This window comes from Ornithorhynchus anatinus, chromosome 10 (genome assembly GCF_004115215.2).
Source record: "Ornithorhynchus anatinus isolate Pmale09 chromosome 10, mOrnAna1.pri.v4, whole genome shotgun sequence".
Classification (NCBI taxonomy): Eukaryota; Metazoa; Chordata; class Mammalia; order Monotremata; family Ornithorhynchidae; genus Ornithorhynchus; species Ornithorhynchus anatinus.
The window spans coordinates 30,062,293-30,206,471 of NC_041737.1; the positions used below are offsets into that span (position 1 = coordinate 30,062,293).

General features: G+C 43.7%; 1 protein-coding gene across 13 annotated transcripts; it reads left to right on the forward strand.

Annotated features, from left to right (window-relative positions):
* Positions 1 to 1,963: 1,963 nt before the first annotated feature.
* RBM26 (RNA binding motif protein 26) lies at positions 1,964 to 79,629 on the forward strand. 13 transcript variants are annotated; one of them, XR_005660473.1, is made up of 25 exons: positions 1,966 to 2,113; positions 17,657 to 17,775; positions 23,550 to 23,686; positions 28,190 to 28,278; positions 32,202 to 32,419; positions 33,698 to 33,958; positions 36,636 to 36,875; positions 37,256 to 37,315; positions 38,447 to 38,587; positions 40,049 to 40,204; positions 41,661 to 41,772; positions 42,596 to 42,755; positions 43,628 to 43,792; positions 44,566 to 44,697; positions 45,439 to 45,510; positions 47,366 to 47,494; positions 48,001 to 48,075; positions 50,683 to 50,850; positions 52,496 to 52,600; positions 59,126 to 59,326; positions 61,085 to 61,171; positions 65,935 to 66,048; positions 71,557 to 72,706; positions 73,197 to 73,272; positions 73,997 to 79,629. XR_005660473.1 is itself a non-coding variant. In XM_029074066.2 (24 exons), exons 1-23 carry the CDS (start codon positions 2,043 to 2,045, stop codon positions 71,292 to 71,294), a joined length of 3,183 nt encoding a protein of 1,060 aa, XP_028929899.1. In that variant the 5' UTR covers positions 1,964 to 2,042; the 3' UTR covers positions 71,295 to 71,337; positions 71,557 to 71,649. The 13 variants fall into 13 exon arrangements, 6 of the variants coding, with proteins under 6 accessions (XP_028929899.1, XP_028929901.1, XP_028929904.1 ...); XM_029074066.2 differs by lacking the exons at positions 73,197 to 73,272; positions 73,997 to 79,629 and adding an exon at positions 71,124 to 71,337 and having other exon boundaries at positions 1,964 to 2,113; positions 71,557 to 71,649; XM_029074068.2 differs by lacking the exons at positions 73,197 to 73,272; positions 73,997 to 79,629 and adding an exon at positions 71,124 to 71,337 and having other exon boundaries at positions 1,964 to 2,113; positions 23,550 to 23,641; positions 71,557 to 71,649.
* Positions 79,630 to 144,179: the final 64,550 nt, after the last annotated feature.

Here is a 144,179-nt window from a genome sequence, read left to right on the forward strand (position 1 = left end):
TGGGGCAGGGATGGTCTCTATCCTTTGCCCAATTGTATATTCCAGGCGCTCAGTACAGTCCTCTGCACATAGTAAGCGCTCAATAAATACGACTGAATGAATGAATGTTTTGTTGTCTGTCTCCCCCTTCCGGACTGTGAGCCCGTCATGGGGCAGGGATGGTCTCTATCCTTTGCCCAATTGTATATTCCAGGCGCTCAGTACAGTCCTCTGCACATAGTAAGCGCTCAATAAATACGACTGAATGAATGAATGTTTTGTTGTCTGTCTCCCCCTTCCGGACTGTGAGCCCGTCATGGGGCAGGGATGGTCTCTATCCTTTGCCCAATTGTATATTCCAGGCGCTCAGTACAGTCCTCTGCACATAGTAAGCGCTCAATAAATACGACTGAATGAATGAATGTTTTGTTGTCTGTCTCCCCCTTCCGGACTGTGAGCCCGTCATGGGGCAGGGATGGTCTCTATCCTTTGCCCAATTGTATATTCCAGGCGCTCAGTACAGTCCTCTGCACATAGTAAACGCTTAATAAATACTATAGAATGAAAGAATGTTTTGTTGTCTGTTTCCCCCTTCCGGACTGCGAGCCCGTCATGGGGCAGGGATGGTCTCTATCCTTTGCCCAATTGTATATTCCAGGCGCTCAGTACAGTCCTCTGCACATAGTAAGCGCTCAATAAATACGACTGAATGAATGAATGTTTTGTTGTCTGTCTCCCCCTTCCGGACTGTGAGCCCGTCATGGGGCAGGGATGGTCTCTATCCTTTGCCCAATTGTATATTCCAGGCGCTCAGTACAGTCCTCTGCACATAGTAAACGCTTAATAAATACTATAGAATGAAAGAATGTTTTGTTGTCTGTTTCCCCCTTCCGGACTGCGAGCCCGTCATGGGGCAGGGACGGTCTCTATCCGTTGCCCAATTGTCCATTCCAAGCGGTCAGCACAGTGCTCTGCACAGAGTAAGCGCTTAATAAATACTATTTATTTATTGAGAAGCAATTTATTTATTTATTGAGAAGCAGCGTGGCTCAGTGGAAAGAGCACGGGCTTTGGAGTCAGAGGTCATGAGTTCGAATCCCAGCTCTGCCACTTGTCAGCTGTGGGACTGTGGGCAAGTCACTTCACTTCTCTGGGCCTCAGTTCCCTCATCTGTAAAATGGGGGTGAAGACTGTGAGCCCTACGTGGGACAACCTGATTCCCCTGTGTCTACCCCAGCGCTTAGAACAGTGCTCTGCACATAGTAAGCGCTTAACAAATACCAACATTATTATTATTATTATTATTACTATTGAATGAGCGTAAGCCCGTCAAAGGGCAGGGACTGTCTCTATCTGTCACCGATTTGCATGTTCCAAGCGCTCAGGGCAGTGCTCTGCACAGAGTAAGGGCTCAATAAATACTATTGAATGAACGTAAGCCCGTCAGAGGGCAGGGACTGTCTCTGTCTGTCACCCCTTTGCCCATTGCAAGCGCTCAGTGCAGTGCTCCGCGCAGAGGAAGCGCTCAAGAAATCCGATTGAATGAACGAATGAATGATTCAAGGCGAAAGCCTCCCTCCGCTACAAGTCGGGCCCCCGGCGGCTCCCGTAGCCCCCTCCCTGCCCCCTCCCCCGGGCTCCGCTCCGTCGCTGGGCCGGGAAACATCGCGAGAGCGGGGGCGAAGTCTCGCGCGGTTTGCGGGGCGCCATCTTGTCGGGGCGCTGCGGGCCGGGGACGCCCCCGCCCCCCGACACCCGCCGGATTCGTCGTCGGCCGCCGCCTCCTCCGCCGCCATCACCGGGCCGCCCCCCGCTTGCCCACCCAGCGGCGCGGGAGGGGAGGGGAGGGGAGGGGACGCGGGGCCGAGGAGGAGGAGGAGGAGGCCGGAGGCGCGGGGCAGGGGGAGCGGGCCGCCGCCGCCGCCGCCCCCCCCAGGACCATCCCGCCCCCGGGGAGGAGCAGCCCCCCGAGCCCCGGGGCCCCCCGGACGCACCGACAGACAGACAGACACACCGACCGAGGCGGCGGGGGGCGGCAGGCCGGGCACCACCGCCCCCCCTGCATGGTTGCCAAAATGATCATCGAAAACTTCGAGGCGCTCAAGTCCTGGCTCAGCAAGACCCTCGAGCCCATGTGAGTGCGGGCCCGCCCTCCGCCCCCTTGCCCTCCCGCCGGCGCCGCAACACCGTAATAACGTGGGCTTCTGCTCGGCGGGGGGCACGGCCCTGGCCTAAGCGCTGGGGAGAGCCGGGGCAGCAGGTGGTCCCACGTGGGGCGCCCAGTCTGCATCCCCATCTTGCAGATGAGGCCCTGAAAGGGGGTTCCATTCATTCACTCGATAGTATTTATTGAGCGCTTACTAGGTGCAGAGCCCTGTCCTAAGCGCTGGGGAGATCCAAGGGCATCAGGTGGGCCCACGTGGGGCGCTCAGTCTGCATCCCCATTTTTTATTCATTCAGTAGTATTTATTGAGCGCTTACCATGTGCAGAGCACTGGACTAAACGCTGGGAGGGATCCAAGGGCATCAGGTGGTCCCATGAGGGGCTCCCAGTCTGAATCCCCATTTTTTATTCATTCAATAGTATTTATTGAACGCTTACTATGTGCAGAGCCTTGTCCTAAGCGCTGGGGGAGATCCAGGGGCATCAGGTGGTCCCATGTGGCACGCCCAGTCTGAATCCCCTTTTTTTATTCATTCAATAGTATTTATTGAACGCTTACTATGTGCAGAGCCTTGTCCTAAGCGCTGGGGGAGATCCAGGGGCATCAGGTGGTCCCATGTGGGACACCCAGTCTGAATCCCCGTTTTTTATTCATTCGATAGTATTTATTGAACGCTTACTATGTGCAGAGCCTTGTCCTAAGCGCTGGGGGAGATCCAGGGGCATCAGGTGGTCCCATGTGGCACGTCCAGTCTGAATCCCCGTTTTTTATTCATTCGATAGTATTTATTGAACGCTTACTATGTGCAGAGCCTTGTCCTAAGCGCTGGGGGAGATCCAGGGGCATCAGGTGGTCCCACGTGGGGCGCCCAGTCTGAATCCCCTTTGCAGATGAGGCCCAGAAAGTGGGTTCCGGTTCCTGCCCCTTGGGGCCAGTCCTTGCACTTCTCATTGCCTTGGTGTCCTCATCTGGAAAATGGGGACGAAGACAGGGACCCCTACGTGGAAACGCATCATCACCTTGTATAATAGTGATAATGTTGGCATTTCTTAAGCGCTTAGTATGGGCAGAGCCCTGTCCTAAGCGCTGGGGGAGAGCCGGGGCATCAGGTGGTCCCACGTGGGGCTCCCAGTCTCAATCCCCATTTTTCATTCATTCAGTAGTATTTATTGAACGCTTACTATGTGCAGAGCCTTGTCCTAAGTGCTGGGGGAGAGCCGGGGGCATCAGGTGGTCCCACGTGGGGCGCCCAGTCTGAATCCCCATTTTGCAGATGAGGCCCTGAAAGGGGGTGTCAATCCCTGCCCTTCTCATTGCCTCGGTGTCCTCATCTGGAAAATGGGGATGAAGACTGGGAGCCCCACGTGGGACCACCTCATCACCTTGTATAATAATAATATGTTCGTATTTGTTCAGTGCTTACTATGTGCAAAGCACTGTTCTAAGCGCCGTGGGGGGATACAAGGTGATCTGGTTGTCCCACGTGGAGCTCACAGCCTTCATCCCCATTTTACAGATGAGGGAACTGAGGCCCAGAGAAGTTGTGACTTGCCCAAAATCACACAGCTGACAGGAGGCGGGGCCGGGATAAGAACCCATGACCTCTGACTCCCAAGCCCGTGTTCTTTCCATTGAGCCACCCTGCTTCTCCCAGTGCTTAGAACAGTGCTTGGCACCTAGTAACCCCTTAGCAGGTGCCGCCATTATTAGTATTTAAGCGCTTAACAAATAGCACCATTGTTATTATTACTGAGCGAGCCACCTACTCTGGACACAACCCTGGACTGAGCTTCTGGGAGACCCCAGTGAGCAGACAATCTCCACCACGGGCTCTCAATCTGGAAGGGGGGAGACAGCAAAGCCAGTAAGCTGGCATCAGCGGCATCGATACCAATAATAATAATAACGGTGGTGTTTGTGAAGCGCCTGCTATGTGCCAAGCACTTTTCTAAGCGCTGGGGTTGATGCAAGGTCGACAGGTTGGCCCCCGTGGGGCTCACGGTCTTCATCCCCGTTTTACACATGAGGGAACTGAGGCCCAGAGAAGTTAAGTGGCTTGCCCAAAGTCACACAGCTGACAAGTGGCAGAACTGGGATAGAATTAGAGATCTGTGCGCAATATAGAGTGATTCTACGTGGGACAACCTGATCAGCTCGTTATCTACCCCGGCGCTTAGCACATAGTAACTGCTTAGCAAATACCATGATTGTTATTATCATGGGTGGGGGGGTGGGCCCCAACGGAGCTGGAGGGCTCAGTCTGGGAAGACCTCCTGGAGGAGGCGAGCTCTCAGAAGGGCTTCAAAGGGGGAAAGTGTGTTTTCTTTTTTGGCGGGTTTTTCTTCTCCCCGTGCCGGGCACTGTTCTCAACGCTGGTCTCCACCCCAGCTGATAATAATAATAATTTTGGTATTTGTAAAGCGCTTCCTATGTGCCAAGCCCTGTTCTAAGTGCTGGGAAGATACAAGGTCATCAGGTTGTGCCACTTGGGGCTCAACAGTTTTCATCCCCATTTTCCAGATGAGGTAACTGAGGCCCAGAGAAGTTAAGAGACGTGCCCAGAGTCACACATCTGATCAGTGGCAGAGTCGGGATTAGAACCCACGACCTCTTACTTCCAAGACCCCCCCGGGGCGCCCACCCAGGCCGCGCCCCCGGACTACAGATGAGGGAATTGAGGCATGGAGGAAGTGAAACGACTTGCCCAAGGTCACTCAGCGGGTGGGTGGGGGGGTGGGATTAGAACCCGAGCCTTCCTGCCCCCTCAGCCTCCTCCTTCCCCTCACCTCCAGGCCCACGTTGCGCCCACGAGACCACGCTGCTTCTCGGTGTTGACTCGGTGGCCGAGGGCCAAAATCCGTTATTCCCCCCGGGGAAATCAAGCAGGACTCACTTGAAAACCCTGCGGTGCCCTACCTGCCCTACCGCGCATCGGGAGCGTTGAGATTCCCACCCCCTGGGGGAGGGATTGAGGTGCCTGCCTTCGCCCCACCTCCCACCCCCGGACTCACCCACCCATTTAGCCCTGCAACAGGTCAGAAGTCTCCAAATACGCTTTTTGGGATCCTCTGAATTCTCCCGGGTCATGTGATGAACCCCTTTCCCCCGTAGTTCCTCACCTCCAACCTCCCGGAATTCCCTGAATTGGAAAAATGCTTCCTGTCGTTCTTCGCATAGCTACTGTCGTGGCCTAGTGGCAAGAGCACGGGCTTGGGAGTCAGAGGACGTGGGTTCTAATCCCGGTTCCGCCGCTAGTCAGCTGTGCGATTTTAGGCGAGTCGCTTCACTTCTTTGGGCCTCAGTTATCTGTAAAATGGGGATTAAGAATTGTGAGCCCTGTGTGGGACAACCTGATTACCTTACATCTTCCCCAGCCTTTAGAACAGCGCTTGGCACATAGTAAGCGCTTAACAAATGCCATCATAATATAGCTTTACTGTTGTACGCTTAACAAATACCATCATAATATAGTTTTATTGTTCTTAGTGTGTTTGCTAAGCACTTGGTAGGTGGCAAACACTGTTCTAAGCCCGGGGGTTAGGTAACAAGGTTTATCAGTTTGAGCACAGTCCCCGCCCTGCAGTGGAGCCCACAGGCTGGGAGGGAGTCGGATTTAATCCCCATTTTGTAGATGAGGAAACTCAGGTACAGAGAAGCTAAGTCACTTGCCCAGGGTCGCCCAGCGGACAGTCGGCGGAGCCGGGATGAGAACCCAGGTCCTCCGATTCCCAGGGCCGTGTTCTCTCTACGAGGCTGCACCGCTTCCTATTCTTTCGTCTGTCTGAGGTGGAGCGATCGGTGACCGGGGGTAGGGTTGTGCTGGCCAAGGGATTAGAACACCCGGGGTCTCTGAGATAAGCAAGGAGAAGTAATGGAAATCATTGTTTTAAAGTAACTGCATCAAGAAGGCAGGCTGTAGCAAGACCAAACTCTTCAGGGCCCACTCGGGCCTGGTTTGGTTTAAAGTCAGAAATAGTAATTTAAAAAAAGTGACATCTAAGTGCTTACTATGTACTAAGCCTTGGGGCAGGTACAAGGTGATGGGGTTGAACAGTCTCAGTCCCGCATGGGGCTCACAGTCTTAATCCCCATTTTGCCGCTTAGAGAAGGCAGGTGGCTTGCCCAAGGTCACACAGCCGAGTGGCAGAAATGGGATTAGAACTCAGGTCCTCCTGACTCCCAGGCCCGTGCTGCACTAGGCCACGCTGCTTCAGTAAGTCAGTGAACGGTTTAAAATGAAGAGGTGAAAAATCAAGGCACCGTGTTGAGTGCCACGTTGTTTAACGGAAGTCATGTAGTCTGTGCACCTGTTGAAGTACTTGTTGACCAGTTTTGACCGGAGGAAAAAAGTGACTTTTTTTGGTGAGATCAGGCCCAAACCTGTGCTAATAGAGGACACGTGACATTTTGGGTTTGCCAGAACTTGCTTTTTTGAGTTCCCTACCTTAGAATCCCACGCCAGCTTTACCCCACTAAAAATGAAAGTCACTTTGGGGGGTGTTTTCCCTTGCTTTCTAACTTCAGCCCAGTTTGTTTCCCCAGTGAGGTATCCAGTTAAACATCTAAACAGTTGACCGACAGGGCCTCTTGGTTCTGGGATTGGTCCCTTTGTGATAGTCAGGGAGTGAATGTTATTAATCAAGCATTCACAGGGCTTGGCACCCCATAGGGGCCAATTATTCGGGAGCCCGCCTCCAGATTCAGACCCACCAGAGCCTCACAATGTACACAGGGCATGGGGGAGGAAAGACACCCAGATAAAGATCAGCAGTTCAGATGAAAGGGACGAAATTGACAGCTGAACATCCTGTGGCTCCTCCTCCCAACCCATGTACACCTTATGTCGTAAGGCCTGGTAGCTCCCGCCAGTTTGAAGAATAGGAGGATGAGTTCATTTGTTCCTTCCGAAGCTGAACTCCAAAATGCAGCATTTAAGAAGCAGTTTCAATTTCAGATAAAAATCTATTCGAAACGGCATGACTCAGTGGAAAGTGCCCGGGCTTGGGAGTCAGAGGTCTTGAGTTCAAATGCCTACTCTGCCCCTTGTCAGCTGTGTGACTGTGGGCAAGTCACTTCACTTCTCTGTGCCTCAGTTACCTCATCTGGAAAATGGGGATTAACTGTGAGCCTCACTTGGGACAACCTGATTACCCTGTATCTACCCCAGCACTTAGAACAGTGCTCTGCACATAGTGAGCACTTAAATACCAATAGTATTATTATTACTCTCTGAGAATTTCCAGCTAAGCAGTAGGGTAGAAGCTTTCTTGAGAATAACCAGATCTCTGAGCAGACTTGAAAAATACGTGTGACCCGCCTAAAGGTCGGAGTGTTACTACTACTTTGTTCAAGATGTGATTGCAGTGTCTTCAGTGCGTTAACTCGAGGACCGATACAATTGGATGCATTGTCTTTCCCTTAGAAAATTAATTTCAAACTTCAAAGTGGGTACCATTGAATTAAGTTTGGGGAATCATCCTCTCCCAAAAAGAGCTATTGTTTAATTGTCAGGACGTATTTTCTTTATCACCAAGCTGAAATCAATTATGGAATAAAGAACGTGGAGAAACCCATTTAGGAATTGGGTGTCTCTGAAAATTTTTTTTTAATGTCACATTAGTGATGTTACTTTTCTGCAGTACTTTTCCTAGTATCCCATGTTGCACGTAGAAAACCAGTGCCACTTTTCCTGCTTCATTCGGCTTATTCCCTAAGAATTTATTTGGGTGGCTAAAATCCGGGACCCATGTAGACGGAAAAGTATTTGACACTTGGTAGAAGTTTTGATGCATTTCATTGTTGAACTGGAATATCAAGAATCTTACAAATGCTTAGTAACACAAAACTTAGAAGGCGAGTAAGTCACGCAAGGCAAAGGCAATGAAACCAATGAAGCGAAGATCATATTTGGACTTTTCCAGTTTTTGAGAGTAAATTATCAGATCGTATCATTCTTCGGCTAAAATAGCCGGCCACTAATTTTGCCTCTGCCATAGGGAGCCACAGGCCTGGGGCTGCGAGGGTGATGTCATTTGCCACCGTCACTTCTAGGATGGCAGGAGTAGCCGTGGTAGGTAGCCCGACTTGTCTGCTGGAGGTAGAACCAGGATGGCAGCTCTGCTCCTTGCCCTATGCCAGCCAAATGGGGTCCTTGCCCGAGAGAATCCCATCATCAATCAGTGGCATTTATTGAGCACTTACTCTGTGCAGAGCAGCGTACTAAGCACATGGGAGAGAAGTAGTGTGGCTCAGTGGAAAGAGCACGGGCTTTGGAGTCGGAGATCATGGGTTCAAATCCCGGCTCTGCCACTTGTCAGCTGTGTGACTTTGGGCCAGTCACTTCACTTCCTCTGTGCCTCAGTTCCCTCATCTGTAAAATGGGGATTAAGACTGTGAGCCCCACGTGGGACAATCTGATTCCCTTGTGCCTACCCCAGCGCTTAGAACAGTGCTCTGCACATAGTAAGTGCTTAACAAGTACCAACATTATTATTATTACATTGCAATAGAGTTGGTAGGCCGGATCCTACTAACCCAGGGATCTGGTTATCCTCAAGTGACCTTCTGTCCTTACTTCATAGCTGGAAATGATCAAAGCGAACTGATTTTTATCTTCAATTTAAACTGCTTCTTAAGGGGTACATTTTGGAGTTCAGCTTCTGAAGGAACAAATGAACCCATCCAGGTAGACATCTCTACTTGGATGCCCTGCTGTCACCTCGAATTTAACATGTCCAAAACAGAACTCCTTATCTTCCCACCCACACCTGTCCTCCCCACCCTGTAGACAGCATCACCATCCTTCCTGCCTCACAGGCCCGTAACCTTGACGTTATCCTTGACTCCTCTCTCTCATTCAACCCACATATTTCATCTGTCACTAAATCCCTTCGGTTGAACCTGCACAACATCGCTAAAATCCGTCCTTTCCTCTCTATCCAAACTGCTACCGCGTTAATCCAAGCTGCCTGGATCATTTTTCTACATAAGCCTTCAGTCCACGTTTCCCTGTTCCTCCTGAGGGCTTAGTCTGGGAAGTCCTCTTGGAAGAGATACAATTTTAATATGGCTTGGAGGGTTCGGGAAGAGTGGTGGTCTCTTGGCTATAAAACAGGAGGGAGGTCCAGGCTAGGTAGAGGTGCACAAGGGGCCAGCAGCAAGACAGATTCGAAGGCTGGGTTAGAAGAGCGGAGTTTGCGGCCTGGGTGGTGGTTGGATCGACCAGTCTGTCATATTGGAATGCTGACTGTGGGCAGAGCACCGTATTAAGCCCTTTGGGGGGTACAGCCCAACAATATGACATATTCCCCGCCCACAAGGAGCTTACAGTCCAGAGGGGGAGGTGGACCTTAATATAAGTAAATAAATTATGGATGTATACCTAAGTGATGTGGGACTGAGGGGGGAGCAAATCAGGGTGGCGCAGAATAGAGTGGTAAAAGAGAAAGTCAGGGCTTAGTCAGGGAAGACCTCTTGCCTTCGATAAGGGTTTAAAGGTGGGGAGAGTCATTGTTTGTCGGATATGAAAAGGGGAGGTGTTCCAGGCCCTCCCTGGAGATCAGTGAGGTTAGGTAGTCAGTCCTATTTATTGGGTGCTTACTGTGTGCAGAGCGCTGCAATAAGCACTTGGGAGAGTGCTCTGCATACAGTAAGTGCTCAATGCATATGATTAAATTGAATGAATAGACACATTCCCTGCCTACAGCGAGCTTCCAGTCTAGGTAGGAGGGAAATAACTTAAGCTGATGATAAAGCAGTTTGTTTGGCCCTTTCACTGGGCCATAGGAAGAGCCGGGGCTGCTCTCGCCCTCTGCCCTGGTATTGATGGGGCAAGATTTCCCCTTGCCCACTCCCCAAAGGTGGGTTATCTCTCCCCCGGCTGGTGGGCCCCTGCCGCCCTCATCGGCAAGCAGCAGTGGCACTGAGGGTGGGCCGGCCAGCCCACCAGAGCCACACAGGCTCTCCGTCCCTCCCCTGAGTGCGGTAGACTTGGGTCACTGGAATCCCGCCAGGTCCCGGCCCAGCCACTGAGCTGCTCTGTGAAGGCAGAGGAGGAAGAGGGCACTGCTGCCAGGTCCAAGGGCCCAGTGGGGATCAGCAGTGGCTGCGGGCCACTCGGCCAACACAGTCGTCGCCGGCCCTGGGCCCGCAGCCCTGGACTAGTCCAGCTCCCTGGGGCGGGGAATCCCTAGCCTGCTATCGCCAGACCGGGCCGAGGTAGACCGTTGAGTTGTCCTCCCTACGAGCGTTTGGGCTTGTGAGGAGAGGAAGTATCATGCTGCCCTTTAGCACAGTGGCCCTGGGTTGGAGCAGACCCGGAGTGCCGGTCCCTGCCCCCTCTCTCCAGAGCCACCCAGGAGCCTCTGGGCTCAAAAGCCGCAGTGGGGGTGGCAGTAATGGTGGAGAAGAAGTGGTGGTGAGCAGCCCCTTTTCCTTCCTCTTTCTTCTCCTTTCCCCTTCCTACTCCCTCCTCCTCTTCTTCCCCCATTTTCTCCCTGCTTCCATTTTGTGCTCCCTCCACCCCCCTCCCCCCACCCCGTCCGTGCCTTCAGTGCTCCACCACCCCTGCATTCCACCTCATGCTCAAAATGGGCCCCCCCTCCCCATAGTAATTTAGAAAGAGGAGTTACTACTGAGGCTGCAGGTTTTCATTTTGTTCACAGGGTGGTGTGAGTGCATGAAACACGGTTCACAAAGGTACCAATAATGCAAGGCACGTGAAAACTATGCTTAATAAGTCACTTTAAAAGAGAAGTAATACACCCCGGTCAAGGCAGGGAGATGCCGACGCAGGGGCAAGGGAGGACCCCAGGGAGTTCAACAAACCAACGTCAGGACCTGTCGTAGTGGCATCCCAGCGACCCGGGTAGCATGGGCTGTTTAAATTGGGATTATTACAATGTTGATCCATCATAGCATGATAAAGGGGTAGTTAGTAAAAATAATAGTAATAATTACGGTATTTGTTAAGCGCTTACTGTGTACCAAGCACTCTTCTAAGGGCTGGGGTGGATACAAGATGATCAGTTTGGACCCAAATGCTCTGGACCCAGGAGGAAGAGGAGGAGGCAGCACCCAAGGAATTAGCATCCTGCTCTCTGACACATCACTCCCTTCTCTTATTCCTTCAGTACTGCTGCCGCTACTTAGCTTGTCATTAATAGGCTGAGGGGTTGTTTTGGGGCTGCCCTTACCAACGCTCCCCTCCACGTGCCACCCCGCCCCACCCCCCCACTCTCAGTAAGTCATTAGTACTAAATGCTTATGTGGGCAGAGCATCGGGCTAAACGCTTGGAAGAGTACAGTGCAACAGAATTTGTAGACATCATCTGTTCCTGCAGGGAGCTAACAGCCTACAGGGAGAGACAGATGTAAATAGATAAGGGATAGGGGAAATAGAAGAGAGTATAAGCGCACATAGATAAGTTCTCTTCGATCACTCCTAGCTTCTAAAATCCAGTCTTCTATATAATAATAGTAATTTTGGTATTTGTTAAGCACCTACTGTGCGCCAGGCACTGTACTACGTGCTAGAGAGCATACAAGAAAATCAGGTTGGACACAGTCCCTGTCCCACATGGGGCTCACAGCCTTAATCCCCATTTTACAGTTGAGGTAACTGAAGCACAGAGAAGTCAAGTGACTTACCCAAGGTCACCCAGCAGACAAGCGGGGAGCCTTCTGACTCCCAGACCCACACTCTATCTCCTAGGCACGCAGTTTAAGTTTGGAGCATTTTGCTTGCTTGACAGTGAGGTAATCCAGGGTCAGTCAGTAGTGTTTATTGAGCACCTCCAGTGTGCAGAGCACCACACACTCAGTTCCACTATAATATGGGATGACGTCGAGAGCAGGATCGTGTCTGCCAACTCATGTGTTGTAATCCATCAGTCAGTGGTATTTATTGATTATGGAAGAGGACAATACAACAGAATTAGCAGACAACTTCCCTTCCCGTAGCAGTTTACAGTTTTAGAGGGCTGTGTACCTAAGTGCTCACTCCATGCTGTTCTCTCCTCTCTGCCTGAAATCCCCTTCCCCCTCACATCCGACAGATCATACCCTCCCATAAATCAGTCAATCAGTATTATTTATTGAGTGCCTGCTGGGTTCATCACACTGTGTTAACTACTTGGGGAAGTTCAGTACATCCCCATCTTCAAAAAGCCTTTCTGAAGCCTCATCTCCTCTAGGAAGCCTTCCTTGATGAAGGCAGTAAGCTCCCTTCTAGACTGCAGTTCTGTAAGTTCACCTTCCTCACATTCTCACGAACTCAAAGGACCTGAAAAACTTACCTCTCTCATGAAGCCTTCTGACATACTGGAAGGGGTGGAAACCTCTTGCTATTCCTCCTTGCGACTATGCCTTCACTTATCACCTCCCAAAATACATTTCCCTTAGATTTCATTTTGGTATTTATTCTTCAACGGCAAGACTTTAAGGGTTCAGGCCAAGTCTGTCTATATTAGGCTGTGCAGCTAAGGAAGCGAGGCCATGAATCTTTCGATGAATCAATCAGTGATATTTGAGTGCTAACTATGGACAGAGCACCATACTAAGCACGTGTGAGAGTATTATATGCATTCTCTGCCCATAAAGAGTGTACAGCCTAGAAGGTGTTTTCATGGAGCAAACATCTTTTAGAGTCCAATGAGTATGAAAAAGTTTAAAGGCATTTTGGATAGTGGAAGTCGCGGTATCCAGGAAGTATTTATTTTGTGCAGAGCATGCCTAATCACGGAGGGAAAACTTTTGGGTGAAAATTAGACGTGTCAGGTATTGTCACATTATGGACAAGAGACGGTGGAGGTGGCGAAAGATCCTGTTGGAAATAACGACCAAGGCTAAGTCTCTGGAACAAGATCTGCATGAAGGAATTGATTATCGTGATGGCGATTAGAGCTGTGGCATTGATTTAGGGCTTACTGTGTGCAGAACGCTGTACTAAGCATGTGGAAGAGAACAGTACAATAGAGTTGGTAGAGGTGTCTCCTCACCTCAAGGTGCTTACAGTCCAGAGAGAGAGAAAGACGTTAAATTCTGGCCATGTACGTAAGTGCTGTGGAGCCGAGGGTGGGATGAATAAAGTGTACAATTCCCAGTGCTAGAGCATTTCGGAAGGAGAGAAACAGAATGGGGGAAATGAGGGCTTAGTTGGGGAAGGACTTGTGAAGGTGCTGTGATTTCAGTAAGTCTTTGAAGTGAATCAGTCATTGGTATGCACTGAGCACTTACTGTATACCCAGTACTAGGCGCTTAGGATAGTACAATATGACAGATATGATAGGCATATTCCCCACCCACAGCGATCTTACAGTCTGGGGGGTAGGCAGGCAATATAAATAAATTACAGGTATGTTCTTCAGTGCTCTGAGATGTGAACGGGAAGGGAGGGAATGGGAATGATGGTCTGTCTGATATGGAGGTGGAGGGGATTCCAGCCCAGTGGGAGTTCATGGTCAAGGGGTTGGCGGCCTGATAGAATATGCTAGCCACGTTTCTGCCGGCCCAGGTGAATGGGTAGGCAGAGGCCCAGCGCATTGTGGAATGCACAAGTTTGTCATGCGGAACCCAGTTTGGACCAAAGTGACCACAGCGTAATGCCAGCTCTCTGCTGGCACCTTGACCAGCGGCTACTTGCATCTTTGCTGCCCTGCTTTGCCAGCTACTGTCAGGACACCTGTTCAATTTGTTTTTAATGGTATTCGTTAAGCCCTTACTTTGTGTCAGGCACTGTACTAAGCGCCGGGATAGATACGAGGTAACTGGGTTGGACACAATCCCTGTCCCTCACAAGGCTCACAGTCTTAATCCTAATTTTACAGATGAGGTAAGAAGCACAGAGTAGTGAAGTGCTTTGTCTTAGGACTCTCAGTAGACAAGTGGTTGAGTCGGGATTTTAACCCAGGTCCCCTGACCCCCGGCCCCAGGTCTTTCCACTAAGCCATGCTGCTTCTCTTGTCAAATCAGTGGTATGTATTGTGTGCTTACTGTGTGTATGGGGCACTGCGCTCCTGCACTAAGCGTTTGGGAGAGTACAGTACAGCAGAATTGGTAGATACATTCCTGACCCACACTGACTTTACAGTCCAGAGGGGGAGGTAAACATTAAAATGAACAAATACATTACGGATGTCGATCAGTCACATTTATTGAGCACCTGTTGTGTGAAGAACACTGTACTAAGCATTTGATAGGTACAGTATAACAGAGTTGATAGAAATGTTCCCTGCCCACAAGGAGCTAACAGTCTAGCTGGGAAGGCAGACATTAAAATAGATTTGGAACATATACCTAAGTGCTGGGGAGCTGAGGGTGGGGTGAATAAAGAATGCACATCCAAGCGCAAGGGTGATGTGGAAAGGAGAGAGAATAGGTGAAGCCAGGGCTCAGTCGAGGCCTCTCGAAGGAGCTATGCTCTGAAGGTGAGGAGAACATCTGTCGGATAGGAAGAGGGAGGGTGCAACAGGCCAGAGGCAGGATGTGGGTAAGGGATAGGAGGCGAGATAGATGACATGAGATAGATGTACAATGAGCAAAGTTGGCGTTAGAAGAGGGAAGTGAACATGCTGGCTTATAGTGGGAAATCAAGGTATGATAGGAAGGGCCAAGGTGATTGACTGCTTTAAAGCCAGTGATATGGAGGTGGATGGGGAACTACTGAAAGTTCTTGAGGAGTGGGAAAATACAGATTGAATGTTTTTGCTGCTGCTTTTTTTTAAAAATGATCCAGAGAGTACAGTGAGGTGTGGACTGGAGTGGGGAAGGACATGAGACTGTAAGCCCATTGTGGGTAGGGAACTTGTCTAGCAACTCTATTGTACTCTCCCAAGTGCTTAGTAGAGTGCTCTGCACACATAAGTGTTCAATAAATGCCACTGATTGATCGAGGGAGGGAAGTCAGCAAGGAGACTGAAAGAGTAGTTAAGGTAGGGTAGGATAAGTGCTTGGATCAGCATAGTAGCAGTTTGGGTGGAGAGGAGAGGGTGGGTTTTAGCGATGTGGTCAAGATAGGACTGACAGGATTTGGTGACAGATTTGAATGTGTAGGTTGAACGAGAGAGGTGAATCTAGGATGATGCAAAGTTCCGGCCTTTGGGAAAAAGGGAGGATGGTGAGGTGAAGGATTTCTATGTGCTATGTCTGTTTCTCAATATAATTGCTGTGGGACTAAAGGTGGGTTGAATATCATTTTCTGAACGAGTATAGATCCAAGTACAGATCCTGCTTGCTTGACTTTCACATCAGAGTTGAGTATATGTCCATTCTCCCTGCCTCTCAAACCTGAACTATGCCATCCTTGACTCCTGCCTTTCTTTCAGTCCCCTTTTTCAATCCGTCATCAAATCCTATTGGTTTGGCCTTCACACCATCTCCTGAATTCCTCTCCTCACCAAGCCAAAATTCCTGGCCACTGGCTTTAAAGCAGGCAATCCACTCCTTCCCACTCATCCCCTCTCTCCTCCCACCACACACCAACTGGTGTGCTTTGTCCCTCTCATTCCAGCCTGTTTACTCACTGTGCCTTGTTCTTGTCTGTCCCTCATTACCACTCTCTCACATGCTCCTTACTGGAGCTCTCTTCCCTTTGACATCTTGCAGACTGCTGCTCTCTCCATCTTCAAAGCCCTTGTGAGATCACATCGTCTCTAAGAGGCCCTCCTCCTCACCTTGCCATCCTAATCCCATCTTTCTCCCCCCTCCAAACTTCCACTTGAGCACTTCCCCAGGGCACTGACATATGTATCCCAACAGCGTACTCTGTATACCGCAAGCTCCTCATGAACAGGGATCGTGTCTGTCATTAGTGTTACATCGTCATTTCCCCAGTGCTTAGTACAGTGCTGTTTACACAGTAAGCACTCAGTAAATACCACCGATTCTCTTACTTCCTCCTATCTGTAATTTATTTTAGGGTCCCTCTCCCCCTCTAGGTGGTACCCTCCCTTGAGAATGCCTGCTGTTTTCAGAGTGCTGTATTAAGCACTTGCGAGGGTCCAGTAGCATTAATAGAAAGGATCCACGGCCCCCAAGGAGCTTACAAAGGAGTCTTGATCTTTGCCATTTGTATGGATAAACTACAACCTAGTTAGATGCATATGGTGATGGGATATCCTGTCACTAAGGGATGGAGGAAGCCTTGGTCCAGTCTTTTATTCATTCATTCATTCATTCAATCAATTGTTTTTATTGAGCACTTACTGTGTGCAGAGCACTGTACTAAGCAGCTGGGAAACTACAGTGTAGCAATAGAGAGAATCCCTGCCCACAACGAGATCACAGTCTAGAGAGGGGGAGACAGACATCAATATAAGTGAACAGGAATCAATACAAATAAAATTACACATATAGATGTAAGTGCTTTGGGGTGGGCAGCGGTGGGGAGAGCAGAGGGAGCGAGTCGTGGTGACGCAGAAGGGATTGGGAGATGAGGAAAAGTGGGGTTTAGTTTGGGAAGGCCTCTTGAAGACGCTGGTGAGACTTTGAGCTCGTTTCGGGCAGGAAACATGTCTGCTAATTCTCTTGTATACTCTCCCAAGCACTTAGTACAGTGCTCTGCGCATAGTAGGTGCTCAAGAAATACCATTGATAGGTCAGTTAAAGGAATGAAATCTAATGCTGTCTCCTCCAAGGTGGTGGAGTGCTTTAAAACCAGTGGTGAGGAGTTTCTGTTTGTGGAGCTGGATGGGTAACCACTGGGAGTTCTTGAAGAGTGGGGGAAGCATGGACTAAATGTGGGTTGTTGTTTTTTTAATGATCTGGGCAGCTGAGTGAAGTATGGACTGGGGCAGGGAGAGACAGGAGGTGGAGAGGTCGACGAGGAGGCTGATGCAGTGGTCAGTCTGGGATAGGATGAATGCTTGGATCAATGAGGCGGTGGTAGAGATGGAAAGGAAAAGACGGATTTTAGCAATGTTGTGAAAGTAGAACCGACAATATTTGGTGTCAGATTGAATATTGAACTTTCCCAAGCACGTAGGACAGTGCTTTGTCCTTGGGGGCCAGAGTTCCTGTTTACTAATTCTACTGGACCTTCACAAGTGCTGTACAATTTCTACCTTCGCTCAAAAAGTGCCATTGATGATGTGGGTTGAATGAGAGAGGTGAGTAAGGTTACAGGCTTGTGAGAGGAGGGTGGGGGTCTGTGGAGGTGCTGTCTGTAATGGAAAGTCAGGACAGATTTGCGAGGGGGTGGTTGTATGGGAAAGAGAGCAGGTGAGGAGGCTATGGTCAGATAGTGGAATTTCAGAATCAGCAAAGGTAGAAACTGTAGAGTCATTGGAGATTATTTTTGTTTTATCTATAATATTTAATTTATCCGATAGTTAAATAACTAGCTTCTGATCTACAGGTGTTAGCTTCCAACACGTTTTCTTGTAGGGAATCATTCTAAAAGCTCAGCTGTTGGAAAACGTTTTGAAAGTCACCCATTCCTAAAGAGTTTCCTATTTTATCTCCTTCATATGATGTGCATTTATTTCACTTATTTATAAACTTTTTTTTTCTTCTAGCTGTGATGCAGATCCATCAGCCCTAGCTAAATATGTTCTTGCTTTGGTAAAGAAGGATAAAAGTGAAAAAGAACTGAAGGCATTGTGCATTGATCAACTGGATGTATTTCTTCAGAAGGGTAAGATTCCAGGTCGACATTCTGTGTTGTTAGTCTTTCAATGCAATAAAACTTTAGTTAATTAAAAAAAATTGAGTTTTAATCTGATCACTTTAAAAAAAAAATCCTCTTGATTAACATGGCATATAGTGTGATGTCATACTGCTGCTGGTGGATCCTCTGCTTGTCCCAGCCAGAGTCTACGCCATCTGAACCTCTCACATCCATCTCCTTCCCAGCCTTTCCTTTGACAGCTGGGATGAGTTTGTGTCTTGTCCTCAAGGGGCTAGCCCAGTCGTGCAGGTGGCTCCGCCAGCTGAAAGAGTTGCCCACTCCTGATTTATGATGTCAGAATTTCACTGCTTGCTACAGGCGTAGATCCAGAATAGCAAAAGCTTTCCCTTCGATGGGACCGTTAACTGAAATGCCTGCCTTGTGTAAACACGAAGGGTTTACGTATCCAAAATCGGACCTTTGTATTCTTCATGGTGAGGCGTCATCGTTACCCCTTACTGACTAGAATATTAGTCCTCATTAAAGTCACATCTACTCCAAGAAGCCTTCCCCAATTAAGCCCTCTTTTCCCTAGCACATTCTCCCTTCTGCATCATCTGTGCCCTTGGATCCGTTATTGGGTAGGGATTGTCTCTATTTGTTGCTGAATTGTACTTTCCAAGCGTTTAGTACAGTGCTCTGCACACGTAAGCGCTCAATAAATTATAGAAGCAGCGTGGCTCAGTGGAAAGAGCATGGGCTTTGGAGTCATAGGTCATGAGTTCGAATCTCAGGTCTGCCACTTGTCAGCTGTGTGACTGTGGGCAAGTCACTTCACTTCTCTGGGCCTCAGTTACCTCATCTGTAAAATGGGGATGAAGACTGTGAGCCCCACGTGGGACAACCTGATTCCCCTGTGTCTACCCCAGCGCTTAGCAACAACTGAATGAATGAATGAATGTGATAAGTCCTTGGAGAATGAAAAATCTGTCGATTTTTATTTTTGCATTTTATATCTTTACCCTGCTCGACACTAAAGGTCAGAACAGTCTGCTTCAGCCCAATCAATCAGTCAGTGGTATTTATTGAGCACTTATATGCAGAGCACCGTATTAAGCGCTAGAGAGAGTACATCACAACTGAATTAGAAGAGACGTACCATGCCTATAATGAGTTTGTAGCATAGAGATCAGCACAGATATTGTGGCTCTTCCCCCTGTGAATGTCTGGAGGACTTGGATGGACAAAAGTAATCAATCATTGATATTTATTGAGTGCTTACTATGTGCAGAGCACTGTTCTAAGCACTTGGGAGTGTACAATAGTATTAGACATGTACCCTGCCCATAAAGATACAGAGTATCTGCCAGGGAGAGTTTGGCATGTCCTGGAACTCAGGTGCATGTCGGCAGTAACAGTGTTGATACTTGTTGAGTGTTGCCAAATGCTATACTAATCGCTAAGGTAGATAGTTATGTGTGCTAGGACTCACAGCCTAGCCCTCTAGGTATCCTGGTAGTTTAGCCTTCCTCTGTGCAGAAAAGAAAACAGTGTCTTGGAAAACTTTTCTGACTTCTCCGGGAAAGTATTGCCGAAGGCGTTAGGAGTATTTCTACCAGTAAAGCAGTTTTGCTTGGGAAAGAATAGGGAAAAGCAGCCACCCCACTCTCCTTTTCCGCATTCTGACTGACTAGAGCGCTGTGGCTCCATTTTATTTGGGAAAGAAAGCCACAACAGATGCCGTACTGTGCTGAAAGGAAGCCTCAAGTTGAGCATCCTCAACCTCTGCCCCCATCTCCAGCTTCTAGCCCTTTCTGGAAGGCATGGCTAGCTGAAACCGGACTGCCGTCCTCCCACAGCCATTCGGTGATAGTCTCCCTTGGCTTCCTGAGTCCTTGTGACCATGAAGTCCCTAGCCAGACTCATAGTGAAGAAGCTCAGGCAGGTTTTGGGGATGGATGCGTCAGCGCATCAGTTGTTGGGATGGCGGGCCGCCTCAGCCGAAAGCCTCCCTCCTTTGCCGTGAGAGCTGGGTGGCTAGGCCAGCTACCTCCGACAACTCCCCCCCCCAAACCAGGTGAGCCAGCCCACCACCTGCCACAGGGGCACCTTCCAGTAGAGAAACCACGCCCACCTAAGCCGGGAGACACATTTTGGATTCCCTGGACTTTGTGGCTTTTTCCCGTTAGTCAGAGCCAGGAGTCAAGTTGGAAAATCGGGAGTATAGCGTTGGATTCCGCTCCACTGACCGTTTCTTGGGAAAGGACCCAAGCAGAGCAATCCTGGCCACCAGAACCTCCCTGTGGACCTGTGGACTCTGAGCCCGTCACTGGGCAGGGATTGTCTCTATCTGTTGCCGAATTGTATATTCCAAGCGCTTAGTACAGTGCTCTGCACACACTAAGCACTCAATAAATACTATTGAATGAATGAATGAATGCGGAGGGGTTCAGGCCTTGTTGACAAAAAGGTAGCAGCAGTTAGAGAAAGCTTACTTGACTGGCTTACCACTTGGATTCACTTTGGAGATGCTCTCCATTTCAAATGCCCAACCCAGGCCGAAGCAGAATGCAGTCACTTCTTTTATGACCCTTGTTTTCCTTACAGGATTTGGCTCAGTCCCTCAATCAGGAATATTCATCCAATCGTATTTATTGTGTGCAAAGCCCTGTAATAGCTTGGGAGAGTACATTATAACAGTACACAGGCACATTCCCTGCCCACAGTGAGCTTAGAATTTAGAAGGGGTGACACACTAAAACAAATAAATAGGGATAGTCATTGGAGTGCTTACCATGTACAGAGCACTGTACTAAGCGCTTGGGAGAGTACACTAAGATAGAGGTGGTAGATGATCCCCACCTACAGGGATCTCACAGCCTAGAGGGGGAGACGGACATTAAAATAAACTACAGATTGGGGCGGGTGTGATTAATGCCCCTTGCTGAAGGGGAAGAATCACAATGTCACATGGTGGACAACATGAGGCACATAAAGTGGTGATTCTCAAGTTGGCCACTTAGATGTGGCTTTTGAAGAAATGATTTGGTGAGCGTGAGGCATTGGTTCTGGTGTGATTTAGCGGCGTGATGCATTCTCAGCTCCACTAAACAAGACAGGACAGAAATGTGTGTGTGTGTGGCAGACTTGTAACATTCAGTACAGTAAAACAAAGCCTCGTCATCAGGCCATAAAGCATTCTTGCAGTGGCGGACATAGTCACGTGGGAATTTATAGTTAAAAACTGCCCGTCATGGAGGTTTAATTCTTCTACTCCCTAACTCATTAATTCTTATCAACTCACTGGTTACTCTAATGCAGTTTTTCCCCCTCAACTTGAGAAGCAGCATGGTGTAGTCAATAGAGCACGAGCCTGGGAGTCAGAAGGACTTTTTTTTTTTAATAGTATTTATTGAGCGCTTACTATGTGCATAGCACTGTACTAAGCGCTTGGGATGAACAAGTCGGCAACAGATAGAGACAGTCCCTGCTGTTTGACGGGCTTACAGTCTAATCGGGGGAGACGGACAGACAAGAACAATGGCAATAAATAGAGTCAAGGGGAAGAACATCTCGTAAAAACAATGGCAACTAAATAGAATCAAGGCGATGTACAATTCATTAACAAAATAAATAGGGTAACGAAAATACTTGACATTCTGATCCTGGCTCTGCCACTTGCCTGCCGTGTGACCTTGGATAAATCACTTAACTGCTCTGTGCCTGCTAACTCGTCTGTAAAATGTGGGTCGAGACTGAGAGCCCCATGTGGGAAGAGAGGGACTGTGTCCAACTCGATTTGCTCGTTTCCACCCCAGTGCTTAGCATAGTGCCTGGCGTGTAGTTAGTGCTTAACAAATACCATAATTATCATTATTATTACCCAACCCTTGCATTTTAGAACTAGGTATTCAGGTCTGCCGTACATGGGCTTAGACCGAGCGTTTTGGCTAGGATCTTTCTGGGGTCTTTTAGGAAACGGTCCTCAGAGAAAGCCGTGTGGCCTAGTGGCTAGAGCACGGGCCTGGGAGTCAGAAGGACCCGGGTTTTAATCCTAGCTCTGCCACGTATCTGCTGCGTGACCTTGGGGAAGTCACTTCACTTCCCCAAGGCGGCACTTCTTTTTGCCTCAGTTACCTCATCTATAAAATGGGAGATTAAGATTCTGAGCCTCACTGGGGCAGGGACTGCGTCCAGCCTGATGAGCTTACAGCCTAGAGGGAGGGCCTGGGGTAGTACAGTGCTTAGGACATAGTAAGTACTTAACAAGTAACATCAGAAAAAAAAGCCTCTTTGGATTCAGCACCTTGTGGTGTTAGAAGAAGTAGTTTGTGCGGGATTGGATTGCTATAAAGTAAGTTTTTCTCAATGTAGGGGTTTTGCAAAAATGCAACCTCCATGGTATAGAGAAGCAGCAGGGGCTAGTGGAAAGAGCACAGGTCTGGGAGTCAGGGAATCTGGGTTCTAATCCTGGCTCTGATATATCTGATGTGTGACCATGGCAAGTCACTTAACTCTGTGCCTCAGTTTCCTCATCTGCAAAATGGGGATACATTGCCGGTTTTCCCTCCTTTATAGATGGTGAGCCTCATTTGGGACAAGGACCGGATTTGACTTGATGATCTTGCATCTCCCCTGGTACTTAGTACAGAGGTTGGCACATAGTAAGCGCTTAATGAAGACCACAGTGATGAATATCATTATTAAAGGGGAAGCGGCCAAGGTAAAGGGGTTTCTGGGAGTTGAGGAACATCCCAACTGGTGTCCAATAGTCAGGGTACACAGCAATCTACAAATCATGCCTCAGCTAGTAATGATGATGATTATGGTGTTTATTAAGTGCTTACTATGTGCCAGACACAGTACTAAGCCCTGGGGTGGAGCGGTTCCTCTCTACATGGGGCTCAGCATCTCAATCCTCATTTTACAGATGAGGTAACTGAGGCCCAGAGAAGTTAAGTGGCTTGCCCAATGTCACAGAGCAGACAGGTGGTGGAGCCGGGATTAAAACCTATGACCTTCTGACTCCCAGGCCCGTGCTCTATCCATAATGCCATGCTAGATGCAGCTGTTTCCAGCCAGCACAGCAAAATGGTGCTAGGATATTAGGATGAGAACAGCCTTAAAATTCTTTCTTAACTGGCAGGTTACAAAGCAGATCACCAGGAAAGCTCTAGACTGTCAGCTCGTCGGAGGCAGGAAACATGTCTACCAACTCGTTATTGAACAGTACTCTCCCAAGTGCTTAGTACAGTGTTCTGTGTATAATAAGTGCTCAATAGATGCTATTGATTGGTTGAGTGGCAGTGCCTAGCTAAGAAACTACTCTCCCATTGTTTGCCCAGCACATCATGCACATCACATATGGGATGTGAAGGCATAAAGAATTGCAACATGTCTTCTTTTAGAGAATTGATATGGATTGCCCTTCCTCAAAGATGGGTGGGAAGTGGTGTGGCCTAGTGGTGAGAACCTGGGACTGGGCGACGGAGGACCTAGGTTCCAACCCCACCTCTGCCACCTGCCTGCTGTGACTTTGGGCGAGTCAATTCACTTCTCTGGGTCTTCAGTTTCCTCTGGTTAATAGGGATTCATTACCAGGTCAGGTCCCACTTAACTAAGTCCAGGTACCTCTGTCACCCTATGTCCTGTGTGTCTGTCTCTGAGAGTCGTCTCCCTGCTTTTCTTGCCTGCCTTCTCTCCCCTAGTCTTGAATCTCTGTCCCTTCCCCTACGGGAGCGCCCTGACCCGTAATGGTTTGGTTTTTTTCCACTAACTGTTTTGTTTTTATTCTCATTTAGAGACCCAGATATTTGTAGAAAAACTCTTTGATGCTGTGAATACGAAAAGCTATTTACCTTCACCAGAGCAGCCATCCTCAGGAAGCTTAAAGGTAGAATTTTTTCAACACCAAGAAAAAGATTTAAAAAAAGAAGAGGTAGGACTTGGGGTCATTTTGAATGCCGTTGAAGTTGTTCATTTGCGTCCGTATTAAAGTATGACTTTGCCACGGAGACACGTTACAAGTCTCTTTTCAGGAAGATAAAAAAAAACCGAGTCATTTCCAAGAGAAGATCAAAAAATTTAGACTCTTTGGGAATATAGGCCTCAGATTTGGGGCTTTCAGTTTTGAACTTTCCAGTTTCCTTGTAAACTGCCGTCTTCCCCTCTAGACTAAGTGCACTGTGGGTAGGGCATGCGTCTGCCACACAGTTCTGTTCTACTCTCTCAAGGGCTCAGTTGAGTGCTCTGCACAGTGCTCAGTAAATGTGGTTGATTGATTGATTGCTGTTAGGATTGAAACTTTAGTTAGCTTCTCATGGACTGGGTTTGCAGTGGCAGCAATTCCATTGGCCTTGGGCACAGGTGAGCCCTCCATTCTCCACACACAAAGCTACAAAAATAGGAATAAAGGTAGTGTACTTTGGTCCTCATGTAATAATTCCAGAGTATTAAGTCACCTGTTTGATTTTTGTTTTTGAAATCTGTTCTATCCAAAGGCAGTGCATGCCTGTTAAAATGCAGGCGTGACCACCTTAGCCTTTAACCTGGATCCAAAAGCTTGGATCGAAAAAGACTTGGGGAAGTTGGGGGTCAGAAGCTGAAAGACAGAGAGGGAGAGAGAAACTGTTGACTGGTGTAAACTTCTCTCAAGGAGAGATTTAGCACAAAAAGAGAAGTTATTGAAGAGAGTTGGGCTTTGTGTTTGCTCACTTTGAGGAAAGGCACCTACTATAATTCTCTCCTTTTTATGTTGCCTCAAAGAAATTTTCAGTATCAACACTCAGTACAAAGTTCAGCTAAATGACGCAAGAACAAGAAAGCAATCAGTCAGTGGTATTTATTGAGTACTTACTATGTGCAGAGCACTGTACTAAGCCCTTGGGAGAGTACAGTACAGGAGAATTAGCAGACATGTTCCCTGCCCATAACGAGTTTACAGTTTAGAGCAATGACCTAATTGGTATTTAAGGGAATATAGTATGGATGGATTGACTAAAAAAAAAAAAATAGAGTTTTTTGTAACTGTTGCATGTTATATGAAATATTTCTAGTTGATGAGGCTTTGCTCCAGATGATTTTGTTAGCCATGTATAGGTTTTCGCAAAAATGGAGCCATCTGCCATCTGAATCTATTTGCTTCTTTCTTGGGACTGTACTTACAAAATCTCATGGCACTAATAGTAATTTGATTGTAGGGGGTGAGAGGAGTCTTAAGCTACCCTGTTTGCTTGCCTTCTTGGAAAGCATTCTAAACATTTGATTTCTTCCTGTTTTTGCATTGCTTACTAAGTCATGAATATTTCATAGTGTCATTTTGGGGGGCTAATTTTTGGTGGTTTCAGATTAATGCATTATTCTATAAACACCATTCTCTAGAATAAAACATGACTTAAGTGATTCTCCAAGTTCAGGTAATTCTAAATCTAAACCCAAATTCTAGACCATAGTGCCTTTTTAAAATAAGATTTTGATTTGCTTAAATTATTCACAAAAATATTTTCTGTGGTTTATATTTGGTGAATAAATTCCCAAACTACTGGTCTTTTATTTTAAAACATAAATAGTTCTATTTAGTATTTTTTCTTTGATTTTCAAAATTTTTTATATTTTATTTCTTTTCTTTCTCCTGGAGATCATTTACCAGATCATTTCATCACCATAAGAGTGCTTAATTTTTTTAAAAATGAAAATGAATGCTTTCATTAATAACCAGAAAGTCAGGAAATTCGATGTTAAAATACCTATCAATGTTTTTTAAAAGTATGGCCTGTTTCACAATTTTATGTATTTTAACACTGGATTTTTTGAAACGTCCTCGTAATAGTTGTGGTATCGGTTAAGAATGTATGCTGTGCTAAGCCCTGCACTAAGCGTCAGGATCAATATAACCAGATGAGGCACAGTCCCTGTCCCACAAGGGACTGGGAATGTAAGAGTGAGGGAGGATAGGTATCTTATGCCTTTTTTTTCAGATATGGAAACTGAGGCATAGAGACGTTAAGTGACTTACCGAAATCATACAGCAGGCAAGTGCCAGAATCAGGGTTAGAACTTACCTCCTGACTCCTTTATCTGTGCTCTTTCCATAGGCCGTTCTGTTCCGATCAGTAAATCTGCAGGGCAATAATTTCATACCATGTGTGATTGAATAGAGTATCGATCGGTCAGTCGTGTTTATTGAGTACTTACTGTGTGCAGAGCACTGTACTAAGTGTTTGGGAGATTACACTAAACAGACACATTCCCAGCCCACGGCGAACTTACAGTCTAGAGGAGGAGACAGATATTAATATAGAGAAATTAAGTTTAGGTACATAAGTGTTGTGGTGCTGGTGCTGGGAGAGGGGGTGAATAAAAGGAGCAAGTCAGGACGAGACTAAAGGGAGTGGAAGAAAAGGAAAAGAGGGCTTAGTCAGGTAAGGCCTCTTAGACTGTAAGCTCATTATGCTAATTCTCTTGTATGGTACTCTCCCAAGTGCTTAGAGCAGTTCTCTGCACATGTTTGGCTTTCAGTAAATACCACTGATTGGTTGATTGATTGAGGAGCTGTGCCTTTAATAAGGCTTTGAAATGGGTGGGGGAGAGTAATTGTCTGCCAGCTATGAAGAGAGTACATTTCAGGCCAGAGACAGGACATGGGTGAGAGTTCATTGGTGACGTAGACGATATCGAGGTACAGCGAGTTGGTTGGAATTAGAGGAGTGAAGTGTGCGGGCTGGGTGTTAGTAGGGGAGAGTGAGGGGCAAAATGATTGAGTACTTTAAACTTGATGGTAAGGAGTTTCTGTTTGATGCAGAAGTGGTTGGGCAACCACTGGAGGTTCTTGAGAAGTGCGGACACACGGACTGAAAGTTTCTGTTGAAAAGTAGTCTGGGCAGCAGAGTGAAGTATGGACTGGAGTGGGGAGAGATAGGAGGCAGGGCAGTCAGCAAGGAGGCTGATAACAGTAATTAAGGTGGGGTAGGAAAAGTGCTTGGATTATTGTGGTAGCAGTTTGGATGGAGAGGGAGGGACAGATTTTAGCAATGTTGTGAAGGTTGAACCGATCTGCAAAAATCAGGTGGGTAGATAAAGGAGTTCTCTTATGGACATGTTAAGCTTGAGGTAATGGCAGAACATTCTATTAGAGATGTCTTGAAGGCAGGAGGAAATGCAGAACTGCAGAGGGAGAGAGATCAGTGCTGAAGATGTGGATTTGGGAACCACCCACATATCGGTGGTAGTTGAGGCCGTGGGAGCAGATGAGTTCTCCAAGGGATGATGTAGATGGAGAAAAGAAGGGGATCCAGAGCTGAGCCATGAGGGACCCCCATACTTAGGGGGTGGGAGGCAGAGAAGGTGCCTGCAAAAGAGACTGAGAATAAGCAGCCAGAGAGATAAGAGGAGAACCAGGAGAGGACAATGTCAGTGAAGCTGAGGTTAGATAATGTTTCCTAGAGAAGGGGATGGTCGATAGTGTCCAAGGCAGTTGAACGGGATTAGGATGGAGTAGAGGCCATTGGATTTGGCAAGAAGGAAGTTAAATGTCTGGAACAGCTGGCAAGGGCAGTGGGCATGGTGTCAATAAGGATGGAAATATAGTTTTGCCGGGCATGGGAGAGGTTAGAGTTAAAGCACCCAAGGATACACTTGAAGCGGACAAAGTCAGCCTGATATCTAGATTTCTGCCAGCAGCGCTCTGCGGCTCGTGCACAGGAGCAAAAGAAGCAGGCTGTGGAGATGATCAGGACTGTTCGTTAGTGGTATGAGATTGACGAAGAGATAGGGGAGTGAGTTGAGTTCATTAGAGAGAGCGATGTTGAGCATCAATTTGGACATCAAAGGAAGGTAGTTTGGGTATGGAAGCTAAATGGAGCATGATGAAAATTAGATGGGGCCCAAAATCGGAGATCTCTGTGAGGGAACAGCACAGATTTGCGGGGAGGAGGTATGTGGGAAAGAAGGCAGGTGAGGAGGTTGTGGTTAGGCAGAGGGATTTCAGAGTTTGTGAGTGTAGAAATAGTGCAGTGGCTAGAGATGATGAGATCAAATGTGTGTCCACATTAGTGAGTAGACGAGCTTGGGTGGAGCAGGACGTCAGCGGAGTTGAGGAATGGTAGAAAGCGGGCAGCGGAAGGGTCGTTGGGAACATCTGTGTGGATATTGAAGTTCCCAAGGATCAATGTAGGGATGTGTAAAGAAGATGTGGGAGAAATGGGTCAAAGTAGCTCAGAAAGTTGGAGGTAGGGAGAAGGGGATGGTAGATGACTGTTACTAGAATCTGGAGTGGGTTGTAGAGGCAGATGATGCAGTAGGAATTCTAGGTGGGCAGTAATGTAAACACTTTAAGGAAAACACTAGAAGTCAGTTTGTGGTAAAAAGTTATTATTCAAATGGTTACCTGATGACTGCAATTCAATGCCAAACTCATTTATAATATTTCTCTTTTAAACTCTAGATCACAAAGGAAGAGGAACGAGAGAAGAAGTTTTCTAGAAGGTTAAATCATAGTCCTCCACCATCAAGCTCCCGGTACAGAGAAAATAGGTGATTAATAATTGAACATTTGTTTCCAATGAATAGATTACCTTTTTATTTAATGAATCTGGCATATTTGGTTCTACCATAACTTGTGGGGTGTGTTTTTTCCCCAACTAGCTTTACCAAGGACAGTGTTAGGGAAATAAGGGATAAAAAGTTTGAGTACCTGCACGAGGGTGTGGCATTTAAACACAGTGAGTTCAAAGTTGCACATTTTGGTATTTTAACAACCCCTACATTATTGGAGCGCTTTTTTGAAGTAGACCAGAGCTTTTTCTGCCCTCTCCTCGCTCTAGAGGAGTTTAGGGAACCAGACCTGGCTCTTTCAGGGAAGCAATCTTTGTGACCCGGAGTTTAAGGACCTCCATGTGGCCAAAGGATAGAGCCATGATCCTTTGCAGAATAACTCTTTTTTTGACCTAGGGGAAAGTGCAGATGAACCAGAATTAATGCTGACCTCCTCTATTTAAAAAAGCTTTAGCACTGCCCTTGAAGGAAGCTGGGCCAGCAGTGATGGTGTTCAGAAGCTCTGGTTGATCACTTCTTTGATGGCTTGATTTTAGCTACCAGGCCTTATTAGCGTGCCAACCCTCTGACTTAATGGAACTCCCTATTTTATCCTTTTCATTAGCCAGCTTACTTGTGTATATCTTTGCAGAGAGCTGAGTTGGTTTTTTAAATGGTATCTGTTAAACTCGAACTATGTAACCAGGCACTTTACTTCACTTTGTCTCCAATGTTGGTATTGGTACAAGCTAATCAGGTTGGACACAGTCCCTGCCCCACATAGAGCTCACAGTCTTAACCCACGTTTAACAGATGAGGTAACTGAAGCCCATCGAAGTGACTTGCTTGGGGTCACATAGCAGATAGGTGGCAGAACAGAGATGAGCACCCAGGTCCTTCTGACTCCCAGGCCTATGGTCTTTCCACTAGGCCAAGCTTATTGGTTGTGTACGTATGTATGCTTTATTTCTGCCCATATCTCTGGGTTCAGGGCTCTGCACCAAACCTTGTGAATGTTACTGAAAGACTGATATTTCACAGGAATTTGGAAAGCTTGTGTAGAAGGTCGCGGTGGGGGGCTGGAGGGGACATCGGCAAGTTCAGTGATGTTTAATCTCTGTTCCTTGGCATATTGTTAAGGCTCCTGGAGTGCCTGGACCACCACATTTGAGATTGGATCTGGAAGCGGTAGGTGGGTGGGCTTTGTATAATTCAGGAATTGCTAAACGCCGATTTGAGGCACATGACTCCGAAGTCATCTAAAGGATGTGAATTGTTTTGTAGATCCGGCATCTCGCTACAGACTGTTAAGTCCAAGGAAAACTAGTTATACATCACCTCACACCCAGGAAACCCTGTGTACAACCGATGTGCTTTGTTAGTCATTCCTCATTTATTACTGCTACCAAATTTTGCTCCTTAGCCAGAACACTAGCCAGTGATGGGTGTGGATTGGATATACAGAAGTTGGGTGTAAAGCAATCAAAAAGACCAGGCTGGCTTTTGGTAGATTGGAAGGAGGTGATATTGGGGCATCAGACTCCTTTCCAAGTTGAAAGTATATAAAGCCATGTTGAAATCTGTGTGCGTGAAGTGGGGGGTGGGTGTCGGTGTCTGTGACGTGTTTAGCTTCTTTAGCACTTAGGAGCCCTAATCACCATTAAACGACAGAACAAGATTTCAAAAACAAGTTCTTGGAACATAGCAGGGGGGTTAGCAAATTGTCACTGGCTTATTCTGTTGGTAAAGCATAGCAATTTGATGGGAACAGATTGATCAGAATGACTCATGCCGGCCACTTCACTCTCTTCCCCTAGCCTCTTCATTGTAAGCTCCTTGAGGACATTGGCTTTAAAGCAGTCAATCACCTTACCTCCTCCTCCTACCCTACCTCACTGCTCTCCTACTGCAACCCAGCCCACACACTTCACTCTTCTCATGCCAACCTACTCACTGTACCTCAATCTCATCTGTGTTACCACCGACCTCTCGCCCACATGCTGCTTCTGGCTTGGAACGCCTTCCCTCTTCACGTCTGACTGACAATTACTCTCACCACTTTCAAAACCTTATTGAAGTCACGTCTCCTCTGAGGGACCTTCATCGACTAAGCCCTCATTTCCTCTTCTTCACTCCCTTCTGTGGCCCCTTTTTTTGCTCCCTTTTTTCACCTCCCTCACCCCCAAAACACTTTTGTACCTATCCGTAATTTACTAATTTATATTATTGCCTGACTCCCTTTCTAGAATGTAAGCTTGTTGCAGACATGGTATGGGTCTACCAACTCTGTTGTATTCTCCCAAGCTCTTATACATTACTCAGCAACCAATAAGTGCTCAGTAAATACGATTGATCGACAGGGAACATGTCTACCGACTCTGTGCTCTCTCGAGCACTTAGTACGGTACTCTGAACACAGTAAACATTCAATACATACCACTGACTGATTTAGGAATAGTGAAGCAGAGAAGGAAAAAAAGGATTAAAGTCATTTCCATGTAATCCTGAATACAACACCTGGATCCAGAGATTGGGAACAAAAGAGTTGCATTGTATTGAATAATAGGTACACTGAGAGATATTTACAGTTTAAATGTAATGGATGGGCAGCTACCTAGCATTGAGTGATTGCACCCTGAGAGAGAGAGAGATAAAGACACAACACTGACAGGCTGACCAACCAAAAAATGTTTGGGTGATCGCAAAGTTTGTCTGCCCTCTGGCTCATAAAGCTGGTCATGGTAATCCTGATCCTCAAAGTTAGTTATCTAAATTGCACCTTCCAAATCCTTAGCAAAGTGCAAAGAACACCACAGCCCAGATTTAGCGGTGCTTAACAAATACCATAAAAAAAAAAAGGAATACAATCCCTCCAGCTATGATGCACTTTTCATTACCTGATCTGGGAAAAGGGGAACCTGGCCCTTTACCCAGCTCAGCCCACCAGGGCCTCCAGCAGGATTTTAGTTCATTAGCATAGCTAGTCTAGGGAAGTAAATGTTAGGATTTTAAGTTCACTACTTCCCTATCTTTACTGGAAACAGTGACCATAGCCATTACAAATTAGATTCCCTGTAAAATACTAATGAGCTGGTAATAGTTCTGATTCAGAAACACAAAGCAGAAAGCTTAAACTAGCTTTAGAGACCCAAGTCAAGGGTTTGTGCAACCATCTTCCTATTAGCATTTCTGCAACAATACCATTTCCATTCTGGAAAACCCTTGCATTATCAATGTTGCAACAGGAATGACTGCACTCATTTATTTTTGGTCTTTGGATTTTTATTACACGTGTCATTTAGGGAGAGTATTTTTCTGAATTTTCTGACTTTTCCCGTGAGAAGCAGCATGGCCTATTGGAAAGAGCTTGGGGCTGAGAGTCAGAGAAGACGTGAGTTCTGATCTTGGCTCTTCCACTTGCCTGCTGTTTCACCTTGGACAAGTCATTTAAATTGTGGACCTCAATTTCCTCATATGTGAAATGGACATTACATAGCTGTTTCTAATCGATCATATTGAATGAACACTTACTATGTGTAGAAAACTGTACTAAACACTAGGGAGAGCGCGATTTAACAGAATTAGCAGACACATTCCCTGCCATAATGAGTTTACAGCCTGGAGGGAGGGAGAACAGACATTAATATGAATAAATAATTTTTAATATATAATTTAAAGTTATGTACATAAATGCTGTGAGATTTCCCTCATACTTAGACTGTGTCCCCCAGGGGGAACAGTGGCTTTGATGACCTGATTGTCTCGTTTCTACTCCAGCAAGTACGCAGCTATTATTATTACATCAGGTCTACCGGGATAACAATAGGATACTGCTGTACATTGTGACCCTTGCATTTAACTGGAATGTCATAGTAGCAGATGTTTCACCTCACAAGTTATTTTTCCACAAACGTTCTCTTTAGGAGCCGTGATGAAAGGAAAAAAGATGAGCGTTCTCGCAAGAGAGACTACGACCGCAACCCTCCCAGAAGAGATTCCTATAGAGATCGGTACAACAGGCGACGGGGACGGAGTCGGAGTTACAGCAGGAGTCGAAGTCGAAGTTGGAGTAAAGAAAGATTGCGAGACAGGGATAGAGACAGGAGCAGGAGCAGAAGCAGAAGCAGAACGCGGAGCAGGGGTAAATACAGACCATTCTGGAGCCTGGGTTCTGCCTTTCACAGCATTGCAAGCAGAATGGTTAGCTCATGTAAGATAAGCAGGACTCGAAAGATTTTTCAGAACAGCGTTAACGAATTTTTAGATGTCAGCGCAAAGAACATTAAGGTTTCTTAGGTATTGTTTTTAATGGGTACGGCTTGTGTCGAGATAGTGGGCACATGATTTTGTTTTATTAAACAGTAAAGCATTTACATTGAGTTGCTCTCTTTCTGGTTTTCCAAATCCAGTCTTCCTTCTCAGATTGATTGAGTTCCCAGTAGCTTGCTGAAAAGGGAGTAGCACAGCTCAAGGAAATAGTTCAGAACTCCATTTCCTCATTAATCTAGTCTCAGGGTCCCTGCTGGGCTAGGAGACTAGGGCTAGGGCTTTGGTCTTGGGGCTCCAAGGAGATGAGGTGGATGAGTTGTACGACGACGCTGCCATCACCCTCCCAGTATCCAAAATCTTGGGGACCTGAGAACCCTTGCCCCCCTCCACCTCCCCGCCCCACGACAAGCTGTTATGGATGCCTTTGTTGACTCGAGTCTGCTTTCTGCCATATTCGCCCCTTATTCATCTCCCACATCCCCAACAGTTTGTCACCCACACTGACCTTTATCCAGCCGTTACTTCAGTTACCCCTTCGACAAGATTCCCATCTGGTTGAAATCTTCAGATGCCACTTTAAGCCGCAAGTGGATGGCAGACAAGAAGATGGACTGAAGGGAGTACCTGGAAATAGGGTACAGCTGTCACCACTGTTAGGCTCTCTTGCTCCCTTCCTCTCTCCCAGTCTCCCTGTCTCTCACCTCTGGGGATAACATCAAAGAGAAGATCCTTTGTTTTATAAGAAACATTTTTCTTGCCTTTAACTCTCGCCCCCATCCCTACTGATCTGGCGATTTTGACGGCTTGTTTCATTTTACGGCTCGTATCACACCTAAAATGGGCGACTGACATTTGGGGAGATACAGGGGAAAACTTGAGAGCGTGTTTCCGTAAAAGAGAAAAACATCTGAATCCAGTAAAAGTAAAGAGTGCATCACCCCCAACACCATTCCTCGTTTTTTTCTCTAGTTTTTCCTCGGTTTGCTAGAAATCATCTGTTTGAAAGCTGAAGCCCGTAAAAAAGGAGACGGCTCATCGGCGGTGTCTGTTTTATAACAGGGGAAGTGGAATGTCAAAGCAGTGCTGTACTTGGGATACCCCCTTCACATAATGCTTTTTAAATCCGATTTCTCACCCCATTTCCTTTCAGAAAGAGATCTGGGAAAGCCAAAATACGACCTGGACCGAGCAGACCCATTAGAGAACAACTATCCTCCAGTTTCTTCCGTAACAAACATTTCATCCGGCCATTACCCCGTTCCAACCTTGAGTAGCACTATCACTGTCATCGCTCCTACTCATCACGGAAACAACACTACTGAAAGCTGGTCCGAATTTCACGAAGACCAGGTGGACCATAATGCTTACGCAAGGCCACCTATGCCAAAGAAACGCTGCAGAGACTATGATGGTAAGTCACGCGATGTATGATTGAGCCGGGGGAGGGGCGGGGAAGGTGTACCCTCCCTGTTTCTCCACTGAGATTTCACTGTTCTCTGAGGTCGCCAGTGGCCTTCTTGTCAAATGCAAAAGGCTGAATCTAGTAGTAATAGATTTTTAATGAAGCAACGTGGCCTAGTGGGAAGAGCTTGCGCCTTGGACTCTAATCCTGGCTCTGTCCTTTTCTTCTTGTGTGAACTTGGACTGATCACTTGATGCATCTGGGCCTCAGTTTCCTCAACTGTAAAATGGGAGTTCAGTATGTGTCCTCCCTCCTACTTAGACTGTGAGCCCCGGGTGGGAGTGCGTCCGATCTAATCGGCCTGTACCTGTCCCAGCAGTTAGAAAGGTGTTCAACACTTACCAACTACCCTAAAAAAGTGGGCACTCTTGTGCAAAAGTGCTGTGCTAAATGCTGGGAAGAAGAATACAGATTAAAAGTAGGCATGTCCCTAACTCACAGGGGACCTAATTCTAATAATACAGGCCGGGAAGGTTGGCAGCAGGCACACAGGAAGGTGAAATAGAAAGCAGCAGAAAAAGACCAGGCAAAGTCCCGTAGGAGTTATACTCTCCATTCATTCATTCATTCATTCATTCAGTCAGTCATTCGTATTTATTGAACACTTACTGTGTTCAGAGCACTGTACTAAGCGCTTGGTAAGTACAATTCAGCAACAAGTAGAGACAGTCCCTGCCCCCAACGGGCTCGCCCAACCCTAGGTAGGCCTGCCTGGAATTAAGAAGTCCCAGCAGCTACTGCCACAAGAATTCCAACCCCACTCTCCTAATCCTTCTTGACCACTAAGTTTCCTGATCCTCGTGGACCATTCCTCTCTCCCAAAAACCCTCTCTATCCTTGATTTTACTTCAGCCTTCTCTCCTGGTTCTCCTCTTATCCCTCTAGCCTTCCTCAGTCTTTCTTTGGCTCCTCTTCAAACATCTCAGCCCCCTGAGGATATCCCCCAAGGCTCTGTTGGAGTTCTCTTTCTATTTTGAACTTTACATTCCCTGCCTCGTGGGGCTCATTCCATCCAACATTCATCTCTTGGTGATTCCCAAATTGATCTCGTCAACCTTGGCCTCTTCAGTGCTCTTCAGGCTTGCCACTTGGGTCCAGGATGTCTCCAAATGGTTTGTCTGCCAGAACCTCAGGCTCAATCAATTGTATTTATTTAGTGTTCACTGCAGAGCACTGTACTAAGTGCTCGGGAGCATGTGATATAACAGAATTGGTAGGCACGTTCCCCGCCCACAGTGAGGTCAGGATATGAAAAGCTGAACACCTGACCTTCCCAGAGCCACCAAATATTTTACATTGCAGTTGACAGCACCTCCATCCTTCCCATTTCTGAAGACCACAACTGTAGCACTCTCCTTTCTAGTCTTTAATTCAATCTGTTGAAGATTCAGACCTGGCCATTTTCCCTCCAGAACCTCTGTGGAAGGATATCCCCCTTCCCTCTGCAACTGGTCCATGCTCTCCACTGGTCCAGGTTTGAATCAGTTCCAGTTAGCGCATTCATTTCCTCACTGGTCTTGCCTCCACTCCCCCCCCCCTTGTTTATTAATGGTTTTAATCACTGATCTAAGCTCTGGGGTAGATACAAGGTAATCATCTGTATTTATTGAGCGCTCATTGTGTGCTGTGCACTGTGCAAAGCACTTTCTTGGGAGAGTACAGTATACCAATGAGCTTACAGTCTAGAGGGGATTCAGGTTGAATGCAGTCCCTGGCTCTCATAGAAGTCACATTCTAAGTTAGAAAGAGGAGGACTTAACCCCTGTTGTGTAGATGACGTATCTGAGGCCCAGAGAAGTGAAGGACTTGCCCAAAGTCACATATCAGACAAGTGGTGGGATTAGAACCCAGCTTCTCTGTACTTTTTCACATGAACCTCCACAAGGGTTCTGGAGGGAAAACGGCCAGGTCTCAATCTTCAGATTAAATTAGGTGTGGGTTCTCCAAGGGAGTGAGTGTAGATGGAGAATAGATGGGGTTCTAGAACTGAACCTTGAGGGTCTCCCACATTAAGGGAGTGGGAGGTAAAGGAGGAGACTTCAAAAGAGACTGAGAATGAGCAGCCAGAAATAGGAGAACCAGGAGAGGACAGTATCAGTGAAGACAAGGTTGGATAATGTTCTCAGGAAAAGGGGGTGGTCGACAGTGTCAAAGGCAGCTGACAGATCGAGGAAGATTCGGATGGAGTAGAGATCATTGGATTTGGCAAGAAGGAGATCATTGGTGACTGAGAGGGTGGTTTCTGTGGAGTGATGTGGGCGGAAGCCAGATTTGGGGCTGGGGGTGAATCAAGGAAAGAATTGGAGGATTTTTTTAGTCAGTTATTTATTCTTACTACTCTTGTTGGAACTGCCACTCACTTTTACTCATACTCAAAACATTTAAAAATTTTTTTTTTAATTTGAAGATTCACTGTATATAGCAGTGTATGCTTTCCGTCAATACGTGGTTCCTCATTTGGAAATAATAGGCAACTGCTATTCTATAATGAGTATTTCTCCTGTGTTAAAAGTAGCTGTACACCTATGTGGGTATTTTTAAACTGGTTTGAAAGTGTACACACTGAAGGTGTGGGAGGGAAGGGGTTTCACATTTTTCTGTGGCTTGATTGTATTTTCCTTTCCAGAAAAGGGTTTCTGTATGCGAGGAGACATGTGCCCTTTCGATCATGGAAGTGACCCCGTCGTTGTAGAAGATGTGAATCTTCCAGGAATGCTGCCTTTCCCAGCCCAACCCCCTGTCGTTGAAGGACCCCCTCCTCCGGGACTCCCCCCTCCTCCTCCTATTCTGACGCCTCCGCCTGTGAATCTTCGACCACCAGTACCCCCTCCAGGACCACTGCCACCAAGCCTTCCACCCGTCACAGGTAAAATGGACAAAAAAAAATTTCCCCCATCTCCCCCTCCCCCAAAAGTTGCCCTCCGAATTTCCTTCTGCATGATTTTATTAGTGAACTTAACCCCAAACCCCAAAATATGCAGGATTCTAAGGGAACAAAGACTGGCGTGGGGTGGAAGTCTCTAGGATCAAAGGTTCTGTTTCAGTAGCCTGAAATGGCTAGTTTTATTCGCTCTCGGGTTGTCTTGTTCTCTGCCCTTGGATTCTGAATTATTAGGAAGAAAAAACTTAACCTCTTCTTGTAAAACCTGTCGGGCTTGTTAGTATTTTAGGCATTTTATTTTTAAAGCATTCAATTTTTTACCAATTAACCAATTCTCAAATCTTTATCTCTCAATGATTCTCCAGATACATGCCCAAGTAGTACGAGGTGGCGAATGGAAGGAAATATGCATATGCCCCAAACAGGTCAGACTAATGAGGAGCTTTTCAGGCTTTTCAAATAATCAATTGTATTTATTAAGCCCTTTCTGTGTGCAGAGCACTGTATAAGCACTTGGGAGAGTATAATGTATCAGAGTCGGTAGATATGTTCCCTGCCCATAGTGAGCTTACATGTAATAGACAAGCTGCCTTACGAGGCATCGCCTGGGAAAATTATATTGATTTTAGGTGTTTTCTGAAGTGCATATATGAAGTCTTTGCAAGTACTAGAATTAAACTTCCTCGGTGTTTTTTTTGGATTCCAAAGCAAATCGATAAACCCTGTTTTTGTGTTGTTCTTTCATTGGGAGCAAAGGCAAAAAGATTCTTCCCTGCCACAACTCTTAAAACATGCAACGTGGAGAAAGCAGTTTCCAGATGAATATCTGGAAGTAGCTTAAACCCTGCTCCTGGGTGCAACAGAAGTAGTATTGATAGTATTTATTATGCACCTACCATGTGCAAAACACTGTTTTAAGCCCTGGCTCTTAAGGAGTTCAGAGATTAAGGATCAGGCAAGGAGCAGGTTGGGGAAAGAAGTGTAAGAAAAACCGTAACCAAAAAAGAAAAGACGTGGACAACGGTAACCACGCGAGGAGCGGCAGGATTTCAGACTCCTCAGGGCTCAGCCCAGTGGTCCCAGAAGCCTCAGCGGCCGCCACGGCTGTTAAGATTTCACGTCGACACTGCTGGAGCCCTTTCTGGGTTGGAGCAGAGCCAAGGGGAGACTCAGTGGCATCAGGGCCAGGGGTTGGGCGGAGGGAACAGCCTCTCTCCTATGCGGTGAGCCCAGGCATTAAGTATAAGTGTTTCGGTGGTTTGATGGGGACAGAATGCATCTGAGGTTAGGAAAACATTAAAAGATAGGAGAGTAAATACCATGTATCAGCGTTTGTTTTCCCCTCACAAAATCAACCGACAAAGATTTGTATATGCCCAATCGACAGATCAATCAGTGGTGTTTATTGAGCGCTCACTGTGTGCAGAGCATTGTATTAAGCGCTCGGGAGAGTATACTGTGACAGGGTTGGTAGGCACGCCCCCGCCCACAGATGTGTGAAGTCAGTATAGTTGTGTAGGTTGTGAACGGCACTCTGTTTCTTCCGATTTGGGCAGGACCACCTCCCCCACTGCCACCATTGCAACCAGCCGGCATGGATGCTCCTCCAAACTCCGCAACCAGTTCCGTTCCTACTGTGGTAACAACGGGAATGCACCACCAGCCGCCTCCTGCCCCGCCCTCCCTCTTTACCGCAGGTGCAGTATTAGCCTTTTATTTCGGAATGCACCTTCGCTGTTTAAATTGGGAGCCCCACGCGGGCCAGGAACTGCGTCTAATCTCTTTACCTTGTGTGTACCCCAGGGTTTAGCCTAGTGCTTTACAGAAGGCACACTCCTAGCGGGTACCCTTACTAACCGTGGCAGGATTACCTGATGTCGGTCTGGGGTACCCAGATGACATACTTCTCGTTCGTTCTTCCCTTTCTGCTCCGTTTTCTCATAGTGCTCTTTCTCTGCTGTTAATATTCTGGTGCTCTCTCTGCTTCTTATTCATATGTGTGGATCTCCTTCTGTGAGTATGTCACCTTGAGATTTCTTTGAGTTAGCAGCAGCACCTACACATTCCTGCATTTCTGGGGGAGGCAGCAGAATATGTGTTTTTGCGTGCGTGTTTGGGTGTGTAGGTAGGAATAGATATATTTCTGGGTCTGGATACTTGTGAGTGGCTAGGGGAGGGTTTCTGGGTGGGTAGGCAGGCTTGTAGCTTTAGGGAAAAGGGGAATTCTTGCTTGTGTGTAGGGGAGTGGAAGGGGGGAAGAGGAAGGGGGGAGAGAGAGAGAGAGAGTGTGTGTGTGTGTGTGTGTGTGTGTGTGTGTGTTTTGGATGTATGCCTCCCATTAACCTTTTTCTCTTTGTGAAACTGCCTTACCTGTGTGGCCTTTTCTCCCTTCTGTCCAGGTTTCCTTCTGCTCCTTTCCTCCACTTCCCCACCCCTCAGTTTTCTCTCTTGGCCTGACCTCCCTCCAGTCTTTCCCATCGTCAGTAGTTGGTTCGATTTCTGATTCTCCTCTCATCATCATCGCCGTCATCACCAGTGAAATTTATTGAACACTGACTATGTGCAGAGCACTATACTAAACTCTTGGGAGAGTCAAGTACTACAGCCTCAGTCCTTCTGCTGGCCTGACCCTCTGTCCCAGCCTCCATCTCTTTACTCCCAGGTTCCTGCTTTAGCTCCTCAGTCCACTGACCTGTCTTCTTTCCCTCTCCACTGGGCACAAATCTTTTTGTCTGTTTTGTGTCCAAAGTACTTTTTGTTTTCGTTAGGGCATAGCAGCTATACCTTGCATCCACCAAGTGGCTGGCACATGTCTGGGAGTCAACAAGGAGCTCCCTCATTACACCAGCCAATCCCACAATTTGTGGGATTATATTCCTATTTTATTTTTTTAAATAGACTACCAGGAGTAGATTTCTTGATGACTTGCACTCTGTATTCGATTCAAAGCATCCAGCGTGGCTCAATTTCAAAATCTTTAGCATCGGGGAATAGAGTAGATGAGACCGAGTTTTATTTTTTAAAAATATTATTCAATGGGTTTTTGAACAGGGTGCCTTAAGGTTAGTGTGCAGAATGCCTTTTCTGTCCACTTAGTAGCCCAAAAAGGATGCACTGCCATTATGAAGCCGGACTTTATAATTGTTGTGTAATTACAGTTTTTGTATTACCAGATACATACGACACAGATGGGTATAATCCCGAAGCTCCAAGCATCACAAACACTTCCAGACCGATGTATCGACATAGAGTGCATGCCCAAAGGCCCAATTTGATAGGTCTTACATCAGGAGACATGGATCTGCCACCCAGAGGTACTCAAACTGACCTACAGGGTTTCGGTGGGGTCATGACCCTGCTGGTATAACTTGCGAGCCGCTGCGATGCACAGTATTATTTTCACGCGAACTCTGCGGTTTTCCAAAGTTTTACATATAGCTATTGGATTGCAGTGCAAACTAGCTTTGTCCATAGTGTTAGACATTGCCCAATGGGATTATAATCAGAGGTCCAGGAGCATGAGGGAAAGTCAGGTAGCACCTAACCTCCCCAAGTTTTCTTAAGGTTGGGGGAGAGCATAGGGAATGGGCATTGGTGTGCGGTACAAGAAACGTGGCATAAGTGTTTTTCTCACCCCAACTCCTCCCCCACCTCCCACTTGGACCCACCGTCGGGTTTTGAGGGGATAACGTTCCAATTTTTTCTGCTCATAGCTGACGTGGGAGAGTAATAGGGCACATCAAGTTAAGAAATACATACAGAAAAGGGTAAGACGCTTAAGTGGCAGAGACCTAGAGCTAAGTAGACTCTTGGGAAATCAAGAGCTTCTTTACATTGTCGAAAGCATTACATGGCCCCGTTAACGTCGTCACAGTTCCTCTGAAGAGTCAAGACAGCTCCTGCCTCGTCCCATTCAGGAGGGAGTCCCAAAGAGATGGCTAGAAAGTTGCGTTTTTCTCGTCCATATACCTTTCGGTCACTGAAGAAAGGGGGCCTCTCAAAATCCCGAAAGCCCTCTATCTTGCCAGTGTGGGTTACATGTACCAGTCAATGAGGAAGTCACCGCAGCAGATAAGGCCTTGAACAATGGGGAAAGCACGCGGTTCCGCTGAGGTTTACAAGCAAGGACGAGATACCCTGGTTAAACGCTTGTACAATTCCTCTGCAACATATGGGGACCCTGAGGAAGTGCCACAAGATCTCAAAGATGCTCCCATTTTCTCAGCAGTCAAGGAGAAAGGTGAAAGATCAAGTTGTGGCCGATATCAGAGCATCTCCTTTCTCTCGTTTGCTGGCCAGGTGTTAGCCAGTCTGCTTCTGAATTGATCCATCAAAGATATCGGTGACAGAAGGCGCCTAGAATCACCGCGTGGCTTTCAATCAGTTTAGCACAGCAGATGTGATCTTTGCAGCAGAAAAAGTGTAGGGAACAGCCCCAAGACTGTATTGGGTTTTCACGAGCTTTGTGAAAGCATATGATAGACCGTCAGCAGAGCTAGACTCAGGAAATTATGTAGTGAATTTCCCTATCTTGGAAAAGGGGATGGAGAGGGACTTCTGGGTCTTGTTTCTGGTTCCGGAACAGTCCCCGGTCCTTTTTGGGGAAGCACTTCCAATTGAACCTGTCATGCCTCATGTATCTCAACACCCCTCTCCCCTAAAAACAACCAAAAAAACCCTCCAAAATCCAAAGAACTCGGTCTAGTGTAATATTACCAGGTGTTAATGGGACTTAATATTTAGTTCAGTTTTTCTCCTCTCTTTATACAGAAAAACCTCCCAATAAAAGCAGTATGAGGATAGTGGTGGATTCAGAGTCAAGGAAAAGGACCATCGGAGCAGGGGAAACTGGAGTTCCTCCAAAGAAGACTTGGTTTGACAAGTGAGAGAGCAGGAAAATTTGAATGTTTTGTCACTGTTTTTTTAATTGCTAGGTTTTAGGTTTCCTAAACACATTTCTACACAGGCTTCCTTTAATGAACTGAAATGAAAGGTTAAATGTTCTTCAATAGGGTGTGTGTTTTAATAATTTCAACAAAATTATTTTTATTGCTTCCCTTTGCCCTCAGTTCTATCATCCTGGCTAATGTCATGGTTGGGGGACTGTTGAGCCTGCATTAATTGTACTTATTAAGCTTCTATTGCATAGAATGTACTGTTCTAAAATTTAGGGTGAAAAATGCAAGGATGAGAAGAGCAGAGCTGGAAATCTTTCCACCCTAGCGCAGCTACCTGCCAGCACCTTAGGCAGTGCTAGGAGGCAGGATCTTCTCTCCGATCTTTGCCCCAGAAACCTACCCCCAACCCCTGTAAGAGTGGCATCTATGTCCGGGAGGGTAGGTCTCGCTTGATTATGAGCTTACCAAGTGTCTGGCACAGTGCTCTGCACCAAGTGGATGCTCAATAAAGGCTACCAGTACTAGTACTTCAGCGACATTCAGCGGAAGAGTCACAGATGGTTTGAGTGTCGTAGAAGCCCATAAACGTCATCGATTGGGCTCACTCAGTCTATAGAAAGCGAGAAGAAAGGATTGGAATGAAGTCAGGAGTGGGAACTAGGAATCTTCTAGTTTAATTGAAGGGTTTATTTAGCAAGTATGGCTTTGGCTAGATATGTTCAGAATAAGAACTTGTCGTGATGAAAAAGCACAAACCTTAATGCATAATTTTCTCACAAATTTGTAATAACTTTAACTTCGTCTTAGGCCAAACTTCAACAGAACAAACAGCCCGGGTTTTCAGAAGAAAGTTCAGTTTGGAAATGAAAACACCAAGCTCGAACTGAGGAAGATTCCTCCAGAATTAAATAATATCAGCAAACTTAATGAGCACTTCAGCAGGTTTGGAACGTTGGTCAACTTACAGGTATGAATCATAAAAGGATGGTATCCTTCAAAGATACTGTACTTTTTAAAATGGTATTTGTTAAGCATGTACTCTGCACACAGTAAGTGCTCAATAAATATGATTGAATGCATGTGTCAAGCACTCTTCTAAGCAGTGGGGTAGATATAAATTAATCTGGCACTCACGTGGGGCTCTCTCAGACTTAAGAGGGAGAACAGGTATTGAATCCCTATTTTACAGTAGAGGAAACCGAGAAACAGAGAAGTGACTTGCCCGGGGTCACACAGTAGACAAGTGACAGAGCCAGGATTAGAAGCCAGGCCTTCCTGACTCTAGGCCCCTTGCTCTTTCCACTCAGCCCATACTTGCACTGTAGTGTAAGAGATCTCTAATTCTATGGAATCCTGGTGTCCTTCCATCCTTCTTTCAGGCCCTGTTGGGTTCCTATAGCTTGTAGCTTCACTTGGGTTGGGAGTCCTGTTGGCAAGAAGCAGACTGTCTTTGCTAGCAGCAGTAGGAAGAGAAACTACTCTCTTAGAGCAATGGAGTCACAAAGCTCTGGACACCGCAACGCGGGCTTGGAAGCAGAAATAGGACTTGTATAGGACAAACACAGTAGCATGTCAAGAATGTATCATTACTTAAGAACAATGCAGGCAGGTGTATCGGTTTTGCATAGGATTGTTTCTGCCAACTTTATAATCTCAGATATGACCTTGAATGTTTCAAGGGCTAGAATTTTTTTCCAGTGTCAGTTGAAGAACAGTCAACTCAAGGAAAATGTAAAAGAAACCAATGGTATTGCTTTATTTTAATAACTTCTGGAACTGTGGCAATTCGAATAGATTTGCTTGGAATGTTGGTCATTGGATTTGTCTTTTAAACATTAGGTTGCCTACCATGGGGATCCCGAAGGTGCCCTTATCCAGTTCGCAACTTATGAAGAAGCAAAGAAAGCAATATCAAGTACAGAAGCAGTATTAAACAACCGTTTCATTAAAGTCTATTGGCACCGAGAAGGCGTCACTCAGCAGCTTCCGACTACCACCCAGAAAGTAAGAGCAAAGATATGGACGTCTCACTTGGTTTCAAATTCCTTCTACTTTTGCCCGTTTGTACCCTGTAGGCTTGGATGGAGAATACTTCCTGTAATCACAATTTTAAAGGACTAAATTACACCTCTTTAAAATTCTATCTTCCTCCTTTTTCTCTTCCTATTGGCACAGTTTGTCTGTAGTGCCACAGTAATATTGCATACTATCTTGGGAGAGTTGTTCTAACACTCTGATGCAAATCCCTGTTCTGACCCGACTTATTGACTGCTGGAGAAAATATATCCATGGAGTCGCTTTGAATCGGAAATGACTCGACAGCATGTGATAATAATAATAACCTTATCGACTAATGTTTTCCTGGGAAATTATCAATGCCTCTGTGCCGTTTAAAAGGAAACTAAGCTATTTAAAATAAAAAATGGTCAGAATTTTTCTTTTTCATTAGTATGTTTATTGTGCATACACTTTTCACACGATTGTTCTCTTGAAACTGCATGACTTTGCAGAGGAATCCTGAGGATAAACATTAGTATTTAATTTTAAAATGTGCACACAAAAGATAATGGTGTTACTAGTTGTTAATATTGGCAATAGATACTGTATCAGTCAGTGGTGTTTGAATGCTTCCTGTGTGGAGAGCACTGTACTAAGTCCTTGTCAGAGTACAATACAACAGAGTTGGTAGACATGTTCCCTGCCCACAATGAACTTACAGTTTCTAGAGGACGAGTTTACAACCTGTGTGCTATCTCATTTGAATTTTTTTTTTTAAGGTAATTCAGCCTTTGGTCCAGCAACCCAGTTTACCTGTTGTGAAACAGTCTGTGAAAGAGAGGTTAGGCCCTGTACCTACAAGTAACATTGAACCCGCAGAAGCTCAGAGTGCCAGTACAGATGTTCCTCAGGTACGAATATGTCTTGCTGCATTTTAATTCTTCAGTTTTATTACCTGTGTATTTTACTCTGTTGCTTGACGTGTTTGATTTTTTTTTCAAATCTTCTAAATATGTAAATATAGGGTACTTGATGCTCATTTTTCATGGTCATACAGGACTAAAATTTCCTGCTCCGGTGTTTTCCCATCATTGGAATTAGGCATAAAAATGCAAAGGTTTTTGATGGTTAAGTTATCTATCTACTAAAATTGGGGCAATTTTCTGCTGATATAAGGCATAGTTTCACTGGGAATATGCTCGATAGCTCTTGAGAATGATAGAAAGGATTTCTATAAAGCCATTAAAACTGTTTATTCAGTCTCCTCCAGCACCCCCATTTATTATTTTGAATACACTCTATTGTACCACATTGCAGGTTTTCAGTGCATGTACTGGGTAGAAGGCGGTTAAGGAATTAGAGAGCAAGATGAGCTTGTATGCTCCTGCCTGCCTTGTTTTTGGATCAAATACTTGTATACAGGGTTGGAATGAGTCAATACTAAAGAGTAAGCATCTCGAGTGCAGGTTTCATCAGAATGTAACGTGTGTTCTAGAACTCCCTACCTGCATATTTGTCTGTTTGGTCAGGATTCTCCCAACTCCTCTCCTCATTTACATTAAATTCAGGTTCTTGAACTACAGTAATTAAAGTGTTCACAGACACCATGTGTTGGGGAGAAAATAATAAATATTCGTTTTTATTTCTTTTAGAGTGTAACTAAACTGTCTGTGAAGGACAGGTTGGGTTTTGTAGCAAAGCCATCTCTTTCAGCAACTGAAAAGGTAAGAGTTCTATAGGGTATTTGACAGGGATTCAAAAATATTTTCAGCTATAAATGTCTGTGAAATCCCAGTTATGTCTTAATGAGAGTGCTACTTCATTGCACCGAGGGTATACCGAATCTTTCTTCTCATGTTCCTTGGAGGGTTGAAAGGCAGAGAGTAGGAAGAGTTCATAGGTTGAGAAAGCACCTAGGTTTTCAACCTTTGCTCATAGACAATCTCTTTTTTCTAATCTCACGCTTGGCTTTTCTCCATCTTAAAAGGGAAGGTTTGGGAACATTCAGGGAAGTAGTCGCTCCTCCCCTTGGCATTCTGATTACTTTCCCTTCTCCTTCCATTTCGAAATGTCTTCCCATTGACCACACATGATCCAGTTTGGCATGGACTCTGCAGAGTAAACAACAGTGCAGTGCACATTATTAGAGATTACTGCTTAGTTCTCACACGTATAGACCTTTAGGCGATTGAGACTTTTTGTTTTCATTTCTAGGGATTAATTTTTCCAAAGTGGGCGAGGGATGCAGTAGCTGGCCTCTGGCAGTCGGACCTGGATGCCCCCAGTAGTTTGTAAACTTGAAGGGTCATATAGGAGGGGTCCTGATGAGGGACAGTTAGGCTCAACCCTACGGGTGCCCTAAGGAGGTTACTTCCATAACCCTTGAACTTTTCCTTCTCGAACCTGCCCCTGTTCTTCCGACCCAGACTGGGGAAAAGTCATCCCTAGAAGCCGAAGGGGGCAATGTTCCCTAGCTTGCAATGGGTCTCCACGGGAAGGGAAGTTCATGTTTCTCTAAGTCTGTGGGCCTGGGGATAACTCCAGGCTTTCCTTGGTTTGGCTCTCCACAATATGGGGAGTGCTATGGTCTGTAGGGGAAGGAAGACCTCTTAAGGCCCAATGCAAAGCCCCCGGCTTCTTGCTCGTGCAAGTTATGGTGGGCTTAGAGGTCCCAGGCCAGGAGCTTCAGGCAAGAGGCACATGCTTTCGTCAGGCCCCCATTCCTTCCTTTCTTTTGTTCTCTTTATTGGTATTTGCTAAGCGCTTATTACATACTAGGCACCATACTAAGCTCTGAGGTAGATGTGAGTTAAAACACAAGTTACAAACTGGCGACTCTGTCCCCTGTGGGGTTTACGGTCTTAGTCCCCATTTACAGGTAAGGTAATCGAGGCACAGAGAAGTGAAGTGACATGTCCAAGGTCACACAGCAGACAAGTAGCACAGCCGGAACCATGTCCTCTGACTCCCAAACCTGTGCTCTTGCCACTAGGCCATGCTGCTTTTTGAGTACTATTCTTTTCAATGGGGTAGATTCTGGTTAATCAGGTTGGACACAGTCCCTGACTCACATGGGGCTTACACTCTTAATCCTCCTTTTACAGATGAGGTAACTGAGGCGCAGAGAAGTTAAGTGGCTTCCCCAAGGTAACATAGCAGACGTGGTAGTTGTATCTACCCCAGTGTTTTGTACAGTGTGTGGCCCATACACAGTAAACCTTTAGCAAATACCGACAATTAACATCCTGCTTATTATTAACAACTCAGGCTGTTAACCCTGATTATCTTGAACCCACCTCTGAGCCTAGTACAGTGCTTGTTCCGTAGCATTATTAGTAAATACCATTATCACTGTCATCATTACGTCTGATGCAGGCAATACCTTTCATTTTCCGTATTTAAAAAGCTGAATAGGTTTACTGCCCGTGATGAGCATCAAGAGTGTTGTAGGTTTAAGGTGGTTTTCCACAGCAGAGATGTATGTTCAGTCGCGTGTTCAAGCTTTTAATAGACAGGGACTTGATTTTTAGAAATATCGAAGTGGTTCGATCTATACAAAAGTAACTTTTGTCTGGGTAGGTGCTCTCCACTTCTACTGGCCTAACCAAAACTGTGTATAATCCGGCTGCTTTAAAGGCTGCACAGAAATCCTTGCCGACGGTTTCCACCTCTGCATTAGACAACAGTGAAGCACAGAAAAAAAAACAGGTAAATCAAATCGGGGCCACTTTAATATATTGAAGACATCACGTGACCTTTAGTATTAGAAAGTAAAAGTACAGTGGAAGCTGATTATCCATAGGATGAGGCAGAAGTTAGGGGTCCGTTGAAAGCTGCCAGATCCCATTAGGTTGAACTGTCTAAAACGGTTGAGCTCGACTTACCGTGTTCTTGGATGACTGGGGGAAAAAAATAGCTCTTACCTTGCTTTTCTGATCTGTTTTTTTGGATGTGGTCAGCTACTGCTTTCAAACACTGCTGAAATCACAATTTATGTTTGAAAAAATAATATATGTAGTGTATATAGCCAAAAATATAGCCTTTTGGTATTTTATATTTTAAGTAGATATAGTTTTGAAAATTGAAAAAGAAAATTGAGTATACAGTTCCAGATTGTGTATGATTTCATTCGCAGTTTTTACATTCGTCTATGATTTAAATCCTATGAAAATATGGTTTCCTAATCTTTAGTTTTACCTCCCACCCTTCAATAGGAAGCACTAAAACTTCAACAAGATGTGAGAAAAAAGAAGCAAGAGATTTTAGAAAAGCACATTGAAACTCAGAAGGTAAAGTATTTGAGTTAAATATAAGATGAATGGTTTACAGTTATTAGTTGTGAGTTATGAAAAAACAGAAGTAACAATGTAAGTAGTGCAAATTGGGTTGCCCACACTTCAAAATTCAGTCAATCGGTGGTAATTATTGAGCACTTAAAAATGTGCAATGCAGTGTAGTAAATTCTTGGGAGAGTACCATACAGCAGTTGGTAGACATGTTCCCTTCCCACAAGGAGTTTACCATCTACAGGGGGTACAGGGATTTAAATAAATTATGGGTATGTGCATAAGTGTTGTGGGCCTGAAGGGGGGGGGGTGACTTAGTGCTTAAAGGGAATTTATCCAAATTCATGTAATGGCAGATGAAATTTAAATCCCCTCAGAGGAGGAGCAATGACAGGAAAAATTGCCTTTAAAAATATATCAGCTTAAGTATATAGGAATGTATTTTTAAATTAAAATGAAATGCTTTATACCATTAAATATCACATGATCTTATTCTGTTGAACAACTAGTTTGGTCCTTGGGACAATCAGTGTAATGAGGTCTAGGAGTAATACATACCTCCGAATTTCCCATTGTTGTGTCCCCCTTGTCTAAATTCCTGGCCTTGTCTAGTTATGATAATTGGTGTAGTTATGTCAGCTGCATGTTGGATAGCTAAATCTGTATTGATGCATTGGAAAAGTGGAAAAAATAATCCCAGTGTTCTACATAAAAACTTGTCTCTACCAACTTCATAAAATGATGAATGTTAATGTATTTTTAATGGTATTTGTTGAGCTCTTACTGTATCCCTGGCAATGTATTAAGCACTGGGTTAGATACAGGCTAATCAGGGCTCACTGTCTGAATCCCCATTTTACAGATGAAGCCCAGAGAAATGAAGTGACTTGCCCAACCTCACACAGCAGACAGTGGTGGAGCTGGCATTAGAAACCGGGCCCTTTGTCTCCCAGGCCTGTGCTCTTTCCACTAGGCCATGCTGCTTTCCTGCTCCCCTGCTCCTCTTTATGCTAAGTAATAATAATAATAATAATGGTATTTGTTAAGCGCTTACTATGTGCCAAGCACTGTTCTAAGGGCTGGGGTTGATACATGATAATCAGGTTGTCCCACAAGGGGTTCACACTTTTAATCCCCATTTTACAGATGAGGTAACCGAGGCCCAGAAAAGTTAAGTGACTTGTCCAAGGTCACGCAGCAGAGAAGCGGCGGAGGCGGTATTAGAACCCATATCCTCTGACGCCCAAGCGCCTTCCAATAAGTCACACTGCTTCTCTAGAAATTTGAAAGTACAGTCTGGGTCACTTTCTTCTGAGATGACTCTTGGGCAGCGATTGGCTGGGAGGATAGGGCACAGATGTGGAGGGGTAAAAGAGGAAGAAAAGGAGTGATCTGTATTGGGTCACTTGGACGAGGAGGAGAGAAGGGTAGCTTCAGGATAGTCGAGGGAGGAATGAGAGACAGAGTCAGCCTCTTTGGTCATCTGGGTGCAGAGTTAGTGGGGCATTTCCTGGAAAAACCCTTTGGGTGCTTGGAGTAAGGCCAAAGGAAGAAGTTCTGTGGGAGCAGGTCGGAACGAAACAGGAAGTGGGAATAGGCTGCAATCAGTGTGTACGTGGGGTGCACCAGTAGGTGGACTGGCCTGTGCCTACCAACTGTCATATCATACTTTCCCAAGCACTTAGAATAAGTGCTTTGCACACAGTAAACACTCAGCATACCTCATGGATTCTTCCTGCCCATAATGATGATAATGATGTTGGTTTTTGTTAAGCGCTGTACTATGTGCCAGTCACTGTACTAAGAGCTTGTGTGGATACAAGCAAATTGAGTTGGGTCTCTGTCCCATGTGGGATTCGCAGTCTGTGTCCATTTTACAGATGAGCAAACTGGGGCCCAGAGAAGTGAAGTGACTTGCCCAAGGTCACACAACAGATAAATGGTAGAGCCGGAATTAGAACCCATGAAGTTCTGACTCCCAGGCCTGTGCTTTTTCCACTAGGCCATGCTGCTTCTGTCTCTGTCCTGTTGGTACTGAAGCTATTGTTTCTTTACACACTCCTGCCCCTCTCTCTTCTCTGCCCTTCTTCCCAACCCTGCTGTGTTTGCAACTCCTTGGCAGCATTTTAGTCAGGGTATGATGAGATCCATAAATCTGTGCCCATGTGGATGGAGAGGAAGGGAGACGATCTGGGAAAACATGGAATTTTAAGAGCAGATTGGGTGTCAGAGTTGAAAGCTTGAAAGGAGTCAAGGATAATCCCAAAGTTACAACCTGCAAGCAGAAACTGGGCAGGTGGTCGTGTTGGCCTAGGGGAAGGAGCATAGACCTGGGAGTCTGAGGACCTGGATTCTATGCATGTTTCCTCAGGTGAAAATGGTGATTCAGTACCCATTTCCTCATCCTAATTTTGAGCCCCATAGGGGACGGGTATTGTGTTGGGCTTGATTCTCTTGTAATTTCCGTTGCTTGGCACATAGTAAGCGCTTAACAAGTACCACAGTTATTCAGTGTTATCATTATTATTCATATCATTGTTATCCCTTCAAGTACAACTTCTTTGTGAAGAACTGTTTTTCAGATATTTCAGTATTTTCTGTTTTTGGTAGATGTTAATTTCAAAGCTGGAGAAGAACAAAACTATGAAGTCAGAAGATAAAGCTGAAATCATGAAAACTTTGGAGGCTTTGACAAATAGCATCACTAAGTTAAAAGATGAATTGAAAGCTGTTTCTCCTGGAGGTTCTCTTCCCAAAAGTGTGAAAACCAAAACTCAGGTACCCCTCCTTTTACTATTTCTAGAAATCTCTTCTGTATACCTCCATAGCCGGCCAGTGCTTTTAATTGAAAAACCTATTTCCTTTGACTTTCTCCAAGAAATTTAGACTATTATGTGTGTTATCTCACTTGCTTATAAATGACCATAGGCAGTGGTTGTGCCTCCCCCCATAGTTACTGTCCTTGTTTTCCAAACAGGACAGGCAAACAAAGAATCCCCAGTTCTATTTCCAGTGCCCGAATCCTAACTGGCGGTTTTTCCTTTATCTGGCTGCTCCCCTATCTGCAGTCCAGAGTCGACATGCAGTCCAGAGTTTAGGCCTCCTCGTCCAATTGAGTATCTCCCTCGCCCCCTTTCCTCTCCTCCCTCTTCACTGAGCTTTACGGGTATTTTCACACAATGCCATTTGGAGACAGGATGGGAAAAGTAAACTCTTAGTCTTGATATCCCCAGTCTCCTTTAAGTTGCCAGGTGGTAGACCAACCTAACTACCTCTCTTGGGCACTATCGTTGGAGAGCTCCCTCTGGTTTTCCCTGTCAGGATTTTTCCCTTCCAGTCAGATCCAGTCAGAGGGGGCCATGATCGGTTCACTGGACGTTGGATGGCCAGACTCTAAGCAGTCTTTCAGTGGGTGGCGATTTATTTTCCTTAGCAGTCTTTTGCTCTGTGTCCCAAATAACTTTTCTCAGAGGCTATTCCATCCCTCTCCATGAAGAAAACAAGCTTCGGAGATTGGGGTAGTTGTTGAGGAGCTCTTGAAAGAGAAGGACTATACTCATCAAGGGAGAGGCCAGGGTCAGCTGGTCTACTCATCCCGGCACCTGGATCAAGAACCGTATATGTTCAGGAGACACAGCCAAAGCAAAGACCATTTTTGCACACACAAAAATGGAGAAATGAGCACAAGAAGAGATCTTCCAAGGAAAATAAGACATACACAGCTTTAGTACACTTCCAGTCAGGAGTTACAGTTATAGTTCCATACTGTTTTCTTGGTTCAACAAGGTTATCATTGTCATTTCTGGACATATCAGAAGTCCATCCAAGTCACCTACTTCAGCCAGTTAAGGCTGCTCTTACAGTTTGTATCCAAGGATTTTGTTCCCAATTTTACATAACTTGATAATCAGACCAAGTTATTTTGGTTTCAAATCTCTTGAAACGAGGAATGGCACCTGATCATACCCTTATCTTACTATGCTACATTTTATTTTTTTAAATCTGTTCTTTGAGATTGGAGTGGAGTAGTTTTGTTGAGGTTTTTAAAAACATCTAAGGGACTTGGCATAACGCTATCTGGTAAGGGAATGTTAAAAGTATGCTCCTGATAGTCTCACCGTGACCTCTACACCAGTGCCATGATAGTAGTTGGTGATCTGCATCCTTTTTTCTTGGTGAACCCATTAGCATTAGTAACTCCAAGTCCCCAGACCATGCATAGGAATGTTTATTGAACCACACCGTCTCTCTTTGGCACAATGCGGCCCTTAGACAAGAATACACAGTCTACTGACTGGTATCGATCCAAGTACTTGGCATGTTTTTAAAATAGTTTTGTAACTTAGTGTCTCAGCAAAATAACTCTAAAAGTAAAGGTGACAAGGGTGGCTTTAAATAATGACTAAACCTGAAAATTTCTCAGATGCAGAAAGAATTACTGGATACAGAGCTGGATTTGTATAAGAAGATGCAGGCTGGAGAAGAAGTCACCGAACTTAGAAGAAAGTACACAGAATTGCAACTTGAAGTATGTTTCATCATGACTTTAACTTAAGTAAAAGCGGTAAAAACCTGCTAGCACTTAAAAAACTAATCTGTTCAGTTTGTTTAGGGGTATTAAAGTGCAGTTTAAAGGATACACATTTAAATTTTCCTAGTTGAAATTGGAACCTCATTACTTTGTTGCTACAGGAGCCAAGTTTTCATTTGGCATGTTGTAGTTTTCCAATAGATTTTTTTTTCTCTGAACCAGATTAACCCCAAGTTTCCTGGAGCTGAATTTTGATTGTTCTGCTCCAACCAACCCTGAGAACTCTCAATACATGTGCCTTAACTGACAGTATCTGGGGCTTTTCCAGTCCTGCCCCCAAAGTCTGCTGCTGCTTAGCAGTCCATGTGAAAGCTCATTGGAAGTTCCTTTGTTTAGGTAAACTGGTTATCCAGTGGAGTAGCAATCCAGAACCCTTAGCATTCCAGATGGACAGCTATCTATCACACAGATTCCCAGGCAAATCAGGAAGTACTACTCGTTGGTAGAAACTCCCATGGCCATAAATTCACATTAGTCCAGGCTTGCCAAAATAATAAACTGGATCCCAAAATGAGAAGATAAATTTTACTATATCTATCTCATGAAGACTTCGTGGCTCAGTGGAAAGAGCCTGGGCTTCAGAGTCAGAGGTCAGGGGTTCGACTCCTGGCTCTGCCACTTGTCAGCTGTGTGACTGTGGGCAAGTCACAACTTCTATGGGCCTCAGTTACCTCATCTGTAAAATGGGGATTAACTGTGAGCCTCACTTGGGACAACCTGATTACCCTGTATCTACACCGGCGCTTAGAACAGTGCTCTGCACATAGTAAGCGCTTAACAAATACCAACATTATTATTATTAAAAACAGACCCCGATAGAGTTTTCTTCAGAAATGAGAGATTGGGTCAATGGATATTCAGTAAATATACCAATTAATTTATTGAATCGTTCAGTTTCTGGGGAATTTGGTTCCTGTAAGGCAATGAGTCTACTGATTGAAGTTTTGTACTAGTTGAAAATTTGTTGAAAAATGCATTATGAAAGCCTGCCTATAGGTGGTGCTGTGGATGTTTTAAAGACAAAAATCTATATTTTGTGGTTAATTCTAATTTTATTTGAAACATAAACATTGTAACTATCACATTGTTTTGCACTAGAAATGTTCTCCATAGAAGTAAGTGTTAAGGTAAAATATAAACATTTGGGGACAGTTAAAAATGAAGACCATATAGTTCCATCCTCTCCACCCCCCCCCGATATTTTCAAGGGGGTCAAAATAAGACAGCTTTCAAAATACGAGTTACAAAGTTAAAATGGCTTTTGAAAATTTAAGGATTTCTGCTTAAAATTCATGTTTCTGTATTGTAAGTGTGTTTTTTGTGTCATGTAAAGATATGTCAGTTTTTAATCTGGAAATGCTTTGCTGTGTCCATAGTTGGAATACAGATGCCATGCTGGGTGTGTTTTTTGTTTGTTTTTTATTTTTTTTTAATTCCAAACTTCAGGGCCTTGTGAATAAAGTTCTAGTTTAATATTCTAATCACATTTATAAATGAATAAACAGGTTCACTATTATGCTAAGCATTGGTTCCTCCTTATGGCATAGCTGATATTTTTATAACAGCATAGAGCCACATTACTTTGGTCATCAGCAGTACTGATAGTAAAAATTTGGAGTGCTGTGGATATTTTTATTATCAATGGATCATTGCATATATTGAACTCTTTATGTGAGGCATTCTGCTAAGCTAGAGAAGCAGCATGGCCTAACATATACAGCACAGGCCAGGGGGTCAGAAGGACCTGGATTCTAATCCACTTCTCTGCTGCCTGACCTTGGGCAAGTCACTTCACTTCTCCATGCCTCAGTTACCTTATTTGTCAAATGGGGATTAATACTGTGTGTCCTGTGGGGGGACATGAACTGTATCCAAGCCGATTAACTTGTATCATCCCCAGTGCTTAGTACAGTGCCTGGCGCGTAGTAAGTGCTTAACAAATACCGTTAAAAAAAAAGGGGGTAAATTGGAGCAACAAACATTGTGCCTGAATTGGTACAATGCCAAACCCCAGGTTACTAGTAAACAGGTAGATACTTTTTTCAAGGTGATTAAAGTAGCAATTGAATAGGGAAGTAATGGGTTGATTGGGCAGGTTGGAGTGGTTCAGCATGTGTTCACCACTGTGAACATTTAGAATGTTCCTCTCAAATCTGAATAACTTCATTCCTCTCCATATTTTTCAGCATATGACCAGTATGCTAATGGCTCTTTTCTTTAAAAATGTTCACTATCCTTGGTAGAAAAATCAATCTAGAGCCATGTTTTGATTCATTTGTCATTGGAACAGCACTTTTATCATCTCAAGTGGTATCACATGGCTACATGTGTTTCAAGAGATTTGCTTCAGCCGTGTGAAATGTCCAGCCCCGAGTCAGAGGCTAGCCCACTAAGTCAACTGGGAAAGGCCCCATCTGGGGCAGCCATGCCAGTTTTGTAGTCTCCTCCAGCAGCCTCCCGCTTGTGGATTTGGTTTTCCACTTCTGTGACTGAGACTTGGCCTGCGGTCGTGGTTTATCCCGTCATCCTCCTTTTCTGGGAATGGGCTACGTGGGCCCCCCTGGGAGGGAGAGCTCAGCGACCCTTGTCTCATGGCGCCAGAATCTGTGCACCGGAAATGTGAATCCAGAAAAAGCGATAGTAGGTGCAGAAATGTGGCCCCACAGAGCTCTCTCCCACCGTCCTCAAGTGCTCAAGTGTCTCCCTTTTTTGACAGGCCAATAGCTACTGAAAGTTTAATAAGAGGGAAAGTAAGCTCGTTGCCTTTTATATTGTTATATTGTACTCTCCCAAGTGCTCTGCACATAGAGCTCAGTAAATGCCATTGACTGACTTGGGAGAAAGGAAGAACTCTGACGGCACTCTGTGCCCTGAGGAACTTCTAAAAGGATGTGCTCAGGTTGTGAGAAATAGTGAGGCCTCATGGAAGGACCATGGGTCTGGGAGTCAGAGAACTTGGTTCTAATCCCTGTGCCATCACTTGTCTGCTGTGGTACCATGGGCAAATCACTTCATTTTTCTGTGCTTTAGTTTCGTCAACCGTATAATGGGAGTGAAATACCTGGTCTTTCTCTGCCCCTGTGAGCCCTGTGTGGGACAGAGACGGTATCTCATCTGATCAACTAGTATCAGCCCCAGTATTTAATACAGTGCTTGGCACAAAGTAAGCAGTTAAATACCACGATAATAATAGTGGTGGTTATTATGTTTGTGCCAAGTACAGGGTCAGATCTCCCTCAAGACGTTAAGAAAAAAATGGGAAACAATTGCTTATCCCCCGAAAATGAATGAGGGGAAGAGGAGGAGGAGAGAGATCGATTGGGGTGTTGCTTATGAGCTAAAGCTGAAGGTGAGGAAGACCCAGATAAGAGAGAGAAGAGTGAAAGAAGCAAAAATTGAGGGAAAAGAAATTTGAAGAGATGGAGAAGAGGCCCAGGATAATAGAGATGAGAGGAAAGCCAGAGAATTGAACCGACACCATATAGGGCACCTAAGGTTGGAAAAATGGGATGACAGCTAGAGACAGATGTGGGTGAAAATGTTTCCTGCAATTTTTCAGTGGCCACACAGGTATCCACCTTTCTATATATACCTTCTCCCTCAAACATAAAACACCCACTAATTTAGATTCAATCCCTGATAGAAGATCCATAAACATACGCCATATTTCCTTCAAACCCACCACATCACATACACATAGAATTGCCTAATCATCAGTCTTCTCCCCTGCACTGAACATACATCCTCTCAAATGTGCAGAAATATGCAGGGCCAGATAAGTTTACCCTCAGAGGCAGAAGTTTCAAACTGAAACATGTCTTGATAAAGTCCTCAAACACACAGGAAACAAAACATTCTGAAATGCCTGTCTTGCTTTTTCAAAGAGCCATTTGTAAAGGAAAATTTGCATTGTACTCACTCTTTGTCCAACACTGAATGCACACAGTCATATCCATGTTAACAATCACAGTATAGTGGATAGAGCGAGCACGGGCTTGAAAGTCAGAAGGTCGTGGGTTCTAATTCCAGCTCTACCACTTGTCCACTGTGTGACCTTAAGTGACTTAACTTCTCTGTGTCACAATTACCTCATCTGTAAAAAAATTGGGATTAAAAGTGTGCCCAATGTGGGACAGGGACTGCTTCCGTCATGGTTAACTTGTGTCTACCCTAGTTCTTAGTACAATGCTTGGCACATAGTAAGTGCTTAACCAGTACCATAATATTACTATGTTATTCCATTTCCCTAATTCCGTTCTCAATTCTGCCACCATGCTCTGGTCGAAACATGTAGTTATAAACATGCACTAGTGTAGCCCTGACTGTTTACAAAGGCATACAAGAACCAGAAATAGAGAACACTTAGAAAAACTGACAGGCAGGAAAGTAAAGGGAGAAAGACAGTATATCTCCAAGTCCAACCCAAGTAACAACCAGCCCTTTTAAAAGAGAAACTTACACTGTAGCTGAGTACTGTGAGTAAATGTTGTAGGTTTCACTTGTTTTCAAATTTTGTAAATAGGCGTATTAGCCCCAAATATTCTGTTGCTCGGTGCTTTTCAAAATAACCTTACCTGTGCATTTATATAAAGATACATGAAGAGCCAGTGTCATAAACCCCACATAGCACTGCATTTTTGTTCTTGGAAAGTTCTTAGCAGATGGATTTTTTGTCTTTGAGAATTAAAGTGGCTAGACTGATAAGCCCAGTCTTCTTCCCTATTGTGGCTGCCTGTGGATGAATGTAAATATGGGTTGAGGATCTTGTAAAACACAATCTTTGCCCCTTGATATAGGTCCTGCTGGAGATGGCATTATACCATTTAATGAGCTCCTGGGATATCGGTTCCCTTAAGTCTGGAAGTTACTGCCCATGTGGTATGAGGGAACTCTAACGGAAATGTCAGGTTGTCAGAAAGGAGAGGGAGACAAAGGATGGGGGGAAGGTGAGCGCGAGAGACACTGAAGGGAAGAAGAAATACCGAGATGTTAGTCACAGGTCTCCAAATCTACAATACCACGGTGGCTGTGGCAACCACTGTGAAATTAATAGTAGTAATTCAGGCAAGTTCATTTCCTCTAGGCTGTAAGCTCATTGTGGGAAGAGAACGTGTCTGTTTATTGTTATATTGTACTCTTCCAAGCGCTTAGTATAGTGTTCTGCACACAGTAATGGCTCAATAAATGTGATTTAATGAATTATTATTCTATTTGCTAAGCGGTTTAGTAGACAAGATGAGATGGGACCCAATTTCTGGCCCACACAGGGCTTGGCAGGAGGGAGAGCAGATATCCAGTTTGCAGACTTACCCAAGGGCATCCGGCAGAACAGTGGTGCAGCTAGAATTCGAACCCAGGTCTTCTGACCGCCCAAGGTCCTCACCCTGTTTCTACTAGGCAACACAATGACATGTAATATTACGGGGGATATTGGATTCCAGTACTAGGGCAAAGCAAATGGAAAATGAGCTCCAGACTCTTTAGGACTCAAGTATTTTATACAGTGTTCTGCACACCGGAAGCGCTCAATAAATAGCGTAGATTGACTCTCCTGCATTACTGCATTCCTGATGGGTAATGAGCTACCTGATAGCTTTTCTACTATATTTTCATGGTCCATTACATTTCCAGAGTATCGGAAGAGGCCAGAGAGTAAGCCACACTGTCAGAGTCACATGCTTTCTAAGACAAGACAAAAAGGCACTTTGTTTAAAATTCATTCATATTTCTGCATTTCCTGGTTTTATGATGCCTCCAGAAAATGATAGGCAGTAAATACTTCCATGCTGGCACACTGCAAATTCTCAAAATTTGGTTATCTTGGGGTACTTGGATTTTGGGGCATGGACCTTCTTAATTCTTCAGGTTTTTATCTGGAACAAGCATGTTAATCACTGCAGGAAGAAGGACTGTATCGGCTTCTCTCCCAGTAACTCTCATCGCTTCACCTGGGACATGGGTTAAATCTGTGCTGAGGAGCAGTGACTATGATATGCCTGATTCAGTGACTGCGCTATGCCAGTTGGCTTGGGTGGTGTAATGAATGCTTTCGAAATACAGGTGTTGAACTTTTTTTTTTTTTCCTCTTGTCAGAATAAGTTAATAGTGTTGTCTGTGTTGGTTTGGATAGTGTTGGCTAAAGAAGCAGCATGGTCTAGTGGTTAGAACTCAAGCCTGGGAGTCAGGAGGACCTGGGTTCTAATCCCATTTCCGCTACTTGTCTGCCGTGACACCTAGGCAAGTCACTTGACTCTTTTGGGCCTCAATTGCCTCATTGGTAAAGTGGGGATCAATAGTGTGAGTCCTTTGTGGGACGGGGACAGCGTCCAACCCGATTACCTTATATCTTCTCTGTTGGTTAATACAGTGTCTGGCACATAGTAAGCACTTAACAGATCCCACAGTTATTATTATCATCTACTTAGTGTTAATAGGCTAATGTGGTCCTTCGCAATTTTTCAGGCTGCTAAGCGAGGGATCCTTTCCTCCGGTCGTGGTCGAGGAATCCACACAAGAGGACGGGGTGCGGTTCGTGGCAGAGGCCGAGGCCGAGGAAGAGGAAGAGGAGTTCCTGGTCATGCCGTGGTGGATCATCGCCCGAGAGCTCTGGAGATCTCGGCCTTTACAGAAAGTGATAGAGAGGACCTTCTTCCCCATTTTGCGGTACACAATCAATGACTTTAGTGATGCTAAAATCTGCTGTTCGAACTCCCCTACCAGTCCTTTTGGATTTGCCTGACAGCTTACTGAGGCTTGGAAGTCGGGTGGATTAGAAGGAACAGGGCTGAATATCTGTGCTCTGTTTCCAGCTCCAACCTCTCCCAGATGGCACAACGGATCCACCACTCCCTTATCTCCCCCAATGTCCCTGGAATTTAGAGTCTCCTGACTTCACTTACTGGGCACAAATTGGAATGTGGGTGATTGTCCAGATTGTCACTGTGGTAAGAGATAGGTCCTGGATAGGCAGCGTAGTATTCCTGTGTATGGGGCGCAGCCAGGGTTGTTAAATACTTTGAATCTATATTAGGCCACCCGGACAAGGTAGAAATAGAGGTAATGGAAGCCAGCATGGGGACTAAGTTTGGTTGAGAGAAGACAGTAGAACGATCCTCAGGATTTAGGATTTGTGTATCCCCAGATATATTTAGAGATGGGGAAAGTGGGAGGTAAAAGAAAATAAGAAAATAGATTAGTTTTGGCATCGATTAATACCCCAATCACTGGGGCAAATGCAAGATAAATATGTCAGACATAATCATCACATCACACAGGGCTCACAGTCTAGGTCAGAGTAGAAAGATACGCAGATAATAACCAACAGATAAAGCGCAAGAGTCAAGCAAAGTAGGAGGGTAATGGAAAGGCAGTTGGAGAAGGGCGAAAGTCAGGAGGCCGTTTTCAGAGTAGCGCCCTGCATGGATCGAAGGTCTGCAGTTGGGCTTCCCCAGCACCCCGAGAATTTGGCTCGTTTCTGAGGGTTTCCTGGGAGCCCCATGGACCGCTTGACCCCTGGGCAGCAGAGCCCGATCAGTCCTACTGCTGTCGCCCAGCCTGGAAGCCTCGGAACAGGACGGGGTGTGGCCGTGCCACTTGAACCTGATGTGGCCCTGGGGCCATCCGTTTTACAGGCCTCTAGTGCAGCAAGCTTAAGAGACTGCTTAATTAGGGAAAAGTTGGAACAGGAGAGAGTCAGCAATGGAAGGAACTGGACTTCTACAATAAAAGTTCAGGGAGAGGGAGAAGCAGTCTGGCCTATGGAAAAGAGCACGGGCCTGGAAGTCAGAGAACCTGTTCTAATCCAGATCTGCCGCTTGTCTGCTGTGCGACCTTAGACAAGTCACTTCACTTTTCTGTGCCTTAGTTTTCTTGTCGGTAAATGGCAATAAGTTATCCATTTTCCCTCCACCCTAGACTGTGAGCCCCACGTGGGACAGGGACTGTGTCCGACCTGATTATCTTGTACCTACCTGAGCATTTATTACAGTGTTTGGGTCGTAGTAATCAATTAACAAATACCGTTATTATTATTGGTCTTTGGGATATTCCACCCCAGAAAAAATAAATGACTTCACTTAAATTGGGATCTTAGATTTCTTGATTTATGACTTCTTTAAAAAAATATCCAACTGTATTCTTTAAGAATACTAAATAAGAGTGTCCCTAATTCTGCCAAACATTAAAACTTACCGAGACAGCTTCACAAATATATGCAGAACACTCATCTACTGTCTCGGAAAATATTTTTCGGCTTTTGCTCCTCCGAGAGCCTACATGTAAAAATAACGTTGTTCACCTTAGGAGTCTTTGGAATACGTTCACTTTGTTTGATTGATGTTTTCCTTTTTAATGATACTTTTTTGATTTTTGAGATGTGTATTACATATATGGAGGACAATTATTTATTCTTTTCATTAAAAGCAATATGGGGAAATTGAAGATTGTCAGATTGATGACTCTTCTCTTCATGCAGTAATTACATTCAAGACCAGGGCAGAAGCCGAAGCTGTAAGTATCAAGTTAATTCAGGAGTCGAATGACTCTTTTGAAGATAATGTTCCTAATTGTAATGTTAAATGATACTGTCAGTCACCGAACAGCTACAGTTTGTGAGCAATCGTTTAGAGTAGTGGAAAGCCTCACGGGTCTTTCTGGTTTTAAAGTAGCCTTTTCTGAAGTGAAATTATTTTATTTTACACCAGTTGAAATACATTTGGAGGAGAGCAAGCGTAGTAGTATTACCTGAACAAAAAGCCTAGGTACTTGAAAAGATTCTCATGCTTATTGAGATCTGACTTGAGATGGCTATGCCAAGGGTTAAAATCATAGAGCCTAATCCAGTGTCTGAACCTGGTTCTACATCCTAATTTGTCAGTCAGCCCCAACTAAGGACTCGGTGTCCCTCACACACCAACCAACGTAGACCAGCGGCAACTGAGCTCTGTCCCTTCCTGGAGTCTTGAAATCAGGTGTCCCCTCCTGCCGTCACCTCAGCCTAGTCTATTTTCACATCATTGTAGGGCACCAATGTCGATGGGGCAGTCCTCCTTCCCATGCTGTTGTTGGAAGAACTCTGAAGGTCCCAAGGAGGGATAACTCGAATCCACTGCCTCTGGGCCCAACCTATATCTCTCTTTAACACCCAGCGTATTGTCACCGGTGGGTTGAGCCTGGTAGCAGAACCCGTAGGTCAGCCAGTCCTGTAGTCTGACATCTGTCACCCTAAGTGACGAACCCCAGAAAGGCAAGATAAAAAGTAGGTCGTGTCAGAGAGAAGGAAGCCCTTAGCTGATCGCCCTCAGGGGTCACCCACGATCAGGAGGGTATGCACACTGGAGAAGCCTCCAAACCTCAGTTGGGGATAAGCCCCCCACTACATCCTGTCCGCTTCCTCTGGCTATCTTCCTAGTTGTGCGGGCAGGTGCGTGAATGTGTGCACGTCTCTATGTGTGCGTTCGCGTCTCTTTCTCCCTTCCCTGTCTGTCTACATATGTGTCTGTGCACCTACCTCCCTGGCCCCTTGGTTATTTGTGTGTAAACCATGTCAGTCGTATTTATTGAGCACTTACTGTGTGTGCAGAGCACTGTACTAAGCACATGGAAGAGTACAAGATAGACACAATCCCTGCCCACAATGAGATTTACAGTCTAGAGCGGGTGTCTTCGTGGGCATGTGTGTGTCAGGGGCCGGGGAGACACTACCTTGCTGATCCTTTCATCTTGGTTTTCGTCTTGGTCAAGTAGTCCACACCTCTTCTAATTGTTTTGTTTGAATTTGGAGTCCTATCTATAGGTATTAAGTGGTTCCTCTCATTCACTAAGTTTTTTTATGTCCTTAATAAGTTTTCATGGTCTTCCGCTAAGACGGAGATGCCAATTATATCAAAGTCCTCAGTAGCTGCCAGACATTCCAGGTCACCCATTTGATTTTTTAGGCTAATTGTATCAGTGAAGTACCATTTTTACAGCCCTTTTGCCAATTTTTACACCTCTACTTTCCCCGATTGGGCAAACTAATGGGCCCACAGCAGTTTTCTGTAACATCCTATTTGACTATCGGGTCTACGTCAGCTTTCCCCTGGTCTTGAATCTGTTTTCTCTTTGAGTTGTCAGTACAGATATCAAGGTTTTTTGTATTCACTAATTTCCCCCAGTTTTTAGCTGAAAAACTAAATGAGAGATTTTCCAGAAGTCATGATAGACATGATACACGTCTGCCTGGGATGAGTGTACTTGAGATTTGTTTTTTTAAACTGAATTCCATTCCTTGACCAGAGTGGATGCTGACCAGGCTGTGCCCTATGCTAAGCACCTACCCATTGCCAGTCGATCATATTTATTGAGTGCTTATTGTGTGCAGAGCACTGTACTAAGCCCTTGGGAGAGTACAGTGTAACAATAACGTTCCCTGCCCACATCGAGCTTAATCTAGAGGGGGAGACAGACATTAATATAAAGTAATGGAACCTAACATAATCTGTCATCCATCTATCACTAGTCCTGATTTCCTGTCCATTTCCAGAACCTGGTGTTAAGATGTGTCCTTGATCGCCAGAATGATATAAGCATTATTTTATTCCATATGCTGCCTCCCACCTCACTGTCACCTTGGGTTTTCAGCTAGTTTCAGGGGGTAGGCAGTGGGATTGGAAAGAGAGCACAGAAGCAATAATATCCCAAGGCAACAGGTAACAATCGGGGTGACTTCTGAGATGAAACGGCACACAAAAATCGAATCCTGTTACAAGTTCATGTTATTCCTACAATCCCCATGAATGATCGTTGGGCACTGATTGCTGAAGAGCAACCAAAATATTCTAATTGCTGGCATCCCTGCCGCTTAACTGTTTACCAGAAATCAGGTTAAGACTTTGAGGAAACAAAATATTTTTATTTTCAATTTGGCATTGTTTAACCCAGTAGGTATGCATAAGAGATTTGTTTAAGTGAAGATGGTCATTGTTAAAATAGATTTAGAAGAGATTTTGCCAGGATCTATTTTTTCATCTCCATTCATAGTAGTAGGTGACTTTTCATTCCTCAGTGCACAAAAAGAAGTCAGCATGAAATTATACTCGAGTCATTTCTCAAATTTGATGTGGCGGTGCTTTGTCGTTGTTCCTCGTAATGTCCAGTTGTGCTTGTAATCTTCAACGTATATTTGGTAAAAGTATTTTGAAAAAAAAAATCTAAACTAGGGTGAGTGCCAGCCTAAATCCTGCCACCAAATAGGAGGCTTAATACTGCCTATTACTAAAGCTACTATGTCTGGTGATTTCAAAACAGAGAAGCAGTGTGGCCTAGTGGGTAGAACACAGGTCTGGAAGTCAGAAGGCCTTTGATTCTAATTCAGATTCTGCCTCTTGTCTGTTGTGTGACCTTGGGCAAATCACTTCACTTCTGTGCCTCAGTTACCTTATCTGTAAAATGGAAAGTAAGACTGTGAGCCCCCCCATAGGACATGGACTGTGTATCATCTGTGTATCATCTATGTATCTCAGGATTTAATACAGTGCCTGGCCCATAGTAAGCGCTTAACAAATATCTTTAAAAAAAAAAAAAACCCAAAACATTCAACCACAGTCATAGTGTAAGGAAGAGAAGGCTCCTCTGATGCTGAATTTTTTTAATTACATTTTACAAAATTCAATTTATAAAATGTTTCAGTGATTTGATTTTGAACCAGTTTCATAAGTGAACTTGTAATTGCACAAAGTTTGGGTTAATTAATCATTTCTTGAGCATTTGCTGTGTGCAGAGCACTGTACTAAGTACTTGGGAGAGTATGATATAACAGAATTGGTAGAAACATTCCCTGCCCACGTTTAGCTTACAGTCTAGTGGGAGCTTACTGCAAGTATTTTGCTAAGGTCACTGCTGGAAAATGACAAAACTTTTGTGGTTTAACATTTTAAAAATTTGATGAGAATAGATTTCTAGATAATAGTGTCTAGGCAAACCCATATTTTATAAAATAGGTAAAACTTTCATCAGTCACATCTGTGATTTTCATTATTTAGGAGGCCATACTAAGATTATACTGAGTAAGCTAGTCAGTACAGAAATTATGGACATACTCTCCCAAGCGCTTAGTACAGTGCTTCTTACACAGTAAGCGCTCAATAAATGCGATTGAATGAGTGAATGGTTATTTCGTTTTTAAAGCATTTTCTTCTTTATCCTGAAGAAAGTGTCAGTATTATTTTTACTTCTCAACTGAAAAAGGTTGAAGTTTTATGATGGTGAACGTTTTAGACTGAAAGGGGGGGTTAGGATTCCTCTGCAATAAAGTGTTCCATTTTTGTGTAGCAGTAATTTCTTCAAAAGATTGCAAGTTGATTCTGAGTCTTAATGTCACACGTAAGTACTTTAAAATTCCAGTTGTATGACATTATGAGACTATGGAGAAAAAACTCCTGAACCGCATTTAAATGGGCTTGGAATCTTTTAAATTTATCATAAATTTATATGTGCGGTTTTAAAATTTATACCTGGGGACTTAAATATCACACAACTCATGTTCAGATGTCAATGGACATATAATTGTTTCTACATTTCACATTATGCTGTCCTCTAAGATTGTACTATAAATCTTTTGTGACTCTGACAGTTATTTCGGTATGTTGCTAACGCTGATTTATGTTAGTTCATGTTCCTTGAATTTGAACATACTATTTCCAAAGCACCCACTTAATGTAGCCGGTACTTAGGCATGAATATTCCATAAGTTAAAAGTTTTACATTTCAATTACTGGGACATTTCTAAAAGTGGGGCATTTTCCAGTAGAATCACCGGAGTTAATTATTCTCTACGGAAACATTTGTATTTGTGATTTTCGGAGGGGTCCCTTAGGCAGCAGCTTGGCCTAGTGGAAAGAGCACGGGCCTGGGAGTCAGAGGCCTGGCTTCTATTCTCGCTCTGCCACTTCCCTGCGTTGTGACCTTGGGAGGGTCACTTAACTTCTCTGTGCTTCAGCTTCCTCATCTGAGGAAATGAAGATTAAAAACCTACTCTCCCTCATACTGAGACTTGAAGCCCCATATAGGACAAGAGTGGTGTCCAACCACATTATCTTGTATTTAGTCCGGTGCACGATAGAGTTCTTAAAGTAAGTGTCTAGCACTTACCACCATTATTCCTGTTATTGTTGTCAGTAATAGGGTAGAAATATTTTGACCCTTTTATCTTTCGGTGGTTTTCATATTTTTTGCGAACTGAGCTAACCCGGTTGTCATCATAAGTTTAGTAATCATGCTTTCATTGGTTTTAGGCTGCAATTCATGGAGCACGTTTCAAAGGCCAAGATCTGAAACTGGCATGGAATAAACCAATGACCATCATGTCCGCTGTTGAATCGGAAGATGTTGAACCAGATGAGGAGGAAGTATGTTTTTCTCTTGCTTTGGGGTTTGGGCACGTGTGTCTATTTCAGCGAAGTTGTATCGTGCATTCCGACATCTTTTTCAGGATTGGAATGGGAGTTTCTGATCCTTACCCCTGACTTTTATTTGCAGAACCCTAAATCCAACAGAGCAGGGGAAGCAAGCAATGGGCAGGAGAAATATTTTAAACTATCATCTTGTTTCTTCAGTACAGTGTTAGGTTAGGAGCTCCAACTTTTTACCAAATACCTAATTTTGTGACGTTAGGCAGATGTCATGTCACATCTCATAGCAAAAGTGAAGTAACGTGAGTAAGTGATGATCAGGTTGATAATCTGTGGTAACGTGTGATGACTCTAGGCTGCCATCAACAAAATCCATATGTTTTAATGGGTAGAAATTCCAGTTTCCCCTAAGTATCTAGTGCTATTCTTCCGTGTCTTGCGAGTCCTTGACAGTAGCCTCTGGCCAGGCTATATGCTCAATTTTGTTTTCTGAAAACAAAAGGCACTAGTGAGCAGTATTGGCAAGCTTAGCGTAACACGCACAGTAATGGTATTCTGGAAGAACTTCGTGTGATGAGAATTTGCATGTGCGTACCCTGACCTTGCCAATGAATGCCACATGCACACACAGAGAAGTATCTTCCTCTGCTCATCTCCTCATGCCGACTTGTGGATTGCATTCTGTTTGGACAGATGAGCCTGGTGGGGAGAATGTTTCCTTAATTACCCAGTAGCCCCCTAGCTAAATTGCATACCTAAAGCATTCGATGTAGCAAAATCTAACTCTATTAGATTCTCTAAAAGCTTGATTTTTTCTTTTCTTAGCCGTATTCCAGGAAATATTACTCATAGATGAATGACACTGTTCTTCTATTTGGAGTTTTGGGGGGATTATTCAACCATTTCTCAGTTTGGATAACTGAGTGGTTTGAATAGCAGGTGTTCATATAATCAGCTTTTCTCTCTAATGAACATGAAAGTACATTGATTTTTTTAGCCTCACATTTCAATACCCTCACCTAATAAAATCTTACAAATAAAAGTTCAGTACAACAAGCGTTACCTATAAAGAAAACTCCTAACAGAAGGAGGTAAATTAAGCTATGGAAATATACGATGAAGTGATTCTCTTTGGCCATTACAAGTGATCGCTTTTTCCCTGACTTTTATAAAACTTAATTGTTTTGAGGTTTCACCTCAGCAACCCATCAGGGGAGAAAGAGGACAGTGTGGATATTGCTCTCGGAAGTTAATTTTATATATATTATTTCTGCATAGATCATTTTCGCTTTAAACACTGCATTTGTGTTTGATTTCATTTCTCAGAATATTTTTTGCCAAGCATGCTTGTATTTAGCATAGAGTTTGGCCTGATTACAAGCACAGTAGATGGGTTGGAACCAAAAAGGAAAGGGAGACAAGACTAGAAAAAAGAAGTTTGAGGGCTTTGTGTTTGGTTGCCAGATACTTGGCTTCTTCACTTGACTCGTCTATTTGCTTTGTGATGGATGTTAAACTTGTAATATTTAGAACACTTTAAAGGAGTCAAGGAGGAGAGAGGTCTTTTACCGTTTTCAATAACCGTGGAGATTTAACCACATGTGTCCATACGTTCAAGATTTCAAGGGACTCGGGAGTGGATTGAAAAGAAATGTAATACTCTCGGATACTTCTTTCATTCTTCCTAGATTTTATTTAGACTTCTTCCCCAAACAGATTCCCTAGGGAGAGAGTTGTTTGTCATCGGCAGATCCGTGGATCCATTTGATTGTGCGGTCATCGGGGCCTATGTAGATGGGGGTTTAAATAGAAACCTCTGTGGTAGGAAGGAGCCGGGCAGATTGTGTAAGCTGACAGAAAGTTTGGCCCGATACTCTTCCTGAAGCTGTTTGGAAAAGTGCTTACGGTACTTGTTTGTGTGCATCCGGAAATCAGCATTTTTTTAGAAGGGAGTGATTGTCTAAATGCCGAGTCTCCTTGCTAAATGCTCGTTCACCAAAGGTGGCTAAGGGACATGCCAAACGATCACTCTGGTAGCGTCTCCCGAACCCTCTCTGGACTCGTCCGTGTAAAGCGAGGGGGACTGCTTGCCCGGTTAGGAGGCAGCCTGACCGGAAGCAGGCCAGCCTCTGTCCCTCCCATGACCTTAGAGGCCAGCCCCTCCCCTCTTCGGTTGTCCTCCCGCACCTTGCTCGGAGACCTCAGTGATCAGGTAAGGTGATGTTGGCCGGGGCTGGAGAAGGGTATCATTGCACTCTCACCCCACCCACCCATCAACACAACCAGTGAGCTTCCCATTTCGTTAGGTATCTTCAAGGCTCCAGCACACCCGGGGCTGTGTTGCCTCAACCCCCGCCTTCATACCATCACCATACAACCTGTGGGCTGATTGGCAGGGGAGTTGCCAACCCAGAAACCAGCACCAGGGAAATCTCCTAGCTGTCGGCCTAGGTCTGGCCTCACCTCTCCTTCCCTTCTCACCCTCAAAATATGAGGATTGTTAGGGATCTTTATTTTCAAAAGGGGAGGAGCTTCCTTTTCCTTTGTGGCCTCCAAAAAACTACAACAAAAACTAGTGGCTCTGGCAGACATCCTCAGCAGTGGGCCTGCAGGCTCAGGCTCCCAGCCGCTATTAGCTGTCCAGGTTTAGAGAAGAGACTGTGGACTTCCCCAGGATCGAGGTGAGTGGCATGAGAGGTCTTTCCCCTGCCCCCAGTGCCATGGTTAAATGTAAAGGGGAAAAAGAAAAGGAAAGTCAAAAGGAAAAAAATTCAAAAAAGAAAGAAATGGACTGGGGGGCCCGTGAGCCGTAGCTTAATTTTCCTCTTTCAGGGAGTTTTGGCTGATTGCTTTATCACAGCCTTATCCGGTGGCTATTGGGGGTGTCCGCCTTCTTGGCCATCAGGGACTGGCTACTTACTCCATCATCCTGCATGGACTTGTGTTTCCTTATTGCATGTAACACTTGCCGTTCTTCCCCTGTTGAAGAGAAAAGATGCAGGAGGGCATGGAGGAGGAGAAATTTTAATCATCTGCCTCAGACCCACATTCTAGCTTTCCCTATCATATACCCTCTTGTTCTGTCAGCTCTGGGCCAAAAACATGCACAGACACACACACAGACACACACACACACACACACACACACATTCTCTCTCTTTCTCTTTCACCCCTTCTTCCCCCCCACCTCCCTCCCTTCCTTTCTCCCCTGCTCTTTACTGAGTTCATGTCAGGGACCACCTCCCATCAACCCCCTTTCTCCTTCCATAGCGGGGTTCCCATGATTTCGTCCCCATCTCCTACTCAGCACAGGATGGCAACACCTTCCAGTAATGTGAAAATCTGCCCAGTAAAAACTGGATTTCATGAGCTGACAGAGATCTTTCAGTCAGCCCCTTAAGTTATGGCTCTTGTTCCCTGTAATCCTTCCTGAAGATTTTTATGCTTCTCTCTTCCTTTCTCCCCTCCATGTTTGAGAGAGGGCCAAAAGGGAGAAGTTTCTTCCCCTTCCTACTCTGGGAGCTTACCTGTTTCATACACAAACACAGTAATGCCTGCCACCTGTGGCCCCTGGCAGCAGATACTTGGATCAGCAACCTCTTGTCCAACATAGCAGACTAGCCATATTCTTTTCAGCAGAATTCCTCTCCTTTCATATTCATCCCCACGTAAGAGTGAACCCTGGAACTTAAGAAATAGAGACTTGATTTTTGCAACAAGTAATTCAAAGGCATCTCGACCAGTGGTCGTTGGGCCTGCTTTTGTCCCAACTCCTGGACCTCAAACATCACTTCTCACAGCTACTGCGTAGCAAGGGGGAAGACAGAATGGAAGAGAAAAGCCCAGAGAAACTTGTAAGGTAACGGGTAAAATTCGGCCCTTTAGAAATACGGAAAAAATGAAACCGTTAATTAATTCTCAGAAGGATGGTCTTCAGGCTCTCCGGGTGATCCTGTCTCTTGGGCCTTCTTAACTGAAGTGTACCAGTAAGAACCTCTTTGACTCTTTGGGGACGTTGGTGTTTCTCACATTGGCCCAACTGACTTGCAGTTAAAAGTTCCAAACTTCAGTGTTCTGATTCCTCACCAGAAAATTCACTTTCTGGTAGCCATCAGCTCTGCTTCATATGTCAGGGAGCTCCAGGCAACAGTGACCAATTCATCCCTTTTCAGGATCTTAAAAGGATTACATTTGCATACACACCTGGTCTTCCGCCACCAAGTGATTTTCAGTCTTCCCATCTACTAGGAGATATCCCGCCTGCTGTTCCCCTTCGTCCTCTCCGCCCCCCCAAAGTTCCCAATGGAGGCTGCCCATCAGATTCTGGATGCCAACAGGGTGGTGCCATCTGGATGACTCTCATATTCAGGGGCAGTAAAAAAAAAACCCACTTGGTCTTCTGGAAACCCCCTGTCTTCTTTTCGAAGAGGTGACTGACAAAATGGTTAATGGATTTGTCCTCTGTTAGGGAGGGATGGAGCCTTAAGTGCCCACGCCTCAGAAGTCGTGAGGGTGGCGGTGGCCCTCACAGCTGTTGGAGCTGGACTCCCAGACAGATAAGTCCTGCGAGTTTCCCGTCAGGGCTGAAAGGGCCAAAGTGGTGGGTTTCTGGGTGATTAGCTCTTTGAAAGCTCTTCCCCCGCTCCAAGTCCTCGCCCTGCTAAAATCCCCGCCCTCCCCCTCCATTAGGGGTTGGACAGCCACCGCCCCGAGGGGCCCTTAGCCCAATAGAAAGAATTAGCAGGGCAAGCCAACTACTCTAGTCTACTTACCCGAACCAACCACCGGTTGTCCGGATGCTGTCTTTCGGAGAGAGGCCGGTTTTGGTCCGCCCATCTTATGGCTTCTCAGAGGGGAACCGCAACCCCCACCGCCTCCTAGAAGCCGGCCATAGGGTCTATCAAGAGTGATCATCTGGTGCGTCCCTTATCTACCTTTGGAGAAAAAAGGGTTACTCCCTGTAACCCGGGTTCTCCAAAGGTGTATAAACCTGCTAGATGATCACACACCCGCCCTCGTCCCCCCCTCTCTCGAGGACAGTGCCTTTTTTTCTCTTGTGCTCTTTTTGCCAGGGTTCCGGCTCTGTCGGGAAACTGGAGGGGAGAGGGGCTGGCCTCGCAACGATAAAGGGAGGGGCGGAGCCTGGTCTCCTTCTGGGCCAGGCTGACTACAACCAGGGAGGCAGTCTCTCGAGCTTTGTAAGGACAAGTCCAGAGGGTATCCAGGAATGGCTACCAGAGTGATCATCTGGCGTGTCTGCACACCTTCGGAGAACTCAGGTTTATGGTATGTAATTCTCGTATTTGGCTTGTCTTTTTACAGTGGAAAGAGAAAGCTATGCTTGTCCATTTGCTTTTAGAAACCAAATAAAATTCTCCTTTGGGGTTAAAGGTTAGTTGTCACCCGAATGTCCGTTTTGGATTTTAAGACGGTAGATGATTAAAATGTCTCTCCGGTTAAGGGCTTGATTTTTGAAGTTCCTAAAATGCATCTCGACTTTTAAAGTTTCAGGAAGAGTCTTTGGTGGATGACTCATTGCTTCAAGACGACGATGAGGAGGAAGAAGACAATGAATCTCGGTCATGGAGAAGATGATTTACCCGATTATCGATTGGCAACTGCTAAGACTCTACCTGTGTCGCATTAGTATTACCTAATGTACTTTTGCATATTTGTAAAGACGATTTTTGGTAAAGTGTGATGAACATGAATTTCAGCAGTAGACTAAAAGAAAAGCAACCCTCTGATCTTGTATTTTGAAAGATTGATGTTCGAATTTTATTTCAGTAAACAATCGCTAAGGACATCACACTAGAAACATATGCAATGTTTTTATTACATACTTCTGAGCGTTACCGAATTCTTTGGGTTCTTTGTAATTTAATGAAGAGGTCAGAAAACGAATGGCCATTACTTGTTATAACTTAGAGGATTTTTTGTTTTATTCCAAAATATGGAATGAGTTTGCATTTAAAATCTTAATGAATGTTGCAAAAAAAAATGAATAGATAACATAGTACTAAACCGAATTCCCAGAGTTATGTATTCATGATATTGCATAGTAGTATGCTTAGGCTTTACTATGTACTAGCCTTTTGTTGGATTTGTGTACGTATTTTACATAGGGGTTTAATGATAACGGTGTATGACTGCTTTGCATATGAGTCCTTATGACTTTAAGATGTTAAAAAAATAAAAAAAAATGGAATGGTCTTTAAAAAAAACAAAAAAAAATAACAAAAAAAGACAATGTTCCTTGATTTATAAAAAAAAAAAAGAAAAAAGAAAAAAAGAAAAAAAAAAGAGAAGACCATTCCAAATGGTGATTCCCTTCCTCCCCTACCCCCCACTACTCACAAAAGGAGCTATAATCACTAATTTATTCATCCTGGTTACTGGTGTCTTTCATGTACAATCTGATGTTTAGATGATAAACCACTTCAGTTTGGTTTGATCACAAAAGTTCTCAACAGATGTTTTAAAATTTAAAAGCAGGCGGGTTAGTTCGATATCAGACTTCAAGTAGAACTAACATCTGATGAATATGAAAACTAGCAGTTTTCACTTTGGACCTATGAAAAGAAAATTTGACGTGTGAAGATGTATGAATTAAAGAAATATACAGTAAAATAGTACCTTAGGAAAACTGTGCTTGGTGAGTATTTTGGCGTAAAGCCTTTAGAGTGTGTTATTTGCTGTCCTTTTACAGAAGCTGTAGCACTTTCTTAATTTTACAGTTCTTATGGGGAGGAGGGTATATAGTTGGGAAATTAGTCATAGACAGAATATTGTTGAAAATGCGGTACAATTGCCCATTTTTTCATGGAAATGAACACTGCCCTTTTCGGGTAGGATTAGGAATTTTTTTTTTAATGGTGTGTGTAAAACATTTACTATGTATCCAGCACTGTTTTGAGTGCTGGGGTAGATGCAAGCTAATCAGGTCAGACACATAGTCCCTGTCCCACATGGGGCTGACGGTCCAAATAGGTGGGAGAACAGGTATCGAGTCCCTATTTTGCACATGAGGAAACTGAGGCACAGAGCAGTTCTGTGACTTGCCTAAGGTCACATAGTAGGCAGGTGGTGGAGCTAAGATCAGAACCCACGTCCTCTGACTTCCAGGCCCGTGCTCTTTCCTTTAGGTCCCGCTGGTTCATTTTTCTTTAGCTTTGCCTTTTTTGAATCTTCCCCATATTTACGTCAACTGAGAGATAAGAGGTGAGCATTCTCTGATACACCCATCTTCCTTTATTCCCCCAAAGGAGAGCCTCATTGCTCCTTGAATGTAATTAGATCCTCTCGACGTGTTCACACCAGTGACCATCTATGGTACTATTAAGGGGTCTAGTGTCCTTTTATGGGAAGGGAGAGAATACCATCTTGGGGACTGTAAGAAGCTTAAATGGCCATTTTCATTCCCTGTTTTTGAGCCTTGGATTACTTAGTAAGTAATGTCCCAAGGGGTGGGCTCAGGAGTAGAATAATAATAATAAAAATAATAATTATGGTATTTCTTAAATGCTTACTATGTGCCAAGCACTGGGGTAGATGCAGGGTAATCAGGTTATCCCACGTGGGGCTCACAGTCTTATTCCCCATTTTACAGATGAGGTAACTGAGGCACAGTTAAGTGACTTGCCCAAGATCACACAGCAGACAAGTGGTGGAGCTGGGATTAGAACCCATTTCCTCTGATTCCCAAGTCCGTATTCTTTCCGCTAAGCCACGTTGCTTCATGTGCTGCTGTTTAAACATATTCTCCAGTTAAACCTTATTTTCAAAAGATTGTCATCATCTGCATAGAAGCACTCTTTAAAACTTTAGATATTTAAACTGGGTTGGAGTCTAGCGTATTTTTTGCATATTCATTTTGAGTGTCTTGTTAAATGATGATTCTCAGGCTCACTCGAAATGCTTTTTCTTTCTTTATATGTTTGTTTAGCGGCAATGAAAGGCGTTGGATGGACAGGGGTGTCAAATTGGCAGTTTTGGAAGCTGACGTTCCTTCTCTTCACCAGTGTGGTACTACGGTGACAGCAGAATCTTGCTTGGTCTGAGGCCAGCCGAATCTCTGGGGTGATGAAGATTTGGGCTACTTTGGTCAAGAAGTTCTTGCTAGTGACTTTTTTTTTCCTTTTTTTGGTGGCTCCATGTGAAGGTGCTCTCTTGGCATTGCACTAAGGAAAACCCCCGTACTGTGTTCAGAAAACCGATGAGGCGACCTGAAAATCATCACCATCTCTACAGTAGATGAGTGCCTACCATGCTAGTTGCTTGAGTAGCATACAAAAAATAACCCAGTCCCCACCCTCAAGGATCTTAGCATCTACTGGATGATACAGTTGACTTAAAATGATGGATGTACCAAGAGAATAGGTAGAAACAGTAGGCTTAAGTGAATGAATAAGTAATAAATCTCAAGGTAAATGAAGTCGAGATTTGCCTTGTCCTTGAAAGTGTGGGCATTATTAGGAAATTTATTATCTACAACTCCAGGGTTTTGTTTTTGGTTTTTTTTTTTAAAATCTGTTCAACTATGTGATCAATTGATTTTTGTTGTTTTTTCACCATTCTTATTGCTGGGTTTCTGAAGAAGCACTTTGTGTATATTCTATTTTTCAACACTCTGAGCATGGTGGATGCAGGATCCACCAAATTTTACACTGTAACAGATGGCAGAGATTATTTCATCACTGTTTCTTTGGCTGCGATTATTAAACTTAGCCAGTGCTTTTATATAAAAAAATGAATAATTTAAATTACTCATGTGGGTAAAATGTTTTTAAAAAATGCTGTTAAAACTACCATTTTCCACCTAAACTTAACAAATATTATTAAAATGCACTCACTATTGTGCATTTCATCAATAAGTACAAAATTATTTTCCTTTTCGTGGCAACTTTAAGCTTTTCTTCTGCTTGTCCTAATCTTTGCCCTCCAAGCCTTCTTTTGCAGTGAGCCTTGGAACTTTAATTTGATAAGTTGATGTGCGTGTTTTTTGCCTTTCTTTCCAAGTATGTTGATTACCAGAATTTGTTTTTGACCTCTAGTATACTTGCATCTACCAAAATGGACCACTTTCATATTTCATTTTCATTTCAATTCACCGATTCCCCATTTTCCTTAAATGAGAGTCTCTGACAATTCCCCCGGTTGTGACCCGGGGTTTTATTATTATTTTTAAAAACCCAAAATTTCTAGTTTCCTCTTTCCACTTTGGTTAAATCATGTCTTTCGACTGCATCAGGCCTATCCTGTTGTTGGTTTAGAAACTCTGTCAAGACATACAGTCTACCTATGCCTTTCTGGAAAATGTTACAGCATTATGTTACAGTTCCAAGAATGCATTCATTTTGCCCTCTGTAAGGAAAAGGATAAAACTGTTGTAACAGATAGAATCATGTAAAGCTATCCCGGAGTTTTGACTTTTACTCTTTATATCGTCTCATCCTCAAAGAGATATCCAGTGCCACAGGGACTGCGTCCTATCTGCACATGCTGTATCTTTCCCAGCACTTAGCTTGGTGATTAGTAAACGGTTACCGAATGCCACAGTTATTTTTTTTTCTGAATTATTAGTGTAATCCCATCGGATAGCAAATCACTGTAATTCAGATTCCCATAATCAAATTCCGTTCCTTCTGTTGAACATATTCAGATTGTGTTCTAAGGTATTGATCAGTGGAGATTAAAATAGAAAAAGGACTTCGTGTATGCCATACTCCTGTTAATATATCCTAGAATCATGCTGAATTTTTAAGTAACACTGTTTGCTAAATCTTACTCATCTTTCAGTCCACTATAACCCTCAAGCAAATTCACTTGCACCCTTGCCTAATCATTTTTCCCTATCGTGTTTTTCTCTTTTTTTCCCTAAGTTTTCCACCACATACATGTACATTTTCCTTGTGTTTTTTTCATGGTATATATCAAGGGCCTGCTCTGTGCCCTGCACTGTTCTATTTCTCTCATTCATCTAAGTAGCTTCTACTTGTATACCTGATGTCCATGCTTTAAATAAGCCCTACTGAATGTGGGGCCATTTCCCACCCTGAAAGTACTCTTCCAAACACCCACAGTTTACCCTGCACCTCCCATTTATGTGTCTCACAAAGGAGTATAAATCTAGGAGACCATCTATCACGGTCTTGCAAATTGTATAGCTTGATCCATCTAAGCGGAGAGTGTGATTTGTGGTTCCGTTTGTAGGTCACAACTGCTTGTTTCAGACAGGCTCCAAACCCACTTAATTACAGTTGTGATGCTCTCTAAGGCATGCTTTTATTTTATTAGAGTCCCAGTCACCCACATTTGCAATTCAGCAAGTACTTTGCATGGAGCACATTATGCATTTCCTCATAGTTCAAATATAGACCTTGGTCAAATTAATGCCACGCTGTTTATCTCTTTGAAGAAATGATTCTCTACCCTTATGGAGACGCTTTGACAGACGGGTAGTGTAGAAGGCTAAAGACCTGTAGAGATAATTTTGCCAAGAAAAGTGACTTGTCAGTAGTGATTTCTGAGATTAAAGACGTATATTCCAGCCACTCTTGCAGACCACAGCATAGAGAGGCAATCACAATTAGGAAAGAAGGATTTGAGATGGTAGCATTCTACCCGGATTTCTATTAGGGAAAAAGTAATGCATTTCAAAATTTTAAAGTATGATTTCTCAGTAATAAGAGTTGATCATTGATACTCTGTAGATCCATGCTTTGCTGGCAGCAGTTGAATTGAATTCCTGTAGTTGATAAGTAACACAGTTTATTAAAGATGAAGATTTATATTGATCAGTTTCCTTGAACAGGGGTCTCATAAATCTTTCAGTAGATAATCACTTGGAACCACATTTTCTTAATTGAACACACTGATACATTTCTATGTTAAGTCATGGAAGTCTTCTCTGGTTTTTTTTTTTTTAACCTTTGAATTTGTGGAAGTATTTTCTGTATTGCAGTGTTTTGTTAGTGGCGTCATCATTCTGTATCAGTTTACATTTGAAATTCAATTCTGGGGAAAAAATGATTCTCAAAATCTAAATCTGAACAAACACCCCACCCACAATTTAGCATATCCACTTTTCCTGAAGCATGGCGGGCGGTGGGGGGAGTGTAACATCTGTGCAAAACCTTGTATTAAAGACAAGTTGCATTGTAGTTTTCACCCATTCTGATGCTACATGCATACACAAATTCTTTCGTCTAACACCACAGCAGACTATAATCATACAGGTGTCTGATTTTTGAATCAGCATTCCATTATTCTCCACCAACATTCTAGCCAAAGCACATAGTGAAAACCTATATTATGGCCGAACTGAGCATTCCCCTTTGTCGCTTGTTTATAGAATATGCAGTTCTCTCCAGAGAGCTGCAAATTCTGAATGTTATCCCAAAAATGAGGCAGCAAGGACATGTTGGTAAATATTTTTTTGGTGCAACAGAGTCCTTCCTTAGAGAAAATACTTCAGTAACATTTATTCAGCTCATACTGTGTGCAGAGCTAGAGAGGAAGGCATCCCGAGGCAGGCAATCTTGTGATGTTTTGCTTTATTTAAAAAAAAATGTGATCTGTCAGTCTGTAGGATTTATCCAGTGTGTTCTGGGTGCACAACACTGTACTGTGTGCTTGGGAAAGGTCAGTGAAGGTAAAAGACATGGTCCTTACCCACAAGAAATGTACACTCTTAGCAGTTAACACAGGCAGATGCAAATTGTGTACTCTTGGTATTGGAAGAAAAAGGGATGCAGCTGACTAGCTAGACTTGTAGCTAGAGTAAGGTAACATGGATCTGTAAATGGATTCGGTAGTTTCATGTCATTCAATCTACGTACTCATCACCCCCCCACAAACACACACACACACACCTAACACCCCAAACACACCTGTGTAAACAAAAAGGTGGTTAAGGTGGATGTTGGGATGGCAATTTCCATTCTTTTTGACCCACAATTTTAAGAGTCCATTTCCCTTGTAATCTACTATTTCCCTCCTATGCCACTGAAACTTGAGTCTATTGAGTCTTGTGGAGAATGAGTATAAGATGTTTCCCTAAAGGAATGCATCCCAGGGGTTTTGTCTCAACTGTAGAACTAATTAACAGACAACTTCAGCTCATTTTCAGTCAATGAGTTCTCCCTCTTACTCCTTTAGCTGTACTTGCGAATTGCATATTCCCTCTTTACAGGTTTTAATGCAAGTTATCTGCCTAAAACTGTCTGAATAATAGTCTTCTCCCTCAATTAGGTAGACCTTTTCTATATTTGACTTCTGTAGATGGTAAGCTCCTCGTCGATGGGGATCATATATACCAACTCCATTGGATTGTACTTTCCCAAATGTTTAGTACAGTGTTCTGCACACAGTAAACACCCAATAAATACAATTGATTGATCGGATTCGATGCGTTGGGCACCTGGCATTCCCCAAACATTCCAGGCAAATATTCCTAGAACATGCTTTAGGATTTAGGTTGGGTCAATGTACCATTTTTTGCACATGGGAAAGATGGAGCAGGGCAAAGATGATTGTGTGGACCAAATTCTTGACACTGAATCGTATCCTAAAAAAGGGGGATGTTTATTGCTTGAGTTTACCATTGTCTGATCTTCCTGTTTTTAAGTAAAAGACCCATTGCCAATCCTGTCCGTATTCCAAATCAAATAATATAATTCCATTAAACACACAGTTCTGCCATAAAGAGTTTTTTCAGAATGAGTTTTGGCTAGCCTAGGATGACAGTATTAGGGAGAGTTCTTATGACTGTGCACCTCCACTGGTGCATGAATTCATTGATGTGAGGTTTCATTAAGAAATCTGCCATGTTATAGAATGGGGTTTGGTATTTAAATTGTTGTGAACATTCTTGTGGAGTAGTACAAATAGTATTTATTTGTTCCAAGTGATGTCTTTCACCCAGTAGTAATCATTGTCAGTTCTGGATTTTGGTTTGAAAAAATAAGATGTACAGAGGCCTACTTTATGCCTAGAGTGAATACTACATAGACTCTTTTTAGAAAAATAATTATTTATCCAACACTTGGCAAAAATGTAAAAAATCTATTTGTTTAAGAAGCATTCTTGGATTTTTAATGCAGATGCTCAGAATCCTGAGCCATTACTGTCTTTTAAAATAATTTGTAACCTAAGCCTTTTTTTTAAATAGTTTATTCACTCTGTGAGGATAATTGAATTTGACCCCACCAAAGGGAACCCTGAACTGGATTTTCCCAGTTTCGTACCTTTGCTCTTAAATCTCCAATTTTAAGATTGTGCTGACCTGGGAATATAGTTCCTGTTCTTGGAGTAAAGAGAGTGAAATGGGGGTGAGCTGTAGCAGCTTTTTGTGGCCAGTGTTTTGTTTTTTTTAAACTTGAATTGGAATGCTCGAAACTTGAACCTCTCATTTCGTATGCTTGAAATGTTTATTTTTTCGAATTTAAGTTTGTGTGAGTTGTGTCAATGTTTTTGTTATTTAAAGCAGAATTGTCTTGCTTGTTGAATGTCCACAATGTTCAATATTTTTATACTTTCAGAAATTTTTTAAAATAAAATGAACCATCCTGAAAATCATCCTGTAATAGAAGTTTTCTTTCCCCGTCCCTGTGGTTGGTATGCCTTACGGTGTACTGCTATAAAGTCTAGGCAAATAGACAAATACTTGGAGCACCGGGGAAATAATTCAGTCTACTCCATAGTAGTAATAGACTGCCTCGTCCTCTGGACTGTAAGCTCAATGTGGGCAGGCAGTGTATCTGCTAATTCTGTTCTATCATGCTCTCCCAAGTGCTTAGCGCTGGGCTCTGCGTGCAGAAAGCGTTCAATAAATATGTTTGATTACTAGCAGCGGTAGTAGCAGTAACCACACTGCTCCTCTTGGAGATTAGAAAGTCTGGTTTTCGATCTGTTAATTTTGAGGTGCCAGCGGGACATCCGAGAGGAGACGTCGCAGAGGCAAGAGAGGATGCAAGATGCAAAGTTGGGTCTGGACAGGTAGATAGGTGAGTCACCTGCATAAAGTTAGTGGCCGAAGAGATGGATGAGTGAGCAGAGCCCTGCAGGACACATCTGGTTGGTGGCAAGGGGCAGAAGAGGATCCAGAACAAAGAGGCTCTCATGGGTGAAGAACTGAATCAGTGCAGAGTCGGCAAGAAGTGTATAGGCTCTTGAAGGTTTTCCTAGCCTCGGTAACTGAAATTATGAAGATATAACTAAAGTCAATCTTTCCATAGTTTTCCGGTTAATACCTGGTACAGTATTTACAAATGGGAATTTTAACGCGTGGTTTTACAGTTAAGTTGTTAAGAAATGGTTTTCAATAGCTCGTTGTGGGTAGGGAATGTGTCTATTGTACTCCCCCAAGTGCTTAGTACAGTGCTTTGCACACAGCGCTCAATAAATATCGAATGAGCAGCTTCTTGAAAACGCTTTTTCATTTGTCTAGAGTGCCTTCGTATTTTAATAATGGTAACTGTACCATCTAGTCAGACTACAAAGGAGGGATCTGGAATACAAATTTGCCTTTCGCAAAAGAATTAAAAACAGTCAGCTTTTATTAAATACTTACTGTGTGCAGAGCACCGTGCCAAGTCCTTGGGAGAATGCAGTACAATAGAATAGGTAGGCTTAATCCCTGCCCACAAGGAACTCACAGACGAGGGGGATGGCCGACATTAAAATGTATTAGAGATGGATGTGTACATCCATGTGCGGTTGGGGTGAAAAACCAATTGTTTAAGGGATACAGATACAAGTGCATAGGAGAAGCAGAAGGTACGGCACATACGAGGAGTGATGATATGAAGACATGGAGAAGATAGGATTTCAGTAGGATTTTGAAGATGGAGAGAGTGCTGGTCTGTTATCTGAATGGAAAGGGTGTTCCAGGCTAGAGGGAGGATGTAAGCAAGGGGTCAGTGGCAGGGTAGATGAGATTAAGGCACAATGAGTAGGCTGGTATTAGCAGTGCAAAGTGTCTGGCATGGGGTAGAGTAGATCATTGAGGTAAGGTATGATTAAGTGCCTTAAAGCTGATGGCAGGGAGTTTCTGTTGGATGCAGAGATGGACGTGCAACCACTGGAGGATTTTGAGGTGGGGAGGAGATGTGGACTAAGCACTCTTCTAGAAATGTCACGTGGGCAGCTGAGTGAAGTGTGGACTGGAGGGAGAAAGGCGGGAGGTCAGTGAGGAAGCTGATGCACTAGTCAAGGAAGGCTAGGATATGTGCTTCCATCAGTGTAGGAGCAGTTCGGATGGAGAGAAAAGGACAGAACCAACAGCAGGCCTAGGCAAGGGGAAACACAAGATTGTTGAGCTTGTGAGGAGTCAGAATTGGAAATTAAATGGAGATTTGAGAGAGATTCTGATCTTCCCAATTGATGTATTTCCTCAGTGCATCCATATCAAAGCTAAAAAATGTGTTCCTACATTTAGTGCAGTTCAGGCATTTCTAGTGAAAGTCATTATTGTGTGACTTCTTGGTGGTATCTAGGAAGCAGCCTGGCCTACTAGAAAAACATAGGCCTGGGAGTTGAGACCTAGCTTTTAGACGTGGCTCTGCTGTTAATCTGCCTTGTAACCTTGGGCAAGCCACCTATGTGCCTCAGTTTCCTCAACTGTAAAATGGGGTAAAGTGTGTGGTTTTTTTTGTTTTGTTCTTTTTGCTGTTGTTTATTAAATAGTATTTGTTGAGCGTTTACTACTATCCAGACATTGTTCAAAGCTTTGGGGTAGATGCAAGGTAATGGTGTTGGACACAATCCCTTTCCTACGTGCGGCTCACAGTCTTTATCCCCATTTTACATATTAGGTATCTGAGGCACAGAGAAGTTAAATGACTTATCCAAGGTCACACAGTGGCAGAGCTGGGATTAGACCCCAGGTCCTTCTGACTCCCAGGCCTTTGCATTAACCATTAGGCCACGCTGCTTCTATGTTCTTCATGTGGGACAGACTTGATAGTCTTGTATATATCCAAGTGATTAGTAAAATACTTGGCACTTAGTGATTAGCAAATACTGCAATCATTAATAATAGCATGGAAGATTAAAATAAAGGCAGGCCCGACCTAGAGCAAACACACATCACAACAAGGATGTATGTATCCTCTTGTTAAAAGATGTAGAGTGAGGCAATTTTACCTCCGTCTACACCTCAATGCCAGTTATGTTATCTCTCAATCAATCGGTGGTATTTTTGAGTACTTACTGTACACAGAAGACTATACTAAGCACTTGGGAGAGTCCAATACAACTGAGTTGGTAGATATGCTCCCTGCTCACAACAAGCTTACATTCTCTCCCTTTCCTTTCCCTTCCAAATCTCTCTACCTCTCCCACGTTTTTCTCTCCCCATTCCTGTCCCTTTCTCCTCTCTTCCCTTCTATTCACTCCCATCTCCCTGTCCTTACACACGACGAAGTGGACATGGCACAGGCCTGGGAGTGAGGAGTTCAGCACTTAGAACAGTGCCAGCACTTAGGACAATGCTTGGCACATAGTAAGTGCTTAACAGATATCCTTATTATTATTATTATCATTATTAAGCGTTCTAATCCCGGTTCCACCACTTGTCGGCAGTGTGACCTTAGGTAAGTCACTTCACTTCTCAGGGCCTCAGGTACCTCATCTGTAAAATGGGAGTTGAGATTGTGAGTCCCACATGGGACAGAGACTGTGTCCAACCCTATTTGTTCGTATCCACCCCCAGTGTTTACTACAGTGCTTGGAATCTAGTAAGCACTTAAATGTTATTATCACTATCCCTTTTCCACAGTTACATTGTTTTGGAAAAGTTTCCCTTTTTTCTCCTCCAAACATAAAAAAAAGCTTTCCTTCTAATTCCCCTATTATTGAGTCTAAAGATAGTCTCCCAAACATTTGTTAAAAATAACCAAACAGCATCGTTCTAACAGTGTCATAACTAGAATGGTAAACAGTTATCATTCAGAAGCGGCGTGGCTCAGTGGAAAGAGCGCAGGCTAGGGAGTCAGAGGTCACGGGTTCTAATCCCCACTCCCCTGCTAGTCAGCTGTGTGACCTTGGGCAAGTCACTTTTCTCTGTGCCTCAGTTACCTCATCTGCCAAATGGGGATTAAAACTGTGAGCCCCACGTGGGACAACCTGATCACCTTGTATCCCCCAGCGCTTAGAACAGTGCTTTGCACATAGTAAGCGCTCAACAAATACCGCAATTTATTTATTTATTTAATTTACTTATTCAACCTCTTAACATCTCAACTGTGCTGCCTCAGAGTGCACTCAGAGTGAACTTTCTTTAGAGAGTAGTTAGCATAGCTAGCAGATTGTTTGATTGATTCTGCAGTGTAGCCTAGTGGAAAAAACACAGGCCTGAGATTGAGAGGAGCTGGGTTCTAATCCCAGCTCTGCCACATACCTCCCATGTGACCTTGGGCAAGTCACTTCATTTCTCCATGCCTCAATTCCCCCTTCTGCAAAATGGGGATTCAGTTCCTGTTTCTTCTACTTAGACTTTGAGCTTTGGCTCTGAACCCCATGTGGGACCCAACGATCTTCTATCTATCCCAACGCTTGCTTAGTACAGTATGTAGCACATAGTAAGTGCTTGAGACATAGTACTATGTATTATTATAATACAGAGAAGCAGCGTGGCTCAGTGGAAAGAGCCCGGGCTTGGGAGTCAGAGGTCATGGGTTTGAATCCCGGCTCTGCCACTTGTCAGCTGTGTGACTGTGGGCAAGTCACTTCACTTCTCTGTGCCTCAGTTCCCTCATCTGTAAAATGGGTATTAAAACTGAGCCTCATGTGGGACGACCTGATCACCTTGTATCTCCCCCAGCGCTTAGAACAGTGCTCTGCACATAGTAAGCGCTTAACAAATTCCAACAAATACCAACATTATTATAATAATTATGGTATTTGTTAAGCACTTACTATGTGCCAAGCACTGTTCTAAGCGCTGGAGCAGATACAAAGTAATCAGGTTGGACACAGTCCCTGTCCCAAATGGGCCTCACAGTCTCATTCCCCATTTTACAGATGAGGTAACTGAGGCATAGAGAAGTTAAGGTATCTCCTTTCTTCTTAGACTGTGAGCCCCAGGCGGTATGCACCGTGTCCAACCTAATCCACTTGTACCTACCCCAGCATTTAGAACAGTGTTTGAGACATAGTAAGAGCTTAGCAAATACCATTAAAAAAAAGACTTATGTGTTCAGCAGTGTACTAAGTGCTGGGGTAGATAGAATATAATCAGGTCAGACACACCCCCCAGAGGTTCACAGTCTTAGTCTCTAGAATAACAACAACAACAATAATAATTGTGATATTTGTTAAGTGCTTTCTATGGGTCAGGCACTGGAGTAGATACAAGCTAATGGGGTTGGACACAATCTCTGTCCCACACTGGGTTTACAGTCTTAATCCCCACTTTAAAGATGAAGTACCTAAAGCACAGAGAGGTCAAGTGACTTGCCCAAAGTCACACAGCAGACAAATGGTGGAGTTTACTGCAGTTGGGGTCTTATCTATCTAGAAGAACAAGTCTGGATTTATCAGGCATTCTGGTTTCCAAACAGAGTTACTTTTCCTTGAAATTTCAATGGTGCCCTTCAAATATAATAGTCGGGCCTTTAAGTTCTCTGCTGTTAGAGTGCCGCGGCCCTAACGTTCGTCTTACACCATGTGCCGTGGAGTAATGCACCTTGCCTGAATGCAGTGTCATGCAATCACGATTCTGATTAAATTAGCCACTTAACACCAGCAGTTGCAGTTTATTTGTTAAAGCTAATATGGCGTTTGGGGAATTCCAACTTCAGACATGATGTTGGCAGAAAGCCCAATTTGATATTTCTGGTCTTCAGTTCTGAACAATAAATACTACCTTGTAAATGGTACATAATGTTTACTTTATGGAAATATATAGTTATGCAAGCCTACACATTTATAAACAAAGCCCTTGCTGTTCCTGTGTAAACAACATCACCGAATGTCTTCAAACCTTTTTCTAAAATAGTCTCAAAGTTCCACCTAAACCTTTCCATCCATGATGATAATAGTCCATAATCTCCTTTGAAAAATTATTTTTATAATTCTGCAGTTGCTCTTATCTTTGAGCAAGAAATAGCTTTTGATTTTTTTCAGCAGTGGTATTCATTGAACAGAGCAATGTACTAGAGAAGCATCATGGCTCAGTGGAAAGAGCACAGGCTTGGGAGTCAGAGGTTATGGTTTCAAATCCTGGCTTAGCTGCTTGTCAGCTGTATGACTTTGGGCAAGTCACTTAACTTCTCTGTGCCTCAGTTACCTCATCTGTAAAATAAGGATTAAGACTTTGAGCCGCATGTGGGACAACCTGATCACCTTGTATCCTCTCCAGCATTTAGAACAGTGCTTTGCACATAGTAAGCGCTTAAATGCTATCATTAGTATTATTATTATTAAATCCTCAGCACTGTACTAAGTGCCTGGGAGATTACATTACAACAGAGTAGATAGGTATGTTCCCTCCCTGCCACAAATTTAAAATCTAGAAGAGGAGACAGACATTAAAAAAAAAATTACGGATGTATACTTAAGTGCTGAGGGTGGGATGAATATCAAATGATTAAAGGGTGGGGATCCAACTGCATAGATGACGCAGAAGGAATGATATTTATTGAACACTTCCTGTGTGCAGAGCACTGAGTGCTTGGGAGAGTACAATTTAGTAGAATTGGTAGGCACGTTCCTGTCCACAGGAGCTCGCAGTTTAGAAGGAAGAGGAAGCATGGAAAATGAGGGCTTAACTGGGGAAGGCCTCTTGGAAGAGATGTGATTTAATATTTGAAGGTGATGAAACTATTGGTCTGTGAGATATGAAGAGGGAGGGAGTTACGGGCTAGAAGGAAGATGTGAGCAAAAATCAGAGGTGAGAGTGATGGGAGTGAGGTACAGTGAGAAGCTTGGCTTTAGAGGAGTAAAGTGTGGGCTGAGTTGTAAGAAATCAGTGAGGTATGATAGGAGGGGCGAGGTGATTGATTTACACCTGATGGTAAGGGATCTGATGCACAGGGGGATAGACAACCACAGGAGGTTCTTGAGTGGGGAGACATGGATGGAATATTTTCATAGAAAAATGATCTGGGCAGCAGAGTGAAGTATAGAGTGGAGTGGGGAGAGATGGGAGGCAGGGAGGTCAGTGAGGAGGCTGATGCAGTAGTAGAAGTGGGAAATAAATGCTTGAATCAGTGTAGTAGCAGTTTGGATGTAGAGGACAAGGCAGATTTCAGCCTTCTGCTGTGAAGGTAGAAATGACAGGATTTAGTGACAGATTAAATAATGTGGATTGATGAGAAATGAGTCAAGGATAAGGCTACTAAAGTTAGCAATATAAGTACATTCAGGCCTCCAGAGCCAGTCATGTTGGAATTTAGGGAGCAATAATGAGAATTTTTCTGTCCTTTCTCTCAGAGGGGCTCTCTCAAAGATGGGCATAATCATAATAATAATAATTGTGGTATTTGTTAAGCCTATGTGCCAGGCACTGTTCTAAACTCTGGGGTAGATATAAGCTAAGCAGTGTGGACACAGTCCATGTCTAACATGGGGCTCAAAACCTTAATCCCCATTTGACAGATGAGGTTATTGAGGCACAGAGAAGTGAAATGACTTACCCAAAGTTACACGGACAAGTGGCAGCAGTGGAACTAGTATCCAGGACCTTGTGACTCCCGGGCCTGTGCTCTATCCTCTAAGCCACATCTCATTTGTTCCTCCACAACAGCTGTCCGTGGTGCAAATGATATTGGGTTCATCACTGCTAACGCTTCAGATTTTGGGTGCTGGAGGAATTTGGGGATCCCAGAGTGGGATCTCTCTGTAATCCACTCTCCCCATCTCCAGCTCATTTTCTCCATGAGAGGAAGCAGCAGCTCGTTCTGTGTCCTACAAAAAGACTTCACTTTTTCCAGGTCATATAATAATAATTGTGGTATTTGTTAAGTGCTTACTATGTTCCAGGCACTGTATTAAGTGCTGAGGTGGAGACTAGAAATTCGGGTTAGACACAGTCCCTGTCCCACATGAAGTTCACAGTCTTAATCCCCATTTTACAGATGAGGTAACTGAGGCATAGAGAAGTTACGCGACTTGCCCCACACACTGCAGACAAGGTCACACAGCAAACAAGTGTCGAAGCCGGAATTAGAACTCAGTTCCTTCTCACTTTCAGGACCGTGCTCTGTCCTCTAGTCCATGCTGCTTCTTTTTGTCACGTTCTTCCAGAGATCGTAGCCAATGCGAAGAGGGTAGCTGAAATATCCTGTTTGTCATGAGTAAAATGGGGATTAAATTACCTGTTCTGCCTCCCACTGTGAGGCACAGGTGGAATGGCGACTGTGTCTGATCTACTTTGTACCCACTCTGACAATTAGTACAGTGCTTGGCACATGCCACAATCATCATTATTATTCTCTTTGTAAGACATTGTTCTGGGTTTGACAAGCACCAGAAGCCACTAGAGGAATGAGGGAGAAACTCTGAGTCAAGCACAGAACCACCAGGGACTCAATCATTCAGTGGTATTTATTGAGCATTTAACCATATGCAAGGCACTGTACTAAACTGTTGGGAAAGAACCATGTAGAGTTGATAGACATCTATTTTTGTCCTGCAAAAAGACTTCACTTTTTCCAGGTCTTTTAATAATAATTGTGGTATTTGTTAAGCGTATACTATGTTCCAGACACTGTACTAAGTGCTGGAGAGGAGACAAGTAATTCGGGTTAGACACCATCCCTGTCCCACATGAAGCTCACAGTCTAAATCCCCATTTTACAGAGGAGGTAACTGAGGCATAGAGAAGTTAAGTGACTTTCCCCACACACATCAGATAAGGTCGTAAAGCAGACAAGTGTCGGAGCTGGAATTTACAGTCTAGAAAGGGAGACATTGAAATCCATTACCGAATCCTTCTGAAATGTGAGAAGGATGAGAGAAAGAGAAGGCTTTAAAAGGGGGGCACTAGAAAAGAAGAAACAGCTGTGTGGTAGGAGAGGGAGCCTGAGGTTGGAAAATCTCTGAGTGGACACTAAAGGTAGCAGAGGGATCAGGAAAAATAAATCCCAAGAAAGCTCTCTGGATTGGCTCGATTAGAAGGCTCTGGGAATTTTAGTGCAATTATTATTGTTATTATTACTATTATGGTAAAGTGCTTCCTATGTGCCAAGCACTGTTCTAAGCACTGGGGTAGATACAAGGTAATCAGGCTGACCCATAAGGGGCTCACAGTCCTAATCCCCATTTTACAGATGTGGTAACTGAGGCCCAGAGAAGTTAAGTGGCTTGCCCAAGGTCACACAACAGACAAGTGGCGGAGCCAGGATTAGAACTCATGTTCTCTGGTTAACAAACCCGTGCTCTTTCCATTAAGCCACGCTGCTTCCAAGGGAGTGTAAAGGATGGAAGCCAGTCAAGAGAGGGCCAAGGAGCATCAGAGGAAAGAAAGACCTCTGTTTCTCTACCTCTTTTCTTAGCGCTATGATTTACTGAGCAGCAATTTATTCGGTAAAGCCCTTTGAACACGAGGTAAAGGTCCCATCGCTTTTCCTTCTCCTCATCATTTGCTCTAAGCAAATAATTCCCAAGAAGCAAGGGTCCTTCATTCAAGTTGTTTTTGCTTTGCTTCATTAAAACACAACAAAACAAACAATAAAAAAAAAAACCGCTTTCCTCTTCAGGTCTTCCCACCTCTCGGAAGAGAAAATTCCACCTAATGCACGATAAACATATCAGGTTTAGCTAAATTATGAATGCGGCTGCTACACATTTGCAGCAGTTTATGTTCTTTTTTGTATCCGTTCAGTTTTGACAGTTAGGGCTGGGACACAAAGCGTAATTATGTTCTGGGCCTCCTCCCCGAGACGTGTTAAATCCGTTCACGAGGGTTTTGGCACCGTCCGTGTCATTTATCCATCAGCGCTCAGGTCATTTAATCCAGGTCTCTCAGCTGCACAGCCCTAAGCCCCCGTTGTGAGTGATCGTCCGACTTCGACGCTCCCCGCTTGTCTTGTCACATCACATTTGCATAAAAGAGGACGGATAACCAAATTTGAGCCCGCAAATGAAAATGCTAAGCGCTGAACCTGTCACAGTTGTTGTTCAACTAATTGTGAAAAATTTGATTTGCTAGCTTCTTCCTGTTTATCATATGGACCCCCTTCTCCAACCTGTCTTGGCTTCTTGCTTCAGAGCCTGCAGGTTTTAAACTCTCCACACAAGCCACCCACCCTGGGGATTACTTACCACTCGACCGGCTTTTAATGTTGGCTCATCTCCTTGACTAAATTAGCCCACCGTGGCACACAAACACATAATTAAAAACCCAGGAAAGACAACTCACGTTTCGCCTCTTGTATTGATTTTGCATTCTGGAAGTGGTGCGTTGCCTTCATATTCTCTCCCACGCGATTGTTTCATCTCTCTGGATGAACATCCTGGAAGGAAAATGGTAGGTCTGGTTGTGGTAGAGGAAAAATGGGTTATTCCAGCAACGGAAACCCTTTTCAGCTTTCCCAAACTCCAAAAACTGTCCAGTGGACCAAAATAATCAATTCTTGTTGTTTGATTCCTCAGAGTATATCACGGGCAAGCAGGTATGTGCTTTCAATCATGGTTTCGAATGGAATAAGCTCAACTCAAATGAAAGATGTAACAGCCTCTCCTCTTGAAGACTAACATCCTAAAGAAGCAGTGTGGGAAGCAGCGCGGCCTAGTGGATAAAGCTCAGGTCCGGGAGTCAGAGGACCTGTGTTCTAATTCCGCTTTGCCGCTTGTCTGCTGTGTGACCTTGGGTAAGTTACTTTACTTCCTCTATATTTTAGTTACCTCATCTGTGAAAAGGGGATTTATACTATGAGCCCTGTGTGAGATATGGACTGTGTCCCACCTAATCAGTGGTACTTCTTGAGCACATACTGTTTGCAGAGCACTGAACTGAGCACTTGAGAGAGTACAGTATAATACTAGACCTGATTCCTACCCTCAAGGATCTTACGGTTTAGAAGAGGACAGTGTCTTTCAGATCCCATTTAAAAAAATATTGAAATATTGGAGTGCATTTCAGTTTAATCATAGAATGAAATATTAAATCAAAGGTGAAGAGTGTAGGTATTTGAGACCTGCTGAAAAGAGTATTACTAAGCTAAGTCCAGGAGAGTTTTCCTTATAATTAAATGTAGAAGAATGGCAAGGTCACCAGGGTGCCAGTTTGGAATTAACCTGAATGAAATGTTACCTTGCCATCACAGTGTTTGTTTCCTGCACTTACCTTATAAATTATTAATGCATATTAATGTCTGTCTCTCCTTGAGACTGTAAGCTTGTTGTGGACAGGTAACAAGTCTACCAACTCTGCTGTATTATACTTTCTGAAGCACTTAGTACAGTGCTCTGCACACTGTAAGTGCTCAATAAATACCATTGATTGATGAAGGGATTGACAGTAGCTCTATTTAATTCAGTGTATCTCTGACAGAACAGTTTTTCAATAAGGCCCCTGAGATCTCAGTTTGATAGAAAACACGCTCCTTGTGTCAAGTGATTTTGTTCCCATTTATTTTGGTCCACTCAATAAAGAAGAAAAACACACTTTCCTCCCCCCCCCCCCATTCCTTTTGGAGGAAAATGAGCTCTTCTTTGCTTGAAGAACTTAACCAACTTGCCGGATAATTCAGGACATGCTCATCTCAGAGTTTAGCAAGATACTGGGCACATCATATAAGCACTTAAATCGTGCCTTTGTTATTCAAATAAATCTATTCTCAACTTTTTCATTAAATAATTGTGACGTGATCTAGTGGAAAGGATATGGGCCTGGGAATTAGGGGTCCTGGGTTCTAATCCCTGCTCTGTTAATTGCTTGCTGTATGATCTTGGTAAAGTCACTTCACTTCTCTGTGTCTGTTACCTCATCTATAAAATGGGGCTTAAATCCTCTTTCCTTTGACCTAGACTGTGAGACCTGTGTGAGATAGGGACTGCGTCCAACCTAATTATCTTGTAACTACCACAGAGCTTACTACAATGCCTGGCACATAGGGAGCCCGTAAGAAGCACCATCTTAATGAAAAACAAGAATTTTGCAAGGAACCATGTACAGTGAATTTTCTCAGAATATAGGGGAAAAATAGTTTAGGTTAACATGTCTTCAAACCTGTCATCATGTTTCGAGCCAACCTTGAGTCTTGATTGAGTCCAGGTAGACTGGCTTGTTCCTGGGAGAAGAAAAAGCCCAGTTTAGGACTCTCTCTGCCTAACATTGTTGGTAAAGAGAAGCTCGGGGGTCTTCATGGTCTAGTGGGTAGAGCATGAGCCTGGGAGTCAGAAGGTCATGGATTATAATCTCGACTCCATCACTTGTCTGTTGTGTGACCTTAGGCAAGTCACTTAACTTCTCTTTGCCTCAATTCCCTCCTCTGTAAAATGGGGATTAAGACTATGAGCCCATAGTGGGACAGGGATTGTGTCCAACCCGACTACCTTGTATCTACCCCAGTGCTTAGAACGTTGCCTGGCATATAGTAAGTGCTTAATAAATACCATAATTATTATTATTATTGTTATTATTATTAGAACCTCCTTTTCCTTGCTGTTTTTCCCTTTTTGTTCCCCTCCCTGATTAACCTTTCAAACTCTTCCCATAACTTCCACTTCAAACCTGTTAAGTGTTTGCCTTTGGGGCCTGGTAAACCTTTATAATTAGTTAAATGGTAAATTTGGTTGGTTTTAGCAAGAAACAAAGACCTCCGCCCTTTGAATGATTAAAGTGAGTGCCACACTCATGTGACAGGAGAGGAGACAGCAGGATGGCTGAGGCTGAGGGGTTTTTTGTTCCATAAGCGCAGACTGCATCAGCTACCCCTGTCAGCTGTCTCACAATGGGTATTGGTTGCCACCTGGGGACCAGAGAGTCTGAATGGCTCACTGCCATCTATCACCACCTGGAAAACAAATGAAATGCATTTCTTACTGATAATAGATACCCCTTTCCGCTTTCTATCTAATCCCCATTAAATCCTGTACAGTATAAATAATTCCTATGTATTCTTTCCCAGCACTTAGTACACTGATCAGCACACAGTAAGCACATAATAAATACTAGTACTATTATTACTATGGTTTTTTTTTGCCTGATCCATGAATGTACTGTTCACCTTTAATTGGCAAGGGACCAGAAAAAATGTTTATTTTATTTTTGCCAGTTCAGTAGAGATTGTCTTTTTGGCCTACACCCCACAAATGGTTGAAATCTCTCTGAAAGCCACATCAGCTTCTAATATGAATGGTAATCATTTCTAAACAAATATAATCATAATAATAATAGTGGCACTCTTAAGCGCTTGCTTTATGTCTAGCACTGCATTAACCGTTGGGGTGGATGAAAGCAAATCGGGTTGGACACAGTCCCTCTCTTTCATGGGGCTCACAGTCTTAATCCCCATTTTACAGATGAGGAAACTGAAGCACAGAGAATAATAATAATAATAATGTTAGTATTTGTTAAGCGCTTACTATGTGCAGAGCACTGTTCTAAGCGCTGGGGTAGATACAGGGTAATTAGTTTGTCCCACGTGAGGCTCACAGATAATCCCCATTTTACAGATGAGGTAACTGAGGCACAGAGAAGTGAAGTGACTTGTCCACAGTCACACAGCTGACAAGTGGCAGAGCTGGGAGTCGAACCCATGACCTCTGATTCCGAAGCCCACGCTCTTTTCACTGAGCCACACTGCTTCTCCGAGAAGTGAAGTGACTTGGCCAAGGTCATGCAGCAGACCAGTGGCAGAGCTGGGATTGGAACCCAAGTAGGTATTAAGTCCTCTGACTCCCAGGCTTGTATTCTATCCACTAGACCACATTGCTTTTACATAGGAGAATGTTAAATTCCAGGGGGATACATTTCCATCTCCATTTACACCCATTCCCTTGGAGACCTCCCATGGCTTCAACTACAATCTTTATGAGGATAATTTCCAAATCTACAGCTCCAGCCCTGATCTTTCTCCTTCTTGGCAGTCTTGCATTTCCTTCTGCCTTCAGGATATCTCTCTTTGCAACTTTCACGGCAGCTCAAACTTAGCATGTCCAAAACAGAACTCCTTATCTTTTCTGTGTTTCCCCTGGCTTTCCTGTCACTGTAGAAGGCACCACCATCCTTCCTGTCTCACAAGCTCTTAACGTTGGTATTATCCTTGACTCGTCTTTATCATTCAACCTACATATTAAATCTGTCACTAAATCCTGTTGATTCAACCTTCAGAACATTGCTACAGTCTGCCTTTTCCTCTCCATCCAAACTGCTACCATGTTAATCCAAGCTCTTGTCCTATTCCACCTTGATTACTGCATCAACCTCGTTGCTGACTTCCCTGCCTCCTGTGTCTGCACACTCCAGTCCATACTCCACTCTGCTACCCAGAATATTTTTCTACAGAAATGTTCAGTCCATAATTCCCCATTCTTCGAGAACCTTCAGTGGTTGCCCATCCACCTCCACATCCAACAGAAACTCCTCACCACTGGCTTTAAAGCACTCAATCACCTTGCCCCATCCTACCTCATTATGCTGCTCTCCTACTTTAACCCAACCTGAACACTTCACTTCTCTAATACCAACCCTACTCACTGTGCCTCAATCTTGTCTATTTTACTATCCAACTCTCACCATGTCTGACCTCTAGTCTGGAGCACTTTCCCTTTTTAGCTGACTGATGAACACCCTTCCCAACTTTCAAAGCCTTATTGAAGGCACATCTCCTCCAAGAGGCCTTCCCTGAATAAGGCCTCATTTTCTCTTCTCCCACTCCCTTTTGCATTACCTTTACACTTGGATTTTCTCCCTTTATCCACCCCTCCATTACCCCACAGCACTTATATACATATCCCTAATTTATTTGCTTGTATTAATGTCCCTCTCCCCCTCTAGACTCAAACCTCGTTTCGGACAGGAAATTTGTCTACCATTGCTGTTATATACTCTCCCAAGTGCCGAATATACGGCTCTGCACTCAGTAAGCGCTCAATAAATATGATGGATTGATTGATCAGAGAGGTTAATCCTGAGGTTCTTTACTTCTATTTATACACCTAGAATTGCACTAATCCAAACCAAATGTTTGCTGAGAGCTGTAAGTTTACCCATCTTTTCTATGGCTGGGCAGCATAGACTACACACAGACTCTACAGCCAGAAAATTGAGTGGTGCATTCAACATTATATATGGACCATAATACCGAATGTCAGGATCAGATAACAAACAATGAAGTTTTGGATTGGAGTCGGTGTCCTAGCATAAAGTTATTTCACTTTAACACAACTACATTTGGTGGGACATAGAAGAATGAGCAATAGCAGAGTCTGTAGACATAATCCCGGCCCACAGGAAGCTTAGAGTTTATGAGGAGAGACAGGCATTAAAATTACAGAAAGGGCAAATAGTGGAGTATAAGGATAGGTACATAACTGCTCTGGGGCTGGGGAGGGTATCAAAATGCTGAAGGAAGTATTATGCAGCTAAGGACAAAGTCGACCCAAAGGGGATGGTAGATAGGAAAAATGAGGGGCATAATCTGGGAAGCCTTATTGTAGGAGATGGGATTTTGGAAAGGTTTTAAAGGTGGAGAGAGTGGTGGATTGCTGGACATGAAGGCGGAGAGAGTCAAAGTTCTGAGGGAGAAAACCGACAAGGGATCAATAGCAGAATAGATGAGATCAAGGTACAGAGAGTAGGTTGGTGTCAGAGGTGTGAAGTGTGTGGGTTAGTTTGTAATAGGTGTATGTAAGGTGAGTAGGAGGGGAAAAAGAGTATTTAGTGGCTTAAAGTCCATGTTAGGAGTTTCTGTTTGATATGGAAGTGGATAGGGAAACACTGGAGGCTTTTGAGAAGAGGGGAAATGTGGCTTTTCAGAAAAACCATCCTGGCAACAAAGTGAGGGGAGGGACAGGATACAGGGAGGTCAGCAAGGAGGCAGATGCAGTAGTTAAGGTGGGAAGTGATAGGTGCTTGGATCAGTAGAAATGGTAAGTAACAGTTTGGATGGAGAGGAAAGAGTGGATTTTACCAATGATGCTAAGGTAGAAGTGACAGGATTTCGAGACACTGAATAAATGGGTGGAATGAAAGAGATGATTTTAGAGTAATGTCATGTTATGGGCTTGTGAGACAGCAGATGGAGAGCCTATCTTCAATGATAGGAAAGTGAGGGAGAGGACAGGGTTTTGGTGGGAAGATGAGGAGTTCTGTTTCAGACATGTTAAGCTTGAGGTGCCAGTGTGACATACAAGCAGAGATGTTCTAGAGACAAGAGGAATTGTGAGATTACAGGGAAGAAAAGAAGTCAGGGCTGGAGAGATAAATTTTGGAATCATTAAACTTCCCTCTTTAAAGTCAGTAATGACTTCCCTATTGACAAATTCACTGGACTCTACTCCATCCTAATCTTCCTCGACCTCTCAGCTGCCTTTGACACTATGAACCTCCTGAAAACATTGTAATTGTGAAATCACTTATTATATGTCAAGCACCATTTTAAGGGCTGAGGTAGATGCAAGTTAATCATTTTGGACACCATTCTTGTCCCACATGTGGCTCACAGTCTTAATCCCCATTTTACAGATAAGATAACTGAGGCACCAAGAAGTGATGTCACTGGCCCAAGATCACAAAACAGACAAATGGCGGAGCCATGATTAGAACCCAGGTCCTTCGTACTCCCAGACTTTTGATCTAACCTCGGCTTCACTGTTACTGTCCTCTCCTGGTTCTCAAGTTCTCTAGCCTGGAGAACCAGGAGAGGACAGTGTGGTTGAAGTCAAGGTTGGATAATGTTTCCAAGAGAAGGGGGTGGTCCACAGTGTTGAGGGCAGCAGAGAGGTCAAGGAGCATTAGGACGAAGGAGAGGCTGTTGGATTTAAAAGTGATGTCATTGGTGACTTTAAAGAGGGTCATTTCCTTGGCATAAAGGGGGCGAAAACCACATTGCAGAGGGTCAAAGAGATGAAGTGGAGGCAGGGAGTGTAGACAACTTGCTCAAGGAGTTCGAAAAGGAATGGTAAGAGGGAGATGGGGTGACAACTGGTGGGATCCATGCCATCAAGGGAGTGCTTTTTCAGGATAGGGGAGGCATGGAAATGTTTGAAAGCAGTGGAGAAGGAAAATGAATGGTTGAAAATGGTGGACATGAAGGGAAGGGGGTCAGTGCTTTGATTAGGTGAGAAGAGATGGGGTCAACAAGCACAGGTGGATGGGGTAGAATTTTAGAGGAGGGGGGAAACTCCTCTTTAGATATGGCTGGGAAGGATGGAAGAGTTGAAAAAGGGGGCTGGAGAGGAAGGGACTGGAGAGGAGGAGAGGAGCAGAGGAAATTACAGGAGATGCCGCCTGATGGTTTCAATTTTGTTGCTGAAGTTCATGGCCATGTCAATAATAATAATAATAATGTTGGTATTTGTTAAGCGCTTACTATGTGCCGAGCACTGTTCTAAGTGCTTGGGTAGACACAGGGGAATCAGGATGTCCCACGTGGGGCTCACAGTCTTAATCCCCATTTTACAGATGAGGTAACTGAGGCACAGAGAAGTTAAGTGACTTGCCCAAGTCACACAGCTGACAAGTGGCAGAGCTGGGATTCAAAGAGGCAGGAGATGGGTGGGTTTGGGGCTGGAGGGTTTGAGAAGGGAGTTAAAAAAGTCAGAAACAGCTGTCATGGGATTTTGGATGATGTGTGAAGTTTATTGAGTTGGAATTGTTCCTTCACTAAGATCGTAGCATCTTTTTATTGGAGTTTTTATAATGCTCTCCCTCCTCCACACCAGTTATGAAATGGTGAATTATAATTGATCCTCATACTAAGACTCCACTTTCTGCAGTGGCAACTGTTCGTTCCTGGGTTTAGCCAGTTTATCAACCATTTAATATTCTCTCCTATCATTATTCAATTTAAACAGTTCTTTGTGTAGAACTTAAAAAAATATATATGCCTTTAAACTTATGTTTATTGACCCGTTCAGTAAGCATGTCAAAACAGTAGGTTAGTGAGGACTGCTTTTCCTTTTCGAGGAAAATTAAGGGAAAATTGTTTCCTCTCCCCACAAAAGTTTGTGTGTTTGTACAAGGGCTTTGAGATTTCCACTTTCTGTGAGTAGAAATGAGTCTCACTGGAGTGACATTCTCAGTTCACTCCTGGAATCTTTCCTCCTAGAAGGGAATAAAGCACCTAGTGACTACCTAGTCCTCTGAAACAGCAGTTATTTTCCTTCCCTTCAGGTCTCTTGAATCTGAAGTAACTACTCTCTGGTACTGTTGATTTGTTAACATCTAGTATACCAATTCACTTAAAGCATCCAGTGTCTTTATTTCAACTTGAACAACATCTTTGGGCCTTCCTACCATAAAAAAACAAAAAAAACCCCAAAACAAACAAAAAAAAAACCCAAACAATTTTAGTGTGACAATCTTTCTGGTATGTTCCTTTGTAAAGACTGTAGCAAAGAATTCATGGACTTGTCGTCTATTTCCTTTTCCAATCTAGAGTGCATAGTCTACCAAATGATCCATTTTGCAGATGACCAAAATGAGGCACAGAGAAGTTAGCTGACTGGTTTGAGGTCACGCAGCAGGTAAGTGCTGGAACTCTTGATTCCATAGCCAACTTTCTGCTTTTGATATTGAAAGCTCTTTGGTGGCAGGGTAGGAGTTCTGTTTCAGATGTACTCCCCTAAGTGATAGGGAAGGTGCTTTGCACTCCACCAGCACTCTATCACTACAGTTGATTAATTTGTATGTATAGATGCACACATATTTGTATATATATATATATACTTTAGGCTCCTTGGGGATAGGCATCACATCTACCACTCTCCCAAGCATTTTGTATGGTGATTCGTTCATATTTAGTTTTTTATGGTATCTGTTAAGCACTTAGTATGTGCCAGGGACTGTACTAAACACTGGAGTAGAGAGAAGCTAATGAGGTTGAACAGAATCCATGTCCCACATGAGGTTCACAGCTTAATCCCCATTGTATAGATGAGGTAACTGAGGGGCAGAGAAGTTAAGCAACTTGTCCAAAGTCATCCAACAGACCAGTGACAGAGCTGGGATTAGAACCCAGTGCTCAGTAAATAGCATTGATTGATGGATTATTATCTTGGGCATCCTTTGTTCTTCATATTCTGCCAAATTTAAGATTTATGGCTAACCTGCCATTCTTTCTGGGTTTTCCCTAACTTATTTAGGTGAGCCTACCATTTTTTAAAGGTTAAGTTTTCCCTCCAATTACATCTTTTATTTTGCCAAGTAAGGCCTCAGGAATTGCAAATTTGTGGGTTCCTTGACTGGAAGTGAAAAATGAGAGTCTCGGGGTAGTAAAGAAATAAATTTCTAGGCAGTTCCAATTGAGGTGAAGTTACCGAGTTATAAAATGTAATGACAATTTAGCCACCATTACACTGTAGTTAAGTTTCATTGTTCTCCTCACATCTAAGTAATGCAATATAACCAGGATTGCAAGGGAACACTTAATATATCTATTTCAGAGTTCTGAAACACTTTTGGCATTGAATTCTATGAAGAGGGAATGTTTATTATATTAAATGACACATTCAGGAAAGCACATATCCCAAGTGGGTCAGGATATTCAAGGACTAAACAGAAAATTCTTTCTAAAATGCAATCTTTATTCTATTAAGTTAGGTTTTCTAAATGGACCTAATTTTTCAGTTGATTTCTTTGAATATTTTTGTGTTTTGGTAAATGGGCGCTTGAGTTCAGGAAAGCCTTGTTTCTAAAATTAGCAATGGTTACAACCCCTAGAGAGCTTGCCCTGTTGGTTATTCTTTCTATTTATTCATTCAATCATATTTATTGGGCTCTTACTGTGTTCAGAGCACTGTACTAAGCGCTTGGAAAGTACAATTCAGCAACAGACACAATCCCTACCCAACAACAGGCTAGGGGACAACCTAATCAATCAACTAATTAATCGATCCAAGGTATTTATTGAGCACTTGGTGTGTGCAAAATCCTGAACTAGGCATTTGGGTGAGTACAGTGCAAAGATGTTTCTTTTTTTTTTAATTGGTATTTGTTAAGCGCCTACTCTGTGCCAGGCACTTCACTAAGCGCTGGTAATCAGGTTGGACACAATTCCTTCCCTACATAAGGTGCATAGTCTTAATCCCCATTTTACAGATAACTGAGTCACAGAGAGGTGAAGTGACTTGCCAAAGGTCACACAGCAGAAAAATAGCGGAGTCCTCCGACTCCCAGGCCCGTGCTATTTCCACTGTGCCACGCTGCTTCTCACAACAGGTTAGGTACATTCGCTGTCTTCTAGACTGTGAGCCAGCTGTTGTGTAGGGACTGTCTCTATTTGTTGCTAAATTGTACTTTCCAAGCGCCTAGTACAGTGCTCTGCACCCAGTAAGTGCTCAATAAATAGGATTGAATGAATGAGGATCTTACAACCTAACAGGGGAAGCAGACATTAGAACAAATTACAGGTAGGGGACGTGGCCCAGTAGGAGATGAACATACATGCCAAGGGGCTGGAGATGAGCTGAATATCAAAGTACAAAGATGATGCAGAGGGGAAAGTAAATAAGTTTGGTTAAAAAAGAGATTATTTGGAGAAGGCTTCTTGGAGGAGCCTTCTACTGGTTTGGTTTTGTTGTCTGAATCCCCCTTCTAGACTGTGAGCCCGTTGTTGGGTAGGGATTGTCTCTGTTGCCGAATTGTACTTTCCAAGTGCTTAGTACAGTGCTCTGCACACAGTAAGTGCTCAATAAATAGGATTGAATGAATGAATGAGGAGATATGATTTTAATAGGACTTTGAAGGTGAGATTGGTCTTCCAGATATGAAGGGGGAAGCAGTTCCAGATCAGAAGGCGGGAAGTAAACAAGGGGTCAGTGGCAAGACAGGTGAGATCGAAGTTCAGGGAGTAGGTTGGTGCTAGATGAGCTGAGTGTGCAGGTTGGGTTGGAGTAGAATTGTACTCTAGACTCGTCATCATACTCCCACTGGCTTCAAGGAGAGGAATCCTGAGAAAGTGAATCGTAGCCTATCTTGGGAGCTGTAATGACTGGGTCATCGTCTGAAATATCAAGAACGATAGGACCATTTCACCCGCTTTTGATGATGGTGTGAAGGGAGTGAAAGAAAGATTATGTAAGCTCCTTGAGGGCAGGAATCGAATATACAAACTATGCTGTGTTGTACTCTCCCAAGTGCTGAGTCAAGTGCTCTGTACACAGGAAGTGCTCAAAAAATACCTTTCGATTGATTGATTGTGTGGAATAAAAGGGTCATGAAGACATCGCCGGTCGTTTCTCCTTCACGTGTCTTTTTAAGAGAAAAGAAACTGCCCAGAGGCATTCAATTCAGTGTTGTCTTTGTTCAGCTTTTCCTTCAGTGATAAACAGTGGCATTCTAATTCTAATTCTAGAAGGATTTTTTATTTTCTGAGTGGTTCGTTGGAAGGGCACCATTAACACTGATCTTTCCCAATTTCTCGGATTGGCAAATTGGCCATTTTCCAGGAGGCTGGAGTAGGAGGTCTTCCATTGTTGGAGTTTGCAACCCACTTTAGTCCTCTTCCCTGCCCCGTAGCATTATAGTTCTAGTGCAGAAGGCAATACTTAAAGCTATTTAGATGGAGGGGAGTGAATAGGGATGAAGAGACCAATTAACCAATTTTTCTCGGCCTTTCCCTCACACACAGACACATTCTGTACACCACTCCGGTTTTGATGTATTATTTTAATTAATCCCAGTCTTTTGATTCCTGAAAAAAGAAGGTTAGCAAATGTAACAATGCTCGAGAGTTTCTTTATCGTAAAAGACACATAATTTCAAGCATTTAATAAGGTAGATTTATTCTGGGTAGTTTAGCTTGCACGTTCACTCAAACAGTCCTCCCCAAAGACAACATTAAAAATGTGATTAGTTAGCTGCCATCAATAACACAAAATAGGAAAACACTCTCTGAAGGGACAGCTTTGTGGAGGGCACTGCACAGTGTGTAGTAAAAATATATGGCCTAATAAGTTTACATTTGTAGGCTCATTTGTTAAAACTCTTGAATTTCTAATTTGTGTCGGAAAGATAAATGGATGGAGCCCTGGTAAAGCGTGAGATTAATACTGATGGATGGGGATTCAGTTTTTTGCTAGCCTCTTAGTTCCGTACAACCCAGTAGGCAGTTTATGGAAAGACCAAATGTAAATAAAAAGGGGGATATTATTTACTTTGGTCAAGACCAATTACCAGTTATGGTGTTCTTTTCAATCCTCTCCTTAAGAATAATTTCTGCTTAATCTAATTAATATATCTTAGTCATCCAAACCCTTGCAAATGCAATTAATGGCTCTGTGATATTTGTGAAATCTATGGGAAGGAGTTTAGAGACAGGGTTTTCTTCTAGTTGCCTTCGGAAGAGAAAGGTTTAATGATCAGTGTTGCCATCTTTTACCCGGAGAATGAAATTAGAAGAAATAATGGGGGTGGAGGGGTGGGGGGAATGGGTGTGTGTGAATGAAAAGGGAGAGTGAAATTCCATAAATCTAGGGTGTCAGTCAGCAACAACCTCTGTTCAAAGGGAGGAAAAGGTTTATTTTCCAGGACCTCTTGTGTTTGGGAACACTGGGTACAATTTCTCAGTGCTGAGCTTCTCTCTGGCACACAGGTGGAGCGTGAAAGTCCTTTACACCAGGAGAGGAGCCATTAACACACTGCCCTAGTGTAGGTACACACATGGAAGTGGCAATGTGCTTAAATCACTTTGTGGTGGGAAAGAGTAAACACCTCTCCTAAAGTTCCCACTTTCATGACCAGGAAAATAATTTACCTTTGCTTTCTTTGGGCCTAATCAAAAAGTGTCTGTCCTCCTCTTCCTTCTCCTCCTCCTCCTCTTCCTTCTCCTCCTCTTCCATCTCTTCCTCCTTCTTCTTCTGTTACATCCAGGGGACTGTACCACTCTGACTCTTTGGGTACAAGCAGGTAGGCGAAATGTACCCAGCAAAGAGAGAAAATAACTACGCCTGGTCTAAGTAAGAGAGAGATTCAGGGAGCAGGCAGGAACCACATTTTTATGGACAAATCAAGTGTGGAATTTTTACACATGGTCATTGTGATGCTGGGGGAGACGTTGGCAAGTGTGTATAGAAGCTTCATTGTTGAAAAAGAGTTTTTGTTGGAACAGGATTTCTTTGTGGAGCAGGAATATTTTGGAATTTTTTTTTCATTTAGAAAATTCTGTTATTGGATCATGTCTGTACATCATCACTCTAAAAGTAACTAAAAGGACTGTGTTATTCCAGTGGGATAGGGTTTGCTCTTTGGGTTTCTCCATTCCCAGACCTGCTGCCCTCTACTGTGCTTAAAGAATTTCTCCAAGTACCAGTCGGACTGTCGGGACGTTCTGGGGGGTGGGTGAAAGAGCAGAGGAGCGCAGAGCTGCCGGTGTTCTCTGAAGGCAGCTGTCAGCTCCCGCAAATCAGGAGAAACACACAAAAATAATCTGCCAGAAAGGATATTTCAATTACATCAGCTCCAGCTAATACTTTTGAGGCCACAAACTGAATTAGTATCAAATCCTCTGAACCTTCACTGTCAAACATGCAAGATACGGTAATGGTGTTTTAAGTAGTAGGTGGATGTTGAGAAATTTGTGAAATATCCAGGAGAATTCCTCTGAGCAGGCATGAGCGTTATATGATTAATGGGCAACTTGATATTGTAATTGAATTATGGTATTCCTAAGTAACAAGCAGAGAATCAGGAACTTCAAAGTTCATACATACAGCAGAAACCCGATTTACAAAGTTGGAATATTTTGGTAAAGAAACAATATGGCCTCAGATGGGGCAATAAAAGCAAGTCAGTACTACTGGTTATATGCACATATACATTGGTTAAGTGCTTATTATGTGCCAGGGGCTGTAGATAGAAGCAAATCAGGTTGGACGCAATCCATGTCTCACATGGCGTAAACAGTCTTAATCCCTATTCTACAGAAGAGGTAACAAGGCACAGAGAAGTTAAATGACTTGCCCAAGATCACACAGCTGGCTACTGGCAGAATGGGGATTAGAACCCAAGCCTTTCTGACTCCCAGGTCCTTGCTTCTCTACTAAGGCTTCCCAGCTTTGGATTCAAAGTGATATAGATAGAAGGACAGTCCAACTGAAATTTGCCATGAGCAGAGGCCAGATACTTACAAGTGCCCAAGAGGTTCAAACCACAGCAGAAAAACAACAACTAGAGTTTATGTTGTAATGGGGGTAAAGAGCTCACCAGGATTCAGGTAGGGTGGAAGGAGACACCTGAATTTCATTTCCCATCTATTGTTGGTGTAGTAAAGGCTCACACTGGTTTGGGGACATGTCTGCCAACTCTCTCATAGTATACTCTCCCAAATGCTTAGAACAGTGCTTTGTACCCAATAAATACCATTGATAGATTGGCTGATTCAGCTCTTTGAGTTAAATTCTACCAAGGAGCTCTCTTCATTGCTTATGGTTTGATTCACAGTTTGGAGGGTTAGCTGCAGTGTAGTCTGGATTGTGACTCGGGGTGGCTGATGACTGTATCTCCTTTTCGATCAGGGCGGGTAGTGGCATAGTGGATAGAATACGGGTTTGGGAGTCAGAAGGCCCTGAGTTCTAATCCTGACTCTGCCATTTGTCTGCTGCATGGCCTTGGGCAAGTGACTTCACTTCTCTGCGCCTCAGTTCCCTCATCTGTAAAATGGGGATTAAGACTGTGAACCTCATGCAGAAAAGGGAGTGTGTTCAACCCATTTGCTTGTACCAACCGCAGCGCTTAGTACAGTGCTTGGCACATAGTAAGCGCTTACAAATAACACAATTATTATTATTATTTTTAGGGTGGGGAAGCTGCATGGCCTAGGGACTAAAGAATGGGCCTGGAAGCCCGAGGATCTGGATTCTAATGCCAACTCTGCCATTTGCTTGCTAGTGACCTTGGGCAAGTCACTTCACTTCTCTTTGCCTCAGTTACCTCAAATGCAAAATCGAAGTTCTCCCTGCTACATAGACTGATTTCCCCATTTGGGACAGGGATTGTATCCCAACTGATTAACTTGTATATATCCCAGCACTTAAAACAGTGCTTGACACATTCTAAGCAGTTAACAAATACCCTTAAAAAATAAATTAAATAAATTAAAAAATTAAAATGTTGCAATTTTGGGGGTGGGCCAAGCCCACACAAAGCCCTTCCAGGTGTCAGGATGAGAGCAGGGGCAGTTTAAACCATGAAACTCCAGACTGTAAATTTTTTTGAGCAGGGAACGAGCCCGCTAATTCTGTTGTAGTTTACTCTCCCAAGTGCTTAGTACAGTGCTCTGCGCATACTAAACATTTAATAAATACCACTGATTGACGTAATTAGAAGCATGGCCTAATGGAAAGAGCCTGGGTTTGGGAGTCAGAGACCTGGGTTCTAATCCTGGCTCTGCCACTTGCCTGCTGTAAAACTTTGAGCAAGTCACCTAACTTTTCAGTATCCTTCCTTATAAAATGAGGATTTAATACCTGTTCTCCCTCCAATTTAGATTGCTAGTCCCATGTGAGACAGGGGCTGTGTCCAATCTGATTATCCTGTATCTACCCCAGCATGTGATTGGCAAGCACTTAACAAGTATTATTATTGTTATTATTATAAACAATCCCACTATGTCTAATTCCCACCTTCATATTTTCTCTCAATGCTTAGTGCAATGCTCTGCACACAGTAAAAGCTTAATAAATACTATCACTACTACTATTACAGTATATCTTCACCCTGAGAGCCCTGACTGCATCCATGGCTGGTTTACAGCTAGATGAAGAGACTGGCAGTGGCAGATGGATTAAATTATTTGGTTGCCAGATCTGGCCTGCCACAATTTACCAATCCCAGATTAGTAGTCTGGCATAGTAGCTAGAGCATATGCCTGGGAGTCAAAAGATCATGGGTTCTAATCCCAGCTCCCCCACTTGTCTGCTGCATGACCTTGGGCAAGTCACTTCACTTCTCTGGTCCTCATTTCCTTCATCTATAAAATGGGGATTGAGATTATGAGCCCTGTGTGGGAGAGGGACTGTGTCCCAACTCAATATGCTTGTAACCATCCCAGCTCTTAGAACAGTACCTGACACATAGTAAGTGCTTAATAAATGCCATCATCATTATTATTATTATTATGTGCAGCTGTGTGTGTGTGTGTATGTGTGTGTTCTAGCTCTGATCAAAATGTGCAGTTGTGTGTGTGTGTTCGTATGTGTGTGTGTGTAATTCTAAGCTTGCACCCAGGATACTGCACTTACTCTACGGCCCAAACACCTAAAAATAATGAAACAAAGCTGTTTCTCTCAAGAACAAAAGAGGCACCTCAGTCCTGAGACATAGTAATCATGATAATAATAATTGTGGTATTTGTTATGTGCTTATTTAAGTGCCAGGCACTATACTAACCACTGGGGTGAATGTGAGCAAGTCATGTTGCACACAGTCCCTGTCCCATGTGAGACTTACAGTCTCAATCCCCATTTTACAGACGAGATAATTGAGGCCCAGAAAAATGAAGCGACTTGTCCAAAGTCACACAGCAGACAAATGGTGGAGGCGGGATTAGAACCCATGACCTCCTGACTCCCAGGCCTGAGCTCCATCCACTGTGCCATGCTGCTTCTTGGTACTTCAGAGAACGTGTGCGAGGAATCATTTCCAGTTGAACTCCATAATAATGTTGGTATTTGTTAAGCGCTTACTATGTGCCGAGCACTGTTCTAAGCGCTGGGGTAGACATAGGGGAATCAGGTTGTCCCACGTGGGGCTCACAGTCTTAATCCCCATTTTACAGATGAGGGAACTGAGGCACAGAGAAGTTAAGTGACTTGCCCACAGTCACACAGCCGACAAGTGGCAGAACTGGGATTCTAACTCATGAGCCCTGACTCCAAAGCCCGTGCTCTTTCCACTGAGCCACGCTGCTTCTCTTTCTTCCTTACCATTCTTCCTTACCATTGTGGCTTGGCCTGAGGTGGGCAAGCAGGTGGACAGGGTTGCAGCACCCTGGAAAGTGCAACAACCAGGTTTTTACACACCTGAAAACACAACCTAGGACCACTGCTGGGCACAGTGACATAACCCAGGAGGCTGTAGCCTTGCTACATGATCACCTTAACTTGCTGGGTCTGTCCATCTCACAGACTGGCCCTGGGTAGTTCTTTGGTCAGAACTCTTTGCCACTGATGAGCTAGCCCTAGTTTTTGCAGAGCTAGGATTAGAATCCAGGTCTCTGGAATTTGAGACTTTTTAAAAGTGCTTAATAAATATTATTATTATTAATAATATGGCACTCAGTCACCTTGTCCCCTCCTACCTCACCTTGCTACTCTCCTATTAGAACCCAGCCTGCACACTTCGCTTCTCTGTTGTCAACCTTCTCACTGTACCTCCGTCTTGACTATCTCTCTGCTGACCTCTCGCCTGCATCCTGCCTCTGTCCTTGAAACTCCCTCCCTCCTCCTTTCTGACAGACAATTGCTCTCCCCACCTTCAAAGCCTTATTGAAGGCACATCTCCTCCAGGAGGCCTTCCCTGACTAAGCCCTCATTTCCTCTTCTCCCACTCCCTTCTGCTTTGTCCTGATTTTCTCCCTTTAGTCACCCCTCCCTCAGTCCCAAAGCACTTATGCGCATGAGTGAAAGTTTGAATGGGCTGGTGGAGTGGAATCAACCCGCATTATCACTGTGATTGTCTTTGGATGGAGCTGTGTTTATAATGTGGTTAAGATGTTTTTATAAAATTTATTTAAATCAGTCATATTTATTGAGCACTGACTGTGTGCAGAGCATCGTACTAAGCTTTCAGGAGAGGCAACTTCCCTGCCCACAATGAGCTTGCAGTCTAGAAGGGGAGGCAGACATTAATATGAATAAGGAAATTACAGATAGGGGCTGAGGGGAGGGGTGACTAAATGCTGCACTACAAGGGCAGTGAAGAAGGAGTGGTAGAAGAGGAAAGGAGGGCTTAGCCAGGGAAGGCCTCTTGGAGGAGAAGTGTCTTCAGTAAGGCTTTGAAGGTGGGGAGAGTGACTGTAGGATATGAAGAGGGTGGGCATTCCAGGCCAGAGGCAGGACTTGGGCAAGAGGTTGGTGGGGAGATAGTCAAGGTTGAGGTACAGTGAGTTGGTTGGCATTAGAGGAGCCAAGTGTGCAGGCTGGATTGTAGTAGGAGATCAGTGAGGTGTGGTAGTAATGGGCAAGGTGAATGAGTGCTTTAAAGCTAATGGTAAGGAGTTTCTGTTTGATGTGAAGGTAGATGCAGTGTGAAGTATGGACTGGCTTGGAGAGAGATAGAGACAGGTAGTAGGAAGGTCGGCAAGGAGGCTGAAGCAGTAATCAAGATGGAATAGGATAAATGCTTGGATTAATGCTGGATTAATGTAGCAGCAGTCTGGTTGGAGAGGAAAAGGCAGATTTTAGCCGAGGTTGTGAAGGTTGAACCAAAGGGTTTTGGTAACAGACATGTGGATCGAATGAGAGCAATGAGTTGAGGATAATGCCAAGGTTATGGGCTTGTGAGACAGGATGGATGTCTACAGTGATGGAAATGTCAGGGGGGCAGAAGCATTTGGAGCATGAGGAGTTCTGTTTGGACATTCATTTTGAGGTGTCAACACCCAAGTGCAGTGTAAGCGCTTAGTACAGTGCTCTGCACACAGTAAATGCTCAATAAATACGACTGAATGAATGCCTTGAAGACAGGAGGAAATGTGAGACTGCATAAAGGGGAAGAGTTCAGGGCTGGAGATATGGATTTGAGAATCATCCACGTAGGGGTGGTAGTTGAAGGCGTGAGAGTGAATCTGTTCTCCAAGAAAATGGGTGTAGATGGAGAATAGAAGGGACCCTAAACTGAGCCCCTATAGGTAAAGTGGGGAGGCAGAGAAGCCCGGAAAAGAGATTGAGAATGAGTAGCCAGAGAAATAGGAGAACTAGGAGAGTACATGTTTACTTCATGAACTTGAACCAGAAATCTTTAATGAAAAAAACTCAGTTCATTTAGGTCCATTTTTCACTTACCCCCATTCCGTTTGTGACTCCAGTCTTTACTCAGTGAAAGGTAAGCTGTGGGGAGACAGTTTGGTTTAGTTGAAAGGGCATGGGCCTGGGGGTCAGAGGGCCTGGGTTCTAATTCCGGCTCTGTCACTTGCCTAACAAGTGACCTTGGGCAAATCACTTTACTTTTCTGGGCCTCAACGTCCTCATCTGTAAAATAGGCATAAAAATACCCCTGTTCTTCTTCCCTCTTTACCTGTGGGACATGACTGGTGCCTGATTTGCTTGGCGAATATTACCTCAGAGCTTAATAAAGTGTTTGGCACATAGGAAGTGCTTAACAAATACCACAGTTCTTGTTATACTCTGTGAAGGGAATGTTCAGCTCATGCCCAGGCTCAGCTGCATGAATTCATGGGTCTCTGAGGCTCTGAGAAGATGATAATTCTCTCCTTCTCCAGGTGCTCTTTGCTGTGCTCCTCGCTAAGTAGTTCAGCAGAACTCTTTAATTTTTTTGATAGTATTTGTTAAATGCTACCATGTGCCAGGCACTGTTCTAAGTGCTAGAAAAGATATAAGCTCGAGCTCTATCCATTAGGCCATACTGCTTCAGGTTGTATACAGTACATGTCCCACATGGGACTCAGAGTGTTGATCCTCATTTCTACAAATGAAGTAACAGAGGCACAGAGAAGTTAAGTGACTTGCCCAAGGTCACACAGCAGACATGTGGCAGACCCACGATTAAAACCCAGGTCCTTCTGACTCTCGGGCCCATACTCTATCCACTAGGGCCATGCTGCTTCTCAGTAACCAGGGGGCTGGACTGCTAGTTTCTTCTCTCGCATAGTTAGAAAAATGGGGCCCGATGAGTCAGATTCTCTCAGCATTTAAAAGGTACCACCAGCAATAAAAATACTGCCTTGGTGAACTAGGTGATTCCCTAGAGGTCTGGAAGAGGAAATGCAGCTTCCAAGGGCACCATCCTTTCTCCAAGGGAATAGCTGAAAGCTCACTGTTTTTATTTAAAATGAATGACCTAAATGTGTTGGTAAGTTAGAGCCCTGGCATTGCTGTCCTGCTGATTTCTTAAAGAAGTCAAGTCCTAATTGAATTCTCTTGAAAGGATGTGATAGAGAAAATGTTTCAAAGGAAATAATACATCAGAAACAAATTTGCCATGGACTTGTATGGTTAGCTGTGTCTCTGGGTGTGCTATGAAATCTCAGTGTTGATTTTAATTCAAAAAAACCAATAAATCTCCACTTTCTACTTTTGTCATGTTCACGCCTCACCGAGAAGAATTATACTACATATGAATATATGTGACTCCTCTTGTCTAGATGTTTCATTAAGTTCTGCTCCCTTCCTTGTGTATTTAGTCAAGGCTATCCCCAAAAACATAATTCTCCCATGCTTTAACACAGAAATTTAGTCCATAAAAGTACGGGAAGGCAATTCAACTTTGTTGGTTAACAGTTTATTGCAAGTTGAAAACACCTGTATGTATTTATTTTTTAATACTAGGCCTTTTTTCCCTAGTAGAAATTCACAAGGCTGGGAAGAAGGAAGGAGAAGGTTGTTAATGCCTACTTGAAGTGTTAAATGAAAAAAAATCTTAAAACATGCACATGCACACCCTGAAGAAAAGATTGGATCAATTAATCAATCAAGATTAGAGATTAGTAACTGTAGACAATTTTTCCACATAAAATTGTCATGGGCCCTTTGCATTATGCTGCACTCTTGCCTGCCTACTCACTTGTCATACCTACTTACTCCATGGTAACACAACTGGCAGGGACAAGAGAGTGGGCATAGCCCTGTCTTTGCAAGTCATTAGCCCCATATTCATTCATTCAATCCTATTTATCGAGTGCTGACTGTGTGCAGAGCACTGTATTAAACACTTGGAAAGTACAGTTCAGCAACAGATAGAGACAATCCCTATCGAACAACAGGCTCACAGTTGTGTGGCTTGGGCTTTCAATCTCAGAATTGCCTAGTGGAAAGAGCATGAGCCTGGGAGTCAGAGGACCTGGGTTCTAATCTCTGTTCTGCTTGCTGGGCAACCTCGGGTAAGTCATTTAACCTCTCTGGGTCTCAGTTCCCTGTTTTCTCTACTACTTACACTGTGAGCCCCTGTGAGACAGGGACTGCGTCCAACCCAATTCACTTGTATCTATCCCAGCACTTAGAACAGCATTTGACATATATAAACACTAAACAGTGTGGCTCAGTGGAAAGAGCCTGGGGCTGGGAGTCAGAGGTATGGGTTCTAATCCTGGCTATGCCACCTGTCAGCTCTGTGACTTTGGGCAAGTCATCTAACTTCTCTGTGCCTCAGTTACCTCATCTGTAAAATGGGGATTAAGACTGTGAGCCCCACCTGGGACAACCTGATCACGTTGTATCCTCCCCCGGTGCTTAGAACAGTGTTTCACACATAATAAGTGCTTAACAAATACCACCATTGTTATTATCATTATTAAGCAGGAAGCTGTGTGGCCTAATAGAAAGAGCATGGGTCTGGGAGTTAGAGTAGATGGGTTCTAATCTTGGCTTTGCCACATGTCTGCTTTGTGACCTTGGGCAGTTCACTTAATTTATCTGTGCCTCAGTTCCCTCATCTCTAATAATAATAATGTTGGTATTTGTTAAGCGCTTACTATGTGCAGAGCACTGTTCTAAGCTCTGGGGTAAACACAGGGGAATCAGGTTGTCCCACGTGGGGCTCACAGTCTTCATCCCCATTTTACAGATGAGGGAACTGAGGCACAGAGCAGTTAAGTGACTTGCCCACAGTCACACAGCTGACAAGTGGCAGAGCTGGGATTCGAACTCATGAGCCCTGACTCCAAAGCCCGTGCTCTTTCCACTGCGCCACGCTGCTTCTCATAAAATGGGGATTAATACTTTGAGACCCCTGTGGGACAGAGACTGTATCTAATGTGATTTTCTTGTGTCTTCTCCAGGTCTTAGAACAGCGCTTGGCATATAGTAAATGATTAAAAAATGCCGCAATTTAATAAATATCATTAAAAAAATTCTCAAATCTTCAATACTGGACCAATGTTTGTTAGTCAAATATGACAGAGACTCCAAGGTCTTCTTCATTCTTTCCTCAATGTGCTCAGTCTTTATGGAGAGGGACCTTAAAAAGGAGTCTACTTAAGCTACATTGGACTAAATAATAATAATAATGATTGTGGTATTTATTAAGCCCCTCTCAGGGTCACACCTGGAGAGTTTCCAGTACTCTACCCGTCTCAACTACAGTAGGAAGAGTCAAGCAGAGGCCTGTCCATTCCATTCCTAGCTTGGACAGTGGCTAGCTAGTGGCAGGCAATCTGCTACAAGTCAAAATTTACCTGTTCTGGGCAGCAGTGGTATGGGAGAGAGTCGAGGGCGGAGACTCAGCTTTACTGCTTGGAAGGAGGCAATGGTAAACCGCTTCTGTATTTTTACCAAAAAAACTCTATAGGTACACAACCAGAATGATTGCAGATGGAGGTGGGGCATTCTGGAAAAGATGTGTCCATGGCAACGCTATGGGTCGGACACAACTTGACAGTATAAGACAAGATTTATTAAGGGCTTAATAATAATAATGATGATGGTATTTGTTCATTCATTCACTAGTATTTATTGAACACTTACTGTGGGCAAGGAACTGTACTGTTTCATTCAATAGTATTTATTGAGCGCTTACTATGTGCAGAGCACTGTACTAAGCGCTTGGGATGAACAAGTCGGCAACAGATAGAGACAGTCCCTGCCGTTTGACGGGCTTACAGTCTAATCGACGGGCTTACAGTCTAATCGACGGGCTTACAGTCTAATTTGCAAAGTACAATTCAGGAATTTTACTAAGCATGCACTCTACTAAGCACTGGGCTAGATACTGGCTAACCAGGTTGCAGGCAGTCTATGTCACACGTGGGGTTCAGTTCAATCCCCATTTTACAGATGAGAACTTAGTCACAGAACTTGTGACTTGCCTAGGGTTACAGAGTCAGGATTAGTACCCAGGTTCAGAGGACCTGGATTCTAATCTCGGCTCTGCCACTTGTCTGCTGTGTGGCCTTGGACAAGTCACTTCACTTCTTTATGCCTCAGTTGCCTTATTTGTACAATAGAGATTAAGGCTGTCAGCAAAGGGGGAAAGGGGCTGTGTTCAACCTGATTTGCTTGTATCTTTCTCAGTGCTTAGAATAGTGCCTGGCACATAGTAAGTACTTAACAAACAGCATTTAAAAAAGTCCCTGGACCCTGCTTTTCAGGGGCTTACAATTTATTGAGAGAGTCAGGCAGACATACCTCATTTACTAACAATGGGATCAGGAGGAAGAACAAGGATATTACAGATAATACAACACAGTTTATATTGTACTCTCTCAAGAGCTTAGTATAATGCTCTGCACACAGTAAGTTCTCAGTAAATACCACCAGTTGAGTACTCTGACATTAGGATAAACTAGCTGAATAAATAAATTAAAAATACAATGAAACTGCTGTAGGAGGTGGATATTTTATCTGAAATAATAATAACTATGGTATTTGTGAAGTGTTTACTATGTGCCAGGCACTGTACTCAGTGCTGTGAAAGATACAGGCAAATCAGGTTGCTGTGTCTCAGTTTCCCCAACTGTAAAATGAGGATTCAATGCCTGTTCTACCTCCTTAGTAGACTGTGGGTCCCATTTAGGACAGGGACTGTGCCCAGCCTGTTTAACTTGTATATACTCCAGTGCTTAGAACAGTGCCTGACACATAGTATTTGACAAAATACCATAATAAAATAACATCATAATAAATTTGAAGGTATTTTGTCTATTGAGTGATGTGTCTCAATCTGCAAAAGTGACATGAAGTGTTTATGCAATTTATTATCAATGAATATTGCTTTTGAACTTCTTAGGTGATGTAGAAAGCTCATCTCACTGCATGAAGCTATTCAGTTAGGCAAAATCACTAGAACTTTGTCCTTGGAAAAACAAAATAAAATTCATATCTTCCACCCAAGGAAAAAAACAGTGAATCTGTGAAGACAGAGTGGCCTAATGCATAGAGCACTGGCTTGGGAGTTAGAAGGATATGGATTCTAATCCCAGCTCTGCCACTTGCCTGCTGTGTGACCTTGGGTAAGTCACTTAACTTATCTGTGCCTCAGTCACTTCATCTGGAAAATGGGGATTAAGACTGTGGGACATGGACAGTGTCCAATCTGATTAGCTTGTTTCTACCCTAGCACTTAGTACAGTGCCTGGCACATAGTAAGTGCTTAACAATTGTTAACCCTTTAAAAAAATCTTGCACCATCTGGCTTTGTTTCAGTTTGCTTACTACTCTCATTGATACTTTTTTTTCTCATAACTGTTTGTGCAAAGAGAGATTAAGATATTTCCCATCAAATGGATATTCCATCCTAGAGAACACTCCATCAGTTTAACATCAGAACATAAAGCAATTTACATAGAAACGGCTTTGTATTCTGAATAATAAAAATGTCAGGGTAAATAGGAAATGTTGAAAACGGTGATATTTTTCTTCCGTAGGAATTTATAACGTATTTAGAAATCAGAACAATAAATGAATATGACTGATAAAGTAGTTGCAGAAGTCATACTGAGAGAGTATCACTAAATCAAGCAATAGTACTTATTGAGTGCCAACTCTGAGTGAAGTACCTAAACCCACTTCTCCTAACTTGCCCATCTCTGTTGATAACACCACCATCCTCCCTGTACCAGAACCCCACAACTTTTGTGCTGTCCTCACTGTCAGCCACACAATTATTGAGCACTTACTGTTTTCAGAGCAGCGTAGTAAGCAGTTGAGAGAGCGCACACTACAACAGAGTTGGTAGGCATGTTTCCTTCCCACAAGGCGCTGGAGGAGCTCACAGTCTTTGAGAACTCAAGTTCAATCCTCTGCCAAATCTTATAGGTTCTTCCTAAACCACATCTCCTAGATCAGTCCATTCCCCTTTCCCAAAGTGATACTACTGTGGTCGAAGCTCTGCTATTATTATGGATAGAGAGTCGTATCAGCCATCTCCTCCTCCTCTAGACTGTAAGCTCCTTGTGGGCAGGGAATGTGTCTGCTATATTGTACACTCCCAAGCGGTTAGTGCAGTGCTCGGGTCACAGTAAGCTCTCAATGAATATGACTGACCGACTGGTTTCCTCGCTTCCAGCCTCTCCCCTCTGCAGTGTATCCAATATGCTGTTGTATGGATCATTTTTTCACTTGACCTCTCTACTCCTCAAAAATGTCCATCAGCTTCCCATGTCTCTGCTCATCAAGAAAATATTCTGCACCTCACCTATTCATTCTCTTCATCTGGTATTCTTCAATTCATTGTCTTCATTCCTCTCCAAACCAACATCCTAGCTGATCCTTGTTCTCATCTTTCCTGCCTCTGTTCCCTCTCTCACTGATCCCTCTGCTTGGAAATCCTTCCCTTTCCGAAATCCTACAGTTCACAGCTCTTCCCACATGCAAAGTCCTCCTAAAATTCCATCTTTTCCAAAAAACCTTCCCTGATTAATATCTGAGCACCCTAGCAGTATAAATGAATGAATCAGCAAACTGTAGCACTTATGATTTATTTGTATCCATTCTCCACACTCTTGTGTATGAGTTTATCCAATTGTATTCATTCATTCAGTAGTATTTATTGAGCACTTACTATGTGCAGAGCACTGTACTAAGCACTTGGAATGTACAAATTGGCAACAGAGACATCCCTGCCCTTTGATGGGCTTACAGTCTAATCGGGGGAGACAGGCAGACAAGAACAATGGCAATAAATAGAGTCAAGGGGAAGAACATCTCATAAAAACAATGGTAAATAAATAGAATCAGGGTGATGTACATCTCATTAAACAAAATAAACAAAATAAATAGGGTGATGAAGATATATACAGTTGAGCGGATGAGTACAGTGCTGAGGGGGTGGGATGGGAGAGGGGGAGGAGAGGGAAAGGGGGGAGAAGAGGGTTTAGCTGTGGAGAGGTGAAGGGGGAAGGTAGAGGGAGCAGAGGGAAAAAAAGGGGGGGAGCTCAGTCTGGGAAGGCCTCTTGGAGGAGGTGAGCTTTAAGTAGGGATTTGAAGAGGGGAAGAGAATTAGATTGAGGGAGGTGAGGAGAGAGGGCGTTCCAGGACCGCGGGAGGATGTGGCCCAGGCGTCGATGGCGGGATAGGCGAGATCGAGGGGCAGTGAGGAGGTGGGCGGCAGAGGAGCAGAGCGTGCGGGGTGGGCAGTAGAAAGAGAGAAGGGAGGAGAGTTAGGACGGGGCAAGGTGATGGAGAGCCGTGAAGCCTAGAGTGAGGAGTTACATTCAATTATTTATTTGCCTACTCCTGGGAGGATTTTCATGTCGGCTTCCTATGTGAGGGAGTAAATTCCTTGTAGGTTGGGAATGCGTCACCTCTTTTTTTCTGCCCATTCCAAGCACTTAGTGTAATATACTGCTCAATCAATACTCCTCTTCTTCCTCCTATCATAGTAATAATAATAATAATGTTGGTATTTGTTAAGTTCCTTTATCTTTATCTTTAGTTGTGGGTTCTAATTCTGGGTCTGCCACTTGTCAGCTGAGTGACTTTGGGCAAGTCACTTAACTTCTCTGTACCACAATTACCTCACCTGTAAAATGGGGATTAAGACTGTGAGCCTCATTTGGGACAAGCGGACAAGCTTGTACCAAACAGCCTTTAGAACAGTGCTTGGCACATAGTAAGTGCCTAACAAATACCATTGTTATTATTATCTGAGTGCTTAGTTTTTTTATTGGCAAAGAATTTGGATTCTGAAGTATGTATCACTCACTTGGAACAACTGAAGTATTCAATTGTGGAAACATTCCCATCTTTCTCAATGTATGGGACTTAATGAGATGTAGTGTGGTTTAGAGGATAGAACACAGACCTGGTAGTCAGAAGAACCTGGGTTCTAATCCTGGCTCCTCCACTTGGCTGCTGTGTGAGCTTGGGCCAGTCACTTCACTTCTCTGGGCCTCAGTTACTTTATCTGTAAAATGGAGATGAAAACTAAGAGCACTTTGTGGGACAGGAACTGTGGATCTAACCTTATTAACTTGTATTTATCCCCTATATAATGTAAAAAGGTCCAGATTCTCATCCTGTGGCCCTCTAAGTTGCTTGTTGGAACTTGCCGTCTCCATGGGTTTCAAAGACAGCTCTTTGCTCAGAAAAACTCCCTGGGCTGTACAGCCAGAAAATACACTGTCCTAGAAGTGAACTGTAAGTGAGGAACAATGGATCATGAATGATTTATTAGATGTTGGTATTTTTCATTACTTCCAAATTTTGAAAGAGGTTAAAGATTTGTGGGACTACGTACCTTGACTTATAAAAATAAATATGTGAATCAAATCTCATTTCCAATCTTGAAGAGTAGCTCAGACCTGTCTGTCCAGTTTCCTTACACAAAGATTAGATAGCAAGAAGAGTATTTATATATTCTTTGGGAATCAGAGAATTAATTTAGAGACTATCTGAGTCATTGAAGTGCAAAGATCTAGGTAGCCTGTCCCTATAATAATGAAATAAAGGATGAAACCTGGAAATGGAAATTTTCGCATCAACTCAAAACTTGGACAAGAGTCAGAGGGGACCCATTCAGCTCTGCTTATCTAGCACAGAGGTGTCTGGTGGCCTTCCCTGACAGAATGCCGGATCTGGGAGTAAATCATTTGCAGTCCTTGCCGAAGGAGGCCGGCAGATAGTTGTCTATATTTACTGGCACTAATTATAAATAATGTTCTTTCATCGGCAGTTTAGTGCGTAAGTTGGAGCAATTTCTCATTTTTGCATCATCTCTCACTGACTGGCTATTGGGATTTCTGTTTTACATAACAGTTGGGAGAGGATCATAAGGACAGAATTAAGTCACTGCCTCCCTCTTTGGTGTCCATTAGACATCTTAAACAGTATGAGGCAAAGAGGACAAAGCTTTTACAGTTAGAACTATTAATTATCAATCAATCAGTGGTATTTATTGAGCACGTACTGTGTGCAGAGCCCTGTATTGAGCACTTGAGAGAGTACAATTTCTATATCAGCCACCTTGCTGACCTCCCTGCCTCCTCTCTCCCCACTCCAGTACATACTTCACTCGCTAGCCTGGTGATATTCTACAAAAATGTTAGCACAAACCTTGGTGCACACTAAGCGCTGTGTAAGTACCATAATTATCATGAAGGATCTTATAAACTAGTGGAGAACTTACCAAGCAAAATCTAAGGTTTGAATTGGGAAGAAGCAGCGTGGTCTAGTGGATAGAGCACGGGCCTGGGAGTCAGAAGGACCTGGGTTCTGATTCTGGCTCTGCCACTTGTCTGCTGTGTACCCTTGGGCAAGTCACTTCTCTGGGCCTCAATTAACTCTTCTATAAAATGGGGATTAAGACTGTGATCCCTAGTTGGGATGGGGACCCTGTCCAAACCAATTTATAAAAGAAAGTGCCTGACACATAATAAGGATTTCACAAATACCATAGTGATTAGTAATATATCCCCAGCTCTCTTAGAATATGGGGTTCCTTTCTTGTAGAATCCCATGTTAAGGAGAACTTGCTTTATATAACACCCTGGGTCTGACAGTAAGTTGTGTTACATCCAGACAGATGCTCTTCGCTGGAGAATCATTTCTTAGTCAGGTAATCAGTCCGTCATATTTATTGAGCACTTACCAGGTGCAGAGCACTGTACTGGCACTTGGGAGAGTACAATACAACAGAGTTGGTAGACATAATAATTCTGCTACTGCCATTTGCCCAAAATGTGTTGTGAAAACACTGAAACCCTAGAAGGATTCCAAGGTGAAGATGTTTCAGTCGGTTTAGAGTCACAGACCATGAGATGATGACTAGGTTACCTCCTGAGAAAATGGTCCACTTTCAAAGCACCAAAAAGATGGAAAAGGACCATTAAGGGTTTGAATTGGGCCAGACAAAAATAGCTGAAGACTGCGTTGAGTTTGGATAAATCACTTGATTTTACATTGGCCCCTCCTCAAATGGGTTTGATGTGAGTTGAGTTGGGAATTACTGTTAGGAAATAATGTGAACTTCACATTTCGACTCAGACTTTTTGAAGGTCTAGAAATTCTTCGCATCAGTGAGTATCTTCTTGAAAATTGTGACTGTTATTTATGAATCAGCTGATATAACTGAATCTGCATACTGCTTTCCTTTTCTATGCTGCTACTGCTGTAGTGTGTCTATCCTGGTAGTTCTCAAGAAGCAGCATAGGCCTTGGAGTCAGGAGGTCATGGGTTCTAATTCTGGCTCCTCCATCTGCCTGCTGTTTGACCTTAAGCAAGTCACTTCATTTCTCTGTGCCTCATTTACCTCATCTGTGAAATGGGAATTGAGCCCAAATGGGACAGGGACTGTGTCCAACTCGATTTTCTTGTATCCATCCCAGTGCTTAGTACAGTGCCTGACACATAGTAAGCCCTTAAGAAATATCATATTTTTTTTTCCTTGCAAAGTTCTTTTTTTTCCAAATGTCACTGAGGCCAAGTTTTGCCAAGGGAAAGTGACTCTCATTGTGCAATTCAGTTTTACCTTCATATTTATATTAATTTATGTCTCCTCCCTAAACTGGGGGTTCCTTGTGGGCAATAAATGTTTCTACCGATTCTTTTGTATTGTGCTCTCTTGAGTCCCTAGTACAGTCTTCTGGATACAGAAACAGTTCAATATCATGGATGGATCTGGTATCATTGGTATCTTTAGCACTCTATTCTGCATCACTCAGCAAACATTTCAGTGTCAGCTGACAGTAAGCCTTGCTCCAGTGTAAGATAATTTTGAATGTGGAAGGTGGTATACCCGTTTTTTGGTTTTGTAGTCTGTTTCACTGTAGATTTGCTGCTGGATTTTACTCTTTATTCTCCATCTTTTTCTATGTGAAACTCAGATGGGCTTCACAATATTTTTAAATGGTATTAACTGCTTATTATGTGCCGTAAACTATACTAAGTGCTGGGGTAGATACAAGATAATGAGGTTGGACACAGGGCTCACAGTCTTGATCTCCATTTTCCAAATGAGGTAATTGAGGCACAGAGAAGTGAAGTGACTTGACAAAGTCACACAGCAGACAAGAGATGGAGTTGGAATTAGAACCCAAATCCTCTGGCTCCCAGGCTTGTACTCTTTCCACTAGGCAACACTTCTTCTCACAAATCATGTACTCAAGTTTATAGCTGGACTTGCTGCAGAAGCAGCTCCTCCATTTTGCAGCCTTCTGTATTAGAATCATCTCTGTGGGCATGAGCAACTGTTAGATGGTTGCAGTGGACTAGGATCTTTCTTAATCATACAGGTTTTTTTCCATGGGGTGGAGTCTTACTGGGAAAACTATAGAGAATTACCAGGGCGTGGAGTCCCACTGGAAAAATTCTAGAGAATTGTTTCTATTCAGAGAAAAATAACTAACAACATAAGTTCCCCAACCCAAGTTTGTCACTGCCATGGACTATGGAATGCAAATTACCACTCCCAAAATATGAGAAGTGCATGACCTAGTGGACATTAATTAAGCTCCAAGATAGGGAGTTAGAGGATCTGGGTTTAAATCTCGCTTCTTCCATTCTCCTGTTGTGTGACTTTTGGCAAGTCACCTGACTTATCCGTACCTCAGTTTCCTCATCTGTGAAAAGGGGGTTAAGTACTTCAACGTGAGTCCCATGTGGTACAGGAACTGTGTCTTATCTGCCCCAGTGCTTGGTACAGAGTAAACACCTAACAAATAACCATCATTATTATCGTGTTGGTAGTTTAAATTTCTTTGTATTAGAACTAAGGAGAGTTTCAGACCATTCATGGAGAACGAATGGATGAAATGATACTCTTCCTCATATCTGACCATGACAACAGATTTTTCAATTTTCTGGTTAGAGACTCTCCCAAATTGTAATCATAACAAAAATAATAGTGGTGATTATTATTACCATTAATTCTAAAAGCACCAGAAAAAGTAAAGTCCCCAAATAAAGAGTAATCAAAAAGTAAGGATAGATGGTTTCAAGTACTGCTTTCCCCATCCAATGACTGATACTAAAATCAACTATTTTACTAAACTAGCTCTAAGCTAAATTTCACATGATGTAGAGTGAAGGCAAAGACTCAATGAAGAATAATCTCTATTAAAAGAATGAGAAAACACTAAAGAAAAGATAAACTGCAATCACTCATTATAATAAATATAATCAGGAGTATCCTACCCAAAGAAGAGACAAGAAATACATGACCTAGAGCTGAACTAAGGTGAAATGGACACATGTTCACACCCCCAGTCCAGGATGCATTAAATGATAGCAGATTCTTAGCCTGAGAAGTGGCTATTAAATATCATGTAGCCTCAGTGATGGAATCATTGATTTTTCACAGATATGTTCCGGCTTGCTACCTCAACTTGAACCATCAATAAGTTTTGGTTTAGCTCTAAAGCCATTTTGAAAGTTTTACCACTTTTCAAAACATTTCAATGACAAAAATGAAAACAGTTGTCTCCCTCGGCCTTTTATAGTTCAAACTCAAGTAAGTGTGTAAAAAACTTTGATTACCTTCTGAGCCACTAGATGGCATTATAATTCTGATTATTATTTTATTCTTATTATCATGATTAATTTCACTTTTGCGTGTTAGGTGCCTTAAGTGTCAACTTTTCATTTTGAGAGTGGAGGCAAGTCTGTGTGAATATATGCAGTGTGGAGGGGAGAGAGTGGGGCTTCTAGGTTGGTGTTTATGGGCTATGATAGAAAAGGGGCATGGTGTAGTGGATAGAGCAGGGGCCTGGGAGTCAGAAGGACTTGGGTTCCAGTCCCGGTTCCACCACTTATCTGCTGTGTGACCTTGGGCAAGTCACTTCACTTCTCTGTGCCTCAACTACCTCATCTGTAAAATGGAGCTTAAGCTTGTGAGTCCCATGTGGGACATGGACTGTGTCCAACCTGATTACCTCGTATCTACCCCAGCACTTAGAACCTGGCACATTGTAAGCACTTAACAAATACCATTAAAAAGTATTAATCAGTGGCATTCACTGTACTTTCCCAAGTGCTTTGTACAGTGCTTTGCACACAGTAAGCACTCAATAAATGTGATGGAATCATTTACTGAGTACTTACTGCCTGTAGAACACTGTATTAAACACTTGGGAGAATATAATACAACAGAGTTGGTAGCCTCTTTGCCTGCCCATGGTGAGCTTACAATCCAGAGAGGGAGACAGAAATTAATATAAATAAATGAATTACAGATATGAACATAAGAGCTTTGGGGCTGAGAGTGGGGTAAAGATGATTAAAAAGGGAGAGGGAATAGGGAAAATGGGGACTTTAATCTCCCTCCCCTTCTTCATCCCACCCTCTGCTAGTTAAACTATCCCTTCCTGCTCATATCCACCTTTTGATAGCCACCCTCTCATTCATTCATTCAATAGTATTTATTGAACACTTACTGTGTGTAGAGCACTGTAGTAAGCGCTTGGAAAGTATAATACAGTAACAAAGAGAGACAATCCCTGCCCACAACGGTCTTCCAACCAGCCCCACATTACACCCATTTATTGAAGGTCAGGACTACTGAGGTAATTATAGACTGAAGAAACAGAGGAAAAATAACTACAGTTCCAATGGGAACTGAAGCTATTCTTCCTCTCTGCATTATCAATAATTTTTTTCTTTTTTAATGTTGTTTATTAAGTGCTTACTGTGTGCCAAGCACTGTACTAAACACTGATATGGATACAAGATAATCGGGTTGGATGCAGTTCTTGCCCCACATGGGGCTCACAGTCTTCATCTCCATTTTACAGGTGAGGTAACTGAGGCCCAGAGAATGATAATAATAATAATAGTGATGGTATTGGTTAAGCGTTTACTATGTGCAAAGAACTGTTCTAAGAACTGGGGTAATAGTAATAATAATGTTGGTATTTGTTAAGCCCTTACTATGTGCAAAGCACTGTTCTAAGCACTGGGGTAGATACAGGGTAATCAGGTTGTCCCACGTGAGGCTCACAGTTAATCCCCATTTTACAGATGAGGTAACTGAGGCACAGAGAAATTAAGTGACTTGCCCACAGTCACACAGCTGACAAGTGGCAGAGCCGGGAATCGAACCCATGACCTATGACTGCAAAGCCCAGGCTCTTTCCACTGAGCCATGCTGCTTCCCACCTGCTACCCACGCTGCTACCTGGGGTAGATACAAGGTAATCAGGTTGTACCACAAGGGGCTCACAGTCTTAATCCTCATGTCCAGATGAGGTAGCTGAGGCACAGAGAAGTTAAGTGGCTCACTCAAGGTCACACAGCAGACAAGTGGCAGGTCCTCTGACTTCTAGGCCCTTATTCTATCCACTAGGCCATGCTGCTTCCCTTCAGATGGCCCATAGGTTAGCGAGGATGCAGGGAGGCTACAAGTGCACAGGAGCCCATTAAAAGCTCATGGCACTGAGGTCATGAGGTCTCCTAATGTTCCGTTGGGGCTGCTTTTGAACACTCCCCCTCCAGGCCTGTTTTTGACTCTCCTCTCTCTGCTGTTCTCTTTTTTTCTCTTTCTCTCTCATCTCCTTCTCATTTTCTTATGGGAGATCAGTGGGGGCTGAGGCCTGGCCCCAAAAGCTGTGAGATGAGGAAAGGAAGAGGAACCATCCACTTTAGCACCAAAAAGAAACTCCTTACCATCAGCTTTAAAGCACTCAATCCCTCCCACACATACATCTCACTGAGAAGTGGGTATTAAATACTGTGTAACCTCAGTGAGGAAGTCATTGATTTCTTCACAGACATGCTCCTGCTTTCCACTTGAAGTTGAACCATCAGGAAGATTTGACTAAGGTCTAAAGCCATTTTGAAAGTTTTACCACATTTCAAAACAGTACGAAAGTTTTATCACATTTCGAAACAATACTATGATAAAAACTCAGACCTCACACTTTGGTCTTCTAATGCCTGTTTGCTTACTGGGCCCCGATCTCATCACTCTTGCCACTAACTCCTTTCCCACCTCCTCCCTCTGACCTGAAACTCCTTCCTCCTCCACATATATGCCAAACTACCATTCTCCCCACCTTCAAAGTCTTATTGAGTTCATATCTCCTCCAAGAGGACTTTCCAAATTTAGCCCTCTTTCCCCCAGCTCCCTCTCTCCTCTACATCATCTGTGCACTTGGATTTGTAACCTTCAGGCATTTAATATTTGCCCCATAGCCCATATTTATATATCTATAAATCATATACTACAAATAATTGATTTATATTAATATCTGTCTCCCCCTCTTTACTGTAAGCTTATTGTGAGCAGGGAATATGTCCGTTTATTGTTATACTGTACTCTCCCAAGGATTTAGTACAGTGCTCTCTAACAAAGTAAGCGCTCAATAAATACCACTGATGATGATGGTGAACTAAGGAAATGGTGTAGAATGAGAACCAGGAAAAACAATATCTAGAAATAAGTGGTGCAGTAGGTTTAAAGTATCTGCAACATCAAAGGAGGATAAAAGTAGAGTCTAAACAGTATATGTGGTTGTAAGAAAATCAGTGGAAACAAGAGTGAAATGATTTCAGCAGGGTGTGGAGATTAAAATCTCCCTTATAGGCTATTCAGAAGAGAATAAAGAGAGATGAATCAAAGTCAGTCGATGTAACATGACCACTCCAGAAATTTGGTGGGAAAGTACAGAAGGAAGGTGTGGAATGGCTTTACTGTTGTGGAATAGATGCTAAAAATGTTTGAAAGCAGAGAGGTGGGAGATGGGAAGAGGGAGAGGTTGAAGAAATTTGGGGAAAGAAGAGAAGCAAAGATGCTGGTGGTAGTACGTGTCTGTGCAGGGATGCGGGGAGGAGATTTTGGAGGAGAGGGGAGGTATGTTTGAAGAAAAGTGAAGAGAGGAGAGAGGTAATTAGTTATCTAGGCACCAGTATGGGCAAGAGGGATATGAATGAAATATTGATATAATATTAGAAAAAAATTATGCTTCAGAAAGACCTATTTATTCTTGGGGGGGAGCATTTTTTAAGGAAACGATAATTCCTAACAGTGGTTTCTAACATTAAATTGGACTGAAGTGAGTTCTAACTAACCTCACATCCCATTTTGTGTATGATTTACTCCAATAAAGATTTACTTTTCTTTCTGTTCTCAGAACAAAATCATTCTTTTAAATAAGATTTCTCTGATTGACTTCTTTTTTGGATTCGGAGGATTTTTTTTGCCTTTCTTACCTTTTGGGTCCCCCAAGGGACAAGTATTTTGTCTAATTCCCACCAGTGCATTCTCTCCCAGCTCTTAGCACAGTACTCTGCACACACAGTAAGTGCTTATAATCAATCAATGGTATTTACAGAGTGCTCACGGTGTGCAGAGAACTGTACTAAGCACTTACTACTGCTACTACTTAAACTCCAAATTAAGTGAAGTTTTATACATTCATATTATTTACTGCAGCACCTACTAGATGCACAGTACTGTACTTGGCTCTTGGAGCATAGCTTAGTGGATAGAGCATGGACCTGGGAGTCAGAAAATCATGGATTCTAATCTTGGCTCTACCATTTGTCTGCTGTGTGACCTTGCGCAAGTCACTTCACTTCTCTGTACCTCAGTTACTTCATCTGTAAAATGGGGATTGAGACTGTGAGCCCCACATGGGATGGGGACTGTGTCCAACTCGAATTGCTTGTATCCACCCCAGTGCTTAGTCTAGTGCATGGTGCATAGTAAGTGCTTAACAAATGCCATTATTATTATTACTATTCATTCATTCTATTGTATTTTTTGAGCATTTACTGTGTGCAGAGCACTGTACTAAGCACTTGGAAAGTACTATTCAGCAATAAAGAGAGACAATCCCTGCCCACACCGGGCTTACAGTCTAGAAGGGGGGAGACAGACATCAAAACAAATAAACAGGCATCAATATAAATAAATAGAATTATAGATATCTACATATATACACAAGTGCAGTGGGGGGTGGGAGGGAAGGTAGAGCAAAGGGAGGGGGAGCTAAGGAAAAGGGGGCTTAGTCTGGGAAGGCCTCATGGAGGAGGTGAGCCTTCACTGGGGCTTTGAAGTGGGGGAAGTGTGATTGGCACATTTAAAGAGGGAGGGCGTTCCAAGCCAGAGGTAGGATGTGGGCCAGGGGTAGATGGTGGGACGGGCGAGAATGAGGCACAGTGAGAAGGTTAGCACCAGTGGAGCAGAGTGTGCGGGCTGGGATGTAGAAGGAGAGAAGGGAGGTGAGGTAGGAGGGGTCAAGGTGATGGAGAGCTTTGAAGCCAATAGAGAGAAGTTTTTACTTGATACGGAGGTGGATAGGCAACCACTGGAGAATTTTGAGAAGGAGGGTGACATTCCCAGAACGTTTTTGTAGCAAGATGATCTGGGCAGCAGAGTGAAGTGTGGACTGACATGGGGACAGACAGGAGGTTGGGAGGTCAGAAAGGAGCCTGATGCAGTAATCCAGTTGAGATAGGATGAATAATTGTTGTAATTATTGGATGGAGAGGAAAGGGCAAATTTTGGTGATGTTGTGAAGGTGAGACTGGCAGGCTTTGGTTAGTGGTTCAGTAGAAATAAAGGATGAGATTCCTGGCTTTGAAGAGCTTGGAGTCAAATGGCACAAAAGTGACTTTCTTGGTTGTCAAAAATACATTGAAGCACAGGATAACGGCACCCTCAACTTCAAAATTCTTCTCCACTCCGGAGTAGAGCTGATCCCATGATAAGAGAGAAGACCTTGAGGGATTTGTGGAACAGAACAGACTGACACAGTCAGGTGGGGAGAAGTCGAGGGTAGGGAGTGGTTGGGTAAGTGAAGCTCATCCACCAGCTTGAGGGGCGACTCTCTGTTTAATAAAAGGAAAATGCATGTAATGAAAGAAGACATGATATAAAAAAATGGATGGCCAAGTTTTATTTGTGCAAATGAAAGGACGTTATGGCCCGACTGAAAAATCTGAGTGTGGGTTTTGCTAGACTGCATTCGGAGCAATTGATTTAGCTGGGAGCATAGCGCTCCACACATTTATACCTGAGATCCAAATCAAGAACTTAACAGGCAAGATTCTTTAATATAAGTGAGAAATAGATTTTATCCGACCGTAATGACCTGGAGCCTCCCACACTGCTCTCCACAGACCGATCTAGGCAGCCGAGAGGTTGACCGGCTCACGGATGCCATCATCTTTTATTCATGCAGATCAGGGTTTTGACAATCTTTGGGATTCTGTGTTCTGCCTTTTTTTTTTTTCTTAGGTCGTTCTTTCTTCCTGATTCTGAACAACTCCCCAGTCAGGTATTTTCATGGCTTTTTCATCTTTGAATGAAAATAAGGGATTCCATTTTGGTTATTTTGTATGACTGCAAAAAATATTTAATTTTAGAGGTTATTGGGCAAAGAAGGAAAAAAAAGTGCCTTATTTTTTTGAGTCAATCTAAGAGCAATGAAACTGTGCAGATGTAATATCCAGCTTCACATCACCTAGGAACAAATTTTCTTTGTTTAATGTGTCCCTCTGAGATTTGTAAGTGTCTTAGAAGATCTTTGCTTGTATCCATCCCAGCGTTTAGTACAGTGCCTGGCATTAGTAAATGCTTAGCAAATACCATAATTACTATTATTATTATCTTCTTTTAGTGAGCTGGTTCATACCATCCTAATTTCAATAAAGGTGTTTAAAGCCTTAGCTTTTGTCTTGGATGGATTCTTGCAATTGGACAATAATAACACCAAAATGACAAGCAGAGAACTGCAATAAAATGATGTCTGTGAACACTGTACATGGAGTATACTATCCTTTGGTTAACATTAAAGTGGAAAAGAGGAAGAGTAGAATGGTAAACACAATAGAGGTTTTTCTCCAAGTGTAATGGTATTCATTAAACGCTTAGTATATGTCTGGCACTTTATTAAGTGCTGGAGTAGATGCAAAATAATCAGGTTGGACACAATTCCTTTCCCACATAGGGTTCACAGGCTTAATCTCCATTTTTCTCCATGCCTGAGAGACTCTCATCTCTCTGGAGTAATCTTTCCTTTCTCTTTCTCTCTCATCTCCCTCTCACTTTTTCATGGGAGATTGGTGGGGGCTGAGGCCTGGCCCCAAAAGCTGTGAGACAAGGAAAGGAAGAGAAACCATCCACCTCTGCATGAAACAGAAACTCTTTACCATCAGCTTTAAAACACTTAATCAGCTTGCCCCCTTGCCACACACACAGCTCATTGAGAAGTGGATATTAAATACTCTGTAGCCTCAGTGAAATTATTAATTTCTTCAGAATCATGTTCCTGCTTTATACTTCAAGTTGAACCAGCAGGAAGATTTGGTTTAGGTCTAAAGCCATTTTGAAAGTTTTACCACATTTCTAAACAGTACAGTAATGATAGCTCAGCCCTCACACTGTGTGCCAGCTTTGTCACTGTGCCCTGATCTCATCTTTCTTGCTGATGATCCCACATCCTCCCTCTGGCCTGGAACGCCCCGGGCCGTCATATGTGCCAGACTACCACTTTTCCCACCTTCAGAGTCTTATAGAAGTCACATCTCCTCCAAGAGGACTTCCTGGATTAAGCCCTCTTCCCCCCCCCCCACCCCGCCCCTCTTCTGTGTCATTTGTGCACTTGGCTTTGTAACCTGGGCATTTAACTTTTGCCCTTTAGCATATATTTATGTGTTTATAAATCATATACTACAATTAATTGATTTATATTAATACCTGTCTCCCCTTCCAGACTTTAAGCTCATTGTGGACAGGAAATGTATCTACCAACTCTGTTGTACTTTCCCAAATGTTTAGTACAAAGTCCTACACAGTCACTGCTCAATAAATACCACTGATAATGATGGTGAATGAAGAAAATGGTGTAGAATGAGAACCAGGAAAAACATTATCTGTAAAACCAAACCTGGAAAAAACTGGTGCACTATTTTATAAAAGCAGCTGCAACATCAAAGAAGGGCTAGACTAGAGCCCAAAGAGAACATATAGAGCATAATTTCAGGCTCTTTGTGATTCAGAATCCACGTATACTCATAATCACAGCCACTAGTTTTACTGAGGTTACACAAGGTCTCATACTGTAGATGCTTTTCTCTTTCCTCCAGGATGGTGGAAAACGGGGAAGATGGAATCTCCTCACTGGGGTTGCAGGGAGTCAGTTCTGGTTCCTCGGAAGGCAAGGGTGGATGATGCACAGAGCATGCAGGGGGATCAATTCACTTTCACCAGCGTTGAACTTTACCCATGCTTCCTGGGTTTTTAAATTTTCTATGCAAAGGGTCTTAAACTTCTCTGCTCTGAGAGTGGATCCATTCTCTCACCTTTTTTATGGCATTTGTTAAGCGCTTACTATGCAGGCACTGTTTTAAGCCCTGGGATAGATACAAGCTAATCAGGTTGGTTACCATCCATGTCTCAACTGGGGTTCACAGTCTTAATCCTTGCAGAGAGGTAAATGAGTCACCTGCTGCTAGTGTAAAAGCTCCTGCTGTCCTCACTCAGTCACTCAATCATATTTACTGAGCACTTACTGTGTGCAGAGGACTGTACTAAACAATTGGGGGAGTACAATACAATAATAGACACAGTTGCTGAATGACTTCACCACCTGACTAATCCACCCAAGAACTGTGGTTGGAACAGCAATGTTGAGGACTGGTTTAGGCAATCACTCTCTTTTGTTTCAATCTCCTTTGGTCTCCCTTTCCCCTCCAGAGCATTTGATGACCCTTTTAGGAACATTTTCTGGAAGAATAAGCCCCCTCCCCACCACTCCTTCAGTATCCAAGAGATAGGAAGATGGGGGGAAACATTGGGAAGAAAAGAATGGGGTGGGGGAGAAGCAGACAAAAAGTTATTGCTGTAAGGCACCTTGAGCTGACTTACTCCCTGTAGCCATAGCAGAGGGAAAATGACCAGCCACAGAGAAGAATTTCAGGTTTAAAGAGTTTTACCACTGCCATAGGTGAGGCAGGCTTTGCCTCTAGAATCTGAATATAAAAGGTCTCTGTAGAATGCTTTTTTCAAAAACCAATAATTGAATAATTTATTAGCAAAGTGTAAAAATATTAATTGATGATAAAGAAAATGTCTTTCTACAAGTGAGAGGTAATTGGGCTACTTGAGATGGGAATTAAAGATGAAAAATGGCATGGTATTTGGGCAGCTTTAAATTGGGACTGATGTGCACTAAATCAGAGATATCTATTTTCTTCCCTAAATAGGTTGCACTGTAGGCTGTAGCCATTGTGTGATTATGATTTGCTTTTTTAGGTTGTTATCTTGCTTGTCTCCGTGAATTCCTTAGGAGTCATTCAGTCAGGCAATCACATTTATTGAATGCTCACTGTGTACAGAGCACTGTACTAAGCACTGTGATAACTGCATTAGCCTCCTTGCTGACTTCTCAGCCTCCTGCCTCTCCCCACTCCAGTCTATACTTCACTCTGCTGCCTGGATAATTTTTCTACGGAAATGTTCAGGATATGTCACCCATTCTTAAAAAAGTCCAATGGATGCCCATCCACCTCCGCATCAAACAAAAACTCCTCACCATTGGCTTTAAAGCTCCCCATCACCTTACTCTGAGAAGTAACGTGGCTCAGTGGAATGAGCACGGGCTTGGGAGTCAGAGATCATGGGTTGGTATCTCGGCTCTGCCAACTTGTCAGCTATGTGACTGTGGGCAAGTCACTTAACTTCTCTGTGGCTCAGTTACCTCATCTGTAAAATGGGGATTAACTATGAGCCTCACGTGGGACAACCTGATTACCCTGTATCTACCCCAGCACTTAACACAGTGCTCTTAACAAATACCAACATTATTTATTATTATTTACTCCCTCTTACCTCACCTCACTACTTTCCTCTACAACCCAACCCACACATTTCACTCCTTTAATGCTAACCTTCTCACTGTGCCTTGCTCTCACCTTTATCCCTCCCGATCCCTTGCCCACATTCTGCCTCTGGTCTGGAATGCCTTCCCTCCTCAAATTTGACAGACGATGACTCTCCTTGACTTCAAAACTTCAAAAAAGAGATATCTACTCCTTTCTAGGACTCCATGGAGTAGAGAAGCCTTCTTGGTCTGGGTCACGGATACCTGAATTGGAACATTTAGTTATGACATTTATTAAAGAGAAGGCATTTATTACAGAAGGCATTTTTTAGAGAGAAGTATCTGGTCCTAGTGGATATTTCACAGACCTGGGAGTCAGAAGGACCTGGGTTCTAGTCCCGGCTCTACCACTTGTCTGCTGTGTGACTTTGGGCAAGACACAACTTCTCCGTGTTAGTTTTCTCATCTGCGAAACGAGGATTTAGACTGTGAGCCCTGTGTGGGACAGGGGCCATGTCCAACCTGATTATCTTGTATCTATCCCGGTGCTTAATACAATGCCTAGCTTATTGTAAGCTCTTAACAAATACCATTAAAACTTGCTTACTATATGCCAATCACTGTGCAAAGCCCTGGTGCAGGAACAAAATGACCATATTAAATACTGTTGCTGTTCCACCCAGGGTTCAGTGGGATATCAGGAAATTTATCCCCATTATAGAGATGAACAAATTGAGGGTCAGAGAAGTTGCAATTTACCCTACTTCATGTGGCTGGCAAGGGACAACGCTGGGACTTTAGACTGTAAGCTTGTCGTGAGTAGGGAATGTGTCTGTTACTGGGTGTATTTTACTTTCCCAAGCGCTTAGTACAGTGCTCTCCACATAGTAAACTCTCAATAAATACGATTGACTGACGAAAAACCCGGGCTTCTTGACCCCTCGATCCTGGGCCTTTGTACAAGGCTTTGCTGTCCCACTTTCCTCTCTGACTCCTCTTCCTTCCCAGACTTGCTCTGGCTATGATGGTCTTTTGAGAGCTGAGTTACTTCCTCCCCATAAATGAAACCTGCATTACAAGAGGATCTGATTACAATAAAAAGATTCAAAGGAGGTGTCTTCACCTATACAGTAGCTGTGCCAACACCAATAATAATAATGTTGGTATTTGTTAAGTGCTATATGCAGAGCACTGTTCTAAGCTCTGGGGTAGACACAGGGGAATCAGGCTGTCCCACGTGGGGCTCAAAGTCTTAATCCCCATTTTACAGATGAGGTAACTGAGGCGCAGAGAAGTTAAGTGACTTGCCCACAGTCACACAGCTGACAAGTGGCAGAGCCTGGATTCGAGCCCATGACCTCTGGCTCCAAAGCCCGTGCTCTTTCCACTGAGCCACGCTGCTTCCCCAAATAGAGTGTTCCCCCAACACTCAAATAGAAAAATCATCCAGTGAGCTAAGAGCATATTTGGAATCTAGGAAACTCTAGCCACAAATTCTAATTTACTGCAGCAGAAGACTGGGGATCTCAATCCCTCTCCATAGCCACTGTCCCGGACACGCTGCCTTTTGTTTTTTTGGAATATGTCTCAATGATGTCCCAATCAATTAATTAATGAGTCAATGGCATTTATTGAGTGTTTACGGTGTATAGAACATTGTACTCAGCACCTGGGAGAGTACAATACAATAGAGTTGGTAGACACGACATGGATTGTGTCAAACCTGATTAGCTTGTCTCTACCCAAATGTAGCACTCAACTGGTACCATTTTTAAAATGCTTACTATATGACAAGCACTGTACAAAGCACTGGTGCAGGAATACCTGAGAGAGCCCTGCTCTCAAGTACCTCCCATTCACCTATATAGTAGTGATAATAGCATTCATTAAGTGTTTATTTTGTGCAGAGCACTGTACTAAGCGCTGAGGAAGAACGCACAAGTAGTAATTGGGCAGGTTTGACACACCCCTGTTTCTCAGCAGTGAGGGGCACAATCTAAAGATTAAAAGGAATTGGCTACAGATAGAGACAAAAATAAAGCAGTAAGACAACATAGAGACCAAAAAGCAAAATCAGTAAGGTCCTGTGCAGAATTTCAAGCTCCTCACGGCTCATTTTCCACTGTCCCACCTGAGGCCACTCTGACCATTGCAGAAGCAGCAGAATAGTCTTCCTAATAATAATAATAATGTTGGTATTTGTTAAGCGCTTAGTATGTGCAGAGCACTGTTCTAAGCGCTGGGGTAGACACAGGGGAATCAGGTGGTCCCACGTGGGGCTCACAGTCTTAATCTGCATTTTACAGATGAGGTAACTGAGGCGCAGAGAAGTTAAGTGACTTGCCCACAGTCACACAGCTGACAAGTGGCCGAGCTGGGATTCAAACCCATGACCTCTGACTCCAAAGCCCATGCTTTTTCCACCTAGCCACGCTGCTTCTCCTTTCTGAGGTTTGGAGGAGGCAGTGCTAGGATCAAGCTGTTTTTTTCCATCCTGCTGGGATGGCTTAGGTCAGGTGGGGATGGAGGACAGCCAGGGCAGGATCCTGGAGAGGCAGTGTGACAGTCTAGTGGAGGAGGGACCTGGATGTTGGGCAGGAAGGAGGTAGTCATGTCTGATGGTTGTCTGGTAGAGATAAAGGCTGCAATCTAAATAATAATAATAATAATTATGGTATTTGTTAAGCACCTACTATATTCCTACACTGTACTAACAGCTGGGGTGGATACAAGCAAATCAGGTTGGAAACAGTCCCTGTCCCGCATAAGGCTCACACTCTCAATCCCCATTTTACAGATGAGGTGACTGAGGCCCAGAGAAGTGAAATGACTTGCCCAAGGTCACATAGCAGACAAGTGGCAGAACTGGGATTAGAACTTATGACCTTCTGATTCCCAGGTCTGTGGTCAGAGAACATTATAGTCTAGTGTACTCTCCGAAGTGCTTAGTACAGTGCTCTGCACACAGTAAGCATTCATTAAATATGATTGATTGATTGATTGATTGATCTTCCCAAGAGATCTCTTTATTTGACCTTGAACAGAAGGCACTAAACTTTTCTGGAGTAACTTTTGTTTCCCATGGACTACAACTCATTATCCCTCCCTGAATTCTCCCTGAGAGATGAATAAGTTTGGAGTCATCCTAAAATGAATGCAAGAGCTAAATTTAATTTAGGTAATTATATTTTACCCCCGATGAATTCCTTTCATTTCAGGGGGCTAAGTTATTTTTCTCTCTCTTTGTCCAGCTGAAAGTGCATGGTATCCATAAATAAACTGGTGATTTTCTAAATTTTTATATTCAGCTAGTGTGCTGTGGGATGGGTCAAGATTGCCTTGCCCATTTTGTAGATGAGAAACTGAGAAATTGGAAGGGTCACTTTAGAAATTTCTTCACACCCCAGCCTGTTAGGGGTAGAGCCACTTTTGACTTCATGCCCCTGATGCGAAGAACCATGCTATTGCTGGGAATTCACACAAGTGGTGAAAGTGCAGAGAAACAGAGGAGGGAAAGAGGTCACAATAAAGAAGAGTAAATCTTGGCTGAGCAATAGTGCTAATCTCTCCCCAAGTGACAACTCTGTTTCTAAGAAGAAGACAGGCCAGTGTAATTCTTGCAAGTGACTTTTAAAGTGACATTGTTTCACCAGCGTTCATTTCCATACTTAGTCACACTACAAAAAAGCCAAGGGTGTCCATCCTATTTAGTCCATGTGCCTGAAAGAGAGTTTCTTCACAGTTATATATGTCAAAATTTGCTTTTTATTTATTATCTTTTTAGGAAGGCATGCATTCCTGCCCAAGTGTGAGACACTGCAATGCATCTTTTACATCCAAAGTGCTTTCTGATGCTTTCTGCCTCAAACCTCCTGCTTCCTTTCCCTGTTACCACTAAATTTTTTATACAATCTGGAGCTTCACTGAGAGAATTGCAGATTCCAGCCGGATCATGATAAATTTAGCCCTGCTGCCTCTTACGATGCAAGTCCGCGGTCATCCATCCTTCTTCGGCAAGCTGGCTGCCACGCCGGCTTTGAGTGGAAAAAGGAAATTGAACCCAGGTACCAGGGGTTCGTGAATGTCACTTCAAAATGTATTCTGACGGATAGTTCCACAGAGTCTGAAGGGTGGTGCTACAGAAGAGAGATTTTAGTATTTGTGCTTCCACCAGCTCTGTTGTATTGTTCTCTCCCACATGCTTAATGCAGTGCTGTGCACACCATTAAGTGTTCAGTGAATGCCACTGATAGATTGACTGATATTCATTCCCAGTGTGCATGTGTATGCTTTGGGGAGGCAAAGTCTTCTGTCTTCAAAGGAACGTCATAACTTTTAAATTTGTGGATAAAAAGTTTATCAGGGATCACCTCTTTTTACTGCTGAATTGTACTTTCCAAGTGCTTAGTACAGTGCTCTGCACACAGTAAGCACTCAATAAATATGATTGAATGAATGAAATGAATGAATTATCTTTTTTGATGGTATTTCTTAAGGGACTGTGCCAGGGACTGTTCTAAACATGTTCTTCTTGTAATAATAATAATGGCATTTGCTATATACCAAGCACTGTTCTAAGCACTGGGGTAGATACAAGGTTATCAGGTTGTCCCACGTGGAGCTCAGTCTTAATCCCCATTTTCCAGATGAGGTAAATGAGGCACAGAGAAGTTAAGTGACTTGCACAAAGTCACACAGCTGACAGGTGGCAGAGACTGGATTAGAGCCCATGACCTCTGACTTCCAAGCCCATGCTCTTTCCACTAAGCCACACTGCTTCTCAAGTCACACTGCTTCTCTTCACACACTGCTTACTGCTTGTAATTAGTATTATTTTTTTCCCCATACTGATGTGTAGATTCCAACCCTGGTTCTCATAGCTTTGCCTTTTCCATCCAGAGTTTTGATAAAAAAATTACATATTCTGTTTGAAATATTTTTCTCGTTACCCATAACGGATTCATTAGTTCATTCAATTGTATTTATTGAGTGCTTACTGTGTGCAAAGCTCATACTAAGTGCTTGGGAGAGTACAAAATCCAAATAAGCAGACATATTCCCTGCCCACAGTGAACTTAGAGTCGAGAGAGGCAGAAAGACATTAATATAAATAAATAAATTACAGATCTGTACATAAGTGCTGTAGGGCTGAGAGGCAGGGTGAATAAAGGAAAAAAGTCAGGGCGACACAGGGAGTGTGAGAATGGGAAATGATTCTGGAGTGTGCTAATTATTTGACCGCTTTATTTGTGGTGACAATTGCACTTATTTTATTATGAATGGAATCCAATGTTCCAGGTGGCATATCTGTTTCAGGTCCCAATGTGCTCAATCCTTGAAAATACAGGTTGCTGCAAACAGATTTACTTTGATATCAAACAGATCTCTGAGGTCTGGGCTAAGGGGACCCTCAGGAAAGGGTGGTGTGAAATGAGTCCAAAAGAAGATGGATAGGATCACCAGGGCTTTACTGAGAGCGTTTATTAGATTGAAAAGGGTTATAAAAAGGTAATTTGCATAGCTCTAGGGAACAAATGCAAGCCTCCTGAAATATCTTCTCCCATTTGGTTTAGGAGTTCTCTCCAGAGGACAGGGCTGATGAGAGGGACAGTAGGAGTGCCTATTTGTTGGGATTTCAGATTCCTGAATAGACGGCCTGGCTTTTCTATTAATTGATCAAGCAATCAATCATATTTATTGAGTGCTTACTGTGTGCAGGGCACTGTATTATGCTCTTGGGAGAGTACAAACAATATAGCAAACACATTCCCTGCCTACAATGAGCTTACAATCTAGAGGAAAAGACAGACATTAAGCGCTTAGTACAGTTCCTGGCACATAGTAAACACTTAACAAATGCCATAATTATTAAATAAATTATGGATAGTGCAGTGGGATTGGAGGTGGGAGTGGTGAAAAAAGGAAGCAAGTCAGAGCAACTCAGAAGGGAGTGGGAAAAGAGGACATGAGGGTTTAGTCAGGAAAAGCCTCTTGGAGGACAAGTGCCTTCAAAAAAGCTCTGAAGGTAGGGAGAGTAATTGTCTGATGGTTATGAAAAGGGAAAGTTCTCTAGTCCAGAGGCAGGACAAGGGCTTAGTATAGTGCCAAGCACTTAGTACAGTGCTCTGAACACAGTAAACACTCAATAAATATGATCGAATGAATGGGCTAGAGGCTGGTGAGGAGATAGATGAGATTGAGATACAGTGAGTATGTCGGCATTGTAGAGGTGAAGTGTGTGGACTGGGTTGTAGTAACAGAGTAGCGAAGTGAGGTAGGAGAGGGCAAGATGATGGAGTGCCTTATAGAAAGTGGTGAGGAGTTTCTGTTTGATGTGCAAGTGAATGGGCAACCTCTGGAGTAGAGAAGTAGAGAAAGTACTGTACTGAGGAGTAGAGAAATATGGGCTGAACATTTTTATAGAAAAATGATCTGGGCAGCAGAGTGAAGTATAGACTGAAGTAGGAAGAGACGGGAGGCAGGGACGTCAGCAAGGAGGCTGATGCAGTAATCAAGGTGGGATAGGATAAGTGCTTAGATTAATGTGGTAGCAGTTTGGAGAATAAAAGATGGATTTTAGCATTGTTGTGGAGGTTAAACTGACAGGGTTTAGTGATAGATTGAATATGTGGGTTGAATGAGAGGGGGGCATCAAGGATAATGCCAAGGTTACAGGCTTGTGAGATAGAAAGGATGATGATGCCATCTACAGTGATGGGTGAGTCAGGGGAAGAACAGATTTGGGGTGGAAAGATAGGGAGTTTTGTTTTAGGCATGTTAGGTCTGTGGTGATGGCAGGACATCCAAGTAGCGATGTCTTGAAGGCAAGAGGAAATGTGAGACTGCAGAGAGGGTTGAAGATATAGATTTGGGAACCATCCTCATAGAGGAGGAAGTTGAAGCCTTGGGAGTTGGTATAGATGGAGAATAGAAGGGGACCCAGACCAGAAACTTGAGGGACACACACAGCTAGGAACTGGGAGGCACAGGAAGAGCCTGCAAAAGAGACTGACAGTGAAAGGCCAAAGAGATGGGAAAGGGAGAAGAGGAGAGGACAGGGTCATCAAAGCCGATGTTAGATAATGTTTCCTAGAGAAGGGGGTGGTTGACAATGTTGAAGGCAGCTGACAGGTTGAGGAGGATTAAGATGGAGTAGAGGCAGCTGGATTTGGCAAGAAGGAGATCATTTGTGACCTTTGAGAGGTCACTCCAGTTTTTGTGGAATGAAAAGGATGGAAGCCAGATTGGAGGGGGTCAAGGAGAGAATTGGAGAGGAATTTGAAACAGTGAGGTTGGATTTGAAACAGTGAGGGTGGACAACTCACTCAAGGAGTTTGGAGAGGAATGGTAGCAGGGAGATGGGTCAATAATTGGAGGTAGCCGTGGGGTCAAGGGAGATTTTTTTTTTAGGACAGAAGAGACATGAGCATGTTTGAAAGCAGTAGGGAAAGAGCCACTGCAAAGAAAACAATCGAAGATGGTGGTCAGAGAGGAAAAAGAGAGGAGGCAAGGACTTTGATAAGGTGAGAAGGAATGGGGTCAGACGTGCAGGTCAGGGGGTGGATCTTGAGAGAAAGCAGATCTCTTGAGATGCTGTTGGGAAGGATGGGAGAGTGAAGAAGGGACAGGAGGAAGGAGGGACTGGAGAGGAGCAGGGGAAATTTCAGGAAGATCATGCTTCATACTTTCAATTTTTTTCAATAAAGTAGGTAGCCAGGTCATTAAGGACAAGGGATAGGGAAGGCAGGGGGACAGGGGTCCTGAGGAAGGAGTTAAATGGTTTTGGAGACAGATAAGGGAGTCAGTTCCTTTCCCTTTCCCAGTGAGTCTTAGGGAGTGGGAGAAGATGAGGTCCCCTTTAGAGAGAACAGCAGGGGAGACCATGCCATCTGTAGAGAGCCAGCTTTCAGTGATGACGAGAAGGAGCAGTGACTGGGTCAGGAACATGTCAAGGCTGAGAGGAAGCTTTCCCATGTTGGAGTGGGGGTTCTAAAGTCTGGGTTTTTCTGGAAGAAAAGCAACATGAAGTAGCATGGCCTAGTGGATAGAACACGGGCCTGGGAGTCAGAAGGACCTGGGTTCTAAACCCGACTCTGCCACTTGTCTGCTGTGTGACTTTCGGGCAAGTCACTTCAATTCTCTGTGCCTCAGAAACCTCATCTGTAAAATGGGGATGAAGACTTGGAGCCTCGGGTGGGACATGGACTGTGTCCAACTTGATCAGCGGGTATCTACCCCAGCGCTTAGTACGGTGCCTGGCATATAGAAAGTGCTTAACAAATGCCATTTAAAAAACAGAGAGAGAATGAAGCAGCCTGTCCTGGGTTGGGCCTGGATGGTCCAGGATCGCGGAGGTCCACAGGCCTTATTAATAATAATAATAGTCATGGTATTTGTTAAGTGCCTATGTGCCAAACACTGTTGTTCTAAGTGCTGGGAGGGATACAAGGTAATCAGATTGTCCTACATGGGGCTCACAGTCTTAATCCCCATTTTACAGATGAGGTAACTGAGGCACAGAGAAGTTAAGTGACTTGCCCGAAGTCACACAGCTGACAAGTGGCAGAGCTGGGATTAGAACCCATGACCTCTGATTCCCAAGCCCATGCTCTTTCCACTGAGCCATGCTGCTTCTCTTAACTCTGCCAGGATTGGCTGACACAATCATCAAAACCCCCAGGGGGGTGGGGAGGGTCCCTAAGGATGGGTTTATCACAGGTACCAACTCATTGCCCCCACTTAGTTTATTCATGATAAAATTCAAATGCATTTGAAATTCACCTAGTTTATTCATGATGAAATTCAAACTCCCTTGAAATTCACCAGCACAAAACCTCCCTTCCTTTCAGCAAAGGAGCCGGTGTCGCTGAAGGAGATCGATGACAGCAATTCCGATTCAATTGAAAGAACGGCCAGAGTGGTTCATCTGTCTTCTGACACTTGGGATGGTAAATAATTCTTAACCTAGCAAAGATGTGAAAATCCCATTCTGCAGGACGATGTGAACTGGTGGTTGTGTGGCTCCTGAGGGGAGCTTACTTCTAGACCTGATGTCGAGAAGCAGTGTGGCCTAGTGGAAAGAGCCCAGGCCGGGGAGTCAGAAGGATTTGGGTTCTAATCTTGGCTCTGCCACCTGCCTGTTGTGTGACTTTGGGCAAATCACTTCATCTCTCTGTGCCTCATCTGTAAAATGGGGATTAAGACTGTGAGCCTTATGTGGGACAAGGAGGTATGTCAATCAGTCAGCCAGTCATATTAATTGAGCCTTACTGTGTGCAGAGCACTGTACTAAGCATTTGGGAGAGTACAATATAACAATAAACAGACACATTTACAATGATCTTGTCTCTACCCTGGCACTTAACGCAGTATGGGACACATAGTAAGCACTTAAGATACTATTAAAAAAAGGAACCCACCACACTGCTTACTGCTTACTCAAGTATTCATAGGAAGCAATTGGAAACACTGTCTAGATGCCTGGTTTTACTAATGTAATCATTTTTTTGTTTTCCTGAAAAATTCTTCCTCTTACTTCTTTCCTTCAGTTTCCTCCTCACCCCCCACACACTCCCTCCTCTTTTCCCTCCTCTTTCTTTTCCTTCCTCTTCTCCTCCTCTGGCCCTCCACTGCAACTTGTTCAGTAGCTGCAGTAGTAGCTGATATGGGCTGATTCCTGCAGGTTTCTTCTTTGGCTGCCTTACCTACAATTCTCTGAGCTAGAGATCTGCAGGGAACAGTGCAAGGAAATCCAGCTGAGGAGAGTTGTGCAGGTTGGGGAAAGAAAGGAGGGGAAGAAGAAGCCAGAGGAGGACAAGAATTTTAACTGGGTCATCCTAAGCTTAGCCCCTTTTAGGTCTTCAGGGTGTCTGAGGCAGGGAAGTAAAGTTGTCCCTATTTTCATCTGTCTTTTTTGCCCATTCACTTCTTCCCCTTTTGTTCACCCTTCTTTTCCCCTTCTCCTCCTTTTCTTCGTTTCCCAGTTCTCTCTCGTGTCCAATAAACCAACCAATAGTATCTATTGAGCACTTTCTGGGTACAGGGCCATGTACTAAGTGCTTGGGAGAGTACATACAATAGATTTGGTAAACACGATTCCTTCCCTCAAGTAGCATACCTTGTGGTGAAAGAGGCAGACAATAAAATACATTATAGACAGGGTAGAAGGATATGTGCATAAGTGCAGTGGGACTGAGAAGGGGTATTAAAGTATCAAAGTGCTTAAGGATATTGTGGACTGGGTGAGGAGAGAATCAAAATATTTAAGGGGTACAGAAGATGACGCAGGTGGAGAGCAAGTAAATGGGGAAATGACGTGTCAGTCAGGGAAGACCCCTTGGAGGAAATATGATTTTAATAAGACTTTGAAGATGGAAAGCATTATGATCTGTCTGGAGTTCCAGGCTAAAGAGAGGGCAGATCAAGGGGACATTGATAAGACAGAGGAGATTGAGGTACAGAGTTGATGTTAGAGGAGAGAGGTGTGTGGGCTGGGTTGGGAGATTAGAGGGATCAGGTAGAAGGGGTAAAATGACTGTTTTAAAACTGATGGTAAGGAGTTTCTGTTGGATGTGGAGGTAGACAGACAACAACAGGAGATTCTTGAGCAGTGGATAGATGTCGACTGAAAGTTTTTCTTTCAAAAAAATGATCTGGACAGCAGAGTCAAGTATGTGCCACTTATTCCAGAACAATTAAGATGGGGTGTGACTGGGATCAGAGACTGCTAGGATGGACAGGTCTTCCACCCTCCAGAGATTGTCAGACTGATGGGTCTCCTACTCTGCAGAGGTTGTCAGAACTGATGGGTCTTCTACCCTCCAGAGGTTGTCAGGATTGGGGGGAGGGGGGCCTCCCACCCTCCAGAGGGGGCCAGAATTGGAAAGTCTTCCCCATACCTCAGAAGGGGTGGTACATCTCAACATTGAGGGGAAAACATCCCATTTGGAAGCCACTGGGAGACGGCGCCTTCCTCCACTCATATCCCATCCTCATGATCTAAACCAGCATCAGATCCTCCTTTCCCTTAAAACATTAGAAACTTTTCAACTTCCTGTGATTTAGAGTGGGCCTTCTTCATCCAGAATGATATATAAATAATAATGATAATAAATATGAGAATTAAGTATTTATGCACAATATAATACAACTTTGTTTTGTGGCATATGTTATATACCAATTGTCTCCCCAAACAGTTTATACTCAATAAAGGGTTTCAATAGTAAGTAATAAATAAAAGGGGTGAGAGACAGAAATTGTGATGAAAGGCAAAGGGGAAAATATGTTCCCAGCTGGATTCTGCAAAGAAATGGAGAACATATGAGGTGAAGGGCTAGGCAGAGAAGGAACAGCACGCAAAACTGTATCTCTTTAGAGAACTACCTAAAGAGATCCCTCAGCAATGGGAAAGTTACAAAGTTAAAAGTCATCTGGGGGTAAAATGCGACTCTCAGCAGTCCAGGAACTATTTGCCAACTATTTTCACTTGGCTTATGTTGTCCATGCTGAAAGATTCAACTAATGTCCCCCATGTTCCAAAGCAGAAACTATCCTGGAGCTTTTCTGAGCCTTTTCAGAATACTCTGAGGCACTTGGGAGAGTATAATATAATAGAGTTGGTAGAAATGTGTCCTGCTCACAGTGAGATTACAGTCCAGAGTTGAAGACCGATGTTAAAATAAATTATGGATATGTACCTAAGCGCTGTGGGGCTGAGAGTGGGGTCAATAAAGGCTACAAATCCAAGCGCAAGGGTGACGCAGAATGGAAAGGGAGTAGGGGAAATGAAGCCTTAGAGAAGATCTCTTGGATGAAATGTGATTTTAATAAGGTTTTGAAGTGGGGAGAGTGATCGTCTATCAGATATGAAGCAGGAGGAAATTCCAAGGCAGAGGCAGATGTGGGCAAGGGGTCAGTTGTGAGATAGACAAGATTGAGGTATAGTAAAAAAATTGGCATTAGAGGAGTGAAGTGTGTGGGCTGGGTTGTTGTAGGAAATCAGCAAGATAAGTTATAATAATAATAATAATGTTGGTATTTGTTAAGCCCTTACTATGTGCAGAGCACTGTTCTAAGCGCTGGGGTAGATACAGGGTAATCAGGTTGTCCCACATGAGGCTCACAGTTAATCCCCATTTTACAGATGAAGTAACTGAGGCACAGAGAAGTTGTGACTTGCCCACAGTCACACAGCTGACAAGACAGAGCCAGGAGTCTAACTCATGACCTCTGACTGCGAAGCCCAGGCTCTTTCCACTGAGCCACACTGCTTCCCCAAGTTATGAGGGAACATGGTGATTGAGTGTTTTAAAGCCAAAGGTAAGGAGTTTCTGTTTGATATGGAGATGGAGGTTCTTGCAGAGTGGGAAAACATGGACTGAATGTTTTTGAAGAAAAATTATCTGGGCAGAAGAGAGAAGTATGGACCAGAGTGGGGAGAGTCAAAAGGCAGGGAGTTGAACAAGCAGACTGATACAGTAGTCAAGGAGAGATAGGATAAGTGCTTGGATCAGCATGGTAGTAGTTTGGATGCAGAGGAACTGGAGGATTTTAGTGATATTGTGAAGGTAGAACCTATAGTATTTGGTGACAGTTTGAACATGTGGGTTGAATGAGAGAGAAACCTGACAGCTCCTTCTCCACATTTGAAAGGTTAGAAACCATAATTTCTTGATCGCCCTCCTCTCCTGGGGGCTGCTGCTTCTCCCAGGTGATTGTCTTGGGGAGAGAGGGGGCTAGCCAGCCTTCAGACCCCTTCCCACAGTGGACTCCAAGCCTCAGAGGTATGAGTCTAGAGACATATGGAGCCAGTTTCTTTCCTCCTCTCTGCTTCCCATGAGATGGAGCTTTTCCTATACAGTGGTGGGCAGGAGGTTGATATAAATAATAAGGCAAGGGCCTAATCTGATCAATTATCAATGAATAAAAAGATAAGTGCATAAAAACATGAAGCATAGCCTAGTGGAAAAAGCACAGGCCTGGGAGTCAAACGATCTGGGTTCTAATCCTTGCTTCACCACTTGTCTACTGTGTGACCTTGAGCAAGTCATTTAACTTCTCAGTGTCTCAGTCACCTCAGCTGTAAAATGGGGATTAAATCCTACTCCTTCCTACTTAGACTGTGAGCCCCATGTGGGATAGGGACTGTGCCCAAGCTGATGATCTTTCATCTATCCCAGTGCTTAGCACATAGTAAGCACTTGACAAGTACCATTAAAAAAGGTAAGTGCTGAGAAGAGGGAAAATGTGGAATTGGTGGATGGTAAAGGGATTAATAAGGAAGCAATTTTTGAGAAGGACTTGGTGGAACAGAGGTATTTGGCTTGGAAAATTCCTGTTGTCTTGGGGCTACTCATTCTTTCCTCAACCTGGATCGAAGGTTTTTTCTCATTCCACAGAGTACTGTCCGGAGTAGTCAATCAATCGATCATATCTATTGAGTGTTTACTGAGAGGTTCAGAGAATGGAATACAATAGAATTGGTAAACACGTTCCCTGCCCACAAAACTAAGTTTGATTCCACCCTGTAGCCATAGTAGTAGCAGCAATAGTATGTATTAAGAAAAGCACTATACTGAGTGCTGGCAAAGAGAGACATGGATGAAATATAGACACAATTAATTAATAATGGTATTTGTTAAGCACTTACTATGTACCAAGCACTATTCTAAGCACTGAGGTGGATACAGGCAAATCGGATTGGACACAGTGTCCCTAGTCCCACATGGGACTCACAGTCTCGATCCCCATTTTACAGAGGAGGGAACTGAGGCCCAGAGAAGTGAAGTGACTTGCCCCAGGTCACACAACAGACAAGTTGCTGTGTCCCTGGTTCCCCAAAATTTGGAGGATGCGAAGGGGCAAGGGGTGTGGCATTAGACACATTAGGAAAGGTGAACAAAAATAGAAAAGGCAAAAATGACGGCAAACATGAGAGGAGCAGCAGGATTTCAGGCTCCTCACAGCTCAGACCAACAGTCCCAGAATTCACTGCTGCAGTTATTGGTCTGAGTTATTTGGAATTTTATTTCTGTCTCTCTGAGGATGAGCATCTAAGATGGCCATTGATGGCTCTCATGGATAATGAATGTCCTTTACCAACCTGGCAGTTATAAAACGCGGGTTATATTATAAGACTGTGAG

What these genes read in the sequence shown, in the direction of transcription:
- RBM26 (XM_029074066.2), top strand. Translation starts at nt 2,043, where the DNA reads ATGGTTGCCAAAATGATCATCGAAAACTTCGAGGCGCTCAAGTCCTGG. An exon ending in AAGATTTAAAAAAAGAAGAG is followed by an intron (nt 23,687 to 28,189) that starts GTAGGACTTGGG and finishes TTTAAACTCTAG; the next exon opens with ATCACAAAGGAAGAGGAACG. An exon ending in CTCTTTCAGCAACTGAAAAG is followed by an intron (nt 45,511 to 47,365) that starts GTAAGAGTTCTA and finishes TTGTCTGGGTAG; the next exon opens with GTGCTCTCCACTTCTACTGG.